General features: G+C 38.7%; 1 protein-coding gene, 1 long non-coding RNA gene and 1 pseudogene across 3 annotated transcripts; 1 reads left to right on the forward strand and 2 right to left on the reverse strand.

Moving 5' to 3' along the window:
- Positions 1-349: 349 nt before the first annotated feature.
- On the reverse strand, positions 350-1288 carry LOC105713836 (protein SEC13 homolog; annotated as a pseudogene).
- A 6509-nt stretch (positions 1289-7797) lies between these two features.
- On the reverse strand, positions 7798-90472 carry GUCY2C (guanylate cyclase 2C). Its single transcript, XM_012447637.2, has 27 exons — positions 90068-90472; positions 82642-82754; positions 80549-80613; positions 77062-77277; positions 75545-75666; positions 73837-73933; positions 71358-71478; positions 68750-68885; positions 67006-67091; positions 63462-63573; positions 53683-53764; positions 49774-49879; positions 46139-46201; positions 45167-45238; positions 44617-44721; positions 38228-38314; positions 36326-36458; positions 34151-34288; positions 32939-33027; positions 23346-23437; positions 20507-20665; positions 17080-17272; positions 16122-16296; positions 14297-14395; positions 11752-11846; positions 10048-10124; positions 7798-8470 (listed from the first exon to the last, which is right to left on the reverse strand). The coding sequence occupies exons 1-27, from the start codon at positions 90282-90284 to the stop codon at positions 8296-8298; spliced, it is 3225 nt and encodes a 1074-aa protein (XP_012303060.1). The 5' UTR covers positions 90285-90472; the 3' UTR covers positions 7798-8295.
- Positions 11760-19991, forward strand: LOC105713838 (uncharacterized). Of its 2 annotated transcripts, none has more exons than XR_001106652.3 (4): positions 11760-11863; positions 14238-14459; positions 14827-14968; positions 16067-19991. It is a non-coding gene; the product is annotated as an uncharacterized LOC105713838 (long non-coding RNA). The 2 variants fall into 2 exon arrangements; XR_001106651.3 differs by having other exon boundaries at positions 18331-19991.
- Positions 90473-117278: the final 26806 nt, after the last annotated feature.

The following is a 117278-nucleotide window of genomic DNA, read 5'->3' on the forward strand; positions in this document are numbered from 1 at the left end:
TAATTTTTATTTTTTAAAATAAGCAATATGACTTTAGTTACTTTGGAAACAAAACCCCCCAAATAATGTGTGAACCCAAAGGCACATAAAAATGGCTCCAAATAGTTTAAAATAGATTTGAACATCATTTGTAGTTTCTCCTCATACCATGAGCATTTTCAGATGGACAGTATATTACAAAGCATCTCCAATGGTGTTAAGGCAGATACCAATCTGTGACCGCATCTGTAACTCCTCCTGGGAAAATGATTCTGTTGGAGTTGGGGGCTCTTCCAGTTGTTTGGTCGGTTGGCCCAGGAAGGGGCGGTCCTGGAGCTGGCAGGTGGGGAGCCACGCCCCACCTGTCTTGTCACTGCTCGTTCTGCTGGCCCTCTGTGACTGATGCTGATTTGGAGCCCTGGCCCTTATTGACATCACTGATGCACACCCACTGCCCATCAACTGACTCCTTCCACAGGTTCACCTCATTGTCTCCACTGGATATGGCCAGGATGTTGGCTATGATGGACCATCTCACATACCACACCACATCACTGAACTTGTGCAGCAATTTGGGGTACTATGTATTACCTGAGGCATCATTACAGGTCCAAATGAACACACCATCATCCTGGGAGCAGCTGGTGATGGTGCTGGTGGGCAGGCAGTTGGAGGGGGCCTAGGCCACATCTTGAACCAGTCACTGTGTGCTTCCAGCTTCTGCTCCTCCTTCCACAGCTTGATGAGGTTGTCACAGCCACCTGATGCAAACTTCTTGATGTAATTAGGTTTCTGCCCAGATGGCTGGTCTATGAGGCTTCCAGGTATAACAGCAGGGGCCCAGCTGATGGCATTGCAGCCAATGGTGTGAGCGTTGTTGATCTTCTTTACTTCTCATTGGCCTTCCCTGGTGCAGCAGGGAGATGGCCCCATCCGAACTCCCACAGGCCAGGATCAGGCCATAGTCATGGGGGGCCCAGCACACCAAGTTCACTGAGGAGTCGTGTCCCGCGTGCTGGTGGCTCTTCTCCCAGGTGCCGTTTTCCTCTCTCCAGATAATGACTTTCCGGTCATAGGAGTATGATACCAGGATGTTGCCAGATATGAGGTGAGCCCAGGCCATTTGCCACACGGCACCCTCATGACCCCTGAGGTCAGTGATGAGGGTCTGCTCTCCATTGCGCACTTCAGAGATTTTGACGGACCTGTCTGACGAACAGGTTGCCAGGCGAGTGCCATAGTAGTCCATCTGGGCGTCGGGAATCATGTCCTTGTGGGAGGTATCCACAGTATTAATTACCGACACCATGAATGTGGTGGTGGTTGCTCCGGGTCTTGGACATGGCCTTTTATTTTAATTTTTAAAAATTTAAATAGCTTTATAGGTGTAAGTGGGGGTGAAGTGATATCTTACCATGGTTTTGATTTTCATTTCCCTGTTGAGCATTTATTTCTTCATATTTCTCTTGGCCTTTTGTATGTCTTCTTTTGAGAAATATCTATTCAGGTATTTCCCTTATTTTTGAATTTTAATTTGGAGTGTGTGTGTGTGTATGTGTGTGCACGCACATGTGTTGGCTATTGTGTTGTTTGGGTTACTTATATATTCTGGATATTAGTCATTTGTTGGATGAATAGGTTGCAAATTTTTTTTTTTTTTTAAGATGGGGTTTCACTGTGTTGGTCAGGCTGATCTTGAACTCCCGACCTCAGGTGATCCGCCCGCCTTGGCCTCTAAAGTGCTTGGATTACAGGCGTGAGCCACCATGCCCGGTGTTTGCAAATATTTTATTGCATTCAACAGGTTGTCTCTTCTTTCTGTTGATTGCTTCCTTCACTTTGTAGGAGTTTTTAGTTAAATATAGTTCCACTTGTCTATTATTATTTTTTTTTTGACTATGTTTTTGAGGTCTTACCCATAAAATCTTTGCGTAAGCCAATGTCTTTAAGTGTTTTCCCTATGTTTTCTTCTAGCACTTTCATAATTTTGGGCTTTATGTTTAAGTCTTTATTTCACTTACAGTTGATTTGTGTTATGTATGGTGAGACGTATGGGTCTAGTTTCATTCTTCTGCATGTGGATATATGATTTTCTTACTCTCATTTATTGAAGAGACTGTCTTTTCTCCAATGCATGTTCATGATGCTTTTGTTGAAAATCAATTGAATGTAAAGACATGAATTTATTTCTGTGTTCTCCATTCTATTCTATTGGTCTGTGTGTCTGTTTTTATATCAGTATCCCGTGGTTTTGGTTACTGTAACTTTATAGTACATTGTAAAATCAGGTAGTAAAATGCCTCCAGCTTTGCTCTTTCTGTTCTGGCCTTCTGGGGTCTTTTGCATTTCCATATGAATTAAATTTTTTTTCTATTTCTGTGAAGAATGCCATTAGTATTTTGATAAGAATTACATTAAATCTGTAAATTGATTTGGGTAATGTAAACGTTTAAATAATAATAATTCTTTAAATCCATGAACATGGAATGTTTTCCATTTATTTGTGCACTCTTCAATTTCTTTCATCAATGCTTTACAGGTTTTATTGTAGAGATCATTTAACTCCTTTGTTAAGTTTATTCCTAGGTATTTATTTTTCTTGAAGCTGTTGTAAGCAGAATTTCTCTCTTGATTTTTTTCCAGTTAGTTTGCTATTGAAATACAGAAATGTTACTGATTTTTCTTGGTTTTGTATCCTGCAGCTTGTCTAAATTTATTTATTACTTTAATAGTTTTTGGTGGAGTCTTTTAGGTTTTTCTATATATATGTTTATGTTGTCTACCAACGGGGACAATTTGACTTCCTCCTTTCCAGTTTGGACGCCCTTTATTTCTTTCTCTTGCATAACTGCTGTGGCTAGAACTTTCAGTACTATGATGAAATTATGTGGTAAATGTGGGTATTCTTGTCTTGCTTCAAATCTTAGAGAAAAAGTTTTTGACTTTTTTTTGTTCAATATGATGTTAGCTGTGGGTTTGTCATTATGGCCTTTATTGTGTTATGTTTCTTCTATGTTCAATTTGTTGAGAATTTTTTTCATGAAGACATGCTGGATTTTATTGAAAGCTTTTTTTTTAGCATCAATTAAAATGATTTTATGGTATTTATCCTTGATTTTGTTACTGTGGTGTATCATCTTTATTAATTTGTGTATGTTGAACCATCCTTGCATCCCTGAGAGGAATTCAACTTGATCATGGTGAATGATCTTCTCAATATACTGTTGAATTTTACTTACTAGTATTTTGTTGAGGGTTTTTGCATATATGCTCATCAGTGATATTGGCTTGAAGTCCTTGTCTGGTTTTGGAATCACAATAATGTTGGCCTTGGTTGATAAGTTTGGAAGTAGTCCCTTCTCTAACTTTTTGAAATAGTTTGAGTAGAATTGGCATTAGTTTTTCTTTAAATGTTGGTAGAATCCAGCAGTAAAGTCATTGGGTCCTGGGCTTTTCTTTGATGAGAGAGTTTTTATTACTACATCAATCTTGTTTGTTCTGTTTGAGTTTTCTGTTTCTTCATAATTCAATTTTGATAGGTTGTGTGTGTTCAGAAATTTATACATTTATTCTAGACTTTCTAATCTATTGTTGTTGTTCCTAGTCTCTTATGATTTTTTGTTTCTATAGTATCAGTTGTCACGTCTCCTTTTTCATCTTTGATTTTATTTATTTGAGTCATCTCCTTTTCTTAGTAAGCCTAGGTAAAGGTTTGTTGTTCTGTTTATATTTTTTTAAAATGTTTTTGTTTTGTTTATCTTTTGTATTGTTTTAAAAATCTCTATTTCATTTAATTCTGTTCTATTTCTTTTTTTCTGCTAAGTTTGGGTTAAATTTGTTCTTGTTTTTCTGGTTCCTGAGGTGAAAGTCGTCTTGTTTATTTGAGATTTTTCTACTTTTTCAATGTGGGCATTTATTACCATAAACTTCTCTAATAGAACTGATTTTGCTGTGTTCCATAGATTTTTTGTATGGTGTATTTCCATTTTCACTTGTCTTAAGAAAAATGTTAATTTCCCTCTTAATTTCTTTCTTGACCTAATAGTAATTCAGGAGCATGTTGTTTAATTTCTGTGTATTTGTAGTTTCCAACATTTCTCCTGTTTTTTTTTTTCTTTCTTTCTTCTTTTCTTCACATACTCATGCCCACTGTGTCAAATTCTCCTGTTACTGATTTTTAGTTTTATTCCACTGTGGTCAGAAAAGATACTTAATATAATTTTGACTTTAAATTTATTAAGACTTATTTTATGGCCTCACATATTATCTGTCCTGAAGAATGCTCCATGCACTATTGGGAAAAATGTGTGTTTTGTAGTTGTTGGATGGAATGTTCTGTAAAAGTCTGTAAGGTTCATTTGGTCTAGAATACAGTTTAATCTTCATATTTATTAATTTTCTGTTTGGATGATATGTCTATTGCTAAAAGTGGGGTGCTAAAGTCCCCTACTACTTTGTATTATAGACAGTCTCTCTTTTCAGGTCTATTAATATTTGCTTTACATTTTATCTTAGTATTGGGTTCATATATATTACAATTATTGTATCCCCTATTGTATTGACTCCTTTATTTTTATGAATAGCATTCTTTATTGTTTTTATACTGTTCTTAACTTGAGTCTATTTTATATGATATAAGTACAGCTACTCCTGATCTTTTTGGTTTCCATTTTCATGGAATATCTTTTCCCATTCCTTCAATTTCAGTCTGCACATATCTTTAGAGGTGTAGTTTCTTATAGACAGCATGTAGTTAGGTCCTGTTTAATTCATTTGGCTATTCTATATCTTATTATCATTATTATTATTATTTTCTTTTGAAACAGAGTCTCACTCTGTTGCCCAGGCTGGAGTGCAGTGGTACAATCTCCACTCACTGCAACCTCACCTCCTGGGTTCAAGAGATTCTTGTGCCTCAGCCACCCGAATAGCTGGGATTACAGGGTATGCCACCACGCTAGCTACTTTTTGTATTTTTAGTAAAGATGGAGTTTCACCATGTTGGCCAGTCTGGTATCAAACTCCTGGCCTCAAGTGATCCACCCATCTCGGCCTCCCAAAGTACTGGGATTACAGGTGTAAGCCACTGCACCCAGCCTACTCTATGTCTTTTAATTGGGGAATCTAATCCATTTACATTCAAGGTGATTATGGATAGGGAAATGTTTTCTGTTGCCATTCTTTTAAGTGTTTTTTTTTGCACTGTTTTGGTAAATTTTTTCTTTCTCCTATACTGTCTCCCTCTGTGTTAAGTAATTTTCTCCAGTAGTATGTTTCAATTCTGTGCTATTTGTTTTCATTGTCTCAATTATAGATTTTTTTCTTTGTGGTTACTATGAGGCTTACATAAAACATGTTATCGTTATAATAGGCTATTTTAAACTGAAAAGAACTTGGCTTTGATTGTAAAGAAAAGCAAGCAACAAATTCACTATACTTTAACATCATTCCCCCTCTCTGTTGACTTTTTGATGTTTGTTTACATCTCTTTATATTGCCTCTTAATCACTTGTTATAGTTATCATCTGTAATAAGCTTTAGTCTTCATAATTAAGATATAATCAGTATGTATACCACAATTACAGTATTAGAGTGTTCTAAATTTCTACCTTCAGATGTTTTCTTGTTGCATGTTAACATCCTTCTCTTTTAGACTGCTGGACTCCCTTTAGCATTTCTTGTATGACAAGCCTGATGTTGATTAATCCCCGTTTTTTTTTTGGTCTGGGAAAGTCTTTATCTGTCTTTCATGTTTGAAAGATAGTTTGTTGGTTACAATATTCTTAGCTGACAGCTTCTTTTTCTCAGTAGTTTGAATATATATCTCACTGTCTCCTGGTCTGCAGAGTTTCTTTTGAGAGATCTACTGCAAGCTATATTGGGGCTCTACTGAGTGTGATTTTTTTTCTCTTACTGGTTTAAATATTCCTTCTTTGATGTTTGATAATTTGATTGTGATGTGATTTGGGGAATTCCTCTTTGAATTTGATTGGTGACCTCTGAGCTTCCTGTACCTGAATGCTATTATCTTTCTTCAGATTTGAAAATCTTTCAGACTGGGCGCCGTGGTTCATGCCTGTAATCCCAGCACTTTGGGAGGCTGAGGCGGGTGGATCACGAGGTCAAGAGATCGAGACCATCCTGGTCAACATGGTGAAACCCCGTCTCTACTAAAAATACAAAAAATTAGCTGGGCATGGTGGCGTGTGCCTGTAGTCCCAGCTACTCAGGAGGCTGAGGCAGGAGAATTGCCTGAACCCAGGAGGCGGAGGTTGTGGTGAGCTGAGATCGTGCCATTGCACTCCAGCCTGGGTAACAAGAGTGAAACTCCGTCTCAAAAACAAAAAAAAAAAATCTTTCAGCTATAATTTTAAAAATATGGCCCTTTTCTCTCTCATCTTCTTTAGGAATTATTGTGTAAAGTTTTGTTTGCTTGATAATATCCTATAATTCTTTTTTTTTCTGAATGGGTAATTTCATATATCCTGTCTTCAGCACATTGATTCTCTCCTCTGATTAAATATGCTATTGAAGCTTTACAGTGAGCTTTTCAGTTTAGCTGTTGTATCCTTTATGTCTAAGATTTCAATTTTTATATGAGTTTTTGTGTTATTTTCTCTGTCAGTTTTCTCATTTTGTTCCTGGATTGTTTTTCAAATTTCATTTAATTTTTTATCTATACTCTCTTGTGCTTCCCTGAACTCTTTACGAAGATTTTTCTGAATTTTGCCAGACTTGTTACAGGCCTTCAATTATTTTGGGTCTGTCACTGGAGCTTTGTTGGTTTCTCTTGATGGTATCATATTTCCCTGAGTTTTCATAATCTTTGTGTCTTTACACTGATGCCTGCACATTTGAGGAGATGGTCACCTCTTCCAGGTTTTACAGGTATTCTTTGCTGGTGTTAGACCTTTAGTACTTAATATTGTAACTTAATCACTGGACTGTTATTGCTTCCTGGTCTGGGGAAGACTTAAGAGAGTGCTAGAATTTAAAGGTTGTTTAAAAGGAAAAAAAAACTCTTTTAGTTGTTTCCAAGTGAGAGGAAGGGTCCACATTAGCACCTGGGCTTTGTGGGAAATCTAACCAGGGATTCGGGCTTTCCTGTGGGTTTTGCCTCCAGTAGGGCTGTCGCATCATCCAGTCTCCTCAGTGTGGCATCTCTGCTGATTGGAGCACAGAACAGCTGCAAGATCTGCATATGAGTTTCGGCAATCAACACCTCTGCTTTTGTCCCCAGTTCACCCCTGGTGTTTCAGCCCACCTGGTACTTGGAATGGTTCATGAGACAGGACCAGAGTGAGCTTCTTGTGAAGATTCTCAGACTAGTGGGGACATCAAAGTTTCATCTCCAGTTCCCTCCTTTTACCTTGTAAACTGTGGGTCTAAGGAAATTATCTGTGAGTAGTGTTTTGCCAGGCTGGGGGAGGGGACGGTACAGTCTCATATGAAGTGGGTGTTATGATTCATAATTTACTGATGAAAGATCAGGAGCTTAGAGACATGGATTACTTTATAGCTAGAAAAACGCAGTACAGGAATTTGACTTCTGCCTCAGTCCCATTCTTAGATCACCACCATCCACATTGTTAAGTGGACACACTGAAGCAACACTTGTGTTTAAAGGTCAGAAATTCCCTCATGTGTAGCAGGTGATACTAACCTTCAAGGTTCTCACCCTGGAGCAACAGTGCTAACTTTGCCATGCTTCAGTATGAGTGAACGTAGTCAGTTTTTCAGTAAGTACAGATGATGTGACTGATGGAAAATGGTTAAAATAGGTAGACGAAAAATGGTTAAAATAGGTAGAAGCACATACACAGACTTGGCAAACCTTTAGCTTTTATTCTTGCCTAATATATAGCATACTTTCTGCAAAAATTATGAATTAAATATACTTTAATGAAGATAAGGTATTTAAAATATAATTACGACAATTTAAAAAATCTTATGAATACAGAAGGAAAAAGAGCCAGTAAACAACAAAATAAAAACAAACAAACAAACAATAAATGAAATAAGAATAAAATCTTCTCAAGTTCTAGACAGTCTATTCATTTCTTTTCTTTTCCAGGTAGAAGCTTCCTGGAACAACTGCTGGAATAAGGATCCAGAGTGGAAGGTAGTTAGTTATTTCACTGAGAACACACATGTGATTCATGCAAGAAAGTCTATGTTCCAGAAAAGGCAGCCAAGCCCAAGTACATTTCTGTTTCATTGAGGTCTCTGGAAAATGCAGGCTTTCAGGACACTTGAGGCCATTGCCTCAGTGCAACTGTATTTTAATTTGTGTGAGTCCTTACACCTCATTTAGGTTTAAAAATAGGTGCTCTCCTTATCTGTGGTATTCAGTTGCAAGTATTCCAGAGTGCCTTTTTTATAGCTGGCTACTCGTCTTGGTTTTTGGCTTCTTATCCCTGCTGCTTGTCTTTTCTGTAAGGAGTTGGCAATCATGTCTGAAAATTCTGCTTGCAAACGCTGTTGATTCTCCCTGGAAACAGGGTGGGAAGAGAAAATAGAACTTCTCAGCAATTCTTACAGAAAATTCCTTAGCTCCAGAAGAATCAGTTCAGTTAGTTACTCTTTAAATGCCTATTCTATGCTAGACACAGGAAATCCAAAGAATATAAAACGATCTTTGCCTTTGATGACCTTATGAAACTGTCATCTCTGCTAGGAAATTACACTTCAATTTCAAAGTGAAACAATATGCTGGAATTTGGAGGCATGGTTGGGAGGATCTAGGTCTACATCTGCCACTGTAGGAAGGGAAAAAGAAGCTGGGAGGATCCTAGGTCCCTGCCACACAACCCTGAAAACTCACTGGTCCCACACATACTTAACAGTGTGAGTCTTGTTTGGGGAAGACTTAGAATGGTGAAGGGGGCCACGAGTTTAGAATGGACCTGGGACACTCCAGGTAAGGAGCCAGGTTTCTCATGCCCCAGGGAAGATTTGGGTTATTTTGGCTTTTCTAAAAGCTTCCCTTATGTCTGGGTCTGCCATCTAGCCCTCTACAAGACAGAGTTTCTTAGCCATAGCAAAAGCCAAGGCAATGGCCGGATGGCTGCAGTAACATGTATTGATAGGGAACTAAATGACAACTTGAGTCACATTTAGGAGAACTGAAACCTGTCAGTTAACCCTGAAACTTTGTCTTCCTCATCTGAGGGAGAACACAGGCTTCATGTCGATACCCAGAACCACAGTCTTGCGGCTGAGGGAGGTCCTGTTTTCATCAGGTGACTCAACAGAAAGATGAAGACAGGAGGGGAATGCAGAGACCCTCTTTGCCCCCAGTATGCTCCACTCTTGTGAGAACCAGACACACATAAGGTGAACTCTAAAGTGTCTTCTATTCTCCTGAGCAAGCCTGGAACACAATGCTAGCTTTGTCATGCTTTGTTGCAGGGCAATGTAGTCAGGTTTTCAGCAGGGACAAGATGATGACTGGTACATTCTAAGAAAGTGGCAGAATAGGTAGAAGCATGTACCCAGACTCAGGAAACGTTTAACTCATTCCTGTCTAATATGTAGTATATTTTCTGCATACACTGTAAGTTAAGTATACTTTAATGCAGATAAGGTATTTAAAACATAATTTTGACAGTTAAAAAATATCATGAATACAGAGCCAGTAAACAAAACAAAATAAATGAAATAACAAAATCTCCTCAAGTTCTAAATAGTCTGTTCATTCCTTCTCTTTTCCAGGTGGAAGCTCCCTCTTGGGATAAAGGATCCAGAGTTAAAAAAAAAAAAAGGTAGTTTTATACTGAGAACACACATCTAATTCATGAAGCAAGTCTATGTTCCAGACAGGGAAGCCAAGGCTAAATACTTTTCCGTTTCATTGAGGTCCCAGGAAAATACAGGCTTTCAGGATAATTCCCTTCTTGCAGTCTAAGAAGGGAGGTTTCTAAACAGTCTCATGTATAGTCCCTTGTCTCATATGCAATATATGCCACTTGTAAGGTGCTTGCCAACTTAAATTGGCTATAAGTAGCGTAACTTACAAAGCCAAGATCTCTAATTTCCTCCCAGTCCCTGCCACACCCAGAAGCTTACACAGTAGGAGGGGTTGGCAGGTTGAATTTCTGGTCCTTCATCCCAGTCAGCCAGTAGGTAGTCTCATTTCCTCTTCCCTAGTAAGACAAAAGAGTTATGTACCACGGAGGCCAACGAGTCAGTTCAGTTGTAGCCCACTGTTCCCACAATAATCTGTTTCTAAGACACATTTCACTTCCGCATTTCTCATCAGTGCCAATATTTAAGTGCATCACACATTCCTGTTATGATTTGCATTATCTCTAGACAGATCTTTATTTCCAAGTGCCTTTTTAAAAATAAGTTTCTCATTCAGCAGACATCCTTTTCTCAGAGTAGAGTTTTCTTTTTTTCCCAAAAGACATTTTAAAATATCACTCTAGCAACATCACAAGAACTCTAACTTAAAAAGGAAGAAAATTCATCTACAATTCTGCTACATCAACAAATCCAACTGGTTGCCATTGCCCATATTTTCTTCTAGTCCTTTTTGCAATAAAGTTTTGCCACAAAACTTTTGCTACAGTTTCCCTATCTTGTTATACACATATGTACATCACGATTAAGTACTCATTAAGTGACATCTGTGGGCCCCATCTGGAGTGTATGGAAATTTACTGGAATACTGGAAACTCAGTTTTTGCTAAAGCTGGTATTTGAAAAAGGGACTGGAGATATACATGTGTATATCTTTTTCAAAATACATATGATTCAAACACAGCCAGTGAACCACCATTTTTAAAGGATGAATTTAATAATTCATTGGCTGTGTTTGGACCACAGTAATCCATAAATGGCTTCTATTTTGGGGTAAATGTTCTTTGTAAAAAATGCATTTTTTTTACAAAGAACATTTACGGAGAACTCAAAATAACTCAAAAGTGATGTTAGAACACTTTTACATAAAAGACTTTTCCAAGGTGCAGTCAAAACGTAAAGGCCAGAAGCATTATGGCTACTGGAGACAGGTAACTTACAGTTAATAGTTGGCTTTGCCAGTTGTGAAGAGATTGTAATAACTTTGGAAAAGCAACCTGAGAAGCAATTGGAGACAACTGATGGCTTTGGAGGGCAGGTATTTCAAATGTGAGGAACATGAAGAATCTAAAGTAGTGAATCTCATATATTAGTGTGGTCACAAAAACATTATATTGTTAAAATACAGATTTCTGATCTACACCCATAGAGAATCTTGCATAGCAGGCCTGGTGGAGTGTCCAGACATCTGCATTTTAACAAACATCCAGATGATGCCAAGTCAGGAGGAGAATGGGCCCACACCTTGTGATTCACACCTTGCGATTCCAGAGCTTCTAAATAGTAAAGCAACTGGCAAGAGAGGTGACCTCAGATCATAGCAGCGTTATGTAGTAAGATTAGGGAAGTAAGTGGGGGGACAGGGGTTGTGATTTAAGTTAAATAAGTCCTGGATCAGACTGTATGTAGCTCTTGTGTTTGGAGGAGGAACTGGCGACAAAACTTGGATATGGCAGAGGAAATGGTCGCAAAATTCAAAATGTCAAAAGGGCTCTTTGGAGTAAAGTTCTGAGCTCACATTTTTTGGTGGTGGTTTCTCTTGCAGAGGATGGAGAGTGCTCATTGTGACTAGTATAGGAAAGGATTCTTCATTAGCATGCTCCTCAGCTTTCCTGGCTGTGTCTCAAAGGAGCTGGCCCAAGCATGTCTGAGAGCTTTTTCTAAGTATTATCTCTGTGGACTCCTTACCTTTAAGTACGTTTCTCCTCTCACTTCATACAGGAACTGGCACTCAGTTCTCTTCAGGATGGCTATAGTGGAGCCACTTACGTGAATTCTCAAGGCTGGATATGCAAAATAGGTAAATAAAAATCGAAATCTATTACACGGCCTTTTTGTTTCCCAGTGATTCAGGATATTAACAACACCTGAGAGAAGAATCCTAAATCAAGGAGAAACAATTGTGGCTATTTTAGTGAAAGAACACTTAAAAATAACAGAGAGATAAGAAATGGTATAGTTAGATATTTGTTCCCACCCAAATCTTATGTTGAATTTTAATCCCCAGTGCTGGAGGCCTGGCCTCCCGCCAGGTGTCTGGGTCACAGGGGTGGATCCCTCATGGCCTGGTGCTGTCTTTGCCATAGTGAGTTCTCACAAGATCTGGTCATTTAAAAGTGTGTGGCATCCGCCTCTGCCACTATCTCTCTTGCTCCTGCTTTTGCTGTATGAAGTGCCTGCTCCTGCTTTGCCTTCTGCCATGAGTAAAAGCTTCCTGAGGCCTCCCCAGAAGCAGGTGCAGGTACTCTTCTTCCTGTACAGCCTGCAGAACCATAAGCCAATTAAACCTCTTTTCTTATGAATAACCCAGTCTCAGGTATTTCTTTATAGCAATGCAAGAACAGCCTCACTCAAGAAATATAATCTCATATGGGAAGAAAGAGGGCCTGGCATCGGGTTTCAGGGTGCTGAGTGATAGGGATCCCTAGGTTTTGCTCCATAGATTCTCATTTTGGCTCAGAGTGGTAGCCTGCTGACCTAGCTTTAGATTTGGCTTGTAGTGCCGAGTTTGGGGGTTGGAGTTTGGTTTTGGGTCCCTGAGGAAAAGTGTCAATAAACAGCTAAAGCCTTGTGGGCAATATGAAGATTCAGGAACGTCATGGGGGCTTGATTTTCTCAACTTTCCTTCTTCTGGAACATTGTTATCCTTTGACAAAACAAGTGGTGAGGGCACTCCCAATCACAAGTCCAGTGATGTGTACCACCTTTCCCGATATGGGGGCCTAATAGCAACACCACAAACAATAACAACAGTAAGAATAATGACAATCCTAAATTGTATACCTACCATGTACCATGATTGCTAAATGCTTGACATGACATCATCCCAAATTCTTTCAGAAACCCTCTTGGTAAGGTTGGTATTCCATTCTCAATTTATATCTTTATCTTTCTGAGAGCTAGAAGGATCTGATAGCTTTCTCCCAACTTATACTGACAGTGATTAACAAAATTTCAATTTAACCCGTCTGTATGACCCTTTTCCTTGCCAGCATGATTTGCCAGTACAAACTAGTATTAGATTGTCAGTACACTACCAAAATACCATCCTGCCTCCTGTGGATTTGTAAGCCCCAGCCATGTCTACCAATGCTGTTTTCTCTCTTCTATGTATTTCTACTACTATCACTGTCATCAATATTTATTGAGCATCTACTTCATGCAGCATATTGTGCCTCTACCTTGCCAAGCAAATACAATATATTCCTGTGTATTTAACACATGCTTAGATTTTTCCTTGCTAAAATAAATTCTTGGTTAGGCATGATGGCTTATGCCTGTAATTCCAACACTTTGGGAGGCCAAGGCAGAAGAATAGCTTGAGCCCAGGAGTTTGAGACCAGCCTAGACAACATTGGGAAACCACACCTCTACAGAAAAATTTAAAAATTAGCTGTGTGTGGTGGCATGCCTGTGGTCCCAGCTACTCAGGATGCTGAGGTGGAAGGATCACTTGAGCCCAGCAGTTCAAGGATGCAGTGAGCTGTGATTGTGCCACTGCACCAAAGCCTAGGTGACAGAGTGAGACTCCATCTCAAACAAATAAACAAAACTCAATTTCCAGAAAAACCGAATATGCTTTGGGAGGTCAAGGTGGAAAGATCGCTTGAGGTCAGGAGTTTGAGACCAGCATGGGCAACATGGTGAGACCCAGTCTTTATTTAAAATTTAAAAATTAGCTGGATGTGCTGGTATGTTCCTGTAGCCCCAGCTACTTGGGAGGATGAGGTAGGAGGATCACTTGAGCCCAGGAGTTCACGTTTACAGTGAGCTATGATTGTGCCACTGCACACCAGCTTGGGTGACAGAACAAGAGCCTGTCTCTAAAAAACAAAAACGAAAAAGGAAAATCAAATAACAGGGAAACAGGAATGTGAACCAGAGTGTATAGTTCTTACCTTGCCCACTAATTTTTTTTTTTAACTTTCATAAATCTATGCTAAATGCCATGACCATTCTAAGTGGAATATCCCTGAATTCGTTGTATATGAAACAAAAATATAGAAACTGTCTAAAACTGAGCAAAAGTGGAATAATAAAATAATTATCAGTAAACAACAAAAGCAAATGTAGCAAAAACTGGATTGACACAGGGTTGTGTTCAGCCAATGTGAAGAATCATTCTACAGGCCACTGGCACTTTGTATCTCCTTATTGTGCATTTTATCTCACAGTTGCCCTCTGGTGGAAGACAGAGTGTTTGTCTTCTGAGAAAAACCATCTCCCTTCTTACGGAGGCCAGTGGATTCCATCCTAGAGGCTGTGTTGACTGTATCTCCAAATAGGCAGTAACGAGGCATCTTGATTCCCACGACTCCAGCGGCGCAGGGACCTGAAATGAAGGACAGAAAGCAGGAAGTGGAGGCAATAGAAATTGCAGAGTAGAGTGAAAACAGGTAAGCTTCTCGGCATGGTCACAATCCTGAATACTTCCTGTAATAGAGAAGTGGCTGAGGATGTAAAATGTGAACTGGGACATTTGCTTTAAATGGATGTATCCAATGAAGCATCATTATTGAATGAATACATGCAATCATAAAGTATTTTGCTCTCGCAAAGAAAACAACATGTGTAGCAAACAGGAAGACATCTGGAGAGCCAGATCACAAAGGTGATTTTAAACAGAAGGCTCTCAAGAAGGATGAAGATGAGCCCACTGCCTGCTTATTGTGCCAAACCACACGACCCTGAATTTCACACTGATGGAGAGCATTGTAGACTTGAAGCCTCAATGGCTCAAGTTTGTTTTATTTTTATTTTAAGGTGGCATTTCTGGGATTGGTGGCATGACAATGGAAGACAGAAGACAAGACAAAGGCATAACCTTCCTTAAACATTTCATGAGCCAGGCGAATGCAGCTGGATGGGGAAGCCTGTGGCACAAGGAGATTCTAGCAAGCCGAAGGTGAGACTATGCACTGTGGCATATTAGGTAGGAAAGAAGGGTTATTCAGTCAAGTATCTGCATGAAATGTCTGAATGCAAGGAGTTACCAGTTTAAGAAGTTAAAGACTAACTCAGAAACTGCAAAGCTGGGTTTTAGGCAATGCCTTGCAAAAGATTAATCTAAGTAACTTCTGAGTTCCTCTTTTACTATGTTTTCCCATAACAACTGTAACTCATCTCAAATCTTGATGTTCAAGGCTACAGAATCAAACTAAGTTTGGCCTGAGACAGCCTCTTAGGGGTCCCTACGCAACAAACTGCAACCTAACTTGATCTATAAACAAACTAAGAGGCTAGCTCAGGTACCTACGTTACAAATAGCTGAGTCTCAGCCAATCGCAGTAGCTGAGCTTCAGCCAATCACAGGCTGCCAACTGATTGGACCTTGACCAAATCAGGGAAACACGGAGCTGTGACCAATCAAGTTGTTTCTGTCTCTCACTTCTGTTTTCTGTCTATAAACACTGCCTGCCAACCTTACCCAGGGAAGCTCTCTGAACCTCTTCTGGTTCTAAGGGCCATCTGATTTGAAAATTGTTCGTTGCTCAATTAAACTGTGTTAAATTATTTAGTATGCATAAAGCTTTTCTTTTAACAAGGCTATGTAACTTTCATGGTCTTTGCAAGTGACGCATGTACTTTATGTACTACTGCAGTGGCAGGCAGGGGAGGGGGTATAAATATTACAGGAGTCTCACCAGCTGTGTTTTTTTCCCCTCACAGATAATCTAATCCACTTAAGGTACTATAATATTTTAGTGGGAAAATGGATAGAAGTTAGGGGTGGGGAGAGAGGAAATGAGGAGGAGATAAATGAAATCATAGGTACGGTGATTTAAATAGAAGTCCAAAGCTTCTTGTTTTTGTACATGTTTGCTGTTTATCATTTCAATAGTCAGTCGTGCTCTCAAAGGTCTTGTTCTTAGAGCTCTCTAGGAGCTAAGTATCTAAGTATCTCAGGATGTATAGTGGGACCTCACATTTGGCAAAAAGAATTAAGACTAAACATTAGGCGAAGTTGATCACACATGAAGACCTTTTATCCTTTCTGATTTAGATGGTGCACAGCAATACATATGGGTCCCTATTTGCTAAGATGCTCAACTCCATACCAGAGTGCACTCCAATGCGAATCCATATTGGGAGACCAGGAAGATGCTCCAGCTCGAAGGTCCCCATGAAGCTAAGGATTTCCAAGGCCATCTTGGCAATGTCTATTGCATGCCGATTGCCATTTCTCTTAGGCAAACCACTAGCCACCATGTAGGCATCACCAATGGTTTCCACCTGTGGAAACAGTTTCTCATGAGTGGCTCTGCCACTTTGAAAAGCATAGAAATTAAACAGGAGCAGTTAATCACATATCAAACACAAAAAGTGATTTGGGAACACAGTATGAGCATAGCCCTTTGCACTTTTTCTGGGGCCAGTTCAATCAGTTCTACGCTGATTTCTTTGGGGTTTTTATAATCTAGTTAATGGATGATAAAATAGCTATAAAGAAATTTAGCCATTTAAAAGTACTTCACAATTATATAAATTGTCCAGATGTGGTGACAATTCTAGAAATGTTCAAATAAATAATCTGAATGGCTTTATGTAATTTGAGGAACACCCTGAGTTACCTGAAAAGTAATCCTTTAGCAAATGTCTACACACTATTTGACAGAATATTTTGTAATGTGTAATTGTACACATTTTTGTAGTATGATTTTCTATTTATTATAACCTCAGTGTCTTCTCTGCTTCATTTCTAGTCAGCCTAAACACTGCCTATTTTTTAGAGGTGATTTAAGAGTATGCCATTTTATCTAAATTTAGTATCCCAAGTTCATTCCTGCTGCACTTCCTGTTGTATCTTTTGTGCTGCTTCTCAAAGTTAAATGGTAATTTTGATTTTCTCACCCCTCTAATTCTTCTACTTCTATTCACTTTTAGCTCAGATTCAACCATCAATTCACTAAATGTAAACTAGAGAGGACAAGAGTAGTAACAGAAACAACCAATTCAGGCTCTGATGACCTCAGGTAGTACCATTAATTGTTTCAGCATGTTAGGTGATGTGGTTACCTTGTAGACATCATGATGATCAACAATGTGGTCGAAACTCTTATAGATATCATTAAGCATGTCCACCACTTCCATGGGTGTGCTGTATTTGCAGATAGTAGTGAAACCTACAATATCACTAAAGTAGATTGTAACTTCCTCATATAGTTCTGGCTCCACAATGCCTTTCTCCTTCAGAGACTTTACCACTAGCCTAGATAAGGAAGGAAAAAAAATGTCTTCAACTTCAGCAAATTTTTTCTTGTTTTACATAAATCTTTCAGATAGTAGTAATTGTCTACAAATAATTCTAGAATTTGAGACTTCCAGTTAATTGAGTGAATAGTAAACAAAGAGAGGTTGTGTATATCATATACATGAACATATTACACACATACACATATAATACGTGTTGTGAACACAGATAAATATAGGCAGGTTCAACATTAACTTAGTGTTTGATTATTAACACTAATATATATAAACAGATAAGTTTAATACCATAAAAACTCTCATATATATATATACACATATATACTTGCCCACTTTTTGCTTCCCTATTGATAATCAACTTCTTACAGATATGGCTCTATATGCAGAAGCTGAGGAGAGTGTGGTATTACTTAAATCACCACAGGTGTTAGATCTGAATTTCTCAACAAAGTCGATAGTTTTACTATCCTGGCATATGTAACATGGCATTGCTTAACATTACTGTGAAATAATAATACATTTAAATATAAATTTTGATATATTCTGAACCAGAGTTTATTTGATATATTTTGAAACCAGATTTGGGGACTTAAAAAGCAAAATCAATTATGTCAATAAATTAAATTATGCTAAAACAGTAAAAGTCAAATTAAAGCAACTTTTAGAATATCTTTGCTGAACAAGGAGCAGCATATCAGATTCAAGATTGAGGGAAGAGAACCAGAAGGGACTTCATACTTGATGTGCCAAGTTACCTCTGCATTGAAAAAAGGGAGTGGGGGCTGACATGAAGTGGGACGTTCCCTGTCTGTCCTTGCCATCACTTTGTAGTGGCCCTGAGTATGGAACCACTAGAATCAGAAACTGGAAGCTAGGTGATACCATAGAAGTCACTGGAAATAAATCTTTCATTTTTACAGATGAGAAAGACGAGGTCAAAAAAAGTATGACTTTCATAAGGTTCCACAGCCTATTAGGGACATAGCCAGGACTAGAACTCAGGAACCTTCAGTCCCACTCATCAGTCTTTTTTTGCACTACACTCCCTGCATAACCCAGGCCTTGGATATTCAGGAAGATGGGGAAGATTTGGAGGTGTGCTGACTGTAGCAGAGGTGGGCTTTCCTGGAAAGAAAATAACCAATCAACCACAAAGATTTCTAACACTCATTTGGAGAACCTACAGAGCATCTGGAGAAATCTTTTTAATTGGTACAATGACAAAACTTGTAACCCTTGAAAAACATTCCTTTGATGTTGCTTGGATTCCTAGGGGCACATGTGGAGTGGTTGTTCTTGACATGCCCTGTATAAAGTTCATAGTACTTTGGAGGGTACATAGATGTGATGACTAAATTGAATGTTCTGCCATATGTGCAATTCATTGCACTGCTTACATCTGAAAAGTCATATGAGTTTGGAGATATGGTTTGGCTCCATGTCCCTACCCAAATCTTCTCACGTTGAATTTTAATCCCCAATGTTGAGGGAGGGACCTGGTGTGAAGTGATGGAATCATGGGTGCAGATTTCCCCCTTGCTTTTCTTGTGTTATTAAGTTCTCATGAGATCTAGGTGTTTGAATGTGTGTAGCACCTCCCTGTTTGCTCTCTCTCTCACTTTCCCTTCACCCTTCCACCATGATTGTAAGTTTCCTGAGGCCTTCCCAGCCATACTTCTTGTAAAGCTGGTGGAACTGTGAGTCAATTAAACCTCTTTCTTCTTAAATTGCCCAGTCTCAGGTAGTTCTTTATAGAAGGGTGAGAATGGACTGTTACACTTGGAAAATAGTGTGTTACCCAGAGAGAGAAACTCAGGTTGTAAATAATAGAAGGAAGGGATGGGACTTAACATGATGAGCTTTGATAACAGGTTGTTGCTGGCATAGATAAAATTAGTATACAGAATAAATCTCTTAGAAAATCTTCCCATTAAAAAAAAACTTCTGGCCAGGTGCGGTGGCTCACACCTGTAATCCCTGCACTTTGGGAAGCCGAGGTGGTTGGATCACCTGAGGTCAGAAGTTCTAGACCAGTCTGGCCAACATGGTGAAACTCTGTCTCTACTAAAAATACAAAAATCAGCTGGGTGTGGTGGTGTGTGCCTGTAATCCCAGCTACTTGGGAGGCTGAGGCAGGAGAATCACTTGAACCCAGGAGGCAGAGGTTGCAGTGAGCCAAGGTCACACCATTGCACTCCAGCCTGGGCAACAAGAGCGAAACTCCATCCCAAAGAAAAAACAAAACAACAACAACAATGACAAAAAAAGAAGAAACATCTATTTTAATGTATGTAAATACCCCAAGGGGTACTGTTCAAGTAAGTGTTTAAGTGATATCTGTTTCCTGCATACAATCTTATTTCCCTTTGCTATATACATTTCCTTTTTTATTCTTCCAGTTATTGCTCATGCATGTTTTAGTTTTATCTTGCAAATATAATTTTTACATAAACAACCAAAGTGAGTTGTGGTGACACCATGGTGTACTGTAGCTCTTGAAGAGACTTGTGTGATAGAACCTTTGGAAATCTAATAAAAACATCTACCATCTAGTGGTCCAAGTGGCATATTGAACCAAGGCTAAGAAAAAAGCTGAAATGGTGAGCCAGCTGATTCAAGCCACTTGAGTGACATTACGGTGATTAAAACCACTGCCAGTGAAACCCTGGGAAGACAGCCAGATAACTAGGATGTTGTTTTTGTCACAACTCAGCATTAAAGACCAGGCAAGGAATTATGCATTATGTAACTAACACTTATGGAGCTCTGACAGAAATTATCATCCCTGAAGTGAATATGAAGGGTTCCATATTGTTTCCAGGCACTCTGAGGCCTCATGGGTTTTGTCCTTCTATCACAAGGTTATGAGACACCAGTTGCCAACTGTATTCCAACTCCTTTCCCCCAAGCTGTGATCTGTCTCCAAGTTTTCTTGCAGGTGATTTGACTTTCACAGGTTTGAGATTTTGAGGTCAGAGTTGCTAAAGCAGATCAGGGGCTCTAGCTCGGGCCTCTTGGGAAGAATTCCAGCTCTGCCATTCACTGGGTGACCTTCGGAACATTAGTTAGTGGAGTACCAACTGGAACAAGGCTTAGCAAAGTACATGCATTTTAAAACCAATAATCTACTGAAGAATATATAAAAGGAAACAAATCCTATATAGATACAATGAAAAACAATGCTAGAAGGACATGCTGAAGGTTTCAGCCTCCACATCAGCAAGACTTGCTTTACCTTGGAAGCAACATAAAGTTAAGTCTGTCAGCCCTGTCTCTCTCTGCCTTGTATAGCTGTGTCCTTTCCTCTACCAGATGTTCCAGGTTTCGAGAATATAGCTGTAGACGTCGGATCAAGGTATCCATATAGCTTTCATTTTTTTGGTCATGAAAAAGGCTGTAGGTAGTAATAGATAAAGAGCTCTTACACATTATTAAGAAAACATGAATATCCAATAAAACAATGGACAAATATGATGAACAGATAATTAAAGAAAAATAAAACCAACAAACATAACCAAAAAACCTCGTCCAGTTTTGGTGGCTCACGCCTGTAATCCCAGCACTTTGGGAAGCCAAGGTGGGAGGATCACTTGAGGTCAGGAGTTTGAGACCAGCCTGACCAACATGGTGAAACCCTGTCTCTACTAGAAATGCAAAAATTAGCCAGGAGTATTGGTCCATGCCTGTAGTCCCAGCTGCTCTGGAGGCTGAGGCAGGAGAATCGTTTGAACCTGGGAGGCAGAGGTTGCAGTGAGCCGAGATTGTGCCACTGCACTTTAGCCTGGGTGATAGAGCAAGGCTCTGACTGAAAAAAAAACCAAAAAACTAACTTAACCTTAGGACAAAAATAAGATTTAAAAAAATGATGGTAATCAATGTAAGAGAAGGAGGAAATATATACAGTACAAAACCTTCCTGAAGAGCAATTTGTTAAAAAAAATATATATATATATATGTCATTAGCTTTAAGAATGCATATACCAATCAGCTTATAACTCTATTTCTGAGAATTATCCTAAGGAAACAATTATGAATGTGTTTAGAGTTAACAACAAAAAATGTCACAGTGTTCTTTCAAGACAAACATTTGAAAATAATGTAAATGCATAACAAAAATGTAGTTAAAATATGACAGGACAATGGAACATTAACATTTTAATTTGTATCATAGAATTCAATTTTTTTTAAACTGGTGGTCACCTGTTGGGAAACAGATGATATTTTACTTTCTTGCTTGCTTATTTGTATTTTCTAAGATACCAAATAAACAATTTGCAATAAAGGAAAGTCTTTTAAAAACTGGTCTAGAAGTGATAAATGAAAGTGTAGGAGAAGGACTAAGAAAAGCCGAGCCAAGTTTTATATTAACTCCCCACTACAGAGTCAGGGTCCTGACACCAGAAGCCTAACTCTGGATTATTTTGTTAGATCAAGGAGACTTAGATGAGATGCCAGCTTTGTGTGACAGTGGGAGGTATGACAAGCCTTGGTGCAGAGGTCAGGGAGGAGACACATCGAGTTCTCCCAGCATTGTGAGGATCAGAGATAATGTTCGTAACATCTAAGGCACAATTGAATGTGCTGAATAAATAGCAGTCATTTTACAACAGTAACAATCACTTCTGGGCTCAGGAGAAGATGGCCTACATCATCATCCCCTGGGATGAGGAGAGAGATTTGTTAAAAATCCAGTGCATTTTTCTGCCCTACCCCAGACCTATGTGACTGAAAATTGCTAGGCTTGGAATTAAGAAACAGAATAGTTTAACAAGTTCCCCAGGGAATTTTTACTTGAAACTGCCAGTACAGAGTCTAGTTGGGTAGCATGGATGTGGGAGCAGGTGTAAGAGATGAAGTTGGGTAATCTTACTCCAGGATGAATTGATTCAATTAAAACAGTTTCTCACCTTTAACTGCATATTTTAATCACCTGGGAGAGAAAAAAAATCCTTACAGCAGCATGCACCCCAGACCAATTACATCAGCCTCTCTAGGGTAAAACCCCAGCATCAGTATTTTTAAAGTTCCTCAGGTGATTCCAAGCTGCAGCTAAGTTTGAGAACCAGCACACTTTATAGGCTGAGTATCAAAGACCCAGTTTCTTCATGAGCACATGAAATCTCATCTGTCACACATGAAGTCTCATCTGATCTTAGTAACAGGACAGCGAAGGAGAAAAAAAAGAGGGCTAGAATTAATTGTTTATTATTTCCTGCTCCAGTCCCACAATTAACAGCCTAGGTCTACCAATTAATGACCACACTTCATTAACTTCACTCCACTTCGTCTCCTCCAGCCCTAGACTTTTAGTCTCATTAAGAATCGGAATCTTTTAACCTAATGAGAAGTACAGAAAGACCTGGAAAAAATCATCTTGTTCAATCCAATAAAAATCACAAAAATCATCTTGTTCAATCCAATTTTTCTAATAAGAAAATTGATACTCAGTGAGGGTGTTCTGCCCAACGCCCCATGGCAAATTCTTATCAGATCTTAGCCTAGAAATGTTTTTTCCTAACTCTTAATTCAGTGTTATTTTTCTCATTCTGCAGTGTATTCACTGAAAACATGGGATATCTAGAAATTAATCTCACTAGATAATAGTGTACTTTTCTCCCCCACCTTGAATTAAGCTCTGATTCATAACATGTTTTAAGTACCTAGGGCCAAAGCTGGAGATTTTAAGACTTTAAGGTCCTAAGAATGTGCCAATGTTAAGAATTCTGTAGGATCTTTATGGATTCTCAGGACTCACACTACACTTCTAAATCCGAATTACCCACAGAAGCACCCAGAAGCTCTATTTTTAACAGACAAATTTATAATCAGCTAAAGTTTATTTTTTAATCAGAAAAATTTGACCTTGAGTATTTAATTTTTCAAGTGATTATTTCCCTGGGAAAATAGTCTGATAATCTCCATATCATTTTAATATTATGAGAAAGGTGTTGATTGCAACCTGGGATTTTTTTCACTAGAAAAGACATTCTCATTCTTAGCTGCCACTGAATGTTAACTCTCATTTTAAAAAAATCCTTGAAATTAGTGAATAAAAGTAAACATTTCAGCAATACCCAAATATCTTGGCAAGTGTAGTCTCAATTTTTTTGAAATCTGGTCTCTTTTCTGGATCTTCCTCCCAACAACTTTTTACAAGTAGATACACCTGGAAGAAAAAAACAGGCAAATAAGCTCAGGGGATAGTAAACCAAATCAAGAGAGAAGTCTTATTCTCATTCACAGGAGTGATTAAGGCAAAAAAATAGTTAAAAAATATCTTCAACTCTGTCAGTGCAGACAAGGGATCCCCAGCTCTCTGGTTTTTGTCTCAGGCATGCCCACCTGCATTATGTTATCAAGTTATTCCCTTGGGTAAAATTAATGAAAAGTGTGATACCAATTTAGATGAGGCTGGGTTGATAGGGGACGGGAGACTGAGTGAATTTGCAAGCGTGTGCAAGGTTTATGTTAGAGAGGGCAAAAAATAGTGAAGGTGTGGCAGGCCTCCATAACAACTGTTTCAGTACTGACTGAGTGGTTAAGTCAAGTATTAAAAGCCAGTGCCATTATACAAAGGCTGGAACGTAACAAAAGCCCACCAAGACTTTTTCCTAGGCCTTTCCTGGGCCTTAAAGCGTGACAAAATAATGAAGGAATTCTTAGCAGGACCTATTTAGGATTAAACAAGTTTTACTGGGGGTCTGAAGAAACTCCCCAGGCCTCCACAGACAAATTTATTGGAGGTCTGAAGGAACTCCCCAAACTTCCATGATTTAGCAGGAGGCAAGATAAGGGTAATCACCCCAGCACCTGGACCCATTTAGATTAAGTAAACTTACTGAGGCTCCAGAATAAGGTCTTCAGGACTCAGACCTTAGAGATTAAAAGAAGTTAATCACTTATGTCTTTAAATGAATGCACACTTACATGTAGACATATAGCTTAGAAGGCATATAAGCTCTGAAAAAAACTTTGCGATTTTGAGTTGGTCTGGTGATAATTTCCAGGCCTTCTCCCTGTTACTGGTTATAAAATAAAAACTCGCTTCCTCCCCGGTTCATCTGCATCTTATTATTGGGTCATGAGAAATAGCAGCCCAACCCTCAGTTTGGTCAGGAAACAAAGGCTCAGTGAATATGAGACAAATGGCTCCAAATGAGAATAAAAGCCCAACTGTCCATGGTTCTAACTTATAGCAAACAAAAGTATCACCTGGGGAACATTTGCACCATTTCTTACGCCCAGGCCCCACCCTAAGACATTCTGATTTAATATATTTTGAAGTGATCTTAGTAGGGTTCCCAGATTTAGCAAGTAAAAATAAAGGACATCAAGTTAAATTTGGATTTCAGATAAACAATGAATAATTCATTAGTATAAGTCTGTTCCAAATATTGTATAGGCAAAGGGCAGTTGTAGATGTTTAAGCTTTTCAGGTGATTATAATGCATAGCTGCAGTAGAGAAGTGAGATGGAGAAAAGGGAGGTGTGGGGAGGTAGGGAGACAGGAGGAAGCCCATGGGAACCTCATCTTATCTGCTACCACCTGTTTGCAGCTTTTTAAAAAAAATCAAAATGTGTGGTGAAAACTACTTGTTTTAAATAAAATTTGTTTTCACTCTGGCTGAAAACAAGATCATAAGTGATACTAGATCCAATCCCTGTCCCTGTACTTTGCCTGAACAATTTCCTGGGAACGAACTAGAGCTGCGGTATAGCCTGTGGTTGCCCATATTCAACACTAGATGACGCTCCTTCCTTGGTAATTCTGCTGACTTAAAGCAGAAAAGAAACAAAAACAACTGAGCCGATACAGTGCCACAGAGTGAAATACCACCAGCCCTATGTCTCTGTGGGCTCTGCATTCGTGGATTCAACCAAATGAGCATGTAAAATACTTGGGAAAAAAAAGGATGGTTGTGTCTGTATTGAACATGTACCGACTTTTTTTTTCTTGTCATTATTCCCTAAACAATACAGTACCACAGATATTTACATAGTATTTACGTCATATTAGAGATTATAAGCAATCTAGAGATAAAGTACATAGGATGATGTATGTAGGTTATATGCACATAATAGGCTTTTTTATATCAGATCCTTGAGCACTGTGGATTTTGGTATCCTCAGGAGTTCCTGGGACCAATTCCCCATGGATAGAGGCACGACTCTACTGGGTGCTTTTGGGGCATTGCTGAGTGATCTGGTTTCAACTCTGTATTCTATTGGAATCAGTTTCTTAACATGAAATTTTATTCCTTATTTCTAATTCCAGAACTGTCCAACTACACAAATGAATTAAGGATGATACTGTTTTAGTGGAAAAGGTTTTAAACATTTGGATATCAGATTAGAAAAAAGGACTTGAGAACGGATATGCTGATTGTGCAGAGAAATCCTGGAATTCAGAAAAGCAGGAGGAAAGAAAGGAATGAGGAGAAGTTAGGGCTAGCAGCAGTTGTATTTCAGAAAGTTGTATTTCAACATGCTGTTACTATTGAAAAAGAAAGGAAAGGGGACAGGCAAAAATGGCTCACTCATGCCCTGCAGAGTCTGGCCATAAAACTCATCCGGCAGTGTCTTTGTGAATGGAAGGAAAATGTTTCTATTTTTATCCCTCAAGGAACAAAAGATGTTTTTGTTTAAACACCATAAATATTTTAAAATACTTTACTATCTTCTTGGATTATTAAGGCTCAGTTAAAATGCTAAAAGAAAAAATAATTAGAAAATTTTCACAGGGTTTCAAGGCCTTTTCGAGGGACTATTAAAAAAACAAATGTAGAGAGAAAAGCTCCATTTCCCTCAGAGGAAGGATAAAATGAGTAAAAGTACATTTCTCGATTTTTTCTGGATGTTGGCATATTTCCTTTTAAATGATTAGATGGCATTTGTAAGTCTAGTAAGTATTCCACACCGACACCTTGTTCATTGAGCTTATAAAAACTGAGAATGACCCCTGCCTACTGAAGCCAGTGCCTGTACACAACACAGGGTGGGGACTAAAGACAGGTCTGAGGACAGGTCCACCTGGCTCACTTCCACTCTTCCAGTGCTTCAGCATATCGTGCAGGGGCCCTAGATATCTAGCCCAGTCCACCACTGTTGGCACCTCAGTACACCTTCTGGGGGCCACATAACCTGCTGCTACCACCACAGCTGGTGCCCATCAGCATATACCACTTGTGGACCTGCAGACTGGCCTGCTGAGCCTGTCACAGCCACTACCAACACCAGTGCAGACTGCTTGGGAACCAGAGGCTTCTCCTATCATGGCTACTTCCATTACCCACACCAAGCCTGCCACCCAGAAACCTGGGAATCCACCCACCAGCCTAGGCCACTGCTGTTACTGCTGGCGCCTGAGGAAGCTACCTGGAGGCCAAAGAATTGATCTGCCTAGATCCACTAACATTGGTACCAGCATAAGCTGTCTTTGGGCCCCAGGATATAAGCTGTCTTTGGGCCCCAGGACAGCTTATATCCTGGGGCCCAAAGACAGCTTATGCTGGCACCTCAGACCCACCAGGGTCTGAGGACTGGCCCACCAGGCATTCCAATCTTCAACAAACTTCCCCACAGCCTCCACTAACAATCACATCCTAACCCACTAAGGAAATAACAGACCCACTGACACTGTTCACAGATGAGTAAATTACGTGGAGACTACATTTCTGCACGTACCCAGAATCAAAGCCAAAGTGCCTCACTCAATCAACACTATAGATATATCTTCAGGAAAAAAGTCCTCCCCTATGAAAGCAAATTTTAAAAGTCGGAAGAGGTAACTGTTACACCAGATGCGCAAATATCAACATAAAGACACAAGCAGTATGAAAAAGCAAGAAAATATGACACCTCCAAAAAAACACAGTAGTTCTGCAGCAACAATTTCCAATGAAAAGGAAATTAATAAAATTCTTGAAAAAATTAAAAATAATATTAAAGAACTCAGTGAGATACAGAAGAATACAGAAAAATAATACAAAGAAATAAAAAAAAAATCAGGATATGAATGAGAAATTTGCCAAAGAAAAAGATACTATAAAAAGGAATAAAACAAACTCTGGAACTGAAGAAGTCACTCAGTAAAATACAAAATACATTGGAAAGCTTTGGCAATATATTAGATCAAGCAGAGGAATTTCAGAACTTGAAGACAGGTCTTTTGAAATAATCCAGTCTGACAAAAATAAAGAAAAAAGAACAAAAAAAGAATGAGAAAAGCCTACATGATACATCAGACACCATAAAGTTGCTAAATAATTAAATTTTTCATGTCCCAAAAGGCAAAGATAAAACAAACGGGATAGAAAACCCATTTGACAAAATAATAGCAAGATATTTAGACATTCAGATACAGGAATCTCAGAGATCCCCAAAAATATATAATTCAAAAAGGTCTTCTCCATGGCACATTATGGTCAAATTGTCAAAAATTAAAGAGAAAATTTCTAAAAACAGCAAGAAAAAAAGTTTCTGTTTACTTATAAGGAAACTCCCATCAGATTAACAGTGAATTTCTCAGCAGAAACCTTACAGGCCAGGAGAAAAGGGATGATGTAGTCAAAGTGTTGAAAACCAAATTCCAGTCAAGGATACTATATCCAGCAAACTTATTCTTCATAAATGAAAAAGAAATAAAGGCTGTCCCAGACAAGTGAAAGCTAGGGAAATTCATCACCACTAGACGTATCGTACAGGAAATGCTTCAGGGAGTCCTATGCCTGGAAGTGAAAGGATGACATCTACCACCATGAAAACATATGAAAGTATGAAATCCACTAGTAAAGCAATCACACAAGGAGGGAAGAGAAAGTTCTCAAATGTCGCCACTACAGAAAACCACAAACCATAATGATAAGCAAGGGAAAGAAAGGAACAAAAGATGTATAAAACAACCAGAAATCAATTAATCAAATGAAAGGAATAAGTCCTTATATAATAATAACCTTGAATGTAAATGGATTTAAATTTTCACTTAAAAGATATGTAGACTGGCTGAATGGATTTTTAAAAATGACCCAACTGTAGGCTGCCTACAAGAAACTGATCTTATCTGTAAAGAAACATACAGACTGAAAGTAAAGAGATGGAAAACGATAACCCATGCAAATGGAAACAAAAGCGAGCCAGAGTAGCTATATTTACATTAGATAAAACAGACTTTAAAAAACTGTAGAAAGAGACAATGTTGTTATATAATGATAAAGGACTCAATTCAGCAAGAAGATATAAGAGTTCTAAACATCTACACATCCAATATTGAAGCATGCAGATATTTAAAGCAAATACTATTAGATCTAAAGGAAGAGGTAGACTCCAATTCAATAATAGTTGGGGACTTCAACACTCTACTCTTAGCATTAAGCAGATCATAAAGACAGAAAGTTAACAAAGAAACATTGGATTTGAACTGCATGTTAGAACAAATGAATCTAACATTTACAGAACACTTCATTCAATAGCTAAAGAATAAACATTCTTGTCATCAGCACATGAAACATTCTCCAGGATGGACCATATATTAGGACACAAAACAAGTCTCAACATATTTATAAAGAACCAGAATTATATCAAATATCTTCTCAGACCACAATGGAATAAAAGTAGAACTCAATACCAGGAGGAACTTTGGAAATTACACAAATACATAAAAATTAAACAACATGCTTCTGAATGACCATTGAGTCAATAAAGAAATTAGGAGAAATTTAAGAAAATTTTAAAACAAATGAAAATCAAAACACAACATATCAAACCCTATGGGATACAGCAAAAGTACTGGTAAGAGAGAATTTTATAGCAATAAATGCCTGCACCAAAAAAGTAGAAAAATTTCAAATCTAACAAAGCACCTCAAGGAATTAGAAAAGCAAGAACAAAACAACCCAAAAGTTATTAGAGGGAAAGAAATAATAAATATCAGAGTAGAACGAGACAAAATAGAGATTGAAAAATAATGTGAAGGATCATTGAAACAAAAAGTTGTTTTTATGAAAAGATAAAGTCAATAAACCATTAGCTAGACTAACCAAGAAAAAAATGAGAGAAGATCCAAATAAACAAAATCAGAAATTAGAAAAAGACATAACTAATTGCACAGAAATGCAAAAGATTATCAGAGACTATTATGAACAACTATATACCAGCAATCTGAAACATATAGAGGAAGTGGAGAAATTCCTGGATAAATACAATCTACATAGATTGAATCAGGAAAATGTAAAATACCATAGAATACATGAACAGACCAACAATGAGTAGTGAGACTGAATCACTAATAAAAAGTCTCCCAACAAAGAAAAGTCCAGAACTGTATGACTTAACAGCTGAATTCTGCCAAACTATCAAAGAAGAACTAAACTAATTATCTTCAAACTGTTCCAAAAAAATTGAAGCATAGGCAATTCTCCCTTATTCTACAAGGGCAGCATTACCCTGATACCAAAACCAGACAAGGATAGAACAAAAAAGGAAAACTATAGGTCAATACCCTGATGAACATAGATGCAAAAATCCTCAAAACAATATTAGCAAATGGAATCTAACAGCACATCAAAACGATAATGCACTATGATCAATTGGGATTTATCCCCAGGAAGCAAGGATGATTTAACATATGCATATCAATAAACATGAAACATTACATCAACAGAATGAAGAACAAAAGCCATATGATCATCTCAATAGATGAAGAAAAAGCATTTGATAATATTCAACATCGCTTCATGATAAAAACTCTCAAAAAACTAGACATAGAAGGAACATATCTCAACATAATAAAGGCCAACCATATATCACATACCCACAAAATAATCAAAGCCATATACTACAAACCTACAAACATCACATGGAATGGGGAAAAGCTGAAAGCTTTCCCTCTAACAACTTGAACAAGACAAAGACACCTCTCTTATTCAACATAGTACTGAAATTACTAGCCAGAGCAATTAGGCAAGAAAAAGAAAAGGCACCCAAATTGGAAAATAGGGAGTCAAATTGTCCCTCTTTGCAGATGATATGACCTTACATCTAGAAAACCTTAAGACTTCACCAAAAAACTTTTAGATATGATAAATTTAGTACAGTTGAAAAATGTAAAATTAACATACAAAAATCGGTAGTGTTTTTATATACCACCAATAATTAACTCAGCAGGAAAGAAATCAAGAATACAATCTCATTTACAATAGCTACCAAAAAAAAAAAAAAAAAAAAAAAAAAAAAAAAAAAAAAAACTCATCTAGGAATAAATTTAACAAAGAAGGTAAAAGACCATTACAAGGAAAACTACAAACACTGATGAAACTGAAGAGGACAAAAACAAATGGAAAGATATCCCATGCTCATGGATTGGAAGAGTTAATATCATTAAAATGATTATACTGCCCAAAACAATCTACAGATTCATTGTAATCCTATTGAAATACCACTGTCATTTTCTCACAGAAGTTGAAAAAACAATAATAAAATTCAAATGGAACAAAAAAATAGCCCAAATAGCCAAAGCAATCCCAGGCAAAAAGAACAAAGCTGGAGGCATAATACTACCTGACTTCAAAACGTACTATAAAGTTACTGTAACCAAAACAACCTGTCACTGGCATAGAAACAGACACATAAACCAATGGAACAGAATAGAGAATCCAGAAATAAATCCACATACTTACAGCCAACTGATTTTCAGCAGTGGCTCCAAGAACATACATTGGGGGAAGGACACCCCATCTCTCCCCACATACAAAAATCAACTCAAGAAGATTTAAGACTTAAACATAGGACCTAAAATTGTGAAGCTATTAGAATAAAACATAGAGAAAAGACTTTAGGACATTGGTTTAGATAAATATTTTATGGCTAAGACCTCAAAAGCACAAGCTACAAAACCAAAAATAGACAAATGGGATCATATTAGACTAAAAGGCCTCTGTGCACCAAAAGAAACAATCAACAGAGAGAAGAGTGAAGAGACAATCTAGAGTGAAGAGACAATCTGTTAAATGGGAAAAGGTGTTTGCAAACTCTCATCTGACAAGGATGATATTCCAGAATATACAAGGAACTCAAACAACTCAGCAGTTAAAAAAAAAATCCCACTAAAAAGTGGTCAAAACTCGGCCGGGCGTGGTGGCTCACACCTGTAATCCCAGCACTTTGGGAGGTCAAGGCAGGTGGATCACGAGGTCAAGAAATTGAGACCATCCTGGCCAACATAATGAAACCCCGTCTCTACTAAAAATACAAAAATTAGCTGGGCATGGTGGTATGCGCCTGTAGTCCCAGCTACTCAGGAAGCTGAGGCAGGAGAATCACTTGAACCCGGGAGTTGGAGGCTGCAGTGAGCTGATATTGTGCCACTGCACTCCAGCTGGGGCGAAAAGAGCAAGACTCTGTCTCAAAAAAAAAAAAAAAAAAAGTGGGCAAAACTCATGAATAAACATTTCTCAAAAGAAGATTTACCAATGACTAACAGGAATATAAAGAAATTCTCAACATCACTAATCATCAGGAAATGCAAATCAAAATCACAGTGAGATACCATCTTACCCCAGTTCGAATGACTATTACTAAAATGGAATAAGGTATAATGATTGATAGCGGAGTAGGATGACTATAGTTAACAACAAAAAGTATGAATATTTCAAAGCAGCTAGAAGAGAGGACTCGAAATGTTCCCAACACATAGAAATGATAAATACTTAAGGTGATGGATCCCCTAAATACATGACTTGATCATTACACATTCTGTGCATATGACAAAATATCACATGCACCCCACAAATATGTACAAATATTATATATCAATTAAAAAACAGAGAATGAGGCTGGGCATGGTGGCTCATGCCTGTAATCGCAGCACTTTGGGAGGCTGAGGCAGGTGGGATTGCTTGAGGTCAGGAGTTTGAGAACAGCCTGACCAACATGGCAAAACCCCATCTCTACTAAAAATACAAAATTAGCTGGATGTGGTGGCACACGCCTGTAGTTTCAGCTACTCAGGAGGCTGAGGCAGGGGAATTGCTTGAACCTGGGAGGCAGGGGTTGCCATAAGCCAAGATTGTGCCACTGCACTCCAGCTTGAGCGACAGAGCAAGACTGTCTCAAAAAAAATAAATAAAATAAATAGAGAATGAGATGTGTACTTTAGAAACTAGCTCATTCCTGAGCTGGGGAGTGGAGGAAGGGCATGGGCAATGTAGTAGGCTGAGGCTGGCTCCCAAAGGCATGCTGTGTCCTAATCCTTGGAACCTGGGAATGTTACCTTATTTGGAAAAAGAGCCTTTGTAGATATAATTAAGTTAAAATTCTTGAGATGGAGTGATTATTCTGTAATATCTGGGTGGACTCAAATGCAATCACATGTATCCTAATAGAAAGAAGCTAGAGGTAGAACAGACAGAAGAGAAGCTGTGACCGAGAGGCAGAGATTGAATTGTGTGACCACAAGACAGGAAATGTCAATAGCCATCAGAAACTTCTGGAAGAAGTAAGGAATGGATTAGCCTGTTGGCTCTTCCGGAGGAAGTGTACCCTTGCTGAGCATGTGATTTCAGACTTCTAGCCTCCAGAACTGTAAGTGAATAAATTTTTGTTGTTTTAATCCATTACATTTATGGAATTTATATAGCAGGCCAAGGAAAAGAAAAAGGGAAGATATACTCACTTCTAGCTCTTTTTCCTCTGCTGTTTCCAAGAATAAATCTGGGCGGAAGGGTTTCATTCCGTTGGAATTTTCCACTCTGAAAATCTTCTCTAATTGGGTGGGAAGAATTTAAATTACAAAGAAGAATACAGCAGGAAAAAATGGAAGGAATTTTAGCAGAAATCCAGTTGGTTCACTCCCCTGGATGGCTCTTAGTTCAGTGAGAGTGCTGCAGAGCCTGGACCAGCACTTAGTAGACAGGTGTTAATTCAGTGAGGCACCCAGTGAAAGGGTTTCACCCCACTTATAACCAGAAGTTTACCTTAAGGATAGGCTACTTGGTGGGGCACAGTGGTTTATACCTGTAATCCCAGCACTTTGGGAGGCTGAGTTTGGGGGATTACTTGAGCTCAGGAGTTCAGTCTGGGCAACCTAATGAAACTTTGTCTCTACATAAAATACAAAAATTAGCCAGGCGTGGTGGTATGCACCTGTCGTCCCAGCTACTTGGAAGGCTGAGCCAGGAGGATTGCTTGAGCCTGGGAGGCAGAGGTTGCAGTGAGCCAAGATCATGTCACTGTACTTACTCCAGCCTGGGCAACAGAGCAAGACACTGTCTCAAAAAAAAAAAAAAAAAAAGAAAGGAAAGAAAAGAAAAAAGAAAAAAATGCTACCGACCTTGTAAAACTCAGCTCAGACACCACTGCCTTCAGTAGGCTTCTGTCCATTCTGTGACTCCACCCTCTCTAAATCCTGTAGTTACCCTATTCCCTACCAAACAGCTAACAGTTAGCACATAATAAATGCTTAATAAATGAGGATTGAATGAATGGGATGAAGCATTGCCCCTGAGAGGACATGTGGCCGAAATCTATAGATCTACTCTTAGTAAGAACTAAAATATGTATGTCATCCCGTTAATCTACTTTAGGTGTTAAGCAGGCACATTCTCTTATTGGAATCAGAAGAAAAGAAGAGAATTGTAAAGGAAGATTCTTAACAATAACACCAACAATAATGACACCTGGCAGTATATGTTGTCTTACGATTTTCAGTGCACTCTAATATTTAATCTTCCTAATACTCTCGTAAAATGTGTAATGCAGATGAGAAATCATTAATTTTGCAGATGAAGGAATTGTGATGTGGTCACAAACAGATTAGGGTCTCAGTAAGCCTAGAAAGCAGGTTGGCTTGCTCCCAGAGGGGGAACATGAAGGGATTCAGATGTACCATTTGGGTCCCGACAGCTCAAAGTGTAGAAGGTTTCTTTCCTCAGGATGATCTCCTGTGCGATGATCCCATAGCTGTATACGTCTCCTTTCTGAGAGATGTTTGCTTGGCGGAGGTGCTCTGGAGCTGTCCACAGGTCTGTAAATGCAGACATTGAGATTGCAAAGTTGAGGGGGGTGAGTGGCTTATAGGTCTCCAACCTGCTTTTGCTCTCTAATTCCTTGCACCATCCACTCTAAATATGGGTGATGGCTTATGAGTGGCCTTGAATTGATTTGGTTCCAAACTTTTGAAAAATTTATGCTAATACTGGTGATCAAAAATAAAACACACACCTTTTAGACTAACTATGAAACGTTAGGATTTGGGTGAGGTCATATGGCAATATGTTATTGAAATCTGCTAGGATCACTGTCTTGAAAACTCTCAAGGTTTACCTAGAATGGGGTCTTATTGTAGTAACTGCTCAGTAAATATATGTTGAATGAGTACAGTATAATATGAGAGGTTGAGGAATTTAGTAGTTTATGGGAAATATGAAATAAACCTATGAAATCCTAATTACAAATTTATGTATATTAAATATATTTTAATTATTATGATTTATTATTTAATGTGTATATATATTTAAATATAATTTTACCAAAAGAAGATAAAGACAGTATATTAAGACAAAGAGACTATCACTGATATTTTCTAGGCATAACATACTGACAGCCTCCAACTCAGCCAGTGTCCACAGAGGTGTTTTCATTGGTTCCCACAGTATTCTCTAAAAAGTAATGAATGTAATTTACTCATAGTTTACTCCTGTCCCTGCCACTCCGTAGTGTTTACGTCTAGTTTACTCATTTCGCATGAGTGCAATGCTGTATTTAGCTCCTGGAGACACTCCAGTTTTGAATCCTTATTACACATCTTTAGTAATAACAGGGACATGCAATTAACTTTTCTTTAACATGCTTCACAAATTTTTCAGGATCACCTAGCTCCTTATAAACGTTTTGAGATTTATCTTCACCAGTTTCAGTGAAACATGTATAGATTCATATTTTTAGGTGTGATAATATGTTTATGATGATGTGCATTTTCCTTGTTTGGTATTCTGTCCAAATGTACATCACCTTTTTGAATTTATGTCTTGTGAATTTTTGTGACTTGTGATGCATAGTTGATTATAAAGGTTAAGGGTTGTAGAAAAGGTAAGTAAATCTATTTATGCTAAAATTGCAGGTAACCAATGCCATAGGTAGGTAGCTACAAGTGAGTGCTGTTCAAGAGGATAGGATTTGACCTGTAATTTATCTGATTTGTGTCATGTTGGGTTATCTGATGACAATTTATACTATTATGTCATGAACCATGCTTGGCACACAGATCTTCAATGAGAAATTATTGGATTGAGTCCAATATTATATTATGCTTGACATGTTGTGGATGTAGGGACAGAATTGTAATTTTTCTTTTTTTAAGGAAAAACAAAAGGATTGCCAAGTTGAATTAGAAATAGAATTTAGTGTTTGAATTTAGGTAGTATTTTAAGGCAGCATTAGTGCTAGATATCTGAGTCTGTTTAACTGTGAGTTATAATAAAGAAAAGGGTTCAACACAAAAAGCCCTTTATACTTCACAAATTCATTTTCTTTATCTTTTTTCTCTTTCACCATAATCCTGAAAGAGATAAGTAAGAATATATTGTACTGGTTAGAGTTTTTTTCCTTAACATTTCTTAATACCACAGATAAATGAATGATGTCCCTAATGGGAAATGAGTCTTCTGGTTTCTACTCTACTTTCTTGGACAAATCTGAGTCTCAGCGCTGTCCTCTATAAAGGAAAAAGTTTAAATCAGATGATGTCTAAGGTCTCTTCCTGCTCTAACCTTCTATATTTTTTTCACCTAGTTCTGTTCTCACAAGCCATTAAATTATTCATGATTTCTCAGTTATATCAAGGGACACATGGATGAAGGAAATCCACAGAGGACACTTGTTTAACTCGGGAAGTACTCATTGACTGACAAGCGTGAAGTTTTGGAGAATGACCCAGATGTTGCCTCTTGTGGCTTTAAGTACTTATCTTCTGATCAGTGATCACAATTTCCTGACCATTCCACGTGGGTTTGGGAAAAAAAAAGCAGTTGGGAAATGAATGAACATTTCATTCATCACAGACCTTTTTTTGGAGGTAAAATGGAATTGCAGCCAAAATCGGTGATCTTCACCACCATTCTACTGTCCACTACGCAGTTGGTAGATTTCAGACGACCATGGACTTCTGTCTTACTGGAGTGCAGATATGACATTCCCTGTAATTTTTCAGATGATAGAAAAATAGAAATGTGACACATTTCATCTGCTTGATTATTTTAGAGAAAAAAAGTGACATTTGGAAATCATTTTAGCAGACAGTCACATCGTCAGATTTTAACTTTAGTCTCATTATTTTTATTTTAACAACATTACTGAAGTCCTAATATTTGCCTATATATTATATCTAGTTTCAAAGTCTATTTAAATGACAGAGTAAAAGAGAATTGTCTAAAATCTCTGGTTAAGTAGTTGTATACACTGTGAGGCAAAGGGTTGTGTGTGTGTGTGTGTGTTTGTGTTTCTGCTTACCACTTATTTGGTCTGTGACCCTGGGTAGGTCTCTGGTCCTCTGTTACATCAATTTAAAATAAAAATATAAATAACAGTGCCTTGCCTTTCTGAAGGTGTGGGGGTGTCAGGCTAGATTATTTCCTAAAATGAAATTGGTTTCATGCTATTTTCAAACAATATTTTATTCATTCTGTTTCAAAAGGGGAAGCCTGGCCTGGCTCGGTGGCGCATGCCTATAATCCCAGCACTTTGGGAGGCCAAGGTGGGTGAATTACCTAAGGCCAGGAGTTCGAGACCACCCTGGCCAACATGGTGAAACCCCATCTCTACTAAAATTACATGGTGGCAGGTGCCTGTAATCCCAGCTTTTTGGGAGGCAGAGGCAGGATAATCGCTTGAACACGGGAGGCGGAGGTTGCAGTGAGCTGAGATCATGACACTGTACCCTAGCCTGGGAGACTCCATGTCAAAAAATTAAAAAAATAAAAAATAAAAAAAGAGGAAGCCCATTTTTGGCTGGTGTGCTTCTCTCTGGTGGTTAGAGGGTGTCTCAGCCGAAGCTGGTTTTCAGCTTGGATCACAGGAGTGAAATATGTGTGGCAAATCAATTTTCGTCACACTTCTTTTAAACTGATTCTGATTCCATATAACTTTCAGGTGAGTTAAGAATGTATCAAAGATCTCCCTCTCACAACCAATTTGTCTTCATTCTTGAATGAGGCGCTGGTTACTGGTGTCTGCTTTGGTTTTCCTATTATGTCTGAAAATATACATGTCCACGTTTATATTGATTCCTGCAAGATGGTTGCCTGTACTTAATATTTTCTCTCATGAAGTTGAGGATTCAGTTGTCTTTCTTTCTTTCTTTTTTTTCTTTTTTGAGATGGAGTCTCACTCTGTCACCCAGGCTGGAGTGCAGTGGCGTGATCTCAGCTCATTGCAACCACCGTCTCCTGGGTTCAAGCACTTCTCCTGCCTCAGCCTCCTAAGTAGCTGGAACCACAGGTGCCCACCACCACACCTGGCTAATTTTTGTACTTTTAGTAGAGACGGGGTTTTGCCATTTTGGCCAGGCTGGTCTCAAACTCCTGACCTCAGGTGATCCTTCCGCCTCAGCCTCCCAAAATGCTGGGATTATAGGCATGACCCACCACGCCTGGCCCAGTTGTCTTTCTTGTAGTTTTATATGATTTTGATTTCTGGAAAATCTATGAAACTACATGCCCCACACCCAGACTACAAAGAATATAATAAAAAATAATAATAACTGATATATATTGAACTTCTACTTGTACCATTACTTGTACATTATTTCACAAAATCCTCACAACCAAAAATCCTACAACCCTGACATAGCTATTATTATCATTTAACAGATGAAAAAAACCAGTGCACAAAAGGTTGAATAACTTATTTCATCTGTTTTCTTATATTTTATTGTCATATTTTCTGTGTGTGTATGTGTTTCTCTTACCTTAGCAATGTCATACAAGACAGAGATCTTAAACTCCCAATCCATGAATGTACCATCAGGGTAGGAAATTGTGTCATTTAAAACTTCCTGAATAGGAAAAAATAAAAAGAAGAAAAGTTGTTGCAAGAAAGGATATTGTGGAGAGACTATTATAAACCAAATAATTATCTTCTAATTGTGAGACCTTAGGATCAGGAACAAATTAGAATTCCATTGTCTGGGTTTTCATGAACCTATTTTTGTTTTATTTTCTGCATAAGAAGCATTGGGTGGTTTTTGCCACCAGGATATGAGCAGGAGATACCCATAGCATCCCAAATTTCAGTTCTTCCATCAGACAGGTGTAGAGGAATAAGCAGCGGGCGGGAAGACTGCTTAAAAAGCGGCTGCCCTGTGTGTTCTGTCTCGTCTAAATTGGACTCATGTTTTAAAATTACTATTAAGAAAATTCCTTCATTAGGCTTGTGTTTTTACTCACATTGATTGAGTTTTTACTCACATTTACTCAATTGATATAATCAGTTATATCAATTAGATTAATTGCTCTTGGTTTTTTTGTTTTGTTTTGTTTTTGAGTTTATTAAGTCCTCTGTCAATAAGAGAGATCTTGGATTTTTTGTGAATTGTATGACCTGGAATAATTTCTTTCTTTCCTTCCTTCCTTCCTTCCTTCCTTTTCTTCCTTCCTTCCCTCCCTCCCTCCTTTCTTTTTCTTTCCTTCTTTCCTCCCTTTCTTTTTCTTTTCTTTCCCTCCTTCTTTCTTTCCTTCTTTCTTTCTTTCTCTCTCTTTTTCTTTCTTTCTTTTTCTCCCCTCTCCTCCCCTCCCTTCTCCTCCCTTTCTTTTCTTTTTTTTTCTATATTGACAGAGTCTCGCTCTGTTGCCCAGCTGGAGTGCAATGGCGCAATCTCGGCTCATTGCAACCACTGCCTCCCAGATTCAAGCAATTCTCCTGCTTCAGCCTCCTGAGTAACTTGGATTACAGGCACCTGCCACAATGCCCAGCTAATTTTTGTATTTTTAGTAGAGACGGAGTCTCACCATGTTGGCTAGGCTGATCTCAAACTCCTGGCCTCAAGCTATCCGCCTGCCTCAGCCTCCCAAAGTGCTGGGATTGCAGACAAGAACCATTGCACCTGGCCTATACCTGGAATTTTCAAGTCACTAGTTTAATATGATGATGGTTCTACCAAGTTGCAGGATTTTAATTAAGCTAATACATAACTGTTCTTCACAGTAGAACTCTAAATAGGACTCTGATAAAAATAGTTTCTTATTTTAGGAAAAAGCCCAATTTGATTTTTAGTTTTAACTCAGGCACTGTACCAAGAATTTCCAAGGAAAGGTCTAAAGTCCTTAACCATTTCAGATAAGGCTGGCTGGGCTATGAGTATCAGGCTAAATTGACAGAGGGGAGTTATGGGCAGACAGATTAATTCTTTTCTATGCTTTCGCTCCATTTAGCTCACCACTCACCCATCCTACCCTGTTCTCATCTGCCAAATTGTAAAAAGTATATTATTCTGTTTTGATAATAAAAGGAATAGATGTTTACTATAGAAAATGTGAAAAAAATTATACAGTATAAAAAAGAAGAATATAAATTATTGCTAATTGCACTATCTAATTTATTCTCATTTTGATATTTTCTTCCAGTCTTCTTTAACGTAGATATGGAAAGTATATGTAATAAATTTTATAAAATTGAGATCATAATGTATATGCAGATTTATATGTTATTTTCTGAGCAATTTTAATAGGTGACCTGCATATTTATTTTTTAAAAATTATTGAGTGTTCTCTCTAGACCAGAGACTGTGTTGGTGCTGGGATTATAATGGGACCTGTTATAGGGTGCACAGTTTGTGAAGGAAACTGACATTCATAAAATAATCAGACCAATAAACATAAAATTATAACTGTGGCAAGTACTATGAAAAATTGCCTAAATCTGGGGATTTGATCCCTAAAATCTGGGGTTTGTTATGAAGGTTAAAGATGGCTTCCTTCAGGAAATGGCAGTTGAGCTGAGATCAAATGAAGTAGGGAGGCAAGAATTTTGGGGAGAGGGAACAGCATGGGAAAAGAACCTTTTGCAGAAGAGAGAATGAAAAGTTTGCAGGTCTGATTATCTCAGCACCATTTTTTAAAGTACCCTTCTTTAGTTATATTTGTCATAAACTTAATCCTATTCTTGGCCCATATAGTTTTCTCCCATAAATCACCTGCTTCTTCATGAGCTGTCACCACACTGCCTTGATTATAGTAACTTTCTGGCAAGTGGCCTCTCAATTTTTTCTTTTCAAAACTGTTTTGGTTATTATTGCTCATATAGATGTGTGTGTGTGGGGGTGTGTGTGGAGATATATATGTATATATATATATTTCTGATGAGCTCTGTTAAGAAAAGTCTTTGCCTTTGATTTCAAGTTTCTTGTTTTCAGAAGAATTTATATATTTTCAATGTGAATTAGTTGGTATGCAGTGTTGGCAAACTGGCTCTCTATTAGTAACAGCCCTGATATATAATGTGCTTACTGACTATGTTCAGCTTCCAAAAGTTTAACACTGACTGACTGGCAAATTCTTGAATAATTTAACAATCAGCTCTGAGCTCGTACTAGCCAGTTCTAGTGTATCATTGATTCCTATTTAAGAACTTGACTAAGTTCTGTTAAGATGTATTTAATGTCTTAGAAAACTTTCAGTGTTCTTAACTGATCTTTGCATTTCATGTTGAGTATTTTCAAATAAATATTTTTGTTGAAAATATTACAGAGGATTTTTTGAATTGTATTTTCTGACTGATTTGGCTAATACATATGATATATATATTATATACATTATGTAAATTATTTTCTATATACTTATTTTGTTTCTAGTCATCATACAAATTTCTTATAATTTTTAGTATTTGAGACTTTTGCATTTTCTAGGTAAATAATCGTATCATCTTTATTATTTATTTTAATTAATTAATTTGTATTTTAAGTCGGAGTCTCACACTGTCACCAGGGCTGAAGTGCAATGATGGGATTTCAGCTCACTGCAACCTCCACCTCCTGGGTTCAACTGATTCTCCCACTTCAGCCTCCCAAGTAGCTGGAATTACAGGTGCTTACCACCACGCTCGGCTAATTTTTTGTATTTTTGGTAGAGATGATGTTTCGCTACATTGGTCCAGCTGGTCTCAAACTCCTGACCTTGTGATCTGCCTGCCTTGGCCTTCCAAAGTGCTGGGATTACAAGCATGAGCCATTGCACCCAGCCTCAACTTTAAATTAAAAAAAAAAAAAAAAAAAAAGCTATTGCTTTTGTGAAAGTTGTCAAAATCAGAATAGAGTCACAAATGTTGAAAATAATCCTGACAAATACAGCCAGAAAAGGCCATGAAAAAGAGGGTTGTCATGCTTGTATGCTTCATAACAAAAACTATCACAAAAGACTCTACAGAAACCTCAACCTTGCACAAAGGCTATCACAACCTTACACAAAAAAACACTTATACAAAAACATCTGCCCAACAACTGCCTGTCTAACCTCTGACTGGCATCATTCTTGCTACTGATCTTGGTAACAAAACAATGATGTGATCCTCTTTTTTTTTCCTTTAAAATCATTTGTCTTCCTTTACCTCTCTGAATACGCATATAATTTACGATGGCACATGTATTCCCATTACAATGTTCTTTTCCAAATAAATATCTTTCTTTTAGAGAGCTTCTCTCTGTTTGTTATTTACATCAACACCCTCCAATAACTGTATATCTTATTTCTGTTTCATGCATTAGTGCTTTGGTTAGAACTTTCAGAAGTTAACAAATAGTAGTGCAGTGGTGGGGATAGGGAGTCTTGCATTAATAGAAATGAAGTTAGTTGTTATTTTATGATAGACAATCTTTGCAACGTTAAGGAGGTATTGTTTTATTTTTAACTCTACAAGAGTTGTAATTATGGGGGAGCCTAGGAATATTTCTGAAATGAGATCTGAGAATTCTCTGACATATCACCATTTAACCATTGTTTTCCTTGTTGATAACAGGTTGCAAATATTAAACCTGGTATCCACTTCTCTGAGCTATGGTTTCACAGCTTCATTTCATGCAGGTCTTACTTTAATGTCATCTTTCCAGAGAAATCTTCCATGGCTATCATATCTTAAGTAGCATAACTCAGGTATGTTTGAAAGGGGGTTATTATGAATAACAAAAGGGCTTTTCTCCCCCCCATCACCCAGTAAATTACAGGGGTTTTAGGAATCAAGGATGAAGACAAAATATATTTTTACTATATCAAAATATTACATTAATAACAATAGAATAAAATATAATTTCCATACAAAGAATACCAAATTCAGCTTAATTCTTCTTAACGTTGAAGTTAGCAAAAGTAATTCTTATTATCTATATAAAAACTATTCTAAAATTAAACAAAATAATGAACATACTCCAAGTTCATTTACCATTTAACAAAGTTTGCATATGATTGATACTAAAATCTGATTAAAGGCTAACTATAGTTGGGAATATAGATGAAAAAATATAATAAAATACTAGAAATACTAAGTCAGTTGTGTATACAAAAAGCATAACACAAACAACTGAATATGGTTAATTCTATGAATGGAAAATATTATTAGAATGCACTAAATCAAAAAGTCATAGGAGAAAAATCCATATGAGCATTTTAATGGATGATAAAAGTGATCATTTCAATTGATACTGATAAATAAAATAAATACACATTTCTAAGAATAATAATAACAACTATTTCAGGTTGTTCAAAATCAGAAATTTTTTTCACATACTCTCATTTAATTTTAGAATACCAATTAATAAAGCCTGATCAAAGGTTTTCACATGGCTTATTATTCCTTGAAAGTGATTCAGAATTGGCCTATTTAAATATTTACTTTTTTGAAACAGATTTCATGATTAAATTGCTTCTGAAACGTTCCCTTTTTAAAGACTAAATTCATTCGCAATTAAAACATCTTTTCACTGAGTTTTTATTCCTAATTTTGTGTATTTGCATGTGTTTTTTAAATCATTGCTAGAAGTGAAAGGCTTGTGTGTTTTAATAATTTTGTTTTTTAAGTTACAAGTGCATTTTAAAATTCTATCCTATTTTATTTGATTTATAATGATATTTAATAGTTTCCTTTCCTTATGTTATAGTTATTCTTCTAAATTTTTCATTGAATACTTAAATTGTTTATTATTTTTTAAGAACTTCTACCTTAGCACCGTTTTCCTCTTTGATCTTAATTTCCCATGGCCAGCTCTCTGCTCTAGATTTCTCTACCGCATTCCATTCCACTGGTCCCTCACGGGCTTGCTTTCCCTTTTGTTATATAGCAAATGAATTCTTCTCAAAGTGTTAAATATAGTTGATGGCTTAATACATCACTTTTTCCTTGTACCACTATTGCATTTTCATAGAGATTAATCCAAAGAAATGGCTCTCAGATGTTAGAATAACAAGCATGAAATAATTTTTAAAAGCGATAGTAACATTTAGGGCTATGATTTTTTTTCTTTGAGGGAAGATTTGAGTTTATACCACATAGTGTGAAAGCTAATATTCTCGCCTTTTTTTCCCCCTTGAGATGGAGTCTCCCTGTGTTGCTGATGTTGGAGTGCAGTGGCATGATCCGGGCTCACTGCCAACTCCACCTTCCCAGTTCAAGTGATTCTCCTGCCTCAGCCTCCTGAGTAGCTGGGATTACAGGTGCCTGCCACCACGCCCAGCTAATTTTTGTATTTTTCGTAGAGATGGGGTTTTACCATGTCAGCCAGGCTGATTTCGAACTCCTGACCTCAAGTGATCTGCCTGTCTCGGCCTCCCAAAGTGCTGGGATTACAGGCATGAGCCAGCGTAAGTGGCCGTATTTTTGTTTTTTTTTTTCTTAGTTCCTCTGTCTGCTTTGGACTTGCACAGTCCAAATATCTGACCTCACTTGGCATCTCCTGGATGATCATCAGTCCAAGAGTGGAGTACAAATTTGGACCGTAGCAGAACCAAGAATGATGACCAAGTCTTCTAAAACTTATTTGGTGCTATCGTAATAATTATCCATTTCTCTTTTAATACAAAAGCAAGTATTCATGTAAAACAATATGTATTTGGAGGTAATCACTCACTTTTCCACTTCCATTCTCTGTTTACTCCTCTCCCCAAATCTATTATCGTTTTTCTGAAATTTTTTTGGCTTGTTTATAAAAACAAAATGTGACTGAAAAAATCTCGGGGATCTAGTTTGGAAAGCATGTGAGCCCACGAACTTTCCCTGATAGCTCTCTAATATTATTTTGCTCGGTAAATATTTTTAAAAGCCTGCCTGAATATTTTTCACATAATTAGAAAATTGGAAATGACCATGGTTTCTTACTCGGAGGGATCCTCTCTCGCAGTATTCAATCACCCCGAAGATCATGGTATCAAGTTTCACTGTACCGTAGAACTTGGTCAGGTTGTAATAGTCAATCTGAAGCAACTAGAAGAACATGTTTGTTTACAAAGCAAATTAGCCAGAATAGGGTGCCAATGTAAAAATTAATATGCCAATAAAATACATTTTGTTTCAGATCTTTGAGAAGACGTATTGCTCTCAATAAACTGAACATCAGTACCCTTGCTTATCACACACTGTATCAATCTCATTCAATAATCTTTCCTTTGTCAGTAAGAGGACTTGAATACAAACTTTGCTTTCAAATAATATCAGGTCCACATTCTAGGAAAGACTAGTAGATTTCCACAATGTTTTACACCATCAACCTCACTTTCCAATATCTCTTGGTAGAATTTTCAACAAGAAGTAGTCACCATTTCTTGGCCTGAGGGTTTCTCTGTCAGCCTCTCACTCCACTAGCGACCTCAGTGATTAGAAGAAATGGAGAGAAGTTATTTCTCAAGGATTTGAAGTAAGGGCTACATACCTTGTTCAATTCTATCTTCTGTTTTTCAGTGAAATTACCATCATTGTGCTTGAGATCTTTGAGAATCACTCGCTGCAAAAATCAATGAAATTTAGGAGACACTGTTGTAGTATAACTCTTTCAATGCATATTTTAATAGTTTGCTTGTATGTCTCACTAGACTGTAAGCTTTTGAGAGCAGTGACAGTATTTGATTGATTTTTTTTTTTTTTTTTTTAAGACAGAGTCTTGCTTTATTGCCTAGGCTGGAGTGCAATGGCGCAATCTCAGCTCACTTCAACCTCCGCCTCCTGGGTTCAGGTGGTTCTCGTGCCTCAGCCTTCCCAGTAGCTGGGACTATAGGCATGCACCACCGTGCCCGGCTAATTTTTGTATTTTTAGTAGAAACAGGGTTTTGCCATGCTGGCCAGGCTGGTCTCAAACTCCTGACCTCAAATGAACCACCCGCCTCAGCCTCTCAAAGTCCTGGGATTACAGACATGAGTCACCGTGCCTGGCCTTGACTGATGTTTATGTTCCTGGTGCCTAGTACCTGGGATATAAGTTCAGGCCTGAATGTTCCTTCAAAAATGATTAAATGGAAGGAAGGAAGGCAGAAGGGAGGGAGGGAAGAAGGAAGGATGGAAATAAGATGCAAAACTCTCATATGCGATTGTTGTATTTCTCAGCTATGAGCCAAAATACAATACTAGGGTTGCCCTGACGGCTCTGAATATCTTTTATATTTCCTTTTTCTTCCTACACTCCACCCTTCCCCAACATTCTGTTTGTCTTCCAATTTCCCCAGGATTGTGAGTTTTGTAACTCTTGAAGCATTGCCCAGTGCATCCCTGTGAAGTTCTAAGAACAGCCCCTGGGAGCAGCCTGGGCACTCCCACCATTGTGATACTGACATCAGGGGCCGGTGCAACGAGGAGTCAGAAGGCCCAGAGCATACCCCAATGGAGAGTTCAGAGAAGTGGGAGAGGTCACCTTTTTGTCGTATTTGCACTGTCGTAGTCTCTGGATTGTATCTCGTCTTTTGTCATCGTCAATCTGGCACAAGAAAAGGCTGATTATTCCAGAAGCTCCATATCTGCTCCTACACACTGACTGTCAAAGGCTGAGAAGCTCTTCCAGGTGGCTGCATCTATTTGCTCAGCAGCATGCTGGGCAGGCAGGCTTCCAGACAAACTGCTGTAATTGACTTGTTCCCTCTTACTAATTGAACTCCAACATGTTTGCAGGTATCTATTGCTCTCATGCTTAACTATGGGTTTCCTCCCTTCCTCCTGTGGCCCTACTTCAACCAGATATTTCCTTTGCTCCCCTCTCCCCAACCCCGTTTTAGTGGGAATTGTGTAGCTACAGACGGATGCTCATGGAAAAGGATGCTGTGCATTTGAGTTGCACACCCATGCCTAAAGACTCAAGTAGCAATGCAAATAAGAAAACTGGGCCAAGTGTCTAAGGGAAGCAGTCTTATCAGCTCTGGGTTCAGCCCGAAGTTGCTAAATCATCTTATTTGTCAAAAGAAGCTGGTAATAAGAATTCTTATATGCTATCTCATGATATTTGTATGTTGGCAATTAATTTTTAAAATGATAAATATTGAACAACAACACACATATATGCACATAGGCATGCATTTGCAACTGCAGGCCAGATATGGCTCTCGGACTCCCAGGTAATGACTTCTGTTCTAAAGACAGAGAAAAGGCTGGGAACAATTGTATCTTTCAATGTGATTCTCATAAAACTCTGAGATGTGTTATTATCTTTGGTAAAATTTACCTTACAAGGCCATTTTGAAATATGAGTGAAATGATTCTTTCAAGGTCCAAGCATGATGCCCATTGCAGACTGACAGTTATCGCCATTTCATTTTCTTCTCATTTAACAAATAAAGTATAGAAGGGTTACAGGACATTAAATGTCACATACAAAGAGAATGGCGGAACCTGGGCTTGTCTTCCTGCCTAGTGCTCTTTTTACTATTTCAGACCTTGAGGAGGTTACTTAAACTATTTGAACCTCAGTTCCTTCCTGCACAATTCCAACTCATAGAAATAGTTGGGGGTTAAATGAGACAAGGTTTGTCAAATTCTCTTGCTACTAAAGGACTTCTCTTTTTACCCTCAAAAGAATGATCATCTTGATTATTTTTTTCTGTGTTACTCTATCCCTTTGACTTTCCTGATTTCTTTTGTCTGGAATCTTTGGTCTGATATTCTGACACTTTCTGTTCTGGTAGTGGGATGTTCAACTCTCTATTATCTCTTCTCTTAGTCTCGCTTTCCTATTTCTGCATTCAGTGAGTATTCAAACTTGAACCAATACCTGTCCGGTTATATGGTATTTTCCACCCTTGCTGACTTCGGGTGACCTTGGGTTTCTCTATGTCTACCTGACTTATAGCACCCGGTGAACTCTCTGTACAGCCAATTTCTGATCCACCTGCTTCCCAGCCTGTCTAATACTCAGATTAACAATGATAAGATGACAAAAATCACTTCGAACTTCCCTCCTTTGAGTTTACTGTCCCAAAGACCTATTTCCTTAGCCAGGTGACTCATTCATTCTGATGAAATAGTAAACATTCTGTACTCATAAAAATTTTGTATAGAAACTGACAAGAAATGGATGGATTATACTTCTAGGAATATTTATATTTTAAGAAAACACAGAGACACATGTTTTGGCTTATTCCAAGAGAGAAAATATGAAATATGGAGTTTTGAGGCAGTGGGAAGATGTCTGAGGAGTGACACTAAGGCTGGACTTAGGCAGAGGTGGAGCGTGTGGGAGCCCATCCGGTGCTGTACAGAGACAGAGGTGCACATGCTCTTTCTGAAAGTCCCCAAAGTCCCCTCTCCTCTTCCTAGTGTTATTTCAAATAAGCAGGAGACCATTGGCAGGAGGCTGTCTTTATATCATGAGTTACTATAAATTGCAACCTAACTTAGTATTTAGGCAAACTGAAAACTAATTTAGGAGTCTATTTTTGTAACAAATGGCTGGGTTTCAGCCAATCACAGGCAGCTAACTGAACAGACCATGCCCAAATAAAGCAAATGCCCAGCTGTAACCAATCAAGTCATTTGTGTACTTTACTTTCTTATACATCCTATGAAAGCTCACTGCCCATGCTGCAGAGTGGAGCTTTCTGAACCTCTTTTGGTTTTGAGTGCTACACGATTCATGAATCACATTTTGCTCAAATAAATTCTATTTCGTCTGCCAGAGTTTTTCTTTTAACACTAGGTACTTCCAGTTTGTCATTTAGGTCAATAAATTCTCTCTCTGGAAATTCAGTAGTCTTAAGGTCATTTACACCTGACTGTAAATTACTGTTAAATTGGTTCCATCCTGACACTTGGCTGAGACAGACTGGTCTTTGTGAATATAATCTTTCTGTTGAGGTTCAGAATGCAGCAGGAAGGTCACATTGGGAGCATGTCATATTTCTGAAAGAAGGGAAGACTTCAGAATGCAGCAGGAAGGTCACATTGGAGCATGTCATATTTCTGAAAGAAGGGAAGACTTTGTCCACCGATAGCCATGAGGAGATCTGAGCCATTAGAGGGCAGCACTCAGGACTTGGAGAGGAATATCAAGAGCTGGTAGAGAGGTTCCAGAGACAACCTTAAACCAAGTGCAACTTTACTGCTGCTGATTTTAAGTAAGGAAGCATCTCAAATCACATTACACTATGGGTTTGGCCCTACTCTGAAGGAGTCCACAAATTCCCATCTGTGGAGATCTTGGGTCTCCATATCCTCTTAATATGCGTTGGCATACGAACTAGGATAATTATATGGTGTATGGCAGGTGTTACAATCTCAGGCTTTATAGTCAGACAGATTGGGTTTAAATTATAGCTGTGTTCCAGGAATTCCAGCCCTGTTACTTCACAGTGCTCAGGAGAAGATGAAACAGGTTAATGCATCTGGTGCATTGTAAGTGCTCAGTAAGTGTTAGCTATTATTACTTATAGTCTTACTCATTAGGTATATGTGACCCTGCACTGTTTCTTTCTTTTTTTTTCTGTTTCTTAATCTTTTGTCTTTCAGTTTCCTTATCAGCAAATATATGTTGATAAAGCCTAATTTTGGGTTCTTGTGAGGAGTAGATGAGACAGCATAGGTCCTGCATGGACTGTGCTAAATGGAGTAAGTTAATTTTGGCTGCTGCTATTTCCTGGTTGAAGGGGAATGTGAGCAAATATAAGCAGAGGCCTCTTTCTTCAGGAATGAGTAAGACAAATCATAGGTCCTTAGTATGGATAGATTGGTATCCAAGGTTTAAGGGAACTCAAATGCTCTACCCATTTCTACATCCCTTCCATGACAAATTCCCAATATGTGTATTTCTCTTCTGGATCAGATGCAAAGAATGAAAACGCACCATATCTCAGCCTCCAGGGAAGTGCTCATTGGATTAACTAGCTGACACAAAGGAGAATGGAGAATCAGGGGGAAGTGAGAGAGCTGAAAACTGGAAAGCATCCAAATCTTGCTTTTTAGAATAACTATCTGTACTTGGCACATAATCCTGCGGTGTTACCTAAGTTTTGTCAAATTCCTGGCAAATTGCATCCATTCTTCAACAAGTAAGGTAGGCTTTACCTTCAGGCTAACTTGATTAGTCTCATTGGTCTCCAGAGGAAAGATATTTTCAGGAGGAATGTGGGACCATTTTTTCTGACGACGTTCATAATCTTTTTTATATTTTCTGTGAAAGGAATAGAACTCGTCAATAGGTTTTTATTAGTATCCACACCATTCAGGTTCTGAAGACTGGCAGAAATTTAGAACCGTGGTATGCTTAGGTAGATGGGTGTGAGGGAAGGTAGTTCAATGATAGAACACCATGTTCTCCAAACTGTAAAGTGCTTACCACCAGTGGACATGCAAGGCTTTCTGATGGGCTTTTATGGCAGTGGCCCTCAACATTTTTGACACCAGGGACTGGTTTTCTGGAAGACAATGTTTCCATGGAAGTGGCAGGGGGTGGTTTCAGGATGAAACTGTTCTACCTCAGATCAGGCCTTAGATACTCATAAGGAGTGTGCAGCCTAGACCCCCTGCATATGCAGTTCACAATACGGTTCACACTCCTATGAAGATCTGATTCTCCTGCTGAGCTCAGGCAGTAATGCTCACTCCCCTCCGCTCACCTCCTGCTTTGTGATCGGTTCCTAACAGGCCATGGACTGGGAACTGGGGACCCCTGTTTCCTAATCTTTCTTTTCTTTTCACTTCACTTTCCCAGGTCCTTCACTAAGGCAGTAAACCGATGACAAAGAAAGAGTGAGGAAAAAATACAGGAAAAAAAATGTAAAGTTGGTAAAGTTGAGAGGCAAAAATGTTATTTTTTAAGCCACAGAGAATACACCAGATCCCTAAATAAGCCAGTTCCTCTTACCCATCTGTGCCTTTTCAAAAAATATGTTTAAAGAAAATGGAAAAGTACAGAGAAAATGTAACGACACCTATCTCAACTACCAAATGTTAAACATGTATAGTTTTCTTCAGATAGTCTAGGTCCCCAGACAGTGTAGGCTGGGGCTTAGGCCCCCACCCCCTGGGCCATGGACTGGTACTAGTCTGTGCCTGTTAGTAACCAAGCTACACAACAGGAGGTGAGCGGCCACCTGAGCGCCGCCTCCTGTCAGATCAGCGGTTGCATTAGATTCTCATAGGAGCGCAAACCCTATTGAGAACTGCACGTGTGAGGGATCCAGGATGTGAACTGTTTATCCTTATGAGAATCTAACTAATGCCTGATAATCCGAGGTGAAACAGTTTCATCCTGAAACTCCCTCCAAAATTATTTTGCAAAAAACCAGTCCCTGATGCCAAAAGGGTTGGGGACTGCTGGTATACCTGAAGCAGAATTCTTGGGCTATAGGGGATGTAAGCTTTCAATTTTACAGATATCGCCAAATTGCTTCCAAAGCAGTGGTTATGAATTAATTTACCTTCTTATCTTGAGAATTCCCATTTTCTATATTCCTGTCAACATTTGGTATCGATACACTTTTTTTTAACCTTTATGATGTAGGCAAAATGGTTTACTTTACCTTGCATTTTCTTGATTATTAGTGAGATTATCTTTTCAAATATTTTCTAGCTATTTAATAGAATATACAGACTCAGAATTATATAGAATTATGTATTTATAATTTTGCTCATTTTTTCCTAGTATCTAATTTGTCTTTTTCTTATCCTTGTTAACTTACATAAGTTCTTAGTATATTTTGAGAAATAAATCCTTTGTCCTGTGTTTTGCAAGCACATTCTTCTAGTTTATTACTTCCTTTAACTTTGTTTTACAGAAAGTTTTGATTTTATTATGGTCATATTTATATATTTTTCTATGGTTTTTCCTTTTTTAATCCTGAGAAGTACTTTCTTAACCTGAGATCATAAATTCATCTTTATTGGACAGGCACGGTGGCTCACACCTGTAATCTTAGCACTTTGGGAGGCCAAGGCAGATGGATCACTTAAGGTCAGGAGTTGAGATCAGGCTGGCCAACATGATGAAACCCTGTCTCTACTAAAATTATGAAAGTTGACCAGGTGTGGTGGCGCATGCCTATAATCCCAGCTACTAGTAAGGCCAAGCTCCAAGAATTGCTTGAACCTGGGAGGCGGAGGTTGCAGTGAGCCAAGATGGTGCCACTGCACTCCAGCCTGAGTGACAGGGTGAAACTCAGTCTCAAAAAAATACAAATACTTTTTAAAAGTCATTTTTATTAATTTATTCTAAGTTTTGAAGTTTGATTTTCATATTGAGGGCCTTAACATTTAAAACTCCACATAGAGTAAACTATGTCTTTGTGTATTGTTTTAGATAGTGTTTTAATTTTGTTTTTTTACATGTGGAAAGCCTACTTTACCAACATCATTTCTTAACTAACACATACTGTCATCTTTGTTATTTTATAAGTTCTTGCTTGTATCTGATTCCGGAACTGGTATTCTTTTCTGTTAACCTGTTTTGTCCCTAGTTTGCCTTTGCTTTTTGGTTATTTGACAAACTCATACACACCTTCTTAAGGCCATGCCTTCCTTAATGTCTCTTAAGCAGAAATGATTATTTTCGTTGTATGCTTCTGTCTGAGTATTCTTCAAGTAAATGCATTTAAAATAGCAAATACTGACCCTAAGACCTGAAGGCAAGTAGGATGAATATCAAGACCTTAAAGGCTCTTGGGATCTCACCTCTGTACCCCAGGAGACTCTTGGGATCCAACAGAGCCAACTGTCATTCATACTGAATTAGGGGTTTGCTAGTTTTCTTGCATAGGCTGTTGTAATGGCAAACTGCATGCGTACCTCTCTCTGCCAGGCCACTTCATGGGCATAGCGTTGCTATGGCCATTAGGAAAGCCCCATCTCTGCCTCTCATGTTTAGAGACAATGAGAAACACCTGTTATTATCTTTGATCTTGCGATTTACCCCTATCTTAAACTGATTCCATTTAGACTTGCTTTTGGGGGGAAATTTTGGTTTCTTCTCACTCTTCACTAAATGATCACCACACACTGTAGATCACCTCCTATATTTCTGAGAAACACAGTTACAGGAGCCAAGCACTGCTGTCAGATTGAAGAAAATAGTTGACTTCCTTTTCTGGAGAAAACATCAACCAGTATATGGCAGGATGGACACTCACATGAGAAGGTATATAATGACACACAGACCAAAGTGTGTGATGCACACATAAAATGTCTTCTTGTTTAGCTAGGAAATGCAAGTGAACCTGGTATTATAATCGGGTATTATTAGTTTGGTGTTAAACATATGCAGATTAGGAGGTAGTGTGGTATTTACTCACTCATTTATGTGTTCAACAAATACTTCTCAGTACACACAATGTCTCTGGTTAAGTATTTGGTAGACCCAAGTTAAGCAGAAAAATTATGGAACTGATGGTGAGAAGGCTTGAGTTCTAGTTCTGGCCCTACCCACTACCTGGTGATATGATTCTAGAGAAGTCATTTGACTTTCTGGGTTCTCTTTCTCCACACTAAAATAGGAGATTTGGAATAAATTGTTTCTAAAATCTCTTCCAGCCTAACTATTATGCAATTTAATGAGTTTGATGTCTCCCACAATATGCCAACGAAATAATAAAAATAACTATTTTCATTTATATAATGCTTATTACATGCTAGTTTGTATATATGTTCCATTTCTAATCCTTAAAACAGCTCAGATGAAGAAATTAAAGCTAAGTTATCTGTTTAAGTTGCTAAGTAACCTGCTTTAGACCACAGAACTAGTAACTCAAAGAACTGAGATTTGGGTTCAGGCATCTCTGGCTCCAAAGCCCTAATCAATCTATTCACTCAGTGATACTCTGCCCTTCACATAGTCTTTGATGCAGAATGTCTTCATTGTCTTAGATCAGTCTCGAGGGCTTTCTGTGAATATGCATCATCATCAACAGACAACAGGCCTCTCCCCCTTTCCCTCCTTGCCTCTCTGGAAACCGAGCACAGGCAGGATAGAGGTGGTGGTACCTGAGCATCAGAAGAGCAATGAACAGGAGCAGCACCACGGCTCCAGTGAGGGTGAAGACTGCAATCATCAGGATCTGAGGGCCTGTGGAGGAAAATGCATTAGGAAGCACCTTTGACAAGAGAACAGGAGCATCTCCAAGATTCTAGTTGTACAGTTTAATTTGAGGAAGGGAAAAGAGAACCCTGTAAAAATTTAATCTTTTGTTAATTTCCTTTTTTTTTTTTTTTTTTTGAGATGGAGTTTCACTCTTGTTACCCAGGCTGGAGTGCAATGGCGCGATCTTGGCTCACCGCAACCTCCGCCTCCTGGGTTCAGGCAATTCTCCTGCCTCAGCCTCCCAAGTAGCTGGGACTACAGGCCTGCGCCACTATGCCTAGCTATTTTTTTTTGTATTTTTAGTAGAGACGGGGTTTCACTGTGTTGACCAGGATGGTCTCGATCTCTTGACCTCGTGATCCACCCGCCTCGGCCTCCCAAAGTGCTGGGATTACAGGCGTGAGCCACCGCGCCCGGCCTTGTTAATTTCTGTATGGTAAGTCCTGTGTCCCTACTCGCTGAAGAGACTGGCATGTACCCAGGGAAAGTGGCTTAATTTTGGCTATTCTGACAGCATATACATCTCTTTTCTTTGTAACAGGAGTCACCAAGTGTTACACAAACATAAAATCATTTATAGCACACACAAAAATGTTGGTGATGGAAGTCTACCTGGTGTCCTTGAAACCAATATACCTAAGAAGGGTTCACAGAGGATAAGACAACATATTTTTTGTTTTTCTTCTCTTTATGAGACAGAATCTCACTCTGTCATCCAGGCTGGAGTGCAGTGATGCAATCTTGGGTCACTGCAAAATCTCCGCCTCCCTGGTTCAAGTGATTCTTCTGCTTCAGCCTCTCAAGTAGCTGAGATTATAGGCATGTGCCACCTTGCAGGGCTAATTTGGTAGAAATGGGGTTTCACCATGTTGCGCAGGCTGGACGTGAACTCCTGGCCTCAAGTGATCCACCTGCCTCAGCCTCCCAAAGTGCTGGGATTATAGGTGTGAGCCATCATACCCAACTGTTTTTAAATAGAGAGTACACACTGGAAGAAAAGTAAGTCAATGTGGAATATTAAGTGACAGTGTTGCATGCTAGCTCTTTCCAAGCTCTCCTGGGTTGGTGAGGGAAGTCCATGGAGAACGGGATTTCATTTGCTAGAACACTAGTATGTGGATGGAGTTGTATAGATGGAGTAACTTAAAAGGCTCTCAAAAGTAAGTGGAATCTGGAAAAATGTGGATCCAATCCAAGGAAGCACTGCAGCAGCGTCTGAGTATGCAAAGGAATACTCCCAGGCAGAGAAGGACAGCAATAATAAGACTGCACGGGAAAGTGGTGGTTCATATATGCCGCAGTGAATTCCTATGGAAAAGCCAGTAGGTTCAAGAAGAAAAAATGGAATAGATTCCAAGCAATAGACAGAATGTGTAGGAAGCTGGGAAGTGATAGGAGTATGGTGAAGAGGACACATTTCTTCATACAGCAAGAAAAAGATAAACCCAATAAGGAATTCTAAGGAAAAAATGTTCAAGGAAACCATAGTCCAAAAATGAAACAAAGTAAAATGCAGTCTGACTTTGAGAATTAGGTGTTTAAAAAAGGAGAGAAAATCAATTTTTCTTTGTGGTACAAAAGGGAGACATTGGCGCTGTACAGAAAGATGTTGACCGGGCGTGGTGGCTCACACCTGTAATCCCAGCCCTTTGAAAGGCCAAGGCAGGTGGATCACCTGAGGTCAGGAGTTCAAGACCAGCCTGGCCAACATAGCGAAACCCCGTCTCTACTAAAAAAACCTAGCCAGGCATGATGGCGGGCACCTGTAACCCAGCTTCTTGGGAGGCTGAGGCAGGAGAATCACTTGAACTCGGGAGGTGAATGTTGCAGTGAGCTGAGATCATGCCACTGCACTCCAGCCTCAGCGACACAGTGAGATTCAGTTTCAAAAAAAAAAAAGTTATTACAGTATACAATTTAGCTCTATATAAATAATATTGACACAATGAAAATGTTTGTTTTCAACTTATAGAACCAAGTTATAGGTAAAGAACAGAGTTCTTTATTATGGTTGCCAAATAAATATTATCAACCCTGCCAAAGAAAAATACAGGAGAATTTTGGAGATGAAAAAGAAGTAGAAGAAAGAATTGTGGCACTAACATCTTCATTTTACAAAGTGGGAGAGCAAGATATTTTATATACAATTGACAGAACAACACTAGAAGCTCATGCATCTTAATTAAAATGAAAAAGATGTTCTATAATTGTACTGACAAAAAAGATATAACTATATTGGGAAGAAGTGGGAAAGAGGGCTAGCAAAGATAAGCGAAATCTTCATGTATCAACACAAAAAATTAATAGATAACTTCTAGAGCTTACAAATCAAGAAATAGAAACATAGTATTTAGATATGCAAAACACTAAAAGCAGAAGTGACTGAGAGAGCAGAGATGCACAGAGGTGGGACCAGGGACATTCACTTTCCATTATGAACACATCCACTATTGGATTTTAAAATCATGTGTGTGAATTTTTCGTTCTTTCTTTCTTTCTTTTTTTTTTTTTTTGAGACTGAGTTTTACTCTTTTTGCCCAGGCTGGAGTGCAATGGCATGATCTCAGCTCATCGCAGCCTCTGCCGCACCGGTTCAAAGATTCTCCTGCCTCAGCCTCCTGAGTAGCTGATATTATAGGCACATGCCACCACACCTAGCTAATTTTTGTATTTTTAATAGAGACGAGGTTTCACCATGTTGGCCAGGCTGGTCTCGAACTCCTGACCTCAGGTGATCCATTTGCCTAAGCCTCCCAAAGCGCTGGGATTACAGGTGTGAGCCACATCTCCCAGCCATGTGTGAATTTTTCTTTGCTAAAATATAATTGATGCAGGTGCCCCAGAAAAGGAGGTATTAGGACCTCCTTATGAAAGCAGCATCCCGAAACCTCATACTGTATTCTGTATCATGGCACTGCAACTTAAACTCCTCAGGGCACAGTCCATGTCCTACTTACTCATTCTTGTTCATCCTTATCCCTTTAGCGCCCAGCACAAGACCTGGTACATGGTAAAGTATCAATAAAAATGGCTGAATAGACCGGGCACCGTGGCTCATGCCTGTAATCCCAGCACTTTGGGAGGCCAATGTGGGCAGATCATGAGGTCAAGAGATCAGACCATCCTGGCCAACATGGTGAAACCCTGTCTCTACTAAAAATACAAAAATTTTCTGGGCATGATGGTGTGTGCCTATAGTCCCAGCTACTAGGGAGGCTGAGGCAAAGAATTGCTTGAACTCAGGAGGCAGAAGTTGCAGTGAGCTGAGATCACGCCACTGCACTGCAGCCTGGTGACAGAGTGAGACATCTCAAAAAAAAAAAAAAACTGAATAAAAAATAATAGAAGAAATACCTGGCCCTGCTCATCTTATTCCCTGAAAAGAGACAAGGAGAAGGTGCCAGACATTAAAATACATAAACAAAGTCATATAGAAAGACTCCTGTGTCATTAGGGGTCTCATGTCACATGTATTTTAAAAGTGTTTTTGTTTAGTCACGTTATGTCCTTCCAAGGTAGATAGTTTAGCTTGTGGTAAATACTATAGCTCCTGGCAGGGCACAGTGGCTCACGCCTATAATCCCAGCACTTTGGTAGGCTGAAGCGGGTGGATCACGAGGTCAAGAGATTGAGACCATCCTGGTCAACACGGTGAAACCCCGTTTCTACTAAAATTACAAAAAATTAGCTGGGCATGGTGGCGCATGCCTGTAGTCCCAACTACTCGGGAGGCTAAGGCAGGAGAATTGCTTGAACCCAGGAGGCGGAGGTTGCGGTGAGCCAAGATCGCACCATCGCACTCCAGCCTGGGTAACAAGAGTGAAACTCCATCTCAAAAAAAAAAAAAAAAAAAAAAAAAATACTACAGCTCCTTTGTATAAGGGCTGAATTTGAAGGTTTTATGCTTTGCAAACATGCTATTTTGCCTCTATTACCTTGTCTTATGCTCAGGTGAAACTTTCAATGGTGAAAATGTGAACTTTGGATTTCTACTCTCATCTAGGCAGAAATAAATTCATACTTCAGAGTTGAACTCGCATTATGGGCACATTCAACTGGTGAATTCTGTTTATTACTACAATCACCACTTCCATCACTATCACTACCATTGCCACTACCACCACTCTCACACTGTCAACCCCAGACAGAAAACGAAAGTGAGTACAAGAAAAACATTTTCAGCAGTGTAGATGATTTCACTCACTGGTCTACCAAAATTGCACATCGCCTAGCGTATGAACTGGAGGGAATGTGGGGACTTCTCAGCCTACCTTGATTCTCTGTCTCCTACAGTATGAATACCTCACTGTACTAAATATAATTATCATATTTATATATAGTATTTATAGTATTTAAATGTAGTTTTAATTTTTAAACATGTAGTCATTTTTAATTAAACATTTTTAGTTTTGCTTTTTAGATAAACACAGGATCACATTCTAAATTCCAAGGTTAAGCTTCTGCTGCCGTCTGGTGGCTGTTGTAGTTATCACATTCTATTTAATTCCTCTCACAATGAGTCAGAGTTTATAATCCCAAGGTCTTATGACATTAGTGGGAGGAACCCGATAAACTTCCTGATTTAACAGGGGAAGAAACTCACACTTAGAAAAGAGAAATAAATTGACTGAAATTAACAGAGTATAGATGAGTGCTAGAGTCCAGAGTGGAAACATACTCAGTTATCTCATGTTGCCATTCATTCATTCATTCATTCATTCCAAAGCACTGTGTTGGGGCACGGAACTATGAATAAAGAATAAACCCTACACTTTTAAAATGTATGGCATAAAAAGATATGTCAATAAGTAAGTATGATATAAGTGTTATACTAAAAGTTGAGTAGGGTAAGAGCAAGATTAATAATGTTTTGGGATGCTGAGAAAAAGCTAAGGAAAGATGAAATTCAAGTTTAATCTTGAAGATGAGTAGATGTTTCCCACCTCTATGGAGAAACGATAAATTCTATTCAGAGGGAGTAGCATAAATAAGGACACAGCAACATAAATTTGCATGACTTTTTAAAGAAGTAGGGAGGAAGTTAAGAGCATTGGGAAGGGATAGGTGAGTAAAAGATAAGGCTGGAGAAGTAGGGAGATTACAGGCACTTGGTGCTGTATTAAGTGATTTGGACTGTATTCTGCAGGTAAAGCAGAGTTGCCAATTGACATGTTAGCAACAGTGCAGTGACATGACTGGACTTTGGGTTGGATGGAAAAGGGCAGGACTAATGCAGGAAGTCAGTTGATGTCATTGTTGTGATACAGGAAGAAGATGCTGAGGACTTGGATGAGGACGGGCACCAAATCCCCATTGTCCATTGCTGTTTCCCAGGTGCTCAGAACATTGTCTGGTATTAAGTAAACATCTTTGTTAAATAAATGAAAGAACGGGGATGGTGTAATCTCCTGGTAAAATATTGTTACTTAATTGGCAGCTGTGTACACACAAATGAAAGTTCCAGTCATGCATATCTTACTTCTATACTAGCTCAAAGACTGAGTTGCTGAAGCGGCTACATTGTCTGGGGAAATACCCAAGGTTGGTCGTCTCGTGCCAAGAAGGTTAATCACAAGGACACACACACAGGGAGCGGTTTAAGGAGCAGAAAGTTTAATAGGCAGGAAAGAAGAGAACAGCTCCTCTATACAGATATAGGTCGGCTCGGAAGGGAAAAAAAGCCCTGCTCGTTGGGCGGAAGCGGTAGGTTATATAGGGCGGCTTGAGGAGGCAGTGTCTGATTTACGTAAGGCCCAGGGAATTGGTTGGACCGGTGTGCCATTTACATAGCCCACGAAGAAACTGGCGCTCCCACCCTAACTTTTGTTATGCAAATATGGCCTCTACCTGGCTGGCACCATGACACCCACACACCTGGCTTTACCTGATTGGCGCCATGACACCCCCACGTGGCGACAAAGAAAAGGGAGGAAAAATCGCCATATTGGGTGGACCTGGCTTTTAGTACAGCTGCCGGCATTCATCTGTGAAGCTTCCAGCTTGCTTATTTGTGCTTGCAGCTCCGCTTGTCAGGCTGCTTTTTGTTAGAAAAGAAATGGTTTCGGAGCTGTTTTTTATTAAAAGAAATAGCCTGGCTAGGCGCCCTGGCTCACGCTTGCAATCCCAGCACTTTGGGAGGCTGAGGCAGGAACCACTTGAACCCGGGAGGCAGAGGTTACAGTGAACCAAGATAGTGCTACTGCACTCCAGCCTGGGGGATAGAGCCAAACAATGTCTCCAAAGAAAAAAAAAAAAAAGAAAAGAAAAGAAAAGGTACAGACTCCTGTACCCTCACTACCTGCCTAAATAATTTCTTTTTAACTCTTGTATTATTGCTTCATTGGCAAAGTTTAGCGCTAAATATAGTAACAGTTAAGCATTGAATAGTCCTGGCTAACCGAGGTTTTTAGTTAACTGACAGAGAAGTAAAGTTGCTCAGGATAATATAATGTACCTGTAGGATATAGTATGAATATTTAATTTGATCTGTTTTAAGTAAAGAGAGCTCTCTCAAAAAGTACTTTTTGAGAAGTTCAGCACTTTACAAATCACAAACCTATTCAATAGCCAAAATACCAAAAAACTTTAAGGAAATATATTAAAAACACAAACCTAACATTGTCACTGACAGTTATAATTAAAGGAAAATAAAAAAAAATTCTGAACTCAAAAAGTTACAAAAGGAAGAAGTTGAGAGTTGCAGAAGCCCATGAGAAAAGAGATAAATTTCAGAAATCAAGTTTAGTTTGTTAGATATAGTGAACTCCAAGCTTCTCTTCAAAGAATCAGTATGTCAGTATGTTCAGCTCTCTTATTCTTTAATTCTTCATTTTAAAGTTTAACTTCTTTGTAATTTGAGTAAACAATTTTTCCCACCAGTTCTAATCAGTAGTTCACATCTGTTACCCCAGTCTCCTGCTCCGTCCTGATTCATCCTAGTGACCTGCTTTGGTCACCTGCTCTGGTCACCTGCTTTGACCTGAGTCACCCCTGGTCACCTCCTCTGACCTGTCCCGTAATCGCCCTTCCTGAAAAACTACCCACCCCGCCACTCCAGCTCATCCCTCTGCTCTCTTTAAAATAGCCAATTGGAATTAGCTTAGATTGTGCTGTCTGATCGTAGCCAATAGGGGAACAACACAGCAATGGGGCTACCTGTGTCAGGAATTAGATCCCCTTCCTCCCTCATCCAGGTGTGTGCCCACCATTGCTCCATCTGTGTGACATGCCCTTCTATAGGAGTAAATAGATTTGCTGAGAAAATTTATATTTGAGTGCTACTTCTTTTGCAGCACCAAAAATTTACATGTAACAGGCTTAAAATGAGAAAGGTTGAAGATAGTTCCAGAAATAGTTTTAAAAACTTGTTAAATAAAATTCGACTTTAAAATTAAAATTAAAATTTACTGCAATCATAGCAGTAAATCTGAAGTCAGCTCCAGATTGCTTATTGTCTTGAACAATGTGATCTTCACCCCTGCTCCTTCATTGTGTTAATCAGCTGCTAATGTCTGTTGGATAAAAGTACAGGAATCATTTTGGACTAAGTTTGACTCATAGAGTGAAAGAGGTATAGCTCTGACACAAGCAAGCCCTTCAAACCAGAAATGTTTCCTTTATATCAGATCAAACTTTCAGAGTTTCTGGCTGTAGAGCAGGGCTAGGATAAAAATATTTGTAGCTTATAGGCCAATGCGGTGGCTCATGCCTGTGATCCCAGCACTTTAGGAGGCTGAGACGGGTGGATCACAAGGTTAAGAGATCAAGACCATTCTGACCAACATGGAGAAACCCTGTCTCTACTAAAAATACAAAAAGTTAGCTGGGCATGGTGACGCACGCCTCTAATCCTAGCTTCTCAAGAGGCTGAGGCAGGAGAATCACTTGAACCCGGGAGGCAGAGGTTGGGGTGAGCCGAGATTGTGCCACTGCACTCCGGCCTGGCGACACAGTGAGACTCTGTCTCAAAATTTATATATATTTGTAGCTTATAATTTTTAATACTTTTTGAAAATAATGAACTAATACAGAGTCATTGTAGAAATTTTGGAAAATTCGGAAAAATAGAAAAAAGCAAAAAATATCTTCCAGGTTCCCATCACTCAGAGGACACCACTCTTAACAATTTAACATATTTCTTTCCAGCCTTTTTCTATACATGGTTTTACAAAGTTAGAATCTCATTAAATAAAAAGCTGTATTTTTCTATTAACATCATAAGTTTTCCCATGTCATTTAACATTCCTTGTAAATAATTATTTTTAATTGGTTGCTGGCTGCTCCATCTATGAATATATCATAATTTTCTAAATTGTTTTTTGAGGCAGGGTTTTGCTCTGTCATCCAGGCTGGAGTGCAGTGGCACAATCATGGCTCAGTACAACCTCCACCTCCTGGGCTCAAGCAATCCTCCCACCTCAGCCTCCTCAGTAGCTGGGACCACAGGTATGTATGACTATGTCCACTAATTTATAAATTTTTGTAGAGATGGGATCTCACTATGTTGCCCAGGCTATCTTGAACTTCTGGCCTCAAGCAATCCTCCCACCTCAGCCTCCTAAAGTGCTGGGATTATAGGCATGAGCCACCACACCTGGCTCTAAATAATTTTATTGATAATGTTTTCACTTTTTTTTCAATCTTTGGGCTAAATATCTGTCCAGATTTAAGACTTTTTTCTAAAGATAGATTAGTCACATGGAATTATTGCCCTTTATGGCAAGCCCTGGCCAAGCCAGTCATGGACAGATTGTCCTGAGACCTCATTGCCCAGGAGATCCTGACTGGCCCTGCCTGCTGCTGATGGTCAGTGTGCAGCTTGCATGGGTGAAGGCTGGCCAAGTCATGTTAGGGCTATTCATAACGTGATAGGACCTAATCTTAAGTAGGTGGGTAACTATCATTGCAACCCAAACATGTGTCCAAGTGGGAATATAGGAGACTGTAAAGGCCAGGATCACTGGTCACCTCCCAGCCTGATATGTCAAGTATTTCTTGCTGAAATATCCATCCTTTGAGATTATTGCAGCACATGTAAATGGAGTAAGAATATATATCTCTGTGCTCATTTTTGACAGTTGTCAAACCTGGTTTTCTGTGGAATAATTTATGTCAAATAGTAAGACATATTTTAACAGTAGGTATAGCTAAATTAGAATAAGATTTTTTTTTTTTCTGAGACAGGGTCTCACTCTGTTGCCCATGTTGGAGTACAGTGGAACAATCATAGCTCACTGCAGCCTCGACTTCCTGTGTTCAAATGATCCTCCCACTTCAGCCTCCCAAGTATTGGGGACCACAGGTGCACACCACTATGCCTGGCTAATTTCATTTGTTTGTTTGTTTGTTTTTGGTATTTTTGGTAGATATGGGGTTTCATCATGTTGTCCAGGCTGGTCTCAAACTTCTAGGCTTAAGCAATCTTCTCGCCTTGGCCTCCCAAAGTGGTGGGATTACAGGTATAAGCCACCGCACCTGGCCAGAAATATTTTTATTGAATCAGAACTATAATATCATTAATTGTGCTGGGAAGTAAAGACCACATTTACAAACCCAGCAAATTGAACTGGGACAGCAGACAAAACACAACAAAAAGTACAGGTGAATTACATAAACAATAGAGTTTACTTTTCTTACCAGGAAAACAGTGCCAGAGAATGAACATTCATTAGGAATATCTTACCCCGGCCTGGAATATCATTAGGAAGTTTAGAGTTCTTCCAGGCGAATGTGGGGCTCATATCCACAGGGTAGGTCTGATTTTCATGGGTATCATAGGTCAAAAGCACCTTGTACTGTGTGAGGGCACAAAAAAGAAAATGAAGGAACAGAAAAATGTTTTAGAACAAATTCTGGTGAGATTAACGATCTACCCAATGACACTTGATTTCCTTAACACTTCTCAGTGCAAAAAGGCAATTGTTAACCAGCTAGTTGGGATCATTTATTGGTTCCCAGCATGAATATAGATGTAAGTTCAGATGGATGGATTAGTTTCCTATTTCTTTATGTCCATACACTACACCATTAACCCCTGTCTGCCAGAATAGATTCTGTAGGCCTTTTGTGAACTAGTTCAAATCTTTCATTTAAAAAATGTTAAACTAGAGGCCAAGAAATATTAAATGGCTAGCTCCAAGTCACATGGCAAATGAAACACTAGTGTTTTCCACAATATTAAGTTGCTTTTGAAAAAAGCTCTCAAGAAAATGCAGCAGAGCTAAAATCCATTATATCATTTTGATACATGTCAAGGGGCCCTGAAATAACTACATTTCTTAACTTCCATCAATTACTTAATTTTCTACTCTCTTCTATTCCTTGGCTCTAATATGCTTTCTCGTACATGACACGAATTCATTTCTAAAATAAAAGATTTCATTTTCAAGTAATTTGTCAATGGAAATAGTAATATATCCTTAAATTACTGCTGCATATATTGAGTCAATTTTGTAAAGGAGATCTGAAAAATAATTGACATGGTTTGGCTGTATCCCCACCAAAATCTCAACTTGAATTGTATCTCCCAGAATTCTTATGCATTATGGGAGGGACTCCAGGGGGAGGTAATTGAATCTTGGGGGTTGGTCTTTCCCCTGCTATTCTCGTGGTAGTGAATAAATCTTATGAGATATGATGGTTTTATGAGGGTTTCCCCTTTCATTTGGCTCTCATTCTCTCTTGCCTGGTACCATGTAAGATGAGCCTTTTACATTCCACCATGACTGCAAAGCCTCCCCAGGCATGTGGAACTGTGAGTCCATTAAACCTTTGAAAAAAATTGTTTTTCTCTTTTTTTGGGGAAGAAAAGGAGGTTTAATTTGACATACAGTTCCACATGAATGGGGAGGTCTCAGAATCATGGTGGAGGGCAAAAGGCACTTATTACATGGTGGCAGCAAGAGAGAATGAGAAAGACGCAAAAGCAGAAACCCCTGATAAACCCATCAGATCTCATGATACTTATTCATTATAACGAGAATAGCACAGGAAAGACCAGTCCCCATGATTCAATTATCTCTCCTGGGTCCCTCCCACAACATGTGGGAATTCTGCCAGATACAATTCAAGTTGAGATTTCAGTAGGGACATAGCCAAACCACATCAATGACCATCCTTCTAAATTTACCACTGTACCCTTAAAATGTTCTGGACAACAATGTTATATTTTCTTTTCTTTTCTTTTAACTTTTTTTTTTTTTTTGAGCTTGAGTCTCGCTCTGTTCTCCAGGCTGGAACGTCGTAGCATGATCTCAGCTCACTGCAACCTCTGCCTCCCAGGTTCAAGTGCTTCTCCTATCTCAGCCTCCCAAGTAGCTGGAATTACAGGCACGCACCACCATGCCCGGCTAATTTTTGTATTTTTAGTAGAGACAGGATTTTACCATGTTGGCCAGGCTGGTCTGAAACTCCTGACCTCAAGTGATCCACCCACCTCGGCCTCCAAAAGTGCTGGGATTACAGGCAGGAGCTATTGCACCAGGCTCAGTTTCATACTTTCATAACTTTACTCTTTCGTTCTGTCTTTTTCCTTTATATTGGGATGTGGCATATTGAAACTCTAATGAGGCCTATCCTAGATATAGATTATCATCCTTCTAGCCTCATATTTTGAGAAACTATCTCTGGTTTCCCCAAATATACATGTCGCACAACCGATGGTATTACGTTATTGAAAAATTCAACCAAATTTGCTTTTAGAGAGAATAAATGCACAGAACATTTTCCATTTTGAAGTGTGGTTATGAGACTGACACTGTATCTCACCACATGTTTCTGCCTCTCTCTATGAAAGGCATGGGCATCATTCCAGATGCAAACAACACAGAGAAGAATGCATGTGCCTTTGTAATCACTATTAGTAACTGAAGTATTGATGGGATCTTATGTTAAGGTATTCTTGTGGAACGTATGTTAAACATAACATTATATTAAAGGTTCAATATAGTATCTAGAAACTACGAATTACATTTATGGAATGCTGCTAGCAAATTTCTGGTTTAGCTTTCTCAATCTGGACATCTTTTCTCTAGCTTTTCACATTTGCCATTGGAGATATCTTTTACAAAGCTGGGTTGATATACACATTTAGTATTTGACTTAGGATGTCATAACACTCACATTGGAAAATGAGGAAATGAATACATTTTTCTCATTATGTTATGTCAGGACCTGACCTCCTAAAAAAAACCTTTTTACTGACCAGTTCGTTGGCTGGAACAGTGGCTTTTATAGTTTGGATGGATACAGCATTGGATGACTTGAAGACAGGTTTGTTTTTTTTTAATTAAATGCTGACCAGCCATCAATGGTATGCCAGATAAGGAGCTAAGCATTGAAGAGATGGGGAGGTGGGTAGACTCACTTCTTTCCTTTAAAGAATTTACCATGTAGGTGAGGAAAAAAGAAAAAACAATCAATATAATATGAATAAAAGCATAGCATTATAGGGCTGTTTATGTGGGGCTCAGATTTACACATTCGATGATTTTCCTGCGAGTTCAAACGGAGATAACAGGGAATATTTCATTGAAATTTTTAATTGTGAAAATGAATAAACAATTCTTAGGAAAGACTTGTGATCCTATCATTGGTATCACACCAGTACTCTGGTTGTTATATTACGTAATTTATTCTGGGTGAATATTTAAAATAGCTATATATATCTATATAAATATAGATATATATAAATATATAAATACAGAGATAATAGCTATTTTATATAGCTATTTATTATAGCTATTTTATATAGCTATTTATTTTGAATAGCTATATATATATAGATATATAGGTGTAGGTATTTAAAATCCACTCTATTTACTATTAATATACCTACACCTATATATCTATATATCTATGTATATATCTATATAGGTGTAGGTATAGTAATAGTATGTTAATAGTGTAGGTATATTAATAGTATTTATATAGATATATAGGTGTAGGTATATTAATATAAATACAGATATATATATTTATATTTATATAGATATATAGGTGTAGGTATATTAATAGTAAATAGAGTTGATATTCTGAGTAAGAAGTTTTATGGGTCAAAATGCTTAAGGAATACTCTCCCAAGTGGGGTATAATTGTGAAGTTGAAATGAACTGCCTTGAGATCCTAAACATAATTTCTCGAATTCCTTTGCTAGTGCTCCTCTGCCAAGTTATCCCTCCTCACCCAGCCACAGCACCCTGCATTTTCTGATAAGCAGTGAGACATACTTGCTTGGTGTCCACAGAAGTATACAGAAGCACCATGGTACTGTCCACATCCCCAACATTGTCCAAGGTCACTGAACTGTCATACCCTAGGGCAAGATCAGAGTCTGTTAGAGGCTATTGTTGATTTTTGCCTGACAGATACGTTGCATCATGACAGAGAGTGTAAAATGGGTTCAAATACCTCTGTTTCAAATTTACTGAAAACATTGTTGGCATTAATAATCTTATCAGATGGCACCTGGATTGGCTTCTTGGCCCAGAGATCTCTGGAGGGCATTTTTATGGGAGATGTATTTATTTAGAAAAAAAACCAAACTTTTTCATTGCATTTAGGGTGACACTAAATGTAATGAGTCAATAAGTCCCTTGTTTATTAGTGATATATTTTTGCTAATAATATTTTCTGAACTGCTAGCATTGTGTATAGGGTCACTGTACAATCTTAACATAGATTGTAGGAAGGTCAGAATTTTTTCACTATCACTCATTTGCTGAAGACACTGAAGAAAATTACATAAATTTTCTGAGTTTCAGTTTTGTCATCTATGAAATAGCAATATAAGATAAACCTATTTTAAAAAAAAGTGATCAAATTAGCAACTTCACATGGTTCAACGTAATAATAAACTTTTATTTCCTGTTTACTATATACCAGGCTCTGTGCTAAGTGATTTATATGCATTATCATATTATTCTCCCTGGAATATCACGATATAGAAACTATTATTATCTCTGTTATATTGGTGAGAAATAATTTATTTAGTCAGCGATATTAAGGGTCACGCAGCTGGTAGGTGGCTGGAACAAACACTTGTTTGTTTCCTAGTTAAATGTTGAGCCAAATGTTAAGCCTGTGTTAATGCCATTAAAATGCTCAACCATGGTCATGGAAGTGTGAAAATTAAGAATGTATAGAGAATGCCTGGTAGAACTTGGGACACATGGGATGATCAACAAATGACTATCTCCCTCCCTGCATCTTCAGTGAAGCAGAAGTGATCTCTCCCTGCCATTGTCATACACCATAGCCACCGGTGCAGCCCTAAGTCCTAATGCTGGGTGACTGCTGCCCTCCAAAGCCTACAGAGGAAGTCGCTTACTCTGCAGTAAAACAAAGGTTTCACTGAGTAAGACTCTGAGGCAAGTTAGAAAGGCAACTATCATTTCTCTTTGACTTAATATACATTACATTTAGAGGAAAATTTCTTCATAGTCTCAGGATGAGATCTGGGATATGAAAGATAAGAGTTTCAGTAGGGGCTTGTGGGAAAGGGCAATGTTAACTCATGCAGTTCAGGAGGTTTATGTTGTCTCGAGGGTATGATTTTGTGGGATTTTGCTAGCTAAAGGTTAAACATAGGGTCCCAGATCCTTGAAGGATAGAAAAGGAGATACAGAAGGACCCAAATCAAACTGCAAATATTTATCCTCTGGTTAGTCTCCAAGCACAGTCAGGACATCACTGCTCAAAATGCCTTATCATGAGCTTGTTCACAAGTACAGAACCTGAGCTACCTTCCCTTTCTGTGATATCCAAAGATTCTAAAAGACTGAAGCATAAACTGGGGTTCAATTATCAATAACAGCACCCTCAAAGTTTATGTAATGATGTTTGCATCCAGTTGAATTTCAAAGGTATTTTGCTGTGGAATCATCTAGTTCCAAACCCTCTTTGTTGCCCCAAATCCACTAAGAAAGCCCATGTTTTTCACCTTGGGGTTATTTGCTCTTATTAAACCAGTACCTTGAAAAGTGAGGTTCCTGAAAGCATGAGCAAATTCGGGGGTGGTAATATTGTCTCCCTTTTCAAGAAATATCTGCAGCATGTGTCCAAAGAGCAGTATTCCATTCAAATAGGCAAGAGCAAAGTCTCGTTTTTTCTAAACAAAAAAAGGAAACTATTAAAATGAGTTTTTCGAAAAAGAATCTGGTATTCAGCCTAGAACAAAAGGTTGTTAGGATCAGCAGGGCAGCTGGAAAGTTAAAAGGATATCAGGGGAATTGGAGGGATGTCATTAAAGGAAACTTTTAGAAAACTCTTCCTTGGATGCCGGGAGCAGTGGCTCACGTCTGTAAACCTAGCACTTTGGGAGGCTGAGGCAGACAGATCACCTGAGGTCAGGAGTTTGAGATTAGCCTGGCCAACATGGTGAAATCCCATCTCTATAAAAATACAAAAAAATTAGCCAGGTGTGATGGCACACACCTGTAATTACAGCTACTTGGGAGGCTGAGGCAGGAGAATCACCTGAACCAGGGAGGTAGAGGTTGCAGTGAGCCGAGATTGCACCACTGCATTCCAGCCTGGGTGACAGAGTGAGACTCCATCTCATAAAAAGAAAGAAGAAGGAAGGAAGGAAGGAAGGAAGGAAGGAAGGAAGGAAGGAGGGAAGGAAGGAAGGAAGGAAGGAAGGAAGGAAGGAAGGAAGGAAGGAAGGAAGCTCGCTCTCCCTTGTGTCAGTGTTCTTTATGATCCCATGTCACAATTCTATCTCCTCCTGGAATCAGTAAAATGAGAACACTGCCTTAGGGAAATAACTATAAGCAGTTGGGCTTCCTTTCCATGATGAAAAAATATGCAAATGCAACCAAGAAAGGCAACATAAAGCATTTTCATAATTCTTAAAGATTTTATATAGAAATAATGTTAGCTTGTAGTCGAATGTTTTTATTAAAGTGCAAGAGAGAAACCCCAAAATTAAAAAACAAAAACAATCCTTGCATTTAAGAATTCTGAATGGAACATGAGCAGTTTTGATTGGATGATACCACTGAACTTGCTTTCAATACAGTTCTGACTGGTTATTACTTCATGCCCCAAATGTCTGCCCTGGATAAAATAATGGAGAGCGTAAGAACTGCTCTGACTCTGCAGCTCGTGTATGGGGACCTTCACAGGGCTGAGTGATGAATTAAAAACGCTTGCTGAACTGAGACCAAGTGGGTTCTATTACCTCGGGCATATTCGACTGCCCATTTGTAAAGAATTATACTTTTGCGAGAACTTTGAAGATGGTCAAGTGATATCTGGATATTATACCCAGAATTACATTTGCTGGAAAAATAAAATGCTTTCATTGATTTCCGTTTCTTTTGCTGAAATCATTTCATGAGGTAAAAAGAATCCAGTTAAGACTCAGCTCCAAAAAAGGATGCAGTTTCTAATTTTGGCACCATCATAAATTGGAGGACTTAGACCTTCTGGTTGGGAAAAACTGTGACACCCCCAGAGGTATCCATCTTTCTTTTTTTTTTTTCCTGAGACGGAGTTTCACTCTTGTTGCCCAGGCTGGAGTGCAAGGGCGCAATCTTGGCTCACCACGACCTCTGCTTCCCAGGTCCAAGTGATTCTCCTGCCTCAGCCTCCCAAGTAGCTGGGATTACAGGCATGCACCACCACGCCTGGCTAATTTTGTATTTTTAGTAGAGACGTGGTTTCTCCATGTTGGTCAAGCTGATCTTGAACTCCCAACCTCAGGTGATCTGCTCACCTCGGCCTCCCAAAGTGCTAGGATTACAGGTGTGAGCCACCACGCCTGGCTGGTATCCATCTTTCTTTGCAAATTTTCTGGCCCTTGACTTGCCATCCCAAAGTTGTTTAAGATCATAAGCATTGCCCCTTCCTCCTCCTCCCATCCTAGCCTGCTCTCAATGGTTTGTCTCTGCAGGCAGAATGCATCTAATAGGTTTAATCATAAGTACAAGGACTGACAAACCCCAACATACTGTTAGAGTAAGGAGTCCTGCATTATAATAAGGTGGCCATGATTTGTTGTCTAAATAGGGGCTCTTTTTTTTCTGCACAGACGCCAAACCAGATGGCATTGTGGGATAACAAGAATAAACCAAAATTCTCCTGGGCAAATTTGGACAATGGTCAACTTAATTATAATGGAAGACAATGTCTTAACCTAGGAATACACATTTCTAAAGGTAGAATTTTAATATCAGTGACAAGAAAATTTTGCTTTAGGATGTAGAGAACTTTCCAGTAACCTTTCCCTTATTTTACATTATTTGATTTCTACCTCCTATAAGATTGATCCTCAATAGCAGGGCTTCTTCCTGTCTTTCCATATTGTTACTTCATCCCAATGTTCAGATGTGTCCACTTTTATACTACTCTATAGTCTAGTGGAGTGACCTATAGTTAAGAGCTTTGATAGGGATCCTGCTGTTTCAAAAGGTTGTACCTGTAGTTGGTTTCACTTAACATTTGTTGAGTGAATCGGAGCAAGTAAAAATAATTGCTCATTTTATAATTTGGGTCTTAAATGGAGAAAAGTTATCTTACCCTTCACAAAGAAAATAATAATATATCATTTATACTATAATATAAAGTAATGGCTTACTGGTGATGATATATTCTTGGAGAGAGAGCTATTTAGGAGGGAATTTCCAGTAGACAGTGTCAGAACAAGGACATTTTTCATATAGTCAGGGGCTGTGACATTGTCCTCGAAGTACTGGTCACTGTAATAAAAAGCACAGGTTCCTCATGAAAATTAGGAAAAATAGAGATGCATCTTCTACAATTCACACAAATGATACCATCATCCTTGGAAATTGTTTAAAACATTTTTTTCCATTAATCTGCAAAACTTTCTACTTTCCCCAGATAGGATTGTTTTCTTCTGTGCTTGCTAGGTTAAACAAGAGAATTTAAGCAATTGTGGTTAGCATACACACAAGGAAAGGAAAATCAGAATACAGATATTTCTTGATTTCTTTGAAATTTTAAGGGGCTGTGGACATGTGAGCTCATGCTTGCTTTTAAGGCTTGGTTTATAGGTAGAAACTTTCTTTTCTTTAAACACTTTTAACAATTTAGAGATATTGAGACATGATAGAGAGAAATTACATCATTAAACTTATGTTTTAGATGGTGAAACATAAGCATAAAAAGACTAAACGTGTAACATCGTAAACTTCTTGATATATGGAACATTAGCTTATTGATTCTTGTATCCTCAACTCCTAGACAATGCCTGGCACATGGTAGACTCAGTACTGTCTAAGGTTGCTCTGCAAATGCTATGGTTTCTAAGCTTCCTATTATTTGGAGGTTTGAAAAGAATCTGATATGTTTGGACTGCTGCAATTAGGGTGACTATTATTTAATGTTTTTTACTTAAAAACATTTGTTTAGGAGACAAGGTCTTACTACATTACCTAGGCTGTTCTTGAACTCCTAAATTCAAGCTATCCTCCCATCTCAGCTTCCCGAGCAGCTGGGACAACAGGCATGAACCACTGTGCTCAGCATGTTTAATATTTGAACACATCTACCATGTGCTAAGGACTGTATTGGACATTTTACTCCTATTATCACATTAATTCTAGAGGTACCCCTATGAAGAGGACATTTTAATACTCATTTTACAAATGAGAAGATTTAATCTCAAAATGCTAAAGAAAATCCGAGAGTCAAAACAACCAGAAGTGTCAGAATTAGAATGTGAACACATTATGTCTAATTAAGTCTCATGATCTTTTCAAAATATAGCCAGGTGTCCTTTGGGAATAGTGACAAAGGAATGCCAACAGCTTGGCAGTTGATTGAGGATTTCTGAAAGTAAAATTATACCAACCTGGCTACACTAAGGACTCCTTCCAGGGGCAAAGCAGCTAGTGAAATCAATGTGGTTATTGGAGTGAAATATTGGTAACTCTGCCCTCTTTCCTGTATTTCTGTAGTAAAGAGGCTAGTTGGTCAATTAAATTACCTTCATGGACATCTAGCCATCAAACAGGCCTGCAGTTCCTATACTTCATTTCCATTCATGCTGTGAGAAGTATGCTTAGTGTGGGTGAAATGATCAGGCAAATATGGGAAAGATTTAGACAGCAACAGCCTCTGGTCTGAATACAGACAGGTAATGATTAATGGTCCAGTCAGATAAGTGAAGTCATGTGATCTAGCTGCTGGGGACAAGGGGCATGGACATGGCAGTGACACCTTCTTCAAGCCTAACCTGACTCAAATATACCTCGGCACAGCTCGTTAGTGGGGTCTCCAACCATATCAGATAATTAGTGATTAAAAAAAAGATGGGATATGATCAAAGGTGCCTTCTACTCTGCAGAATTTTTTCTCTTTGGCCCAGATAAGTGTGGAGGAAAAGATCACCACCTAGTGACTACACCACAGAGAGTGAGGAATAATTGTGTATATCAGACTCATATAACTGAAACTTCAAGCTTATCAGAGGTGGCTGGAGGAAAAGTAATTTAGGACCAAAGGTCATTAGCAACTGAAGGATAAAAATGGGGCTGACATTACCAGGAACAATATTATTGAGTCTTCAGTTGATTTATTATTTCCTGGACCAAGACCTTAAAATCAGGCTAGAGATCAGGATTTTATGTTTTTTCTTCTTCTTTTTTTTTTTTTTTTATATATATTAGAGATAGGGTCTCACTGTGTTGCCCAGGCCGGTCTGAAACTCCTGGACTCAAGCAAGCCTCCAGCCTGGGCCTCCCAAAGTGCTGGGATTACAGGTGTGAGTGACCATGCCCAGCCAGGATTCTCTGTTGACTGAGCAGGCCTCACAGATAAATGGACATGTGTGTTTAATGGGGCTATAATAAAACTTTTATATTTATAAATGATGAAGGTGTCAAAGGACTGCATCTCTGTTAAGGACACAATTAATTAAATAAAAATGAGGGTGTGATGGAGAAGAAATAAAACTTCGGTTCAAATATTATCATCATACTTAACCCCATTAGGGGTTGTGCAAAGCAAGAGAAAAGAGAATGTGCCTTCTGGAAATCTTTGGAATACTTCCTTTTTAAAAGGAGGAAGGTTCTTTCAAATACTATACCTACTTGAAAAGATCCACTAGAATAATGACAATGTCTTCAGGCACTTCTCGGTCACCCTTCAGCCTGTTGAGGAAGTCTGGGCCACCACACATAAGAATCACTGGAGGAGAGAAGGTAAGACAAGGATAGAAATATATGACAGTCTACAGACAAACAGGGAGGGAACCAGTTGCCTGAATTTGAACCCAGTATGTTCATGTTAAATTTTTTAAAGATAAACTCCAATTCCTTAAATCCCTCCTTTCTTTTTTTTTTCATTTACAGTTATAGAGTCAGAATAGAGCTGAATGAGATCTTTTTAAAAAATCATCTAGTCCGTCATTCTTTTAATTTTATAGATTTAAGGAAGCTGAAGCCAAGATGCCAAAAGGTCAAAGAACTAGCAGATGACAAAGATTGCTCTGACAGTCAAGTTCAGAGCTTATTCCATTATGCCAGGCTGGAGTAATTACGGAATGTATTTTAATAGATAAGTGAAGCATACCTCACCAATTGTCAGAGAGGTTGTAAAAGATATTATAAACATGAGAATTGAAAAGAATTTATAAAGTATCCCTCAGCAACTTGGGCTTTATCTGTAGCCTCTAACTCAAAATTCCATCTTATTTACTCCAGTGCCATAGTCCAATCTGAAGTCTACCACTGATTTCTGCCAGCTATCCTGAATGCACAGCTTTATGAATGAGAGGAGTTGGGGGAGACATCATTAGATCTTTTTAGATGCTGTGCTATGCTGTCCTGTTGAATTGTAAACTCTTTAGGGACATAAATACTTATGTATTTCTTTCCCACCATGTCTTGGTTAATATTTTTGCAACTGGTAGGTCATTAATATAGCAAATGTCGATAATGGCAATAAATGATAGTTTGAATGATATCAGGAAATCCACCAAGCAAGTATCTTCCCTTGTAGAAAATTCCCACAATTGATTCCTTTGCCCCTGATATATTCTTGTTTATAGAGAGAATTCTGTGGAAAGTGCAACAAATCCCCTAATATCTTAGTGAGGATGATTTTTTTTATTTAAATAGGTTTTTGGGGGAACAAGTGGTGTTTGGTACATGAATAAGTTCTTTAGTGGTGATTTCTAAAATTTTGGTGCACCCATCACCCAAGCAGTATACACTGTACCCAATGTGTCATCTTTTATCTGAGGATAATTTTTTTTCCAATTAGGCTTTCATACTTGGTCTCTAGCTGGGAGATCACTGGACAGGTGAGATACAGAAAGATTAGCAAAGTAAGATAATCTTTGCTTACCTTGTAATTTTTCATAAGGCTATATAATCAATAAATTCATCTTCTTGGTCACCAGCAGGACTGAGGTTCAGAATGTGTGAAGATTAGTCACAAATCCAATAATATGTTGGATTGAGGTGAATTTAAAAAAACAGTTTGCTGAGGGTGGGTCATGATATCATTTGGGTTTATAAAATCTGGATTTTTAGCATTATCATTATTATATTAATATAATTACTCAATAATGCTTTTATATCTTCTCTCAGAGGATAAGGTTTTTAGTCAATGAAAGCAACAATATAATGAAGTTGCATGCAATTACAGATCTCCCAAAATATACAAAATATGTATGAGTAATGATGATAGCTCTGCAGTGGAGGATTTGTTGAAATGACTTACAAAGAGGTGGTAGTCATAAAGAAGAAATTAGCAAAAAAAAAAAAAAACAAAACTATCTTCATGTCTTCTTACCATTGCTTTTCCTGTTGTTGTCCATTAAGATATTGTGAAACTCTTCATCTTGTCTTAACACCACCTTAAAGCCAAGTTCATGGGAGAAATAGGAAACGCTGGCCTCCAGAGCATTGAGGTACCTGGAACAGATAAAGGAGAAACCAAGAAAACAGCTTAGTTCCCTCATGGCCCTCCATGCCTTTCACTTCTTATTTGCAGATCTATCCTGGGACTTGTTAATCCAGAATTCATTTCTGCTATTGACACAGTAGACAGCACACACCATGATACCACTAGTTTAGACTGTGAAGATCTAAATTAGTGAAAAGATGGGGTAACTTTTAGGGATCTTCATGTATACATGTAAATAGTGGACATTTGGTGAGTCCTTAGGGTTCTACTCTGCTCTATAAACTAGTCTCATCACCATAGATAAGTTGAAATCCTCACTTTAGATACCTATAGTATCTAATGTGAGGTTTTAGGGTTGATTCCTGTAGGTCCCTAGACATGCGCCCCTAGTGGTATCCCATCTTAGTCTTTTGCATACTTAGGTGAAGAGTGACTGCAGACTTAATCAGCATCCTGGAAGTAAAGGTAGCAACCCAGCCAGAAAATTTCCTCTACCACCTTTATTGGAGTTGAATGAATCTTTCAATTAGTAATGGTACCTGATATGGTAGGCTTTGTCTCCTCACCCAAATCTCATCTTGAATTGTAATCCCTATAATCCCAATAATCCTCACATGTCAAGGGAGAAACCAGGGGAGGTAATTGAATCATGGGGATGGTTCCCCCCATGCTTTTCTCAAGATGGTGAGTGAGTTCTTACAAGATCTGATGGTTTTATAAGGGGCTCTTCCCCTCTTCACTTAGTACTTGTCCTTCTAGCCACCTTGTGAAGAAAGTGCCTTGCTTCTCCTTTGCCTTCTGCCATGATTGTAAGTTTCCTGAGGCCTCCCCAGCCATGTAAAACTCTGAATCACTTAAACCTGTTTCCTTTATAAGTTACCCAGTCCCAAGCAATTCTCTATAGCAGTACTAAAACAAACTATTAACAATGCAATATGCATTATTCCTGTTTCTTCCCCACCTCTTGATCCTCTGAAGAAGCGCAAGGTAGTATTTTTCTAACTAATTGTAGGTATAGGCAAGATGCATGTTCTCTGGTATTGTGTCTTACACAGGATGTGAAAACATTAACTTCTGGTTTTCATTTTCCTTATCTGTAAAATGGGGATCCTATTACTTGTTTTATTTTCTTCAGAGAATGTACTGCAGGAAGTCAATACAACTGATGTGAACGTACTTTCAAAACTGTAGAGTGTTGCAGATGCAAACTATGCTGATTATTTTTACTATTCTATATTTAGTTGGTTTCCTTTACTTTTATTTTTGTGTGAGAAAGTGAACTGGTATCTATTCCCAATGCTGTTACCGGTGGAAGGTGCATCTGATAATAACTAGGTGGCCTGCATGATCCTATGACTTCTATACATAGCAAGTGCTAATGAAATATTAATGATCCTGCTTACCAGAAACAGTCCTCAGACTCAGTACCATTCTTGTAAACATACGAAGTGCTCCAGGAATAAGTTTTGAAGGGTAAATCATTGATTTTCCAAAAGTTAACCAAGAAGTACATCAACTTTCTAGCTGGAGTCATCAGCCTGGTTAAGGTTTCTTTGTAGTCACATGACAACCCAAAACTTCCAGCTGAGATCATGGGGTAGCTCAATTCTGTGTCAAGGCTGTGTCAAGAGGTTGAGAAAGAAACCATTATCAGGACTAACTTAAGTAGCACAAATAAAATCCCTCTTTAACCTGTTTCAGCATGTATGTATAAATGGTAAACAAATGAAATTGGGTCATTAACCTAGGTTCCTCATGTATGTAGGTGTCCTTCCCACACAGCTGAATTTAAAAACATTTGTTGAGCATATGCTATATTCCAAGCACAATCTAGGCAATTTTGTGAATATGCGGCTTGGTTACTTTGATGTAGTCTAAAGTGAGTTGTCATGCTATCTGGGCTGGGATACAGGGGAAGTCGGGCTAAGAAAAAGAAGGGAACACCATAGCTACCGAAGCCAAAAAGATGCCATCTATACTTTTTCATGTATTGCCTTCTTCCCAGCTGTGCGACGGACTGCCTTTGAGATGTCAGCTGGGGATTTGAGAGCTTTCCTTCCCTTGCTCAGCACCTGGATCATTTCATAGTGCCTTAAACTTCCAAGCTTCATTTTCAATCAGGGCCTTGACAAATGCCAGGAATGATGTTCTCCTGCCTCTTTGCCAGACTGATTTTTACTCATTCTTCAGCTCCTAGATTACATATCTCTTTATCTATCAGGAAAACTTTCCTTGGTGCCTAAGACCAGGTCACTATTCAGGTGAGTATCTGTTTAATAACTGTTTCCTCCACTAGACTGTAAGCTCCCTGAAAGAGGGGGTCATCCCTGGCTTCTTCACTTCAGTATCTCCAGTCAGCTAGGCTTGTATGTAGGTGGTTAATATGTTTTTAATGAAGGAAGGAAAACAACATCCCCTTCCATCTTCAGTGCTCCATCAAAAGGTTTTAGTGGGTGTCCTGCTTGCATCTCAAGCTACTATGTTCACAGTAAGAATTCTCTTTCATTTTTGTTACTCCCAACTGTTTTTCATTTATTTTAGTGTTTTGAGATTTTTTTCATATATTTTACCGTTTTGAGATGACAAAGGTTTCTTTGACTACTTTCTGTGTCTCACCCCAACATCATACTATTGATTGATTCTGCCTTCAAATATCTTTGCAGTTGTCCTACCTTTCCATGTCCACTTCCTTCTTGCCAATCCAGGCCTCCTGCTCTGCTGACTTTCCTGTCATCAGTCTCTGCCTGTGTCTTTCCTATACACCGTGGTCAATCATTCTGAAAATTGAGCTGCTTCTCATGGCATTTCCGAGCTTAAAACCTTAGTGGTTTCTGATGCAAATCTCATTAAATGCAACTTCCTTCCCCTGGACTTTCCTCCCATGAACTTTCAAATATGGTCTGACTTAATTTTCCTAGTCTTATCTCTGTTATTCCCCTATACATTTCCTGAACTCCAGTTAATACAGACTTTCAAAAATGTTCTTGACTTCCTTGCTTGCTTTTACACGTACTTCTCCCTCTGCCTGGTTAGAAAGTTCATCTCCTTATTTCTCTACCCATTAAAATTTTACCCATTCTTCAACAGGCAAACATCGCATCTCCTTCATAAGGTTTTTTCTCCCCACTGAAGCTTAGTCCCCTCAAACAGAGGTGATCCTTCCCTTCTGGGCACTCTACAGTTTCTCTTTTTCTTTTCTTTTCCTTTCTTTCTCTTTCTTTATTTCTTTCTTTTTGTTGTTTTTGGTTTTTTTTTTTTTTTTGAGACAGAGTCTTGCTCTGTCACCAGACTGGAGTGCAGTGGCGTGACCTCAGCTCACTGCAACCTCCGCCTCCCGGGTTCAAGTGATTCCCCTGCCTCAGCCTCCCAAGTAGCTGGGATTACAGGTGCCTACCACTATGCCCAGATATGTTTTGTTTTTTGAGATAGGATCTCACTCTGACACCCAGGTTGGATTGCAGTGGTGTGATCCTGGATCACTGCAGCCTTGACCTCCTGGGTTCAAGTGATCCTCCCATCTCAGCTTCCCATATTGCTGGGACTACAGGCATGCATGACCACATCTGGTTAATTTTTTTATTTTTTAATTTTTTTTAAAGAATGGTCTCACTATGTTGCCTAGGCTAGTCTCAAACTTCTGGGCTCAAGGGATCCTCCTGCTTTGGCCTTCCAAAGCCCTGGGATTACAGGCAGGTGCCACTGATCCCTGCCCTCTGCAGTTTCCTGTTTGTATTTCCCTGATGACATCAATCTCACTATGCCTTGTATTGGTCAGGAGAGTCCTTGTCACCTTCTTTATTTGGGTGGGCAGGGGCTGTGTTTTACTTAATTCTCTCTATTCTAACACAGTTAAAATTCTTCTTTGCACATAGAAGGTCTTCATAAATGGTGAATCAATTTTCCCAATCCTCCTTTCCTTTTGAGCATACTCTATAGCAATATTAGTAAGCGATCAGGTAAGATGACAGTCAGGAACAAATGCAAGGAAGAGTAAGATTCTGGATCTATCTGCGTTTTGGTATGGAAGAGAAGCTGAAAAAGTGCTCAGTGAGCCTGAGCATCTGAGTCTGCTTGTAGTGCTGGGTTCGAGGTGACAAAAGCAAACTTTGCAACAGAATTTTCAGAGGTTTACCCTCCAAAATCCATTGCAAGTGGTCCTCTGCACAGTTTTCTCTGTGTAGATGAAGCGTGATTCTTGGGGTTCGGATTGAAGAGGTGCAAAAAAGGTAATTGAGTAGGATTTTGATTGCGTAAGGTGTAATTAGCAGAACAAAGCATTTTGTGATGATAATTACATTGTGTGAGGTGAATGGAAGGAATCAGGGTGGTTTTCCCAGAGCCAGAAAAATATTTTCATTCTAGGATATATTGAGAACTTTGTTCTAAGATAGTAAGGGCATTGTACAAAGGACTTTAACATCTCATTTGTATAGTCTTCAAATAACCGTATGAACTAAATATATTGTTATTTCCATCCACTTTCACAGACCTATGGGATGGAACAGAACCCTACTAATACCCTTGGGTGCTGCACTTTCTTTTGTGTTTCTCAACTCTCTACCCATACTTTTGTGAATATTTTATTTATTAAACTCCTCAAATTATCCAGTTTCACTGTCTTTCCTGCTTTCTCTCAAAACTCTGACGTTTTATCTGCACCATGTTTTCTCGCAAGGTCAGATGTTGATGACTCAACCTGAATGGCTACTGACATTCACTCCATGCTGAGCAAAGGAAGTTACTTGAATAAGAGAAGGACAGTTGTGGAGAGATGGCAAAATACTAGACCTCAACACCTCTGATTGTGTTGCCTTGACTAGACTGTTGTCTGATGAGTCCTTTAAGTTGCAATGTCATGTCCTGACTTCAGTTCACAGTAGTATTACTTACTACATCTGGAAGGTGGAATATGTACATGAGGGCCCCATGAGGACACAGCCCATCCGTTTTTCACTCTGTAGGAGAGAAAACAACAATGAATTCCTAAAACTAAGAAAAGCACTCAGTGGACAGGAAAGAAGTAGCAAGGGGAAGGCTCCGAGAAGTTTAGAAAGTGGGGCTTCCCAAGAAGCTCAAACTCAGAGCATCATAGGGTGCCTTGGGCTGAACAAGGATTAACTGAGGCATGGAGAGGTTGGAGAGGAAAGAGACGCTACAGCGGGGGATGGTATTTTACAAAGGTGAGCTGACTGGAGGTAAACCTGGATTCCTTCTCAATGGAGGATGGGAAGAGGCAGAAGAAGGGCTGGCAGCCCACAGCATTAGTAGTATCTGTGGGCCAGATGGTGGTGAGATGAGATTTGAAGGTGCTTTGAAGGGAGAGGGCAAGTTTCAGTTGTGGAGAGAATTACAAAACAGGGCTGAAGTGGGCAAAATGCAATGCAATCGATTGGATGATTATTGATCTTATTTTCTCCTATTTCTTAAGGGGAATCTGGTTGGGACCATCTCATCCCTGATTTTGGAGAACCAGGTTATACTTCTTTCTGCAGAGGCAAAGAAAAGCAGCATACATTTCTGAAATTGTGATGTGGAGTTTATCAAACTATGCTTGTGCACACCTTACCTTCTCAAGATTGTGAATGACTCCCATTCCTCCTGATGGCGTGTGGCCTGCTTGGTGGTGTGATGTTATTTATTTATTTAGAGACAGAGCTTTGCTCTTGTTGCCCAGACTGGAGTGCAATGGTGCAATCTTGGCTCACCACAACCTCTGTCTCCTGGGTTCAAGCAATTCTCCTGCCTCAGCCTCCCTAGTAGCTGGGATTACAGGCATGCAGCACCATGCCTGGCTAATTTTGTATTTTTAGTAGAGATGAGGTTTCTCCATGTTGGTCAGGCTGGTCTCGAACTCCTGACCTCAGGTGATCCGCCTGCCTTGGCCTCCCAAAGTGCTGGGATTACAGGCGTGAGTCACTGCGCCCAGCCGACCTCATTGATTAAAGTTTAGAGCCATGACTCTGCTCCCAGTGCTCTGCTTCTTGAACAGCCTTTTCTTCAGTTTCTGTAGTAAGTGGATGCATTGCACATCTGCTTGTCTCCAGAGAGCTCGTAACACTCTAGCTCCTTAAAGCACTGGTTGGGATTGGGGGTTGGGGGTGGGGAGGAGGAACTAGGCAAGAATTTCCCCTTTCCCATTTCCATCCTTTGACATTGCAGTTACTACTTGAAGTTAGATGTCAGATTCAGCCCTTAAGCAATTACCTATGATCTGATATATGGTGATGACTTGAAACAGAGATTTCTGGTGTGGAGCCTTGAAATATGTTTTTAAACAGTTTCTCAGGTATTTCTTGAGGGACATAAAGGCAAACCAGTTTATGTTAATATTTAAATAAAGAAACTTTAAAACTGGCTGAGTGCAGTGGCTCATGCCTGTAATCCCAACACTTTGAGAGGCCAAGGCGGGCAGATCACTTAAGCTCGGGAATTCGAGACAGCCTGGGAAACATGGTGAAACTGTCTCTACAAATAATACAAGAAATTTGCTGAGCGTGGTAGCACATGCCTGTAGTCCCAGCTACTTGGGAGACGGAGATGGGAGAATCACCTGAGCCCAGGAGCTCAAGGCTGCAGGGAACTGTGATTATGTCACTGCACTCCAGTCTGGGCAACAGAGTGAGACCCTGTCTCAAAAAAAAAAAAAAAACAACGCCAAAAAAATGAAACAAAACAAAATTTTATCAACAATTTAAAACAAAGGAATTCCTCTCCTTTCAACTTAATTCCTCTCTTTACAACTGAAGTGTAGACATAGCACATAGTCAAGGCTCTCCCCACTTTCCTGGATTCCCGGAGGGCCCCTGTCATTTGGGTAATCTACGGGGATAAAGCCAGAGTCTCCTGCCTGGTACTCAGCCACTCATTCAGCTATGTGGCTGGAGATGACAGGGGAGATGCTCATGGTCATGTGCCTGCATTTCACACTGGGATTACCCTGTGCCCCAAAGCCATGAGCTGCATCCACGAAAGCAAATACTTACTGAAATTGTCCTGAGTAGGTCGAGGCCTTCACAGGTGCTGCTCCGGCAGTCGCCTGACTTATGAATCAGACCATCCGAATACATGAAAGAAGCATTCACAGTCACATTTAGGCCTGTCATCCAGAGATGAGGGAAAATAGAACACCAGTGTTATTTTTCAGTAATTTATACCAGCCATGAGCTTGATCCTGGGAAAAAGTGGATATCCATTTTCAGGCCTAGGAATATTTACATTCTGAGCCCTTGTTTTACTCCTGGTCACTTTTTCCCTCTGTGAGTCTCTGTCTCTCTATGTCTTTGCATCTCTGTTTCTCTCTCTCTCAATAGTTTTATTGAAGTATAATTTATCCGCCATAAAAATCATTCATTTTGAGTTTACGATTCAATGACTTTCAGTAAATATATATAGTTGTGCAACCATCTGCACGGTCCAGCTTTAGAACATTTTCATTGTGTTCACTGCCCTCTTCATCTTTTCACAACCCTAGATGCAACAAGTCTCCTGTATGGACTTGGAGCATTGGGAAGCAAAGGCATAGACATTATGATGACCTGTTCTTTCAGGGTCCCCACGTGCTGGTTATGTTTGCTGCCAACTTGTAGGAGGCTGCAGTCTTCCTTGGTCTCCCATCTTTATCCATCCAGTCAACAAACAATTATTAAGTTCCTGCTATGTGCTAGGCACTCTTCTTTGTGCTTGCCATACAGCATTGAACGGAAGTTCCTGCCTTCAGGAGGCTTACATTTTCTTTGGGCCATTACACAGAATAGTGCATTTCTGATAGGGTGATCATGGAACCCCAACGGGGAGCTGGGACCTGTGTGAAGACTGAGCCATGCAGCTGTATGGTTTCTCTGAGAGGGAACAGCAAGGGCAAAAATGCCGGGCGGGACCCTTCTTGGAATTTCAGGAGGAACAGGGAGGCCAGTGCAGTCCTGGCAGAGTGAGTCAGAGGTAGTATGGTTGAGATACGAGGTCAGAGTAAGGCCACACTGTGCATGGTCATGTGCGTGTAGTAAGTGCTTTCAATTTATTCCAGGATAAGATGTCTTTGGAGGGCTTTGAGCAGAGAAATGATATTGTCTGACTATAATTTTTAAAGGATATCTCTGGATCCTGATGAAGAGAGATTGTGGGGGACAGAAACAGAAGCAGGAAGACTAGTGAAGATGCTATTCATAACCTAGGTTAGTTTGGACTACAGTAGTGGGAGCAAAAGTAGAGAAAAACGGTTGCATTTAGGATGTGTTTTGAAGGTAGGAAATTAATAAATGCAGCATGAAGTATGAGAAAAAGAGGACTCAGGATAACGCCAATATTTTTGGCCTGAGCAAGTGGGTGAAGGGAACTCATATTGACCGAGGTGAGAAAAGGATGTAGGAGGAGAAGGTGTGTTAATGTGGTGTGTGTGGTGATAGAGGTGGATACATCAGGTGTGAGATTCCTGTCACACTTCCAAATAGAGAAGACACTAAGGGAGTTGAAATACACCCATCAGAAATAGTTCCTAATGCAGTCATACTTGTTGATAAAAAGCTTCACATCTGTATCTCAGATTTATAATTCTAACTCAAAAGGGGTGTCTTGGTTAGTTTTCTAGAAATCAAGCCTGAGACATAGGCTTTATTGAGTTTGTCTTACCAGAGTCCCATATGCAGTAAATAGTGGGATCTGAAATTGAAACTGTGATTGTCTCATCCTAAGCCAAATGTACATTTTTGATACCTCAAATCAAAACTCGCGCATGAGGGAATGGCGTTTTACTTAGTGATGCACCAAAATGTTAAATCCAAAATTTATCAATGAGTATGACTATTTGTTCTCAATGAGTCTTGCTGTATTACAATTTTTAGCCCCTGTCTCTCCTGGAGCATTCAAGATGCAGAGTAAATAGTCTAAGAGAAAAATACCTGTCTGCCCTCAGGAAGTTCCCAGCAACTGTGGCCACACTTCCCACATGAAATGAACGTGGTTAACAGTCTAACTATCATCTATTTGTCATAAAGAAGGTGATGCAAAGTTCTGTTTTCTTTCATAGTAGACGGGGAAAGAGATCGTGTAACATTACAAAATTTCCAGGAAATCCCTTTGTCTTTAAAATATATTCTCTTACTTTCAAATGTTTCTCATTAAGGATAAAGAGAACAAAAATGTGTTCATCAGTGTCCTAAATTAGATTAGAGTTTTGTTTGGATTTCACTCTGACTCACACATTTCTCCTCTTAGAAAGCAATACAAGAATTGAAAACAAGTTTCTCTTTGAAATATCTGCTTGGTCACAAGGATGGCTGGCCTTGCTGACCAGGACACCACTCCTGGCGTTAGGCATTTCCTCTGTGGTCTTCTCCCAAAGCCAAAGTGAATTATGTTCATTCTGGCTTGGGGTCTTTGTATAATAGAGAACTCCCATCTTTAGATCAAAGCAAGGGTCTTGCTGGTGATATCCCTGGGTATTGCTAGGCAACACATTTTAGAAGGTAATAGCAGAACCATTTGACCACAGTCTATCTATTACATTTTGGTTCCTTCCAATAATAAATAATCAGGACAATTGTCTGATTCCTAAGCAGGGATATTCTTAAGTTTGCCAAGCCTACAGTGAGTCTGGAAACCTCAGTCCACAGTCTGGCATTGTGAGTGATTTCCTATGTGTTCTTGTACAAGCCATTTTCATTTCCCTGACATAGTTTCTCACATGTAAAATAAGGTTAAAACCAAGTTGGTCAAATGGGGTAATTTTTAATAAAACCTTTAAAAGAGCAAAGCATGTCTACAATAGAAGTTGTTCTTCCGAACAAATAAGAATGTTTTTAAAGGTAGAGACTTGTTCTTTCAAAGAATGGAGGAGTCTTTGCATTTCTACAGCCACTTGAGAGATGTCTACCAACTAGGGTGCATGTCGTGCCTTGCTTTTTTAAGTTAGAAAACACTGATACTTTATTCAATAAGAGAACTTAATGAGAGATGTCAGTACTTTGGTAGGACTAGCCAAATAGGAGACTTCAATGTAATCAGACCAGTCAGAGATATTTAATGGAAGAGATGGGGGGAGTGATTGATATAATGGCAATTCGCACTTAATTGAGTGTAACTATGAACCAGCTTCATTACTAAGCCCCATATGCCCTTTATTTTATTTAATTTTCATGACAAAAGACAGGATATAGAGAATTTGAAACCAGGAGAACAGAATTAATGAGGCTACAGTGGACCTAGGGGAATAGAAGAGGGCATGTGAGGAATTATAGAAAATAGGCTTGGAGAGGGTCTTGGGATACTGCAAGAGGAGGCAGAAAGTGATGTGGAGGCCAGCACGCAGTCATGTGAAAATGACCACACTTGCAGCTATTAACAGGTAAGCCAGCTCCTCCTTCTTGACCTCCTGTCTCTGGGAGGGCTCTGTTCTCTCCTACCACCATAAGGGACAGTGAAAATGACACAAAAATCCTGTGCTCCAGCCAGCCCATGACTGACACAGAAAAACTCAAGTATGAACCCTGCACAGCACCTGGGAAAAAGGGAACCAACATCTGTTGAGTGTGACCTCAGACAAGTGACTTCCCCATTGGGGCCCCAGTTCCTCATCCATTTATTAATAGAATAGAGCCAGATGATCTCTTTCACTATATGTCTAACTTTGGGCTGTGATTTTTTTTTACAGGTATTATTTCACTTAATCCTCCCCTGAATCCCTCAAGGTAATATTTTGCCATCCTCATTTGAACATAAGAAAACGGAGATCTGGAGAGGTAGATTAACTTGTTTAAGGCAACGTAGCTAGCAAGTAGTAGCGCTGGGATTTGAACCTAGGGAAGTCTAATTCTAGAACTTGATATGCTATAGAACAGCAGTATGAGCCACTGAGGTACCCTTAGTCCCTTTCAGGGATTCCATGAGGTCCAAGTTATTTTTATAATTATACTAAGACATTCCTTATTTTTTTCCACTCTCCTCTCATGAGTATATAATAGAGTTTTCCAGAGGCTATACAGCATATGTTATTGCAACAGATTGAATGTAGAAGCCAATATGAGAATATAGATATCTTCCATTATTCTTGGCATTAAAGATATTTGCAAAAGTATAAACCAGTCTTCTCACCCACTTTTTTTTTTTGGCTTGAGAAATATAAATTTTCTTTAATAAAAATATTATTTATGCTAACAGGTATTTGTTATTTTTGATGAATTTATAAACAAAGGTTTAAAATGTTTCTCAGTTTTAATTTTCAATATAATCAATACTGATACATGTAACCACATAAACATAACTCTTCAGCACGCTCAATCATTTTAAAGACTTTAAAGAGGTCCTAATACCAAAATATTTGAGAATGACTTCTGTGAAACATAGTATAATTGCTGACTCTCAATATATACTTTTATGTGTACTGCTTTCTGTTATTTTTAATTTGGTGGGGGTAATATCTGCCCTTTTATCACTCCAGAACTCAAGTGATTTCTCTAGAAAATACTAAACATTTTTCAGGCAATGACATAACTTCAAATCAAAGGTTTATTTTTAAAATAAGCCATTTCCCCCACTGCTATTTTTCATCCTCTCCTACATGCATTCTCCGGCCCACCGTGATATCTTATTCCTGGGAAAATGGGTGGAAACCTAATATGGGGCGAGCTCAGAACTGTCTCTTCCTATCTAAGGCTTTAAGGATGGGGTTGGACCAACATGAAGCTGAAGCCTCAGTGCTGGGGTCTAGGAGTGGGACCAGCTCAGCATGTGGGAGCACACACAGGGTATGGGTCATGTGATTAACCTTGGAACCATACATCCTCAGGGAGATGCTGTCATAAGTTGAAGGACTCTCTTTTTTTCATGTTCTTTCCCACTAGATCCTGAATGTTCTTCAAGACCCTCAAAGCTTTCCTAATTCCTAGAGAAATATTGATCATTTCCTTTTGAACATCACATACAACATCTGAACTTTTACTTTTCTTCAATGTAGCCCTCAGATATATTATCTTAGAATTTTTCACAAATAACAATGCTCAACATGTTCAGAACATGAACCATCTTTCCCCTGAAAGCCTATACCTTTCCTATTTACTATGTGTGCATATCCAACAAACTGAATTAACAAATGTAAAAGTCTGGGTGTCACTGCTTATTCTTTCATCTCCATAGAGCTCTCCACTTAAATGATCCATTTAACAACCTCCCTACTAATAACTCTATTTTACAAATAACATGAGTGAAACCTTGAAATGATAAATGACTCACCTAATGTCACTCACCTATAAATGATGGAGTAGGAATTCAAATTCAGGCTGCATGAATCAGGGACCAAGGCTTTCATGAATATACTATTTATTTATTTTAGGTGCTTGGCAATGTGTTCTCCTAGCAGTAGCAACAGAACAGCCACAATAAGAGCAACCACATTAACACCTCAACACCACCACTAACAACAACCACTACTACTACTACCATTTATTGAGTTTTTTACTATGTTTTAGTTAGTGAAGGAGGTACTTTATATGAATTTTCTGATTAAATCCAAACACTATCCATATGAGGTAACCACCACTTATCCTATTTTACAGGCATGAGAACTGAGGGCCAGAAAATTTAAGGAGCTGCTAAGGTCATACCTGTTGTGAATGGTCTGGCTGGAAAATAAATCAAGATCTGCCAGGTTCCAAATATCTGCTTCTAACTATAATGTTCCACTGCCTTGTTTTAATCAGAAAGTTAGTTCACCCTGGATAAAGATAGTATAATGGATTCCAAGGAGTGATCCATGTACTCTCTGGGATCAGACTGATATGGGTATAAATTTCACTTCAAACAGACAGCCTACATGACCTTAGCAAAGTTATTAAACCCCTGCTGTGACACCAGTGTCAACCATGCTAACCTCATAGAGCTGCGTTGATTAAAGAGATGATATAATTGAAGTACCTAGAACTTAGCTACCACATGACACGTACTCAGTAACTGAAGAAACCAAGGCTGAAAGAGACTAACCCAGGATCACAGAGAGAGGAAACTTTGAGGCAGGAATCCCAATCCAGGTCCTCAAAGGACAAATCAAGTGTTCTTTCCATTATGCCACACTGCCTCGGTAAGTAAGGGGATTTTACTAAATGACTTCCTAGTTCCATTCTCTAGATAAGATCCATTCACTTATATGTGAATCTAGTTTCAGAATTGGAGAGATGTTGTATGTGCACAGAAGTAAGTTATTATTCATATCTGGACAGCTGCCCTATTTCCACAGAATTTTAAATAGAGAAAATTAAGACATACCATCCTTAAAACCACAAATAACCATTAAGATGCATTAACTACTCATTGACCCAGTAATTCTATTTCTGGTAGTCTAATCTCAGGGAACAGAGAAAAACTATATACATGAAAATGTTTGTTGTAGTATTATGAAAGTAATCATGAGAAATTAAAAACAAATGAAATATCTGACATCAGAGAATTATTATATATGTTATCATATGTATCCCCCAAATTAGGTAATTTATAGCCAGTGGATATTATACATCAATTCACATGATGACTAGAAAGGCTATGCAGCTCTAGGAAAGTCACTTGTGCAATAATGTGAAGTGAACTAGAAGGATCCAAAATTGTTTCTGTGCCGTAGTGATCACCAACCACATTCTTAAAAACAGGAAGCAAAGGAGCATATGAAAACAGACTGGAAATATCCAGGTGGTTGGGAATCATGAGTGTTTTACCCCCTTTATTTTATGCATTTTGTGTAATGTTATACAATTTATTTTTATAACTAAAAGATACTATGAAGAACTGCAACAACGAATTTGATCACAAATGTATTATATTAACTATGTCTGGTAATGACAGCCACAGAAAATGTAAAGAGTGAACAGGCCAGAGACAAATGTCTTTCTCTGGATAAAAGGCCCAGAGAAAGATTTGGTGTCTATGTGAAATTTACTGTCTTAATTCATCTTCTTGATTAGTGTCCTTGTGAAATCTTAGGTCCAGACCAAAGACTTGGTCTGGTACCTTCCTGGAACTGGGCAATAAGCTGAGTTTATTTTTATTTATTTTCTTTTTGTAGAGATAGAGCCTCACAATGTTGCCCAGGCTGGTCTTGAACTCCTGGGCTCAGTGTCCCTCCTTCTTTGGCCTCCCAGAGTGCTGGGATTACAAGCATGAGCCACCGCATCAGGCCTAAACCCAGTTTTAACTGGGACATTTCACTACAGTGAACTACATTTCCTGAGTCAGGACTAGTCGCAGAGCAAGGTCAAGTGTGAGTGAGCACAGCATAGTAGGGTTCAAATTCTTCTCTTCATGAAATAGAAAGGGCTTAGGAATAGCCTTTAGAGAAAGTTGTGTGATCAGACAAAGAACACAGATCTTTGCTTAGCAACACTGTCCCCAGAGGTGGTAACAGAGTGGAGGAAAATTATATTAGCATCTTACCAGCGCGTTCCAGACGTTCTCTCACTATGTCCAGCCCCTCATTCACCGCCTCTTTCAAGTTTTCCAGGGGCTCTGGAAAGGCTGAGTTGTTCATCATCAGGACGCTGATTTCATAGCTGCCATTTTGGCAGTTCCGACCCACCTTGGAACTCCAGAACAGCCACCCCGGCTGGAAGAACAGTGACCACAAAGCCAAGCCCCACAGCAGCGTCTTCATGACCCTGATCACGTTAGAACCATACTCCTTATGCCCACTTGCTTTGCTCTCTTGGCTTCCTAGGGAGGCAGGGAATCCAGATGAACAGTCTCTAGTGGAGCCCCTCAGCCCACTCTTCCACACACTTCTTTCTGGTCATGCCCAGCTGGTCACATGCGCTGTGGAATACAGCCTGCTTGCCAGTAATTAGCAGCTACATTATGGCAGGAGATAAACCAAAGTTCACTTTGTGTTTGCACCCAGAAATGTCAGAGCTATAAACAGAGAGATTACCTGTGCCTCACCCAATAAAAATACAATAATTTGTGACACATTACTGGGAAGAGGGAAAAGAAAAAGAGGGCAATATATCATATACATAACAAACTTTGTGAAATGGAAAATAAAGGTCAAAGGGCTATAGGGAAACACAATTACAATGGACTATTGTGCTTAGGTTTTAGCTGCACATCAGAACAAAATCCTTAACTAGGAAGAGCTGTGTTAAAGTCACTCAAGCAGCAACTACGTAAGATTTGACAATGTGTTGAGAATTGGCAAGGCACTGAAGATCTGGCCATGAACAGCATAGATACACTAATGTCCTCATGGAACATGCATTCTAAAGGGAGAAGGCAAACATTAAATAGTTAGTCTATTTTCTATTTTTATTTTTTAATTTTAGTTTTTAGGGTTATGTAGTAGTTGTATGTTTTATGGGGTAAACAAATATATGAATAACTAAATTCAACCATGAAAAAAATTCAGAGTGCTATAGGAGCATATCGCAAATTAACATAACTTGTTCTAGAAAGTCAAGGAAGCATCCCTGAGACCGTGTCCACTAGCTAAGACAAAAGGGATAAATGCATCAGCTGAATGGAAAGGAAAGACGGCATACCAGACAGGGGGATGGCTTGTGCAAAGACCCAGAGGTGAGAAGGGGCATGGCATGTTTGAGAAACTGAAGAACTATAGCCTGGTTGGAGTGGAGAATGCTAGGGGGTCAAGTGGTAGTAGAGGATGCCAGAAGAGTAGGTGGGGGAGGGCATGGACATTCCTGTAAGCCAATAGGGATTGGGGACTATATCCTAAGAGTCAAGAAAGGGACACGAATTTTGAACAGATGACTTAGACTTCCATGGAAGAAGTATCCTAGAGAGAGGCAGACACAAGAACAGGGAACTGATGGAAAGGCTGTTGCTGTGGACAAGTGAGAGTTAAAGAAGGCCTGGCTAAGGATGGTGGCAGTGGCTATGGGTTCAAAAAATACCTAAAAAGTAAAATGTGGGACCAGCCTGGGCAATATAGTGAGATCCCAGGTGTACTGGAAAAAAAAAAAAAAATTAGCTGGGCATGGCGGCTCATGCCTGTCATCCTAGTACTTTGGGAGGCCAAGACAGGAGAATGACTTGAGATCAGGATTTCAAGACCAGCCTGGACAACATAGAGGGACTCTGTCTCTATAAAGAAAAATTTTTAGACAATTAGCCAAGTATGGTGGCCCATGCCTGTATTACCCAGCTACTCAGGAGGCTGAGGCAAGAGGATTGCTTGTGGCCAGAAGTTCGAGGCTACAGTGAGCTGTGATCATCCCACTGCATCCCAGCCTAGGTGACAGGGCAAGAACCTGCCTCCAAATAAGTAAATAAATAAATAAATAAATAAAACAAAGAAATAAAAGGTAAAATGGATGGGACTTGGTATTTGACTGGATTCAGGGCATTAGAAGAAGAAGAAATCAAAGATGATCTCTGATATGCTCAGCTGGTTACTGAGCTCTAGAATTCTAGAAGGGGAGCAGGTTTGATGGAGAAGAGAATGACTTCTGTCTCGGGACATAAGGATTTTAAGGTGTATGTGCAGTTGTGAGAACATTCCCCATGGAATTTTGAGAAGAGAATCTGAACTTAAATGGGAGTTGGGACTTAAAATCAGAGACGTGTGATTTATCAGATAACGTCATTGTTTACAACATTGACTTGACCACAGCCACTCATGAGGTCATTTGAGTGGCCTTTCAGCGACCTTCTGTTTCTCAGCTGATAGCACCTTGGCACTGGGAGCTGCATCCTCCATTGCAGAGCCCACAAGGAGGATGGACTCACTCAGGCCTCAGCTTGGTACTGACTATATGAGTGATTGTGGGGATTCTGTCTCCTAGAGCAGGACAGGGATGGCTTGATATAACAGGAAGCTTTTACTCATGGCAGAAGGTGAAGGAGAAGCAGGTGTATCACATGGCAAGATAGGGAGCAAGAGAGAGAAAAGGAGGTGCCAGATTCCTTTAAACAAGCAGATCCCGCATGAACTAAGAGAGCAAGAACTCACTCATTACCATAGGGAGAGCATTCTCAGAAATGCTTTGTTTCAGAAAACAAAAATGACTTCCTGTTTTCTCTTAAATAAAGGATCCTCCCCCAGGACCCAAACACCTCTTACTGGGCCCACCTCCTCAACATGAGGGGTCACATTTCAACGTGAGATCTGAAGGGCACAACCATCCAAACTATATCAGCTAGGGAGGGTTATTGGACCTTCTACAAGTATGAAAAGAGATTCAAAGTAGTCTTAGCTAGACGACAAGGTGGGGTGAACCCAATGACACAACATCACTACTAGTGCTTCTCATCTAAACCTAGCGCCAGTGTCTGGGGTGCTTCAAGCTGACAGGCTTGTTTCTTTTCCCTGGTGTACCTGTGTTCTGGATTCTCCTCTCCCCCATTCCAACTCTACTCAATGCTTGAGGAGTGTCTTCCTCTCCCTCCTCCCCAAGCCTTTTAAGTACAGTATTCTCTGCGCTCCAGAAAGTCTGGAGCAGGTGATTATTATACTTGTGCAGGGATAGATGAAAAATCTGTTAAATTTCCTACTGCCTCTTAGATTGGCTCTTCTGTCCAGGTGGTTGTGTTTACATGCTAAGGGAAGTGTGTTTGGAGACAGTAGCAATATGTCTCAGCTATAATAAACTTGTCTGTGTGCTGGAAACAACTTCCTGTTTTCTCTTAAATCAAACACATCAGAAGGAACAGACACAGTTCACTCCCTAGGCTGCCAAAGCGTGATTAGTTGGGCTGATATTTCAATATTTATAAAGGAACTGTATTTTCCATAGGAGAGCCAGCTAACACTCTTGTTTGTGCCCCTTGGGGCAGCTGAAAGAGTATTTCCTTAAGTAGGTTAAGATGATAGCTTGGAAAAAAAGGAAGACCATGATTATTTCTCCGAAGTGTAAACAGAGAAATGGTCAGTTTTGTTTATTGATGCATCCTTAGCTGGTGGTTTAAAAAGCAGGGAACGCATTTAAATAAGAGAATGACATATCTTGTGATAAAAAGGAGCTTCTTTGTATTCTATGAGATAGTTTTACGCACACACACACAAATAACTTGGAGCTGGATTTGAACCTTGTTTTGGCTCTTTGCTAAGCATATGAACTTGGCTAGGTTACCTATACTTGCTGACCCTCAGTTTTCTCATTTCTAAAATAAATTTAATTTCTATCTTAACCAGTTTTCCAGCTTAGGCCTAAGCTGTGACGCTTGTTGGATTTCGGACATGGTTAAGTGCGCCAGGTGATACCTGCCCAAACAAAATCCAGATGCCTGTGATTGAAGAGTAAGGAATCTATTCTAAGAAAAACAGGCAAGCATTGACATGTAGAGATTAGTTGACATATTACTCAAATCTGTCTACAGTTCAGCCCATAAATTCATATCTTGGTTGAGGGAGAAAAAGTCCTGGAATAAGAAACTGGAAGAACAACCCAATAGGGCACTGGTTGAATAGTAAGAAATAGATATCATTTCTTAGGGCCCCTCTACCAGGCTCCATCACATAAAGGGGAGGCAGACTGCTCCTGGCCTGGACACCACCTGATGACTGCTCATGCCCAATGGGTCCATGGCCATACCCAGCACACGTAGGCACATTGGACAGTATTCAAAACATGCCCAGCAACTTCTACAAATACAGGGGCAGCAACAAGTGAAAATAAGTTACTACTCTTACTGTGAACTTTGCAGATCCCAATGTGGGGAAATTTGGGTTCATTACATCAGAAAATGGTGTCATAAAGTTCCCGGCACCTAGCTGAGTAGGTGCTCAGCAAATGTTAATTATTGTTATTCTTCAGTGCCCTTCTCTCCACAGCAGAATAGATTACACCTTTCTTTTTGATGCTTTTGTGCATTATAGATATTTTTTCTCTAACATTAATTAAAAATTTAATTAAAACTAATATAATTGAAATTTTTAAGTATATGCCAATTTTATTGTATTAGAAAAGAATGGTAGTGGGAAGAAATTTTAGTTATATTCAAGAAATGATAGGCTAAATGTGATTTAAAAATTATTTCTAAAACAAATATTTGGAATCTACCACAGGAACAGAAGTTTAAACTATATTTATGTAGACATACCTATTTATTGCCTGAAATATGTTTATAGCAAACCAGCATAATGTATTTGAAATGGAGAACAGAAATTAAGAAATATAAAATGTCTGGGCGCGGTGGCTCATGCCTGTAATCCCAGCACTTTGGGAGGCCGAGGTGGGTGAATCATGATGTCATGAGTTCAAGACCAGCCTAACCAATATGGTGAAATCCTCACCTCTATTAAAAATACAAAAATTAGCCAGGTGTGGTGGTGCACGCTTCTCAGGAAGCTGAGGCAGGAGAATCGCTTGAACCTGAGGGGCAGAGGTTGCAGTGAGCCGAGATTGTGCCACTGCACCCCAACACCAGCCTGGGCAACAGAGTGAGACTCTGTCTCAAATAAAAAAAAAAAGAAAGAAATATAAAATGGTGCATACTCATTTTCATGTTATGCATAAGATTAGGAAACCATAATTTCTCTAATGCTTAAAACTTTGCAAAATTATTCAAAGGATGAGCAAATGTCTGGTGGAAAGAATCAGATTTAAAGTGATTTGAAGTGATTTTTATATATAGATTTAAGGTGATTGTTATATGTAACAGAAGTCAAGGAGGAGAAAAGACTTCTTGATCCTTCAAGGTTGCAAAACCAGTTGCCCAAAGACTCATTAAATCAAATATATTAAGTGCATTCACATTCCACACACATTATTTATGTGTTAAAAATAGAAAAGAGTTATACAATTTTGCTGTTGGGATAATATATCAGTTTTGATTCTGTAGTTATGAGGCAGGAAAATAGGGTCCAGAGGCAGGGAATATAAGGTTGATTCTCACTTCAGCTATGACAGAAAATACACTCTCCATACGGCATACACTGAGTAAATGATTTCGTAACTTTACTTCATCCTCTTCATTTATATAGGGTGTACCCCAAGTACGGGGTATTTAAACTCACAAAAACTCTGTAACAGGGCCATTTGTCACACTGTGGGGTGTACTTTCATTTTTTATAAATCCCTTCATTCCTTTCTTGCTTTGTTTGAGCATTTTATCTAATTTTTTATTCAAGGCACCAAGAACCTGGACACCTTCCACCAGTGACAGTAATATTTGTGTACTTTGGACCCAAGACTTTTTTCCCCAGCTCTCAAACGTCATTGCAGGCTTTTAAAATTCTCAGAGATGGAGACAGTGATAGGATGACCCTGATGAGTAAGGATGGAAAATAAACAAAAGGAAGCTAAGTCCAGTTACAGCCGTCACTCACAACACCCTTGTGAAATAAAAGGGGAGAGTATTTAAATTAAGACATTTGCAAGAGAAGCAGAAGGTAAGAGTCAACAATATACAAAGCTGTAAATTTGTGGGGGAAAGAAAATACAATTATATAGAAAATGTGAATATGAAGGCTAGTGAGAATTATTGGAAAAAATCAGAAATTTGCAAAAGCAGGTGGTAACATAAACATGAAGTTAGCAAGAATGGTAACTGATACAGGAGGTTTGGTTTTTTTAGTTTGAGAGCGTGGAGGAAGTTGGATCATAAAGTTTCCAGTGTCAGTTTCTTGTGTCTTCTTGCTGGTAACTGTCATGCAGAAGGCCACGTGGAATTTTACATGACCTCCACTCCACAGAAAAATTGGAGACAAAAGAAAAACAGTTGGTCATTTGCTCTTGAAAGAAGGACGGTTAGGAATAGTTTTACAGTTCAATGCTTTCAAGCTCAACTCCAAATTGAGAAGACATGACAGCAGTTGAGATGCAAATTTCAAATTCCCTCTGTTCAAGTGGAAGGGTTCCTGGAAATGGTATGCTCAGACAAAGAAAAAAAAAGTTCCCAAATCAAAACATGTAAAGAGCATGGAGAAGAAGATTGCTGAGAAGGTGGAGAGGACTGAAGATTTAAAATGGACCTTCAGGCAAGTTTGACGCAGGAAAGTATGAAAATATTGAGGCCCCATCAGTGAACAGAGGGTTTGACTTCATCTGATTCTGTCTCCTCTGCTTGTGTTTTCTTAATAAATGTCTGCATGTGAGGCAGACAACATACAAAAATCTATACTTAAAATAGAAATGATTGGGCTCTAAGATAATGAAATGGCTCCATTGTCTGAGGTATCTGCTCTGATTCTTTGTCACAGTAGAGAAAGTATTTATGACACAGGCACACACGAGGAGTGTGGGTTTAGGAGCAGAAAGTTTAATAGATAAAAAAGAAAAGAGAGAGAAAAGGCTTCCTCATGCTGAGTGAGTGGGTTGCCCAAGAGAGGGTCTCCAGTTTGCGGCAGAATGAAATCAATTTTGTACAGAGGCTTGAAGGGGCAGTGATTGATTTATATAGGGCCCAGGTGGTTGATTTGACAGGTATGCCGTTTACATAGCCCCAAAACACTGGCCCTCCTATCCTAGTCTTTTATTATGCAAATGTAGCTTCTGTCTGGCAGCTCACCATGATACCTATATTTGTGGTTTTACCTAGAGGCTACCAAAACACTGGCACACATGGTGACAAGGAAGAAAGGGCAGGAGGTGCCATGTTGAAAGTACCTGGCTTCCAGGTATAGCTGCTGACATTTACATATAAAAGCTCCTAGTTTGTGTATCTATGCCTGACTTTTCAGGCTGCTTTCTGTTAGAAGAAATGGTGTGGGGCTGCTTTTTATTAAAGGAAAATTCCACCAAGAACTTTTACCCTTTCTGGCTGCCTAAAAATAAGTTCTTAATAACTCCTGTTTTGTTTTGTGTCTGTGTGTGTGCATGTACGTGTGTGGTTTTTGTTTGTTTTTTGAGACTAAGTTTCACTCTTGTTTCCCAGGGTGGAGTGCAATGGCATGATATCGGCTCACCGCAACCTCTGCCTCCCAGGTTCAAGCAATTCTCCTGCCTCAGCCTCTCAAGTAGCTAAGATTACAGGCATCCACCACCACACCTGGCTAATTTTGTATTTTTAGTAGAGATGGGGGTTTCTCCATGTTGGTCAGGTTGGTCTCAAACTCCTGACCTCAGGTGATCCGCCTACCTTGGCCTCCCAAAGTGCTGGGATTACAGGCATGAGCCGCTGTACCTGGGCAACTCCTGTATTAATAAGAGTTTAGGAAATGATAAAAAACTGAAAATGATAAAATGATAAAAAAACTGATAAAAAATGATTAAAAAAACTGAAATGAAAGTGGGAGAAGGCTCAAATGCTGTGATTTAACATCTGCCATTTATTGAGCACCTACTGAGAACTAGCCACTCAAATTATCTGCCAAACACCCAAGTCTGAATAACCATAATTTGTTTTTGAAGTAAAAATCATTTCCACAAAACAGTGTTTGTTTCAGCTTATGACTCAAGCAATCATACAAATAAGTTGTAGTGGAAGAAGAATATAATGACCACGAGTGGAGTTTGGTGCCACTGCTTTGATTTATGCTGAGGTTACAGTGGTTTTACCATTATTGCTCTTGTATAATACTATGTGAACCCAGAACATCTGAGACAGGTCTCAGTTAATTTAGAAAGTTTATTTTGCCAAGGTTGAGGCTGTACCCGTGACACAGCCTCATGAAGTTTTGATGACATGTGCCCAAGGTGGTCGGGATACAGCTTGGTTTTGTACATTTTAGGGAGACGTAAAACATCAATCAATAAATATAGGAGCTACATTGGTTCTGTCTGGAAAGGCGAGACAACTTGAAGCAAAGGCAGGAAGACTCAAAGTGGGAAGGGAGCTTCCAGATCACAAATAGGTGCGACACAAATGATTGCATTCTTTTGAGTTTCTGATTAGCCTTTTCCAAAGGAGGCAATCAGAAATGCATCTATGTCAATGTGCAGAGATGAGGAGAGGAGTGACTTTGAATAGAATGGGCATCAGGTTTGCCCTAAGTAGCTTCCTTAGTGATATTGGGGGCCCAAGATATTTTCCCTTCACACTATTAACATTAATGTCAATATAGAGAAAAGGCAAATAACATTTTAGTGTTCTTATGATATTGATCTCACTGACCCCTTTAAGTGTCTTGGGGACACTCACCCAAGGTGTCTATGAACCACACTTTGAGAACCACTCCTTTGCACGATATCTATCTTGTTCACATGGCAGGTCTCATCTCCTGTCACTCTCTGCTTGACTCTTCAATTTCCCCCCACTAAAGGACATTTATATCAGCTCTTCCCGAAAAGCTCTGCCCCTTGGTGTCCTATTGCTTTCAGATCTCAGCTCAAATGGCACCTTGCAAAGAGACTTTCTGTGATCACCCAGTTTAAAGAACATCCCTTACCAGTAGTCATTCCCTATTACTTTATCCTGCTTTATTTTCTAGAACAATTTTTATCATTCGATATTAGTTTATTTTTTGAATTCAAGGAATTGAACTAGCTTATTCATTTCCATATCCCTATCTTTTAAAACAGTATAGTCAACCTTCAATACTTATTGAATAAATAGATTTTAAAAGGACACTGAGGAATGAAAAAGAAAAGGTGAATATGACAGTGATTTGAATAATATAAAGCCTTACAAAGTTGTTTACTATAGTTTTTAATATTAATCTCTTGATGACTATGATCTTTTGATGATTATTTCCTATTTTTTAAATGTTATTATAATCAGACTTTAATATTCTCTATGTTGGATACAACGAGTTCTAAATTTCTCTTCAAAGAATCAGTATATCAGTATGTTCAGTTTTTTGTCCTCTGTTTTAAAGTTTAACTTCTTCATAGTTTCAGTAAACAGCTTTTTCTGTCAGTTCTGTAGTAGTTCACATCTGTTCCCCTGGTCACCTGCTCTGTCCTGACTCACTCTGATTGCCTGTTTTGACCTGAGTCATCCCTGGCTATCTTCTCTTACTAAGTCACCTTTAGTTACCTGTTCTTTAACCATCCTTCCCACCTAACTGCTCAGCCTGCCACTCTGGGTGATACTACTGCTCGCTTTAAAATAGTCAATTGGAATTAGCTTAGCCTGTGTGGTCCAACCTTAACCAATAGGGTAATGACACAGCAGTAGGGGCTACCTGTGTCAGGGATAAGAAGCCCTTCCCTTCCCCTGTTTGGGTATGTACTCACCATTGCTCCATCTGTGAGACACACCCTTCTATAGAAGTAAATTGCCTTGCTGAGAAAATTTATATTTGAGTGCTACTTCTTTTGTGGCATCAAAAATTTACATATAACAATCGTTGACCCATGTAGGGAAAAGCCATTCTCTTCCAGGCAGTCTCAGGTCCTCTCTTGTGAGAAGACATGTCCTGCTGCCTCACTGCAGTGGCCCCAGGGTAACCCAGACTCTCAGCAACGCAGGAGAAGAAGGCCTACAAATACTGCTGCAACCAGGTGACTCAGTGCACAGTCCAAGGAAAAGATGCTACCAGAGCCGGTAAAGTATTTCGTTGGTGGTTGGGACTAAGGTAAGAAAAACCACAAGGGGGCAGTAAAGTATTCCTTGGTCGAACATACCAAGGCAAGGAAAGCTGCTGAGGGTGGTGAAGTATTCCTTGGTTGGGGTGACTTGGAGGTTAAAAAGGGGCAAGACATCTCCATTAGGGGGAACTGAACCTCACACAAACCTCCAGTAGTAAGGGAGGTGAGAAATTTCCAGTAGGGGAAATTGGGCCTCACCCTAAAAGGTGAGACATTTTCAGTAAGGGAAATTGAATCTCACCTCAAAACCATCAAGATGGGAAATAACCCAAGTAAGGTACGAGATAAAAGAATAAAGCTAGCAACAATTTTCGCCTAATAGTCCCCTAGGCCTAATGTTAAAACATTAAAATAATAATAGTAATAAAAAGAAAACAATACCCTATTCCTTTAAATGCCAAGGTAAATTTAAAACCTATAATTAATAATTATAGGTCTTTTCCATGATGGGCTTCTTGAACTTTTTATGTCTCCCTGTAACACTCCAGTACTGCCTGTAAAGAAGCCAGATGGGTTATACCAGTTAGTGCAAGACTTTAGAACTATTGATCAGGTAGCCAAACAGGAGGCTGTTTCTTAGCTGTACAACTGGCCTGTTTTACAGCTAGGTAAAACCTAGGACACATGGAATTAAATGCTAGAATAAGCCAGACCTTATCTGCACTCCTGTCTAGGTCCTAGGCTCTACACCCAGCACATAATTAAAATCCCAAACTTACAAGGTTTTCAACAAAAGTAAAGTTTGCTGAAAGTTAACAGTGTAAAATGTATTATTCTAACTTCCAATCTTGTAGTCCTAGGCAGTCTAGTCCACAGACATAAAGGAAGTTTGCTTCGGGAAAAAAAAACAAAACGGTTATCATCTTTGACAAAGAGGAAAGAAAAGGAGGGAATTTATGTAAAAAGAATCTTACATGGTAAATTCTTGTCCTAAAGTAAATTAACTGGCTGTTTAAAGAAAGGGATGTTTACAACAAGTCAGAAAGTTAAGAAATGTCAAAGATTGTCTGTGAAAGTTGTGAAAAATGTTATAAAAGAGAATTTATGCAAGAAATGTTGTATAATGTAAAAGTAATTAGGCCTCCTAAATGTTAAACTATTGAAAAAACACTTTATGCACAAGGTGTGTAAGGAAAGTAAATACGCTTTTGGTAAAAGAATTATAAGGAGGCATAAGAATGTAGATTTTTATCTATATTAAAAGATTAAAAAATTGTTTTAAAGGTTTAAGCAAATTTTGGAATGTTAATTGTAAAGGAAATTCTGTGTGTAAACATATTGGCTAAAGTTAAAGGGATATCATCCAGTTTTTCTGTAAACTGGACATTAAAATAAAAGCACAATGGGTTTTTTTAGAGCACTAACCTGTTTCCTGTAGTTATCTCATGAATGAAGGATGATGAAAGGGGAATTCAAGACAAAGACAAAAGGTTCTGTTTGAAAGAAGGGGTCAGAGGGCTCTTTGCTTCTAGTGAACAAAGGCCCTGAGCTTTTAGAGCCCTTCATACTTATTAAGTAAAGTGAATAGGGAGGAGATGGTGATTGTCCATCAGCTACTTGATTTATGTTGGCAGCTGATTTATCACAGGTACTGCTTCCCTTGTTCAACAGGTTCCAGATATTCAGGTAGATAACCTCAAGAAGCACAGATAACCTCAAGGAGCCTGGGACCTGGGATGTGACTGCCCTCAACATTCCTTCTGGCGGCAGACACAGTTTGTCAGTTTGCCAGCGTCCTGCTTTCATGAGAACAGTTTGCTGTTTGCTCATATAGCCTCCAGAGAGATATTGAGTTGGTCATGCCCCACATTCTTGGGGTCACCAACACTGTTCTTTAACAAAAATTATAAAGGGTTAAAAAGAGTCTATGAAAATCTTACCTTATGGTCAGACATTAAAATTGCATAAATATGTCTATGAGGTTTTATAAAATTGAGTTTAACATTAACAGCACCCTAATATAAAGGTAAAATTTAGCTTATCCAGCATAAAATCATACAGGAAGCATTGTCAAATATAAAATGGTGTTTGGCTTTTTTTGGTTTAAACACTAATAAAAATAGGTGCCAAAGAGAATTCAGAAGGAAAATGGATATTGCCAGACTAGAAAGAAATGTTATCCAAAGCCCTTATAAGGGAAATTTTATTCCAACTGCATCAAGGGATCCACTGAGGTTCCCAGGCCATGTGTGCTGCAGTTTTCAGAGTTTATGGGTGTATAGGAATGGCCAAACAGGTTACAGATAGTTTCTTAGTATGTAAGAAAAATAATAAACAAGCTATAAATAGATTACCCCCTGGGGGAAGGAGTTCAGGCTTAAGACCATTCCAAAGTATCCAAGTTGATTACACAGAAATGCCTCCAATTGGTCTTCTAAAGTATCTATTAGTAATAGTAGTTCACCTTAATCATGAGATAGAAGCTATTCCCTTTTCAAGTACAACTGCTGATAATGTAGTCAAGGCATTAGTTGAAAATATTATACCCAGGTTTAGATTAATAAAAGACATTGATTCAGATAATAGGACTCATTTCACTGCATATGTCATAAAGAAATTAGTCCAGGTACTGGATATAACATGGGAATATCATACTCCCTGGCACTCACCTTCATCAGGGAAAGTAGAATAGCCTATCACCCTGTTGAGAGTCCAAACTGCTCCCTGAAAAGACATAGGCCTATCCCCTTATAAGATGCTTTATGGATTGCCTCATCTACATTCTACCACTCATCTTGCTACATTTGAAACAAAAGATCAGTTTTTCAGAAATTATATACTTGGTTGATCTTCCATTCTCTCTTCCCTCAGAACTAAAAGGTCTTTTAGCACAGGTGCCACCCCTAGAGTTTCCAGGACACAAACATCAGCTTGGGGACCACGTCCTCATCAAAAGCTGGAGAGAAGGAAGAGCTCGAACTGGCCTGAAAAGGACCTTACCTAGTGCTCCTAACTACTGAAACCATAATATGGATAGCAGAAAGAGGATGGACCCATCACATCCAGAGTCACAAAAGCTCCACCCCTCGAGAATCATGGGCCATAGTCCCGGGGGGAACCTTACAAACTAAAGCTAAGAAAAGTTTAACCCTCTTCATTTATTTTATTTTTCCTTCTTCTTTCCTTGTTCTACTGCTGACCACCTTGTTATTAATGTGACCAGGTCACCTTTTCCTCAGACAATCACATTTGATGCCTGTCTCACCATACCTTGCGGGGATCTCCAAAACCAAAGGCATCTGGCCTCCTCAGAGAAATATCTGTCCTTCCAAAGTAACTTCTAACCTCCATGACCCTTGCTTCATAGAAACCAAGTCCCCACATTTCTCAAATTTGGGGAACTAAACAAGGATGAGTTTCCAGGATGGTACCGTCCCTCCTGGGATGATGCCCTATGGACCACTGAGGAACAAGATTGGACTTCCTCAAAGGGCTGCACCTCTCTAAACCCACACTTCCATTTCACCAAAGAAAGTGTTCCTTCTAACTGTCAACAGTACCAATGCAATCCAGTGTAGCTCTCTATTCTTACCTCTGCCTCTACCAATCCTGACCCCACTTTAGTTCACTTCTATGGCATAGGAACCAACCTGGCTGGCACAGACCTCATAGGGTCTCTCAAAATGTGTTTTATTAGTCCCTCATTCTCTTTTCCCCCTTCTCCTTCTTCTTCTTTTGGACCTTCTTCTGATCCAACTGTTATGCCTTCTATACACAATGATAGGACCAAAGTAGATGTTGTAGAAGTAAATGATTTAAAACAAACTTTAGCAATAGGGACAGGATATCAAGATGCAAATGTCTGGTTGGAATGGATCAAATATTTTGTCTGCACATTAAACAAAAGCAATTGTTATGCTTGAGTCAGAGGCCCAGATTGTCCCCTTTCCACTGGAATGGTACTCCAGTTGACCAGGCATGGGCTGTATGGTAGCTCTTTTTCAGGATTCTACAGCCTGGGGTAACAAGTCATGCCAAGCTCTCTCTCTACTATATCGCGAGGTTCAACACTCTGTGGGTCAGCCCCTGGAAATCCTGTCTCTACTAAAAATAAAAATAAAAAGCTGAGCATGGTGGTGGGTGGCTGTAATCCTAGCTACTTGGAAGGCTGAGGCAAGAAAATTGCTGGAACCCAGGAGGCAGAGGCTGCAGTGAGCCGAGATAGCACCACTGCACTCCAGCCTGGGCTACAGAGCAAGACTTCATCTAAAAAAAAAAAAAAAATCGATTTATTTGTTGATGGACACTTTGGTTGATTCCATATCTTGACTACTGTGAATAGTGCTGCAAGAAATGTGGATGCAGGTATCTCCTTGACGTACTAATTGTCTTTTTTAATTTTTGGATATATATCCACTACTAGTATTGTTAGATCATACGGTAGCTCTGTTTTTAATTTTTTGAGAAACCTTTGCACTGTTTTCCCTAATGTCTGGTACTAAGTTATATTCCCACCAACAGTTATTAAAATTCCCCTTTTTCCACATCTTCACCAGCATTCATTATTTTTTTTTTTTGTCTCTTTGATAAAATCTATTTTAACTGAGATGAGGTGATAGATCTCTTTGTGGTTTTGATTTTCATTTCCCTGATTTGTGATGCTGAGCATTTTTCATATCTCTTTGGTCATTTCTACATTTCTTTGGAGAAATGTCTACTTAGGCTTTTTGCCCATTTTTAAGTTGGGTTTTGGATTTTTTGAGGTGCTCTAGAGCTGTTTGAGTTCCTTGTATAATCTAGATATTAACCTCTTGTCAGATGCATAGTTTGCAGGCATTTTCTCCCATTCTATAGGCGTTCTCTTTGCTCCATGTCCCTCATTGTGCAGAAGCTTTTTAGTTTGCTGTAATTGCGTTCACCTATTTTTGCTTTTGTTGCCTGTGTTTTTGAGGTCTTATCAAAAAAAATTATTGCCCCAGACAAATGTCATGAAGCATTTACCATAGATAGATAGATTATAGGTAGGTAGGTAGGTAGGTAGGTAGGTAGGTAGGTAGGTAGGTAGATAGATAGACAGATGTTTTGTGACACAGTCTGCCCAGGCTGGAGTGCACCGGCATGATCTTGGCTTATTGCAACATCTGCCTCCTGTGTTCAAATGATTCTCATGTTTTAGCCTCCCGAGTACCTGGGATTTCAGGTGCGTACCATCACACCTGGCTAATTTTTGTATTTTTAGTAGAGATTGGGCTTCGCCATGTTGGCTAGACTGGTCTCGAAGTCCTGACCTCAAGTGATCCACCCATCTCGGCCTCCCAGAGTGCTGGGATTACAGGCATGAGTCACTGCACCCAGACCATTTGCCCTATATTTTATTCCTGTAGTCTGGATCTTTTGTTTCAGTCTTTTCATTTTTTCAATTTTTTAAATTTAGAGACAGGAGCTCACTATGTCCACTATGTTGCCCAGGCTGGCCTTGAACTCCTGGGCTCAAGTGATCCTCCTGCTTCAGCCTCCTGAGTACCTGGGTCTATGGATATGCACCACCACCTGGCTGCATTTCAGTCTTTAATCTATTTTGAGTTGATGTTGCATATGGTGAGATAAGGATCTAATTGCATTCTTCTGCATATATATCCAGTTCTTCAAGCACCATTTATTAGACTTTCCTTTTCCCAATGTGTGTTCTTGGAACTTTTATTGAAAATTAGTTGGCTGTAAACATGCGCATTTATTTCTATGTTCTGTATTCTATTCCACTGGTCATTTTGTGTGTGTGTGTGTGCGTGTGTGTGTGTGTGTTTATGCCAGTGTCATGCTGCTTTGGTTACTATCGTTTTGCAGTATATTTTGAAGTCAGCTACTGTGAGACCTCCAGCTTTTTTTTTTTTGCTCAGGATTGCTTTGGTTATTCAGGGTCTTTTGTGGTTCCATACAATTTTTTTTTCTTAATACAGCTATTTTCAATTCTTTGTCTAATAGATTACACATCTTCTCTTTGAGATTTGTCACTAGCCCCTTATTTTGTCTATTTGGTGAGGGCATAATTCAGATAGTTCTTAGTGATTGTAGAAGCACATTGATGTCTGCACATTGAAAAATTAGGTATTTATTTTAGTCTTCACAGTCTGGCCCTATACGTGCCCATCCTCTTCATTGGGCCTGTTCAGTCATCTAAGCCGACTGTTATAAAAGACTGTGACGACTGTAGCTGTTTCAACACTAGAGGGTGCCCTAAGCTCATATTTGTTGTGAGTTTTACAAAAGCCCCAAGGTTGGTATCCACTCTGGCAGAGATGGACCTGGCAAAGATCCAAGGAGTATACCCAAGCTGTGTGAGAATACTGGCCAGGGAGCCAAGTCTGGAAGCCTGTCCCATAGGCCCAGACAGGTGATGTTTCCAGGCCAATTCCCCACTGCAGCAAGAGGGAATGGAGCTGAAACTGGGCCACCTCTGTACCTGCTGTGGGATGGGGGCTGGTGACCCAGATATGCACCCCTCCCACCAGTTCTCTACATGGGTAGGGTAGTTCCCCGACTGTAGCAGGAGATGCTGAAGTCGGGACTGGTTCCCCTCAGAATTCACTGTGAGATGAAGGCCAGTGAGTCCACTACAGTAGGTCAGGAGGGTGCACATCCCACCATTTCCTGCAAAAATGGGTCAGTTCCCAGACTGAGGAGCTGGAGCTGACTGGGCCCCTCAGGATCTACTTTGGGATGGAGGCTGATGTGACCACCTTGTAGGCTAACATGGTCGACATGGGTAATCCCTAGACTGTGGATATTGGCGAGTCTTCCTTTTGAGTTCTTGCACAAACAGTAATAAGCTGGAATCCCAGATGAGGAGGGCTAGAGCCCAGTTACAAGGTATCTTTAAATTCACTTCCGAGACCATTGTCAGTGAGCAGATGAGCCTTTCTGCCAAGGCACTAATGTGCATGATTCCTTCTAGACCCCTTGGCAAATTGTTTGGCTGTAGGCTCAAAGATAAACAGGACTGTAGCCAAGCCTTTTGGAAAACAAGGCTATTTCTAGATTTAAATCCCAAGGCAAGATCAGCAGGTCTGCCACCTGGCTGTTGGTCTACACTCTCAAAACAGTCTCTCTAACTCTCCGGCTCCACTAGGGATTCACAGCTTCCTACCTGAATCCTGCAGAGACTTGTCTGTGTATGAATGCAGAATTCTTAGTTTTGAGAGGATATGAGTGGGTGACTTCCTATTACACCATTTTGCTGACTTGTCTCTAAATTTTATTTACTGTTTTATAATTTTTAGCATTAAAATAATATACATATTTTGTCAGATGAATGCCTAAGTATTTCATTTTTTGAGTGATTATAAATGATACTGTACTTTAAACTTTGATGTTCACATATTTATTGCTGGTATACAGAAATAGAATTAATTTTTACATGTTGATCTTGGATCAGTGACCATGCTGAAGTCATTTATTAGTTCTAAGATCCTTTTCACAGAGGCTTTAAAATTTTCTACATGATCAATTGTGTAATCTGTAAGGACAATTTAATATCATTTTCACTGAGATATATGCCTTTCACTTCTCTTCTTTCCTTATTCAGTGGCTGTAATGTCCAGGACTGTGTTGACTAATACAGTCAACTGGTGACAGCAGTCGTTATTTTCAATCTTGGGGTATGGGAATTCAGTCTTTCACCATTAAATATCATGTTAACTGTAGTTTTTTTGTAAATGATATTTATCAAGTAAAATAATTTTCCCCATATTATTTTATGAGAATTTTTATCATTAATGAATGTTGAATATTAACAAATGCTTTTCTGCATCAGTTGATAATATTGTGTAATTTTCTGTTGATGTGATAGATGATATTAATTGATGTTTCAATATTGAACTATCCTTGTATCCTGAAATAAACTCCACTTGGTAGTTGTTTATAATTCTTTTTATGTATTTCTAAATTTTACTTGCTAATATTTTGTTAAAGATTTTTAATCTATGTTCATGAAATACTGGTCTGTAGTTATTAATATCTTTTCCTTATTCCTTTTTAATTTCTCTCTTTCTTGTGTTGTTTTTGTCTGGTATGAGTATCAGGATAATGCTAGATTTATAAAATTAATTGAGAAAATATTCTTTCCTTTTCTATTTTCTGAAAGAGATTGTGTAGAATTGGTAATAATTCTTTAATATTTGGTTGAATACTTGAATGAAACCATCTAAGCCTGAAGATATTTCTTTTTGGAGAGTTTAAAAAAATTTGAAGTCAATTTTCTTAATACTTATCAGTCTATCAGTATATATTTCACTATGGGTGAGTTGTGGTAGTTTGCATTCTATTTTATCTAAGATAATTTTAATATCTAAGATGATTCTATCTTAGATAAAACAAAATTTGTCTATTTTATCTAAGTTGCCAAATTTACACCTATAGATTGGTTTCCTTATTATTCTTTTAAAGTGTTCAGGGTCTGAAGTGCTATCCTCTATTTTATTCTTTATATTGGTAATTTGGATCTCTTCTCTTTTTTAAAACAACTTTTCAAGAGGTTTGTCAATTTTATTGACATTTTCAAAGAGTGATTGTCACATTGATTTTTCTGTATTGTCTGTTTTCAATTTCATTTATTTCTGCTCTTATCCTTTTTATTTTCTTTTTAAAAATATATATATTATTTATTTATTGTTATTTTTTGAGACAGGGTCTCTCTGTTGTGCAGGCTGGAGTGTAGTGATACAATCATGGCTCATTGCAACCTTGAACCTCTTGGCTCAGGCAATCCTCCTGCCTCAGCCTCCCAAGTAGCTGGGACTACAGGCATGCACCACCATTCCCAGCTAATTTTTTGAACTTTTTTTTTTGTAGAGATGGGGTCTTGCTATATTACTTGGACTGGTCTTGATCTTCTGGTCTCAAGTGGTCTTTCTACCATGGTCCCCCAAATGACAGATTACAGGTGTGGGCCACTGATCCCAGCCCATCCTTATTATTTTCTTCCATCTGCCAGCTTTGGGTTTACTTTGCTCTTTCTCTTCTGTTTTTCTTACAAGAGAGCTTAGATTAATACTTTGAGACTCCTCTTTTCTAATGTATGTAACTGGAAGTATAAAGTTCCTTTTAGCAATGCTTTCGTTTTAGCTCACAAATTTTGATGTGTTGTGCATTCAATTCAATGTAGTTCTTATTGCCCTTGAAACTTTCTCTTTGAAAGAGAACAATGTAATAACGTGTTATTTAATTTCTAAATGTTTGGAGGTGTTCCCGTTATCCTTCCATTACTGATTGTTAGTTTAATTCCTTAGCGGTTGAAGAACACATTCTGTTTGATTTAAATTTTAAAAAACATGTTGCAGTTTGTTTTATGGCCTGGGATATGATATGTCTTATTACATATTTCTTGAGCACTTGAAAAGAATGTGCTTTCTGCTGTTGTTGGGTGGAGTGTTATATAAACGTTGATAAAATTCTGTTGGTTAATGGTATTGAATTCATCTATCATCTTGCCAATTTTCTGTCTAGTTCTATCAATTATTGAAGGAGTGATATTGATATTTTCAATTAAAATTGTGGATTTGTCCATTTTTTCTTTTATTTCTGTTTGTCTTTGCTACACATATTTTTCAGCTCTGCTATTTGGTACATACATATTTAGGATAGATATGTCTCCTTGGTTGATTGACCTTTATCATTACATAGTGTCCCTCTTTTTCTCTGTCTCTGGGTTTGTTTTTTTTAAGCTCTGAAGTCCACTTTGTCTGATACTAATACAGTCAATGATGCTTCTTTTTTTAAGTAAAACATAGTGGCTTTTTACTGAAATTTTTGTGTGAGGACAGAAACTATTATAATACATTTAACTAATTTGGAATATTTGTTTGAAGATATAAACTAATACCTTCAAATATCCTAGAATCTGTCATTTCTAAGCCAGATTATGCTCTTCTATCATTTTTCATTCTTTAGTGTATGACATAAGTAGGAAATATGTCAAGGGGCGTATGGTATTAAGGAATGCTATTCCTGATGGCTCGGTATTGTATGGTTTCCAAAACTGTGCTGAAATAATTTTACATTTGGTTGCCTTACTTATTCTCAAGCATCTAAAATAAATATGCATGTAAGAAAGAACACAGATACACTTATATCAACCAGTAAAATTGTTCATTAAATATCAAATACAGTATATGTTAAAAGCCTATAGTGTTTTGGTTGCTATGTTAGTGATTGATGGATAACAGTTTTACTAGATGTATAGTTTTTACTAGAAAAGACAGACACCTTATTATTATTATTATTATTATTATTAGTTTTGAGATGGAGTCTCACACTGTTGCCCAGGCTGGAGTGCAGTTGCTCAGTCTTGGCCTACTGCAACTTCTGCCTCGCAGGTTTAAGTGATTCTCCTGGCTCAGCCTCCTGAGTAGCTGGGATTACAGGTGCGTTTAACCTGACCTTGTAATCCATCCACCTCAGCCTCCCAAAGTGCTGGGATTACAGGTGTGAGCCACCATGCCCAGCCAAGACAGACACTTTAAAAATTTTAATAAATTACTTTATTACTTAAGTAATTACTTAAATAAATAAATATATACAATATTTTGTTTGTTTTTTGAGATGGAGTCTTGCTCTGTTGCCCAGGCTGGAGTACAGTGGCATAATCTTGGCTCACTGCAACCTCTGCCTTTCAAGTTCAAGCAATTCTCCTGCCTCAGCCTCCTGAGTAGTTGGGATTGCAGGTTGGAGCCACCACGCCCAGCTAATTTTTGTATTTTTAGTAGAGATGGGGTTTCACCATGTTGGTCAGGCTGGTCTCGAACTCCTGACTTTGTGATCAGCTGGCCTTGGCCTCCCAAAGTGTTGGGATTACAGGCGTGAGCCACTGCACCTGGCCACAACATGTTTTAAAGGAAGAACAGGAATTTATGTAAACTTTTATCAAGGCACTGGAAATTAGAATTGGAAGGGAGAATGGGTGGAAAAACATGTGATAGAGTTTTTTTTTGTTTTGTTTTTATTTTTTTGTCTTTATTTAGGTTTAACGAAAAAAGCCTATAATAACAAACTAAACCTTAATAGTATATATTTGTGGATTGATAGTGTATATTTATGGCATGAAACATAATGTTTTTCTGTATGTATGCATTGTGAATAATTAAATCAACATATCTATCACTTCATATACTTTTCACTTTTTATGATGAGAATAATTTAAGATCTACTCTCTTAGAAATTTTCTATGCCTCTTGTGTTTCCTGACTGCCACTTTCTTCAATTCCACTTTCTCTTGCCTCTGGGTTATATAAGCCAAGAGAAAGACCCGGGAAACTCACCACCGTGTTATTCACTGGATTCCAAGTCTCCTCATTTGTCTGTGTTTTTCTCTCCACCTTTCAGAGTCTTCATATGTTTGCTTTATATATAATATCCAAGGTTTCTGGTGTACTTAGCATGAGGAATAGGAAAAAGTACATTAACTCTATTTTTCTGGAAGTAGAAGTCTACCATTGAATTTTGCTATAAATTTTGCTATAAAATTTCTAAGAAACTTTTACTCTCTTAGAAACTTTCTAATTCCTCTAAGAAATTTTCTAAGAGAGTAGATCTTAAATTATTCTCATCATAAAAAATGAGAATATATTATAAACTTTATAGTCACCATGCTGTACAATAGATCTCCAGAATGTAAATCCTCCTAAGTGAAATTTCATACACTTTGATGGACATCTCCCACCAGTCACTATTGTACTCTCTGTTTTTATGAGTTTGACTTTTTTAGATTCCACATATAAAGATCATGCAGCATTTATCTTTGATTAATGTTTGCATGACATAAATTTTTACATCCTTTTACTTTCTACCTACCTATATCTTTATATTTGAAATGAATTTCTTATAGAAATCATATATTTGGGTCACGTTTTCAAGTCTACTCTGCCAAGATTTCTTTTGATTATTTTATTTGACCCATTTACATTTATTGCAATCAATAATATGTTAGGGCTTAAGTTTGCTTCCTTGTTTTATTTTGTTTTCTGTTTGTTCTGTTTTTCATTTTTGTGTTTTATTTTTATTTTTATGTTTTGCCTTCCTGTGGGTTATTTGAAAGTTTTGTAGAATTCTGTTTTGGTTTATCTATTGTATTTTTAGTGTATCCCTATGTAATAGCTTTTAAAATTATTGCTGTAGGTGTTATATATACATAACTAATTACAGTCTACTGGAATCATTATTTTACCAATTCGAGCAAAGTACAGAAATCTTACTTCCCTTTATATTCCTTTATCCTCTCCCATTCATAATTGTCTTTACAAAAAATTGTTTTCCTCTTACTATCATTTGCAGTAATTGTCTCTATGTACATTTAGAACCACATCAGATAGTGTTATAATTTTTGTTTTAACTGTCAAATAGAATTATGGAAACTTAAGAGGAAAAGAAAAGTGCTGATCTGTGGACATGATGGTTAAAGAGAAGAAAGAAGGTAACAAGGAAAGTGAGCAAAGCATATTTACCTGTATGCCTTAGCTACAATAATGGAAGAGTACTTAAATTGTAAATAATGCAAGTAAGACTCTTATTTTGTCAATATATCATTTAGTCTAGTTTATATATGGGAAAAATTACTTTAATATTCAAAATGAATTTTGTAGTAATTGTGTGACAAGTAGAAGGTAAAAAGAAAAATATGACAACTTCAGACTTAGATACCTAAGATTCTGTGTTTCCAGTATTAAATTAAGGTAAGTAATGGAAGCTTTGATTTCACAGCACAGTATCTTGTGTGAAGTTATTTAAATATTTTTGAAAGACATTGCAAATCATATCAAAGAGGATTCATTAGGTATGTGATACTTGGTAGAATCAACTTTAAACCATGTTACTTAATATATTATATCTTGATTTTCTATATTCCCATAATAATTCAATTAAATTCTCTGCCCTCACACTACCAGTAGATGCACACATAGGAAGAAAGTTTATACCATGGTAAATATATTTATTCTAGGGTGCCAGAATATTCTTTTCTTTTCTTTTTTTTTTTTCCAGACAGAATCTTACTCTGTTGCCCAGGCTGCAATGCAGTGGCATGATCTCTGCTCACTGAAACTTCCACCTCCAGAGTTCAAGCAATTATCCTGCTTCAGCCTCCCAAGTAGCTGGGACTATAGGCATGCACCACCACACCAATCTAGTTTTGTATTTTTAGTAGAGATGGGGTTTCACATGTTGGCCAGGCTGGTCTTGAACTCCTGATGTCAAGTGATCCTCCCACCTTGGTCTCCCAAAGTCCTGAGATTATGCCCGGTCCCAGCACATTCTTTTAGTCATGTTCATTTGCTTGTGGTACAGGCATTTAGGTTTTTTGGAATTTTTAATGTTTCATAATGTTACTATCTTGAATTTTCTAAAAGTTTATTATTTCCAAATATACTAAACATGAAGAAGAAATTAAGCTTAATGTGTAATGACAAATAGAAAAGGTGGGTCATGATGTACCTTAGAAAATATTCCCTAGAAATGTGTAGAAAAAAGAATGATGCCTGTAGACAAAGTTTGTCAGAAGAAATGAGTAAATTAGGTCAGCCAATCAGTAGATTGGCTCTGAATCGGTAGATCTGTTAAATGACAGATCTGTTAAATGACAGCGTGTGTGTGTGCGCGCGCGCGCGCACGCATGCGTGCATGTGACAGGAGTAGATGGTAAACTCCATAAAAGACTATTTAGCCCATTTGTTAGTAGACTAGTCCACCCAATAATGAAAATTGTAATTCTCCAAGTACAAAAACAATGTTATAAAAAACTAAATGGGCATCTCATAGAGGTCACATAGATGCCTAAGCTCAACATGTCCCTAATTTAACAACTTTCATCCCTTATTCTGCTATTTTTTGAGCAATTCTTTTCTTGGATGTATGGGTCTGCCACCCACTGTGTTAGCCAAGCCAGAGACTTTCTTTCTTCCCCCATAACCAAGTGATAAAAGTCGTAACTGCTTTAACTCACCTCTGATCACTATTCTCAAATTCTCTGCTTCATTCGCACTGAGATTTTTCATTTTCTTTCCCCTGGGTCTTCCCTCTTTGGGACACGTCTCTCTACCCCATGAATTCTTATTAGTAAGTTTAAAGTGAGCCTAAGCATCTGTGTTTTTAGCAAAAATTTCAGATGATTTTACACACAGTCCAAGAATTTTTTTTTTTTTTGAGACATTCCGGTTACTTACTTTGTGCATCTATACTACTGTCTTCTCCTTTCCTTTTGCTTCAGTGGTTGATCCATCCCTGCTTGTTTAAGGTCAATGCCTCTATGTGCATCTGGATGGCATCCCTCCCTTCTCTTCCAGTCGACACATTGCTCTTGCAATTGCTCCCTCTCTCTGCTGCAGCTTTGATTCTTCTGTCTCTACTTGATGATTCCACCAGCACACAGACATGCTGCCATGGCCTCCTATTATAAGCAAAATAAACAAAACACTCTCCAGATGCCTCTCTATGCTTTATGAACTCTAAAATCTTTGCCTATATTTATTGCCTTCCTCTTCTCAACTCACACTCTCTTTAAACTAACACGTCTTTCACTCCCTCCACTTCTTGAAAATTACTCTCGTTAATGTGGCCAATGATGTGTATTAACACCCATGCTGATACTCAGTTCACGGTTAAAACATTTATTTATTTATTTATTTTTATTTTCTTCTTTTTTTCTTTTTCCTGTCAGCTCATACCTAGCCCTCTCCTATTTTTTAGGTATGCTCACTTCCTTTATGATCTCATAGAGCTCAAAGCCTTAAATACAATCTATATGCTGACACTGACACATATATATATACACACACACACACATTTCTAGTTTTGACCTTTCCCCTAACCTCAAGAATTTTATATGCAACTGCCTACTTGACATTTCCACCTGGATGTCTAATACAAATTTTCAGTTTAACATGTCCAAAACCACACTCCTGTTTTTCTCTACCCCCTCCTTAATCCTACTCCTCCCCTAGTCTTTCCCACATCAGTAATGACAAGTACATCCGTTCACAACTCTACTTTCTCAGGCTACAGTTAACATTTCTTTCTCTTTTATACTCTACATCTAATCCCTCTCTAATTTCCAATAGGCTGACTTTATCTTCAAAGTACATCCAGAATCCAGCTTCTCACCATTGCTACTGCTACCACTCTGGTTCAAATGACTATCATCTCTTGCATTCTTTCCCCCTATAGGCTATGCTCCTCACAACAGACAAAATGGCCCTTTTAAATCATAATTCAAATCATATCACCTCTTAGTTCAAAACCCTTCAGTGGCTCCCATCTCATTTAAAAATAAGGGCAATGCTTTTCCAGTAGTTCCCGATATTTTAAGCTAACAGACCCTCTGACCCCATCCCCCACCATTCTTTCCTTCACCAAGTCTGCTTTAGCTTCACTAGCCTTCTGGATATTTCTTCAACATACTAGGCATGTGTTATGAACTGAATGTTGTGTCTCCCCAAATTCATGTGTTGAAGCCCTTTTCTCCAATGTGATGATATGTGAAGATGAGGCCTTTGGGAGGTAATTAGGGTTAGATGAGGGACTAAGGGTGGAACTTTCATAATGGGATTAGTACCTTTATATGAGAGGAGACACCAGAGAACTTGCTTTCTCTTTCTCCCCTCCGTATGCATGCACTAAGAAGTTAAGTGAGCACATTGAGATGACAGCCAGACCAGGCCTCAGAACAAAACCTACCATGCTGGCACCTTGATCTCGTACTTCCAAGCCTTCAGAACTGTGAGAAACAAATTTCTGTTAAGCCACCCAGTTGATGGTATTCTGTTGTGGCAGCCTGAACTAAGTAATACAGAATGGTCCCATTTCATGGCTTTTTACTCTTGCCACTCTCCTACCTTGAATACTCCTCTCCCATATACTTCATTGCACATTTTCTCACCTCCTTCAGGCTTTACTCAATGTTGCCTTAGTAAAGTCTTCTCTAACCACTCTATTAAAAATTGCAGCCCCTTACCCTGCCCTGCCTGACTGCATTGTATTTAGAGCCATTTAACAAGCTATGTATATATATCATACTGATTTTTTTTCTGTTTATTCCCAGTTGAATGTTATATCTATGACAGCTGGGATTTTTACTTTTTGTGTCTGCTGGTGTAGTCCCAGTAACTAAATTGGTGATGGCACAAAAATGAAAAGGCAGAGTTATCTTTAAAGAGATGTTATTATTTGTTTCTTTTTCTTTTTTTTAATTTTACTTCAAGTTCTGGGATACATGTGCAGAACGTGCAGGTTTGTTACATAAGTATACATTTGCCATAGTGGTTTGCTGCACTTACTTATTTTTTTAAGATAGTAAGGCTGACTTTAATGGAAGAGGCATGGCAGCAGCTAAAGGAACCGCTACAATGGGTTCTTGTGTGGGAGAGAGCTTGGACTCAACTCCTTTAAAGAGATTTAGGATGAAGAAACTATGGCTCAGAGTGATCCTTAGATTTGTATAAGTTCACATAAGTAATAGTCATGGAATTGCAATAAAAAGCTCTAAGTCCATGTCTAATTCTCCCTGCCTCATAGGATGCAGACCTTCTAACTTCATTATGTTCTAATCTTGAAGTGTAGACCATCTCTCAGGGTTGGTGAAATCAAAAAGGGTAAGCATGCCATGATCCTTCTAGAATTCAAAGCTTGGATTCATACCTGGGATTCAATGTAGTACCATTTTCAAATAAATCTCCAACTAGAATTATAGCTTCATTTGTTTATTCCTGGCAACAATTTCTTTGGTTGGTGACTAAAGCAAATTTTTCTGAAAAGCCCAAATCCACCATATACCAGGGATCTGCCTCTCATTAGTTTTGAATGTATGCAATTTTTTTCAAACACAATAGCTTTCTCAAGAGATCTGGATTGATTGAAGGTGGTAGACTGGGTTGTAAGTTTCCTGTGAGACAACATTAGAGATAATACTGAAATATTAACTATGCAGTTGTAGAGGTAATTAACATGAAATTAAAATACTTTGCAAAGAGTTTACAGATAATAATAAAAAGGACATTTTGTGTGCATCTGGATAATTATTATATTACTCTCATATTTATAAATGGTTTTTCAAATAGATTATTTTTAAGAAGTTAACAAAGCACTGTGAGTATATGTGCCAAATCTAATAGAACAAAATTTTTACGATGTTCCCCCACCTCGGTTCTGTTCCATATAGGCAATTTTAATGTCTTTTGTAAGTTGAAAATAAATTGCCTTCATCACCGCTTCTGTGGGTTCTTCACATCTTTCACTCCAAAGAT

This window comes from Aotus nancymaae, unplaced genomic scaffold (assembly GCF_030222135.1).
Source record: "Aotus nancymaae isolate 86718 unplaced genomic scaffold, 86718_ANA_hifiasm-v0.15.2.pri h1tg000016l, whole genome shotgun sequence".
Lineage (NCBI taxonomy): Eukaryota > Metazoa > Chordata > Mammalia > Primates > Aotidae > Aotus > Aotus nancymaae.

What these genes read in the sequence shown, in the direction of transcription:
- GUCY2C (XM_012447637.2), bottom strand. Translation starts at nt 90,284, where the DNA reads ATGAAGACGCTGCTGTGGGGCTTGGCTTTGTGGTCACTGTTCTTCCAG. An exon ending in ATTCTAGTGGATCTTTTCAA is followed by an intron (nt 71,479 to 73,836) that starts GTAGGTATAGTA and finishes TTTTTATTACAG; the next exon opens with TGACCAGTACTTCGAGGACA. An exon ending in ATCATCATGATGTCTACAAG is followed by an intron (nt 16,297 to 17,079) that starts GTAACCACATCA and finishes CTGTTTCCACAG; the next exon opens with GTGGAAACCATTGGTGATGC.